This window comes from Cajanus cajan, chromosome 6 (assembly GCF_000230855.2).
Source record: "Cajanus cajan strain Asha chromosome 6, NIPB_CcT2T_4, whole genome shotgun sequence".
NCBI lineage: Eukaryota > Viridiplantae > Streptophyta > Magnoliopsida > Fabales > Fabaceae > Cajanus > Cajanus cajan.
Window position 1 is genome coordinate 52,936,284 of NC_138522.1, and position 144,179 is coordinate 53,080,462.

Below are 144,179 nucleotides of genomic sequence, written 5' to 3' on the forward strand. Positions count from 1 at the left end.
AAAAAAATGAATAAATAAAAGTCATAAAATTGTTTTAAATTATTTATTTTAAACAAAGTTCAAAAACATATAAATAAATAAATAAATAAATAACAATTATCGATATATGTTTACAAATGTAAATCATGCATAACAATTATCAATGATATTTTTTTTAATGTTGAAATTATCAATGACATGATGTTAATATAATGAATAACATAAACACTAAATTGTGGATAATATATTTGACATAACGTGATAGGGTACATGTGAAAATAAATTAAAAAAAATTGTAAAAAAAAAAGAGATTAAATCTATATTAATAAAATACCTTTTTTATAATATATTTATATTCAATGTATTTAAATAATTAATTTATTAGTTAATCTATTAATAAATTATTGTTAATACTAATAATATATATAAGTTTTTTTATTTAATATTAAATATATGTTCATATTTGATTCCCATTAAAAGTGTTTATATTGTAACTTTAATTTATATCTTAAAGAAATATAATAATTTTGCCGTTGAATGTTGTTTTGAAGATAAGTATGTGAAGTATTTCATTTTTTTTTTGAATATTTTAACAATTTTCACTTATTTTTATATATTATATCATTACCTTATATCGTTAGCACATAATTGTTCGCATCATTTGCTACACAATTTCATCGATTAACATCAATTACATCATTAAAATATCATATTTACACAATTATAATATTTAAGAATCAAAATTCAACAATTATAATATTTAAAAAGTCAAAATTGTAATTAAGTCTCAAGTTAAAATATATATTTTATTTTCTTATCATCGATATTTCACAAATTTAGTCCTATAATTTTTATCATCATTATTTTTATTATGCAATTTTAATTTATTTATTAATTTGACATTTGATACTTAAAAAAAAACATTTTTATGTTAACATTGACCGTATAACAAAGTATCACAATAGTGTTTTTTCATTATTAAATATTAATAAATAAATAAAACGATTGGTGTGTCTCAAGTTTTTAAAATTATAAATAAAATACAAAATAGATAAATTAAATAGGTAGTTGTGGATGGTTTTATAACAATTATTTTATTTATTTATTTAATGAAGTATAATGATCCACTAAAAATAGACAAAAAAAAAAGTTATTTACTGTGTATTTCCTTTATAAATGTGTATATATATATATATTAAATATTAAATTAAGAAATTAACTAAAATTACACAATGTATTAAAACAATGATGATTAAATTGATGAAAAAATAGACTAAGTTTACGAGAATAATATTAGTAAAAGTACCAAAATTATAATTTTTTTAATGTATCAATTGTTGGATAATTGTTGTTTATCTTACGATATCACGAAATACAATCTATCTTATCTTAAATTTTTTCATAATTACTAAAGTCATTAATCTAAGATATGTGATAATATTGTTGTTAAAGACTTATCCATATGATAGGCAAGTCTTCTAGGATATAATAAGTTTTTTCTAATAATTATGAAGTAATAAACTCATAATATATAATAAAGAAAAGATGTGTGATATTTCTATTAAAATCTTTTATATGTTATAAAATATAATAAATTTTTGAAGACTAAATTAAAATATAAGATAAAATTTAATCTAAAAGACTAAATCATGATAAGACTAAATCTAATTAAAATATTAATTTAATAAAACAAAATTATTTTAAAATAGTTTTTAATTAAATAAATATATTAATCTTTTTAAAATATAAAAAAATACAACGTCAATTCACTACAAATATTAGAATGCCCAATTAGCCAACCAAATGGCATTAAAAGAATGCATGGGTGACCATATCTAGTGAAACAATGAAGCATCCCAAAAAAAACACAAAACCGACCTCTTTAGAACTGTTTCAACTAAATATGAACAATTCATTTATTATCGATTAATGTACAACTGATTGTTCATTAATAATCTTTAGCAGATTCTTACATTTTCTTTAATTACATTAAAAGTTGACAGTATTTTCACGTACTGGTAAAATGCTAATTTTCTTTAAACATGAGCAGTGGATGGATTTGTGACTCATGCTTGAGGACACGAGATCCTGTCCTACCCATGTTTGACCTTTCGGAATTATTCGTACATTAAATGCCCAGACATTTAACCTTTCAAACCAACGTCACGGTAAAGGATGATGTTTCTTTAACATATTCGTCGGTATTCACCAGTTACCACCTTTTTCATTAATCATTAATTATAGTATCAATGTAAACCCATACTTGTATCTATTAAATAATCAGGCATTGTTGAAACGTTTGAGGCTTTTCGCCATTTTATGCATTTTGAAGTTAGCAACATATTGTTTTTTTAATTTTAAAATTTTAGTTGTTTCAAATTTTTAGAACACATGACCGGAACGTTTAACAGCAAATTTTCCACCCATCAATTATGCAATGTACCACATCATATATCACACTATCGTCATTGTGTCCACCCAATTTTCATCCTCGTGCACGTCTATATGTTTAGATACAATCAATGTTAATTGGCAACCTTTTGTGTGTGTGTGTGTGAGAGAGAGAAGAGTAAATTAAAAGAAAGAAAAATGGTTTGAAAAAATTAAAAAAAAATCATTTGTCAATGATAATCGCAATATTGGAATATAAGAATTATATATACAGACAAGAAACTTCTACTTTTGGTTCTTAAATTCAGAGATATTGGTATATTAGTCTTTATAATTAAAAATTATAAAATAATCATTAAAAATATAATTAAATTTTAAAAAAAGTGTGATAAAGTTATTATATATAGAGACTAAACTATAGTAAATAATTAAATTAAAAAACTTATTAATTTAATATTTAATAGACTTGTTTTACAATTTATTAATTTTAAGAAATAATATTATAGCGTATTTAAAATTCAAAAATCAAAGCAAGTCTTTAAACTACTAATAAAATATCATTACAACAAAATGTGTTTTAATTAATATTAGCAAAATATTTATGAGTAACTGTTATTAATATATTTTTGTAGCATTTTATTAAATGTAAAAGTAAAAGCTTATACAACAAAAAATTTAATAATATTTTTATATATTAATAATATTTTAAAAATGTTATGAAAGTGATATTTTGTAATATTTTAATCATGTTGCTAAGTTATTTTTTTTTTGTAAATTTTATAAAAAAAATTAGTTTTAATATAAATTATACTATCACTTAGACTTTATAATACATATCTACAAATTTTTAAGAGTTGAAGACATCATAAGTTAATCATCATCAAATTTCTATCACATATCAAAATTCATTTATCTTAAGTTTTATAGTATGATTATATATACTCTTTATGTGATTATTTTTTAATTTTAAAAAACAATTAGAGATTTAAGATGTATACTCTTTATGTTTTATTCTTTATTATTCAATGTTGAACTTAATTTTTGAAAATAATTAGAAAAAAAATATTAAAATAAAAAATATATTATCTATAGTAATATTTTATGAATAAATAAAAATGTAATAATCTATTGTCTTGATTTATAATAACATTTCAATAAATGTGAGGAGATAAAATGTTATTAAAAATGTTAAATATGTTGTAGTGGATTTTTATGATATTAATTTTTCTTTCTTTCTTTTCTCCTTCATCTTTTTTATTATAAAAGTTATAAAAATTAGAAATACAATTTCTCTCGCGTGTTTGGTTGAGAGAAGGGAGTTGATGTTGCCATATATTCACGGTTTGATGCACAAGAAGAAGCATAAAAGTGTGAAGAAATTGAAGGAAGATCGTGCGAAAGAACTTCTTTCAAAAAATGCGAAGAAGTGGAAAAAAAGAAGAAGAAGTAATGTACTTAAAATACATTATAGATATACACATATATTTAATTTTTTTATATAGTGAATTATATATATATATATATATATATTATTTTTAAATTAAATAAATTAAAAATTAATGTTCACTGTATTTTTCTTTGGTTATATGATTTTAATTTTCATTTTTTTTTACCATTTTTCTTATTATCACAAATTTTTTTCTATGCACTTCCTCTATTGTTTTCTTCTCTACCAAACATTTAATTAATATCGATTACATACCTAGTCCAACTAGATGCACTTAACAAAGTCGCTTGATCACGTCGTCATAATTAAGTAATTGTTTTATAATTGAAATACCAATTATTGAATAAAGACTTTTAATATATGATTTATTCTCTTTTCCGATAATTTATGTATCTTTTCTTATATATCTCACGCTTTATTTTCCATGCATTTTTCGTTTCTTTTAAATTCTCTTACTTAATTAAACTCATTCAACTTAAATTTAAACTTTGATACATTATCTTATATTGATGGAAATGAAAACTATATTTTAATTTAAATAATTTTTCCATAAATTTATTTTAAAATTTTAATCTATTTCTCTTTAATATTTTTTTTATTAAGAAATTTATTTTAAATACGCAATTTTATCATTATTTAGTAATAGTAACAATATATTTTTGAACAATACGTATTCATATTTTTATTTAAAATTTAAAAAATGGCACAGAATATACGAAGACTTTTCTTTTTAGGGAGAATCTACGAAGACTTACTAATTATAATTATGATAGTAATTAACGCATAAATATATCCATTGAAGTGGCTTAGGACACCAACCCTTTGCAAAGCCTTAAATTGCGCATTGAGTCGGCATTCGCGTAACCTTTTGCAAATATATATATATATATATATATATATATATATATATATATATATATAATTTATTTATTTATTTATAATACACAATACACAACTAGTGGTGTCCTTTCGATCAAACCTTGCCCACCCACACCTGACCTCAACACACTCATGCCAGTTTTTGCTGTCATTACTCATCACTCATACCCCATACATTATTTACATTTTTTACTGTTTCATCCTCCTCTATCATAATCACAACCGAGGACAATTGTTCCATAAAGACAGCCAAATTAATTACCCCACTTATTAATTATTTCAATAAACCAATGACTTGAAGCTCAAATCATGATCTTAATTATTATTGGCTAAAGTTTGGTCACCAACTTACAATTACAAACAACGCCAATAAAAACCAAGTGTCGTATTACGAGTCTATGGAGGTACCCTTCAGCTCTGGTACAAACTGGCAATTCATCAGATAAGAGCCTTCTGAATTATTAGAGACATGAAAATGACGTGACAGATAATGAAAATTGAAAAAAAGCCGATTCAACATTGCTATATATATATATATATATATATATATATGCCATGCCCTTCAATGCCTTCGCTTTCCCCCTTTCTAATTAACTTCGCAAAACTCGTGTTTAAATTAATTAATCATTATTCCGCCTATAAATCATCATTAACCCTACAAATAAGATCGATGAATTCATAAGGGTTAATTACAACAAGGCTTTAGCTTAATTATTTGCTCGCGAAAGCTTTCTGTAAGTATATATGTTTATAGAAGGTTGACATAATTAAGGTGTATGGGTATTATATATATCTGCCATTAGTATTTTTTTCGGAATAAATTCTGTTATATATATCCATTAGTTGTTTAGGAATAAAATTTAAGAAGGGATCGATCGAAGATTAGATAAAGTAGAGACCAAGTCTCGATTGAATTCTCTTACGGATGCAGCAGAACCATTAGATCAGAAGCAACTGCTACGAACTAACACGGGGATTTATGGTTAACTTATAAAATGAAGTTAAATCTTCAATTCCATGAAAGAATTATAGCGAATCTGTTAAGAGAAAAAAACGAGTTAATTAATAATGAAAGTAGAAATTAAAAGTATAAATCAGCGGAGTGAAAATTAATGATATCTTACGGATCGACTCCCAAACACACAAGTTTTACCGCAAAATAACTAATCAAGGACTCGTAGTTTTTTGTAAATATTGTATTAGGTAATTAAAATGATATAATGTATTGATTCAATAAGTTGTGTAAAATCTTTATTGGATTTGCAAATAATAATATTCTCTCTGTATATTAAACTGCATTAGCATATATGCATTACGCGCGAAATGATACAAAGAAGAGCCATCGTGTCAAACATCTCTTCAGCTATATATAATAATTTTTGGGAGAGTCCCTGCACAGTTCATACTTCATACTGGAAAATTGTTCCATCAGAAATCCCGTACCTCCACAGATCTAACTAGCAACAAATTACCATTAACTATTTTCATCAGTGAAATATATATAAATGATGATTAAGCTTGAGTTTTTATTTTTTAATTAAGTTATATAATAAATTAATAAAAATGCATGCGCACATGCAAGTAAATGAATTAGAGATGTACCTTTCTTAGCATGTAATATGCGGATTACCTAACAGTAAGTGCCTTAGATAGCCCAGAATATGTGGATCTGAGTTATATATACATGGCAAAGTTCTAAGAACGATAATAATATTCCATGAAGAACAACTTTTTTCATATATAAAGGTTAGTGAGATATGACTAAACTAGCTTGTATTAAATAATTTGGGCCATATATATATGATTGGGATGTTTAAATGAGAATCATCCGATGCAAAGACGTACAGATTAAAGATGGTCAAGGAAAGCATTAGATTCCACATTTTCACTAAATATAAATTTTATGAAGGAAAAAATTAAATGAAACTTTTGGGTTATATAGATGGATCGTTTTATTTGGGTAAAATAAGATGACGGTACGTGGGGTGGGTGTGAAGGGTTTTGGACAAGTGTGATTTTTTGTACAGCTTTCTTTAATTTTATTGGGTTTCATTTCATATGATCACATGGGTCATGCAGACACTTCCCTATACTTAACATTATTTATTTATTGGTATATACACATATATACATGCATGGTGGCACATAGGGCCCTCCCCCCCAATATTAGAAGGTCAAGCTATCCCTACCACATACATATATATATATATATATATATGTATGTATAAACCACTTCCGTCATATATATTTAACTTCGCGAAAATTCGACACATATCCATGTCGACGTTGTATACACTGAATCCTGAACAAACACATATACACGAAAGGTTGAAAATGCAAGATATATACATTATTCTAGTTTTAACCAGATAGAAGAGATTCTTGAGTTTCTTCTAATAAAATTACTAATTACGTACCCAGCTGGAAAAACTTTTGATTATTGAGTTCAATGAGGTGTAATTTCTCTCTCTCTAGAAAGAAACTATTTTTAGTGCTGAGTTTCTTAGTTTTTAATTGGCCATTTTGAAGCAGATAAAAGTAATTGAGATGAACATATTTATTTGTACACGTATAACTGTTTATACATTAATAAGCTTTAATTTCGCTATAAATTAACATGGGTTTATTCCTTATCTCCTAGCAAAACAATGGTCATTGCAAGAAAACTTTCGGATGAAGTAAAGTCCACGTATATAAGTGGCAAATACCTTTTTTTCTTATTGCATAAAACAGGAGCTTACTTATTAATGGTAATCTAGACTTCGTTCTAGGCGTTTCTATAGGAAATATTGTTCTCTATTCAACCTATATTAATGAAACCTGAAAAGAAAAGTGAGACGTATATAGATGGAATTGGCCGAAATTCGGAAACATTACTTTTATTTGGAGTTTGATAGTTTCTATCATTTTTAACTCTTCTACATGTCATTTCAAGAATCAAAACTAAACTAAAACCAAAAGTACTGGAATTTCTTTAGTGTGATTTAGTGGGAATAATAATAATAATTTTGTATTTTTTAAACCACAGTTAATGAATATTAAAATTATCTTACCCGCATCTTAACTGATTAATTATTCTTGTTCCATAAAGGCAAAATATTCACGTTCAAGCTATAAAAAAATATAAGGATCGATGTTTCTAACAACTTTACCATATATAATTGATACAATTAAAATTTATATTAATTATGACCAAATATATTAACTAATCGTCCACCGTTAGTTAAACTAAGTTCCCTTGTTTTTGGGTTGCTAGGTGTATTAAACGACATGATGCGATATTAAATGTAGGCGTTTTTATTAAGTGAATTTAAGTCGTAATTAATTACTATGTGGAAGACTAATTTTTTTTCCCACTAACCCTAACTCAAGTAGTATAAAATTAATTTCTCCTTTTGTAATTATTCACTTATTTATTATCTATGCAATGATCATCTTACATTAAAAAAATTCTCTTGTCACGGTTATTTTTATAAATAAGTTCGAAACGTGTTACTATGTATTTTAAGAACAATATCGTGTACCCATCATAAATTGCATTTAGTAAAAGCCAAAAACTCAAATTTCTTCACATTTGAGAATGTAATTCTTTTAATCAGAAAGCCAAACTCTAACGTTACATCTACCAACACCACTACTGGTTTGGGACAGGGAAGAGATGGTGTCTGCAGCAAAATGTTTAGGGTTAAAACGCTCCGTTATTTCTTAAATTAAAAAAAAAAAAAAAAAACTTAGGGTTTCAAATAAAGTCTCAGTCCGAACCTAAATCCACGCTCCCATAGGGGCAGTGCATAACACGGACCAATGAGAAACATTTAATGTGCAAAGGGCATGAGCAGCACTTTTAACCTTGGATGACACGACAGGCACAAATTAATAAATGAAAACGCTGAAAAAGGGAGAGCGTGAAGTTCACGCGCGAGTACTGTACCCACTTTTTTTTTTCACCCTTCCGCCTAGGGTTTCCTCGCCGTCCACAAAGCCCATTATAAATGGTTAGCGATAAGAGCCGCACAATCTCGCCACGTGGTTGTATTTCATTGGGTCACCCTTTCTCTCTCCTAACACTCTCTCTCTACATCTACAATTTCTATGCATATGGATCCTACATAGACATGACTCGCTACGGGTTTTTTTAATATACAAAACAAACACACCTTCTTCCAAGGACAAGAAGATAAAAATTCTCTCTCTCTCTCTTCTCTTTCATATATTCTCACACTCTCTCTCATCCGAAAGAATCGAAAGCCCTCTCTCTCTCTAGGGTTTCTGCGTCTTTCGCAGTCAAATTATGTTCGCGCAGTAGCGAATCGCTGCTCCGAGCTGAGCCACGTGGCCTCTCCGTCGAATGCGCTGTCCTTGGATGTGGTTTCGTTGCGGAGCCGTTGAGAATCGGCGAGGAGGTGGGAGAGATCGTGTGCGGTGGACCGCAGGTGAGTTCGGTGGGCCTTCATCTCTAGATTATTCTTTTTCGCCCACGGTTTTCAACTCAGTGATTGATTCCGTGTTGATCGGGGACCGGTTCTTGGACGCTCTTGAGCGTGTTTTGATTTGTTTTAGATATTAAGGTCACTGTACTGTTTATGGTGTGTCCACTTCAGCTTTTGCTTTGCGTTTCTTTTTTTTTTTTTTTCTGCGTCTCGCTTTATTGCTGCCATTTCACGCTTTTTTATTTTAATTTTTTTTTCTCTCTCGTTTTCTTTGCTCGTTAATTCGAGCTGCGTTAATTTTCTTCCATCTCTTGATAAGAGGTGGATTTATGTAGGTCGGTGAACCCTAGAATTTAGGCTTCGTGGATTCTTGCGCTTCGTTTCCTTGTCTGGTAACAGCTCCTTGCATGCGTTTATGATGTGCGTTTTTTTTTCCAGCCTCGCGTTAATTTTTATACAGAGGTAGTATTTTCGCTGCAGCGTTACTAGTTGCGCCTCGGATTTTCAAAAGCCCTAGCGATATGCTTGGTCTTGTTAGGTGTGCGTGAACGTTTCGATTTGTGAAGTAATTGTATGCGTGGGGTCGCTTCTTTTTTGTGTTGTTGCGTTTCAAATGTTCAATTGTTGACTTCGAGCATCGTTGTGGTTGGTTTTTTTGGATGGAAACTAGGGTTTAGGAGCTTCCGTAATGTTGGAGGTCGTTATTTTATGTGATTAATCACTGTGTATGAAGTTCTTGTTGGCTCTATGTTACTTATCTTATACTTTGCCCTTGCTTTCCTTGTTTTTCCTTTTTATTTGTGAGCTCATTTGCATAAACCCTAAGTTTATACAAAGCTTGATTAAGATATGTTTCTAGCTTTTCCTTACATTTCTAGTGTTACTATCGTTTGATTAATAATAGCTTGACTTAATTGTTTGATCCTTTGTTTCCATTTCAAGTTTTAATTTGACTTCAATTTGTGTGGATCGTAAACACTTCATTTAATTTGTGCTTCAATAGCTGGTTGCTTGTACTGTGAGGATATGCATGCATAGCTGTGGAAGATCATTTGCAAGGTGGTTTTAATACTGTCACTGAGTTCATGGGATCGTACATTCACATTGACTCGATCTCTATAGATCTTGCCGATTCTATTGGCAAGAGAGATGCAGGCAAATGTGAACATTTCTCAATACGGTACGTGGATCTTGATGCTACATATATTCTTACTGTCTTACTAATTTTGTAAGAGATGGAAGAGAGGCCGGGAGTATATTTGTGTGTTATACAGTTCATTTCTGCCTTCCACTTAGTGTATGGTATCTTGTAATTGATGTCTACAGTTGACCACATCTTGTTCATATTAGATGATGAGATCCTAAATGCCTAATATACTTTTGTTCACTATAGTACGATAGTACTGCCATATATAGATGATTACAAGTTTACAACTACAAGAAGTTTAAAGTTGAAAGCCAATCAATTTATGCATGACAATTAGGTCTCATGGAGAATCAAATGGGTGGTGATGCCTAACTACAGAAAATTTAGGATATTTCAGAATTTTGTCAATAAGTGTTCAGTTTTGTTGTTGATTTAGGGATATATCAAAGTTCAAAACTCAGATGTAATTCCTTAGCTACTTTTGGTATTGTTTTCTAATCAAAATTGAAGTTTTAGCTAGGTAACCTATGTAGGTCTTTAATACAAACCTTTATTAAGCAAATTATTGAGGTAAACTCGAATTCTGGTTGGTGAACAACATAAAAACATGTAAGGAACTTCATATAAATTTTTCATATTATATCAACTCTTTCTTCTACCAGAGAAAAAAAAAACTGAAGATTAGATTTATCTTTTTAATGTAGAATCAAAAAACTATCTCTTGGACTTGGTTCCCTTTCAATATCCTTAACACTCGTAACTTATTGTTAGTGCAGTGGATACGTGTCTGAAATTCGCAAAAAAGACTGGAAAATTTGTTGGCCATTTCCAGTACACGAGTCTGACAAACAATCATCCCTTCTGCCATTAGATGTTCCAAAATATAGTTGTCAACGTTGTCACAAGTCTCCACAAGAAACTGCTGCCAAGGACATCCAGAAAGACGACCAAACAGACTTTGGATGTTACAGTACTGGATGCAGATCTGGTAGCAATGCAGCTCCCAAGTCTGATGTTCTGCAAGATGCAATGCTTGACAATCTTGAGAGAAGAGAAATTGATCTTAATACTACTCTGAGCTGTGTCAATGATTACTTACCAACTAGTAATGAGAAGAAAGCTGGAGTTGTACCTAGCAGAATAATTGGTAACTTAAATATGAGTTCTATATATCTTCTTTATTATTTTTCAGTATGTGGTTTGATTTTCTGTGTTTCCCCCAGACCTTGAGATTGGCTTGGAGGATAATCTCAATCACCTAGTAGCTAGTGTTCCATCACCTAAAATTTATCCAGACCTTGCACCGGAAGTGCACACTACTAAAAGAGGTAGGTTCAACTGAATAGGTCATAATACAGTCAAGTCAAGCAGAACTACTCTTATTCTTTCGTATTACTTAAGTGACTGCTCTGTGTATATTGTTACAGTATGTTCTTCATTACAAAGGCTGCAATTTACATAAAAGCTTTTTTTCTTCATACAGGCTGTGAAAGTAATGAGGTTTCTTATCCTGACCATGCTAGCAATCTGAAATGCATGGAGAAGAGTTCTGCTGAGATGTGTAATGGAGGAACACCAGCAGATAACCAATGCCAGAAAGATTTCATAAAAGCTTGCACAGTTTTGGGTAAAGGAACAACAGTAATGGAGGTCGGAAATACATATGATCAGACAATTGGACCTCCTCTTGAATCAGTTGCTTGTAATCATGCTGTACCTGCAGGAAGTATGGACAATACAACTGAAAATGATTCTCAGGATCATCATTCAGAAAAGTCCACTGGTTTGTCTCGTAGGAGACCTCGGAAGGTGCGCTTGATGGCTGATTTATTAAGTGACAATGGTGAATCAAAGACTGAGCAAAGCTCTATACAAGAATCTGTATCCCATGGTACTTCCAATGCCTCTGCAGCTCCACAGGCACACCCAACTTTGCCAGGAAATTTTGATATTCAAGGAGGTTTGACTTTGACAAGCACAGGTCCAAGTAGAAAAAGGAAGTTTCCTCTGGATGAGGTACGGAGAACTGCAAGCATGTGTTTTCAGGGAGCCGAAAATGAAGTTCAGAACTCAGAGGGAGATGCAAAAAAAACAGATACTGTTTTGGATACTAGATCCCATTCCAAAGATGTACCTGCTGGATCAGGTTTACAAGATGCCACAAAGGGCCACTGGAGTAAATCCGAAACTGATAGAAGTCATATCATGATGGGTAAGAAGAAGAACAAAAAGATTCATGTAGATAATTGCTCGATTCCTGTGCAACCAAAAGGACAACAAAGAGAAAATGAAGACACCACGGATACTACAGACAAGGCATATGCATCTAAAACATATTCTTCTAGATTAACTCCTCGTGCATTTGAAGGGAAAGGGATGGATAATTTTCCCCACCACACCCTAAGAATAGAAAATGAGTTCAATTTGTCCAAAGGAAAGGGGAAAATGCTGCAAACTGAGGCAGAGATGGATTCTTTATTATGGCAGAAAAATAACACGGTTCTACAAGATTCCTGTGCATATTCAGGGGAAAAAGCTAGGTCTAGTATGCCGATAACAAATCCAATTCCTTCAGTCCAAGGGGTGCTAAATGGAAAAGGACCAGAAAAAGGACTGCATCTTTCTATAAACAATTTATTGGTGGAAGCTCATGTTTACAACAACAAAAAATGTATCCATCAAATTGAAAATCACCTACCTTTTAAAATGCCTTTTCAAGATGGAACATCAAAAGTACCGCAGCTTAATTGGAAAGACAGTGATACCAATGTTTTTGGAGGGCAAAACATTCCTTCCAAACACCCAACAAATGCTCTTTCTGGAAAAGGAGTTCATTGTGAAGTAAGTAGCCTCAAAAATCCCCTTAGATTGTTTTTTTTTAATTAGAAGAATAGGTATACCACTCGGGATAAATACAGGATTCATTTCTATGATTAAAAAATGGTACTTCCTCCGATCCTTTTTATAAGAAACAAGTTATCGTTATCACTTGTTTATTATTAGAAGGACTGGAGCTAGTATTTATGTTTTTCACCTAATTTTGTAAGCATTGATCAAATCTTGGTATTTTAATTGATATTGTTCTTCTATTGACTTTTTTTGTGAACCATTTTGATTTCTTTAACCAAGTTTCTACTTTCTGAGAATATCAAATTTTTTTTTTCTTTTTGCAGGAAATTCATGGTGCAAGAAACACACAAAAAACTATTGAAGCTGTGGACCAACTAGGTTTTATGAAAAGATACAGTGAACAAACAGTGGAGGTGTCTGAGCAGGGAACACTGGACGATATTCCCATGGAAATTGTGGAACTCTTGGCAAAGAATCAATATGAGAGGTGTCTTCCTGATGTAGAAAATAGAAGCGCCACATTAGAAAAGTCCACTCTTGGAAGGAAAGCACCGATGACAGGTGGCTCTACTGTACACGGAAAAGGGGAGATGAGCTTGTTAAAAGAGGACCAAAAGGAGAAACCTCAGGGAAGACCCAAGAAAAACAACACGGTCTCAAGAGGAGAGAATGTGAAGCTTAGCAAAAGAAAACCAGTTCATTACTTTTCTCCATTAAATGGAAACAATTTGGGCATGAATAATCTATGTCCACCTCAATCCCCCTTTGGGTTTGAAGTTTCCCAGTCCCAAAAGAAGCCATCAAGTGGATTCCAGTTTTCACCTGTGGGTTCTAGTCATCTTGGTAGTGCTCGAAATTGCAGGTTGAACGGGAGTTTTGAAGAGCGTGGATCCCCTAATGCTACTTTTCAAGCCCCAGGAGGATGTAGCTTACACAAGAATATCTTACATCAGGATGATGAAGCTTCTCGCATCTGGGCATCCTTGACCACAAATCATGTTTCCCTAGGATATGATTTACCCAAAAAGGCTGTTTCTTCTCAGCTTCCAATTAGTAACATAGACATAGCATCACTCCAATCTGGTGCATTTCATAAGCAAAACATGAAGAGGGATATTGATCTTAACTACATGAATCTGAATGCTGCTGGACTAGAAAAGCTTAGTAGGAATACAGGTCCAGAAACCTTCAGCAGGATGAATGGAGAATATTCATTTCCTTGCAAACATAGCGGAATGGAGCCTCATCAAAATTTGAGGGGATCTCTTGATTTGTATTCTAATGAGACAATACCAGCCATGCATTTACTCAGCCTTATGGATGCAGGTATGCAGTCGTCCCGTACATCCTATGATGTGGGTGTCAGTGCTCAAATGCTTAAAAGACCCTCCTATCCAGGTGATTGCAACACTAAGTTGGAGATTGGTACGTCTAAGCCCCCTGGTACCATGAAAAGGATATCATCTGATTATTATAGCAGAAATTTCTTATCAGATAAACCGCATGGCTGTTTTGTTGGCTCTCCAACCTTTGGTGCATCCTCATCAACTCCGCACGATAAGAAAGTTATAGCTACTGGTTTCAATGGTCAGAATCCAACGAAGACTGGAAAGAAAGAAAAAATAAAGAGCTCCAACTCTACCCTGCAGAATAGTGTCAGTAAGCAAATTAGTTGGCCACATATTGAAACAGAAACATCACTGCAGCGCAGATTGCAAGCATCAGTGCCATATAAAATCATCTCTGGAAACTCATGTATGGTGAACAGGAATCCAGCTGATCTCACCATACCAGAAACAGGGAATATCTATATGATCAGAGGAGAAGATCTGAAATTCGAGAAGAGTATTCCCAAAAACAGGCCACGCGTCCCCATTTCATTTGGATACAAGCAGCAGAGGAATTTTAAGGGAACTAAAATGAAAGAACATTCAAAACATTGAAACCCTTCATTGTTCCATAATCTGGTAGCTTTTCAGATCTCCTGAATTTCGTTATAATGCTATGAATTTATGCTACGGCTTTTCTTTGATACACCTTATTTTACCTTAAGCAGGTGAAGTATTTTCATGCAACCTGAGAATGCAAAATGACATTCATTCTCAGCGTAGAAGCAGACTTTTGACTTGGAAACTGAAACTCGTTGACTCGGGGAGGGATTGATCGGATGCCCTTTCGAAAGCTGAGTGATACATAAGTCAGACACAGAAGGCCATTGTGCACGTATTTAATGAACTTGTTGTAATTAGTATTAATGTGAGCAAAAAAATGTTTTCGTCTATCATGTTGGTGTCGTTAAATTTATGGGGAAGCATCGGGATAGCTCCTTAAAAGTATTAGTTTGGTGTCATAAAAGTTTACGGGGAAGTCTCAAAATAGCCCCGTATAGACTTAAAATACCGTGGTTACAATTCATACAAGTGCCAAAACCAAGGTGAAAGATATAGTTTGTTGCTAAGATGTGAGTTCCTTTCTACAGAACATATAATTTAGATATTGACATTTTATATTCCATTATTCCTCGCTTGTCCCCATCCCCATCTCTTTCCGTGCATATTTATGAAGTTCATATGCTGTCATTGTAGTAGGATTTATCTTACGTTCATCAGAACACTTATTCAGTCGTAACATGTTAAGTGGCAGGAACTGGTAAGGGGGCAGAGAAAGTAGTTGGTAATTTATACTCCCCTTGTCAAATTATAAAAGTACTAATCACCTTTTTTTTTGCGAGTACCATTGCTTATCGAGAGCAAAACAAGAAAATTTCTTGTATACATTTTGGGGAGGGGGATGGTTTAGGTCCATAAGTAATTCGGAGAAAATTACTCTTTAATTTCCTATAACTTTATTAAGTTTTAATTTTGATATTTTGTTATTGCAAATATTTACTTTAACAATTCATTAGAAATAGTTTTGAAGTAATTATTACAAAAATTTACAATTTTTAATTATATGATAGTTTATGATTAAATAATAATGTAAGAAACCTATGAGCTAATGCATTTTAATTATGCAACTCTGCTGTATTTATTTATAAAAGCAGTATTAAATTCGAAATAAATGTCAATTATAATAACTTCTTAATTGACTGGTTAGCTCGTGTACTGTTTTAAATAGTCATTTATACCTCAACAAAAAAAGAAGTCATTTCTACCTTTTTTTAATGTAAAGAGAAAAAATGTATATGTTCATTATGTGTAATTGAACATTCAATGGTTGTGCATAGGGGGAAAAAAAGTAAATATATAATTTTTTTGTCTTTCTATTTTGGATTGTGTGAACTCCGGCTACCATTGGGGAGAGGGAAATTAAGTGACACAGCTATACACGGGTGGATGAAGACCAATAAGGGCATCTAAAGATTAAGTAGAATCCCATAAGATAAGAGAATGATTAAAGTTTGAAGCCTTTATAACACTCGGTCCATTATGTCACTAAATTTATTAGTTTAATGACTTATTTAGTACTCTAAATTTGGTCAATTTTATGCTAAAAGTTAATTTATCATATAAGTGATAGGTTTAGAAACTAAATTATGTAATATAAACTTTGATAAACTAAATCAAAACATATTGTCACTTTTAAGAATGAAATTGTATACTATATTTATTTTAAAAACTTTAATTATACAAAGTGAGAGTTTTTTCTCATAACATACATCATAGTTTAACGTTCGCCATTTCTTAAATGGGACTTCAGCTCCTATTAATTTTTTTTTTAAAGAGTGAGTGTTAACTATAATTTTTCAAATACCTTAATTTTCTAAATATAACTCTCTCAACTATTGTATTTATGGTAGTCTATTAGCCACTCTATAACATTACTTATGTTGTATATACAAGTTGTTAGTTTTCTCACAAGGGAATATTTTGTTATGACAAAGTAAGAAGCACAAATTATAGTTTCAAATGTAATATATTCATAACATCATATAACAACACAAAAGTTAGCACAGGCAAATTGGTTCTAATTTTGAAAAGGAACATCATCATTGATATCATATTTTGCAAGTTAATCAACATATAAATTAACTCTACAAAATGTGTGTCGTAAAGTATTCCAAAATAATTACATTAATTTTCTAATTGCAATCATCAAGGAAAACTAAAGATAAAAGTAATCTTTATTGTTATGAATTATCTAAGACAATAGCAAAATTTGCATCTTACAAAAATATATTATTAATCATAAACATTTTTTTTATTATTAGCTTTCTTTATCTATATTTATTATATCAACCATCTTACTTAGGGATGGATCCACCTTTGTGCAAGTGGGGCAAATGCCTCCAATTATTTTCTCTATATATATATATAATAATAATAATAATAATAATAATAATAATAATAATAATAATAAAATATACTACTTATCATGTTAAAAATTAAGTATTCCATTACCTTTTATGTTTTATGTTGTAAAAAAATTAAAATCAATATATTATTTTTGAAGTTATTTTTTTTAAAAAAATACTTTTGAGTATAACTTGTTAACTTAATTTTTCTTAAAAATAAATGGATGTAAGTTATTAAATGTATATGAGATTTGATAGCATATATCTTTTTTTATATATATATAATGAGTATATTAGCAAGTTATAATCGTAATATTTTTTAAAATGTATCAAGATGTAACTTGCTAACTTGTTCTTTTTTAAAAATAAATAAATAATTGTAAATTAACAAACTCATATGTGTGTGTCATGTTATACTTTTTTTAAAAAGACAGTCTTAGTATGAAAAATTAATGGTTAAATAATTGTTTAATTACTTATATAGCGAAAAATAATTTTAAAGATGTTAAAAATGAGAAAATTATTTAATATTTTTAAAATATAATATCTCATAAAAAAATAATTAAAATATATATTTTTATTTTAAAAATATGAAATATATTTATTACTATAAATTTATATATAAATATTATCTCCATTATTTCAAATTTCTGGATTCATCACTGATCTTACTCATGTTATAATAGAGAGCCTCATATGCATAAAACACAATTAGTTTAAGAAATGTTAAATTTAAAATTATTTATAATATAAAGAGACTTTAATGTACCACCGAATACATGAACCATTAAAATGAGATTGCTTCAACTTAATAATGGTCTCAACTCTCAAGTTCAAATGGGATACGTGCTCTAAATAATAATAATAAATAAAAAGCTTTGATGAAAATATTTAATTATCGTAAGCAATAAAAATAATAACTATTAATGAGTGGATTTATTTAAATAGACAACATTAAAATATAAATATGTATAACTTTTCTAAATATTTAAATGACTAGTAATTAACTTTCTTAAAAAAATTAGTAATTAACATTTAAACTTAATCATTTATATACTTAAATTGTTGTTTATATAATTTTTGTTCACACAGAACATTATATATATATGTTTTCCTCTTTCTGATATCTGTTACTGTTTAACGTCGTAGATCTTAAGCTAACGAAATTGCAAGAAAGAAACTAGAAGAGCAGAAAAGAGAGTAACGGGTTTCGGGAAACAAAAATAAGAGACGAATTACAATGATTGTGCGATGGAAAATTGGAAATATAGAAACGACAAAGGGTGGATTAGCTTTTGCATTTTCTGCTTAATTGCCCTTTTCCCTTTTATTAGCCTTTGAGGGAAATGAGTAGGTCAAAACATAGTACGCTAATTCCCCCAATTACAATTACCCACACATCTGGAAATCGAAAACTTAATCTTGCTACACGCACACAAAATTCATTCCTAGCACAAAAAGGAGTAAAATTTTGTTGCTGACACCTTTATTGTCTCTTAGTGTAACGTAAGAACCTCCAGACAGAAGTTAACACGCGGTATTATGAACTTTCTGGTTCAGACCATTCGGCATGCATGCAATTACTGCAACCACAGGCTCTGTTTCTTTAGTTTCGGTTTTTCTTAATTATTTCCTTTTAGCTAGTCTCCCCCCTTTCTTTCACTTTCCTCCTAATTTGGGATTCAACTTACCAAATTAGTTCATCAATTTCAAAGGGGCTGCTCAGTTTTATAGCCTCTCCTCTTTTTTCCTTCTGCAGATTATTAAGTGTGAAGTGCTCTACTCAACATGTATATTTACCATTCTGAATATTAAGGTAACATGTTTTTACCTTAACCTAATCGAGTGTAATATGTTATTTTCTCTATAAAAAAATGTGAATCTTATAGGAAATGTTATAGCTGTACATAACTTTGGCTCCGTATGATTTGTACATTAATAAAGAATAATTTTAAGTGATTTGTTTAACACGGTCTTGTAAGTAGTAATATATACCCCGTTTATGCGCTACAAATACAAAAAAAAAAAAAAAAATACTACTTAAATAACACGATAACTTACCCAAATTGTTAATTAAAAATTAATGAATTAATTTAGAGATTATACGTGAGTGGGATAACGTAATGAATGAACCTAAAATTATATTTTATCATATTGAAAAATAATGATGAAAATTTTAAAGAAGGAACGACCATCATTTATCCACGCCATATGATTCTTTACAGGTAGAATCGGAGGCCAATTGATAAGAAAAGATGGAATGAAATGCAAATATTCAAGTAAAAAAATGAGTAAGATTTGTTGCTTTTAAGCATGAAAAAAAATGAATTAATAGAGCAATATACTTCTTTTAAAAATATAAAAGAGAAATTAAAGGCTGGAGTATAATTTGTTAACCCAGAAGAAAACCTTCATTAGGTCGATGTGTTCGCTTATAGTGATATTGATGCCAACCCTAAACAAAACAAACTTCCACGCCATTGCAAATTGGTATGCGTAATGCCTATGATAATGATCTTGTTGCTTGTGAATTTCATACGTAATAAGTTTTCGTTATATAACATTGTTAACAGTGGCAGTTGCTTTAATTCTTTAATATATAGTATGGTGTCAATACTCAGTAGTTCGTTTGGATTCTGAAACTGAAATCGGTACAATGGCTCAATCACTAGAAAACCATGACAATATCTGGTTTCTTCTCCGGCATTGTTGGGGGAAATTAATTAACAAGAAAGAGTAAGGAGAAAACGGTGCTTTGAGCATGCACAGACAAAAGAAAAGCTTTGTACCATAAAAGGAATCATGCTATTAAAGAAAGTAAATACCTACAAACTCTAGCTACCTTGTTGACAAGACCTTGTATGCAGAAATATCAAATATGTGTATAACCCCCTATTTATGAGATAACTACACTACATCGATGTCTGCCTTTGGTACAAGTAGAGCATAGTCCTTGAAGAGTCTAGAGCACACTCGTCACCCTTTTCTGTTTCTCACTCATACAATATCTCTTATTAGTGAACACATTTTGAGGATCCATTTATTGATAGAATACATCTCCGATAAAAGTAATTTATTTGAGTTGTTTTATGTATTAAAAAATAAAAAAAGTAGTCTTTATTGTGCCATATCAGCATTAAGTAATTCAAACACAACTTTATTTCAATAGTAAGAAATTTTAAGAAATTCAACTTTTAGAATTTTTTTCTAATCATTTATGACCAAATTTAAATTTTTATTAAAAATGATAATTGCACTATAATGAAAGAAAATAAATTACGAAAAAAAATACACAATAAGTAGATATTAAAAATAAAATAAAACAATAGTAAATACATAAACATTATACGAAATTAATTTTCATCATTATTATTTCTGAAACGTTATCAAATATGTTCAATAAGATTGCTTGAAATTTGGTAAGGAACGGTTGCTTGAAGAAGCAATTCTCTCTCTTCTTCAAGCAACTCATGTTGCCACATCAGAGTCCTCCAATGACAAGAAACCGCGACTTGAGTTGCGTCATGAGACAAGCAACTCCCATTAGAGTTGCTCTAAGTAACCTGATTAAACTTATAGATACATGCTAGCTGCAACCACAAGAATGTTCGCTCTATATTGAAGAATGTAACTCACATCCTCCCTTTTAACATTTAGGAGTTAACGTAGGGTCTTCCACATTCATCCACTAGAGAATTAGGTAAGCACATAAAAAGAAAATTTCATGCTTTATTAGGTCTTTTTTGTCCCATCAGGGAAGATTATATGTAGCTGTATTCTCAAAGAAAGAATCACTGATAATGAATAATCCTTTCTTTCTTGGATCCGGAATACATACAGTACCAATTCTTGTAGAATGTATAAGTACGTATCATGAAGCAGAGACTTGCAGTTTGCCTTGATATATAATGATAACAGATTTGGCCATTATTCTTCAACCTACAATGTGAAAGTGGTGCCTTTTACAAGCTTCTTGCATTGTTCTATCTCTGCGATTGGATGTTTATGAGATTTATTGAACTTTTAGGCTTCGTTATTGCATGCTCAAACGAAGAAGAATAATTAACATGTCACATGCACCATATAAAATGCATGAAGAAATTATTATGCCACGCTCGAGCTGATATATGGAGGCTAATACAGAATTGGGTAAGGACCCGGGAAATAATTTCTAATTTTCTATATATACACAGCAAATTGTGTTGATGCTACCAAGCTATCTCTGCAAATTCTTCACTTTGTATAGTCCATCTTGATCAGTCTGAACATCATCCGTGAAATCGTAGGGGGTTATATATACTCCTTTTGAATTGAATCCATGCTATAAAGATAATTTTACCTATAGATCGATGCACGTTAATGTTATTGTTAATATCTGCTAGTAATTACTAATAAAAAATAGTAAGATCAGGTAGAAAACAATTATTTAATCATAGATCAACAGTATCAAATTTGACTCTATTTTGTATTATTCGAAATATTTGCACAAAAAAAGGGAATATATATCAAGTGTTTTAATTTATTTATTTTTTTTATCAAAATGAACATTTCCGCACGGCGATCAAGTAGTTGATAAAAATTAAAATCTAGATAAATAACGATACATCAAGTTACGATAGTGAGTAATACCGGGTTTTCACGTTTCAATTAGGATTTTGACTACGTGAGGATTTTGTATCAAGAATTAAAGATCATTTTTAGAATACGTGCCTAGAAACCATAGGATGCACAGTGCTTAAAATCTCAACCGGACGTTTATTTATTTGTTTGTTTTTTTATTCCTTCAATTCAACCGGTGATTTTAATTAAAATGAATCATAATCTGCCACCTATATTTTTTTTCGAATGTACCAATCTATACTTTGGAATCAAAGAAATAATCAAATAACTTTGCGCTCCTCCCTCTCCTTTGTGAGATATGCAGAGAGTGTTGAAGAAGCTTGGATAGGGCTTTTGACAGATGCTTCGAGGAACATGGCTACACTCACTCTACGTATTATATTCTTTCCTTTAGACTCAGGAAAGTGGAAACCATGCCTTCATATATATATATATATATATATATATATATATATATATACGGTCTCGTATTCGTATACGTAGGAATATTTTTCTTCTATAGCAACTTTTCTTTTTCGGGATAATTTAAATTCGGCATGTGAACAGTTTGACGAAAACTAAAAGTACACAATGTTGTACGTATGATGTTTTGAACTCGTACATTGTGAATTCGCAGTAATTTGTAAAATTTGGCTCGACGAAATTAACCCTTGTGTCAAGAAATTAATATATTTGTTTTAAATTCTATTGGAAGAAGCCGCTGCAAACATTAGTTGCTTTTTGAGGAGACTATAACTAGTCTTAGTGAAAGTTAATGACGTGCCATTTTATTAATCTTTGATGTACTTTTATATACTAATGAAAAGTCCAGATTTTAATTAATGTCTTGTCTGCAGTGCACACCAAAATTCTTGGGAAATTTAGAGGATCCTCATCCTAGTTTGGAATGTATCAAGGAAAAGAAAACTTGTGCATCCAACCTTGTATATATTATCTTAGCATGCCCTTCTGATTTTGAAGCAGTAACGTAGTATAAAAGCCCTACAACATGACCATGGAGGCATGAACAGACCCACTGCAGTTTAATTTGCCCCAGCATGAGCTGGCAGGAGAACCAACCCTTGCAATGTGCAGCATTAAATTTTTTGTCTAGTTCTTTTATAAAAAATGGGTACTAATTATGAAAACGGAATGATTTAAGTTTGAATCTCAATATATTTTTGTTGATTATAAGTAATTCATAATCAGGCGTTAAAATTGATTAGAAGTTTATTGAAATGGGTGGAATTATTGAATCTCTAATAAAGATTTATTGAGTGGGTAATAAAAGGAGGTAGCACGTGGTAATAAGTCCCCCACACTGACACCTTCCCAATCAGGAGCAGCCACTAGAGCCAGGTTGTTCAACTTTATCAATCCAGTAATAATACTCCTTCCTCCTCCCAACTTTCTAATTTCTATAATAACAATTCTTACAATGTAAAAAGAAGATAGGACAAGAGAGGAGTGTGATGGAAAAGGATAAAAATAATGAATTGTATAAATAATGAAAAAAAATTATTATACCTACATCATTAATTAGTCATTACTCTTATCCATCAATTAAGGAAGCCCCACACAGGCATTATAGTACTTATCCGAGTTAAGTTAATAAATCTGCTAAGTATGCATTCCCTTATTAGGAGCAAGCCAACGTATGAGTTGGCCACTACCATGGCTTCAAGGTTATTTTGATTAACATGACCATTCATAAAATTGGATTCAATTCAACGAGCAAAGCTTAATTAAAAAGATTATAATGGGCACAGCCAAGGGAAGTTCTTTTTCATTTGTTGGTTGTGATTATGTGTACGTAGTCATTTAGATTTAGATCAGCCTAGGCGTATGTATATAGGAATTGCGTGTGAAGTCATGGCATGAATGGCCAAGTTTTGAGTCGATGGTAGGGGCTAACATGGATGCATGATATGATAATGCCGGTGCCCCATTGATAATAGGTTAGGTGGGGGCATTTCTATCAATAAATAAAGCTAAAGCTTTAATGGCAAAGAAGAAACTATCTATAAACAAATTGAAGTTTCTTTGAACTGCAAAAAGTTATCCATCTACTCATTCTCATGCGATGGATAATAACTTAATCGAATGCGTATGTAAAGCATTTACACATACTTTCTGGTGATTGATATAATTTTCTATACCACATATATCTTTCATTGAACAAGATAAATCATTATGAATGACAATTTTTTTTAAAAAATATTTTACATATTTATATACTTATAATTCAAATTCAAGAATCAAGATTATTAATTAAGTTGAAACAATCTCATTTAAATTAATCTATAATTTTGATGATTGATTAATATAATGCATAATATATATATATATATATATATATATATATATATATATATATTCACTTTTATTGATAATAGATATTCCAACTTACAAATAACAAAAAAAACTTGTTAGTGTTGGGTATTTTCTTTTTACATAAGCTACTGTATAGTTTAATAATCTCATAATTAGAAGGTTAAATTAATTTTTTTAGATAATAATTATGATATTCAGTACTTTTGTTTTTACATATTATAAGACTAAGTTGTTTAAATTTACTTAGTGATATATACCAAGTTAAAATTTTAGTATACAACTTTGTCAAAAAAAGTTTTTTTATTGTTCATAATAATTATATATGGTACTAATGTTATAGTTATCAAAAGGATATCTAACTCAAATTCAAATTTCCGAATCATATATTTCTTATTACTTATTTGTGAAATTATTGCCGTTCTAACTGATATATATTTTCAGAAACCTGAACTGAGCCAAATTAAACGGGCTCCAAGATATCAATATAACTTAATGTTGCTACAAATGTAAAATACTTGAAAAGGTTTACTTCATCCAATATTTAATTGTTACCATCTTTCTTCAAATTCATTACTAACTTCATAGATCAGTTATCACGAGATTATAAAGAAAAGGTAAACAATTGTGTCAGTATTAACTGTGAATACACTTCGTTACTATTCTTAATGCTTTACATTACTTTTGTGTTTCAAAATCATAAAATACAATTTTATTTTAACTGAATTATTATTAGTTAAATAATTTTGCTACTTGCTCGGATTGAGTGCGCTTAGTCCAATAACCAAAATAATTAACAATTCCCTCAAAACATTTTAAAACTCGTCATAGATTGAGACAGTAGAAATGAATGAATAAGGAGTATACTAAACGTACTTCGTAATGGTTGAAAGTATCATTTAAGTATTGATCCATATCATTGAAAGTAAAATTTAACTGTTGGGAATTAATTAAGTTCGAAAGGAAATGTTGGAAAATGTGATTTTTTTTGTGTGTCAATATGTCGAATATTGGGGGGATATAAGATGGAAGAGATTATATATTAAAGCGAGGGTGGAGTTTTTAATGGATTAAGCCATTTGTTGAATCTAAGGATGGAGAAAGAAATATGTTGACACTCTTGTTAAAGGTAGCGTAATATATAACGAGGAAGAAGTTAAAATCTTGATTATGGAACAAGATGCCCAGAAAAGATATGAAAGAATTGCTTTAAAAAACTATTCGAAGAAGAACACGTTTTTTTACTGTATTAATTATGATATGGTAAACACTAGATACAAGGATCAAAGTTTTACATTCTTATCTAAAATGTAGGAGCCTCCATGAAAAGTCTGGTGAAAGAAGCATAAAAAAGGATGGATAAAAGCTGTTTGGAAAGTGAATTTTACATTATATGTAATTTTGTAGAATTTATCGAATAAGAAAATTATATTTTAGAAATATAAGATAACATATTTCTCATTATTATTAAATTTTGTAATTTTTATGAGAAAACTTAGAAGACATATTCCAATTTATAATGCAATAATTCAGAATTTTTTAATGAATGATTCCCCCTTCTTTTACTTGTTTTAGTTGATTTTTATGATGTTAAAGCCTCTTTAATTAATTGATATATACTAAGTTTTTTCTTTTATAATTACATGAGTGATTATTATATCAAATAATATAACATGTTTAATGAAATAAATGAGATGTAATCCCTAATTATTCCCAATAATTAAGAAGATATGTAGATTTGTGCAAAATTTTATGGAGATTAATTTATGGAGCTATCAGCTATGAGATTGGGTAATTAAGGCAAGAGATTCATACTAAAGAATTCAAATCATATGTTAAATTGTGCAGATTTTATGGGGATTAAGCTCATGAATTATTTTGAAGCTACATGAAAAAGGGTAATCAAGGGGTTATTAATACAAGAGATGCATATTATTAAAAATATTAGTTTTATGTCAAAGAGAAGCAAATATACTTCCTACGATGATTATTGATTTGAAAAAGTACACGATCATGGAGTGTAAGGCACTAGAGTGTGTGTATATTGCCAATACTCGAGCAATGAAGGACATGTATAAAGGAGAGTCATCGTTAGTGTGAGAACATAAGGTGGGGTCACAACAGAATTTTCTATAATGATAAGATAATTGTACCATGGGTCAACTTTGGTTTTACCTTAGTCTTGGCTTATGGAACACATCTAAGAGTTAGTGTTACAGTGCATGCATTTTAATTGCAGATAATATAATCTTAATTGAAAGGTTGATAAATAAAAAATAAATAAATGAGATGTTAGAGATATGCGGAGGCAACTTTGGAAGTACAACTGTTGTTTAAGTAAAAGATGGAGTATATTAAATGCAAGTTTAGTTGGAGATGCATCAATTCTGCAAGTGAAAATTGGATACTTCACCACAGCGACAAAGATAGAAAAATTATGACATAATAAACCGTAGGAGACTCGAGTGAAGTGGGTATAAAATAGAGGAGTGTCTCAAATATTATTTGTCAAAAAGCATCTTAAAAAATAAATAAATTACCCCACAGTTATAAAGTTCGGCCCACAAATTTGTGGAACTGTTTCACTGATAAAAGGCTAATAAAAGAGGACGGCTATCAATCTACTTTTATTTATTTATTTATTTATATATATATATATATGATTATTTTAAATTAATATATGAAATATTTTTATAATTATATATATATATGTTAATTTGAATTAATGAAATTAGATATTAAATAATTTTTATATTTTTTAAAATTTATAAATTTGAACTATACATTAAGAATTTATAATTTAATAGTTAGATTGGTAAAATTTAATATAGAATATGAATTATTGAGTAGAGTAAATTTAAGTAAACTTACACTTATAAGTGAATATTTCTATATATAGAGAGAGAGAAAAAAACTATATAATTATAACTAGAGTTAATCACTTATATACTTTCAGTGTAAAGTTTTTTTACACTGAAAATCAATCATATCTTTTAATAGTATTATGTCATTTGTTTATTTAATGAAATAAAAATAAAATAAAATAATTTAAAAGATATGATTGATTGTCAATATAAAAAACTTTACACTGACAATATATGAATGATTAACTTTTATAACTATACTTTGAAACAGAATATCAAATAGTTTGATTTTAGACATATAGGCAAACTCCATCTATACATTTAAAACTTGTAAAATGAAGTATCATATGTTTTTCAATTTTTTTAAGAACTTGATCTATACATTAAAAAATTTTGATTAAATGGTTGGATTGTTAAAATTTAATGTAAAATATGAGTTATTAAGTGGGTTAAGTCTAGTTAGACTTACTCTTTAAGTAAATGCATTTCTCATCTATTTATCTTTCTCTATATCATTACAAAAAAAAAACGTTACATATAGTGACATACAAAAAGTGTCACTATAAGTATAATATATGTAGATAAATATCTATTTGACATATAATTACACACAATTTTAGTATTAATTTTGAATGAGATTTAACAACATATTTTATGTATTATTATATCTTATATCTACAATTTTTAATAATATATTAACATATATTATATTTATTATATAGGTTTATATATATATATATATATATATATATATATATATATATATATATATATATATATATATATATACACGTGCGCACTCACAAAAAAAATATTTAAATTTTTTTGGACTCAAATATAAACAACTTTTAATTGAAACAACTTATTTAATATTTTTTAATCCAAAAATGCTGCTAAAGTGATAAATAAAAATATTATTTATAATAAATATGATTAAGAATATTTTAATAACCGTAATATATATTTTATATGAAATTATAAAATTTAATGTGTTTAATTATCTTCCTTAAATTTGTGTGAAACAATTTAGTAAATTAAAGGTATTGTGTTTGTTATTTTATCTTTTAACTTTTAAAATAATATTTTCTCTCTCATACTTTATTATTTTATTTTTTTTCCTCAATTTCTTACTTTTATTTTCAAACTTCTCTCACTCTAAATAACAAATCAAAGTCTCTTTACCTCTAATTGTTAATTATTCATCATATATTTAATTTTAATTATTTTTTATTTATTTTATTTTTATTTTTAAATAAAATATATGAAAATATGAAATATCTTTTTTACACTAATTCTAATATAATTGATAATATTATCTTAGATGAATGGGCATACTAGATAATAATAAAAATAAATATATTAGCAACAAAGTTAAAGTAATTTCTATAAATAAAAAAAATATTTGTCAACTTTTAAATGAATCTTAGTATTTTGAGAGTTTAGTTTTTAATTTTTAACTGAGATATTTTAGTTTTAAAAAAAAAAAACTCATGTATTGTTAAAAAAAAAAAGAAAAAAAAAAGAGTAGAATGCCTTTGATTAAGTGGTTTGGACATGATTGGAAAAGGTATGTAAAACCCTGAGTAAGTTGCAGGGATAAATTGTCGTTAGAGGTAGAGGAATACTAAGAAATACTATTAGAAAAATCATTATAAGAAGAATATAAAGATCAATAATTCATTTATAAACTGGATTGAGAAGAGTAGATTAGATGTAAAATTTTTGGTATATAATGGTAAATGGTGCTAATGAAGATAAAACTCGACAACTCATAATATTACTCAACTTCCACTATTATATTAGACACAATATATATCATTAGAATTTAGAAAGTATAAGTATATGAAGATTTAAAAAACTCAATTGACGAAATCATTAAGAAAATTTAAAAGTTAATACATTTTTTATAAACCTGATTTACAGTAAATATTATGAGGTTGTCTAAATTATATAATTAATTTCATAAAATAAGAAAATTGTTCTTATAATTTAGTTATTGGTGTACTGCATGATGTCATGATACTAAGATATATACCATAAGGTCGTTAGAAAACTTATTTGAATTTATAAATAAAAATGACTGGTAATCTTAATTAATATGATTTTTTTAGTTTATTTTAGAGTGCGTTTGGGTAAATAATTTAATAAATTATTTTTAATAAACTTTATCAAATGAGATCTAATTCATAAATTTTCACTGTGAAATTTACTAACGTAAATTTAAAAAACTTATTTTAATTTCAAATAAATTTTTCATAAAGTTTATTCATGATCAATAATGTTAAAAATAATATATTTTTTTATAAATTATTTCAACAACTTTCTATTTTACAAATATTGGGATCAAACTTATAAAAATAATTATTTATTAATAATTTCTTATTAAATAAATACTTAATTAAGATATTTACTCAGAGATGCATTCGATAGTTCATGTTTCAACACAAAGGATAGTTCATAGCTGTGACGCATTGCTTGGCTAATAATTAATTAGAATAAATTACTCTAACATGAACTCAAAGAGTTTGGCTCTTTCATAGTGAGAAGCTTATTAAAAAAATAAGATTACCTAATAAGGAATCTTATATTTAGAAAAAGTAAAAAGTAAATTTAATACATGCAACCTCATTTTCTTTTAATTGGTCGAACTGATTTATTTGTTTTCACAAAAGCAATTAATATAAAATTAAATTAATTAACTAGCTCCAGAAGATATATTTTGGCACTAATTATGGTACCATGTGTAAAGGGTTCAGGAAATGGAGCCATCACTCTGTTGCACCATTATTCTCTCCCAAATCTGACATATTTCCCACAGAAACAAACATACATTTTCAGCAATTTCTGAAACTTAACCCCACTCCACGTGAATCTGACATGCTCAATTTCAGGATATAAACTCATTATCTTATACTCAACATTGCCCTCAACCCAGATGCATGCTTCTTCCAATGAAATCTCTCACCTCAACAAGTTTCAATCGATGTCAAATTTTGCCATTTAATTTTGATGTTCCTATGAAAAACTCACTTACTAAGTATCATAAAATAAAATAATAGCATGTACTAAAAAATTCGATGTCCTTGAGTTTTACAAAATTTATTTTAGTTAAAATTAATTATGAAGTGAAATGACTTATTTTTATAAATATATACTTTATCCTAAAAGTAGGTTAATAGTAAAATTTGTTATAAAATTTTATTCAACACTTTAAGTTAACTAAAATTGCCTTAGCTCAAATTCTTTTGGGAATTCAAATTTAATTCTTAAGGTGAGACCAAAATTTAGTTAATATTTGAAGGTAATTTTGAATGTCCCAAGTTATTAAATTTCGGTTTTGGAATTACTGAATTAAGCTTTCAGTGGAAAAGATAAGTCTGGTTCAAAATGGAATGGATTAGTTTAGGTTGTCGTATATGCACGACTTCTTCAGGTTCCAGCTAAGCCAGTTCCTTGCCCTATCAACCTTTTTCCAAAATTTAAAAGAATAAAGTTAAAGAGTCAAGTACATATAAATAGTAGCATGTGTACACTTTTAATTTTTTTACTTCAAAAAGCAGAAAACCACGTAATCTAAGTTCATTATCAATGAAATATTAACTTTTAGGAGAAAGGAAAGTAAAATTATGTACTAAAATTTTATAGTTATTACAAAATTTTATTTCCTTTTAATTAATCTTTAATTTCATATTATTGTTATGGTTATTTTGATAAGTGTAAATTAAGTTATAAACTATAAATAAATTCTATTTTTTTATTACGAAAAATGATATACTATAATCACTTTAAATTTTGTATTTTTCTGAATAGAGAATTTTTGAATTTCTACCTTTATCACAATTAATCCTTAAACTCTCATCAAGAATAAGAGTGAATAATGTATATATACACCAAAAGGATTTTTTACACCACCATAAATCATTTTATTATAAATAATAATGTACAATAAATTTCTTAATTTTTATAATAATCATTTTAAAAGTGAGTAACATATATCGTTTAATTAATTCACAATATAAAATTTTCGGTGCATAAAAGTTAAACTGTTGTCAAAATTTGTGTAGTTTAACTGTTGCCAAAATTTCTCAAATGTCAAAGATATAAAATAAAATTAATTTTTGAATGCAAGGTATAAAACGTGAAAACAAATTCCGCGCATGCCAAACTGTCAATAAAATGGCGAACCTTCTTGACTAGTTCAATTCCATGTATTCGTAAAATCATGACATCAAAGATCTTTTTTGGTTTAAAGTTACCAATACCTTTTACAAGCAAATATTTTGTCCGAGTAAAAACCATTCACAGCGAAATTAATTCATATAAAAATACTTTTTTCATATATAACACCAGAGGCAATCTCAAATCCTCAATGACATCAAGATTTGAATTAATATATCCAACTATTTGTACTCTTGGATTTCAATAATGTCGATAAAAATGACTTTCTATATTCACCAAACTGTTTCCCAACGTGAACTGATCGATGTTGATAGTAGTAAACAACAACCACAATACATATGCAGCAGCAGCAAGTAAAGGTGATTGATCCAATCCTCTCACGACAACGACACAAGTAAAGGTGCCAATAATAATTAACACACCACGTTCAATTAAGCCCAAAAATACATTAACCATTCATCTCACCCTAATAAAAATAATAAACTAGCTACAACAAAACAATACACAATATGTTCAAGTTTGATAGTGCAATACAATAGGTCAAATTCATAAAAGCTCAAAAGAATAATAATATACAGTCCAAAAAAGTTTAAAAGACAGTGTTATTTTATTTTACTAAGATTTTGGCCACATGGTGAAGGTTTTGCAATACTAAAAACGTAATAAAATTGCCGACACAATTTAAAACCTTGTTTCAATTAGCAGCATGAGTGTGAGGTTCAGCTTCAATTTCAGGCTGAGAGAGCTGTTGCAATGTCTTCAACAACTGTGCTCCTTTCCTCCTTCCTCTCGCGCTGCACTCTCCTTGCAGCGCGAGCTCCACCGCACGCGCCACCTCTTCCGGCGGCGCTGTCTGCAACTCTGCCCCGGCGCCGCCGTAGACCACAGCGAGCACGCCGATGGCGTACTCCTTCCCGCGGGCGCCAGTCTTGCCCATCATGGTGACCATGACGGGCACGGCGAGGGCATGGGCTCTCACTTCTTCGGCGCCCTCGGGTAGGGTGCACATGAGTTCGAGCGCGGCGAGAGCGCGCTCAACTGGTGCGCCGTCGAGCTCTGGTGCGATCTCTACGATCGCAGAGACCGCACCGGTCTCGACGGCGACACGACGGTTGACATGGGAGAGGCAGAGGGCGAAGAGGATCTTGGTGGCGAGGGGGAGGTTGCGGATGAGGGCGCGCATGAGGTTGGTGGGGCAGGGGGGTTGGTCTTGGGGAGGGTTGGGAACGAGGGAACGTTCTAGAAGGTGGAGGGCGGTGGTGGGGTCGGTGGTTAGTTGGAGCTCTGAAATGTGGAAGAGTTCTTGGAGGTTAAGGATTTGTGGTGGTGGAGGAAGAGTGGTAGTGGTTGTGGTTGTGGTTGTGTTTGTTTTGACGAGGTTGTTTGTGTTTGTGTTTGTGTTTATGTTGGTGTTGGTGTTGGTGTTGGTGGGAGAGAATCTCCATTGAGTGAAGCTTTGGGAGGAAGAGGAAGAGGTGGAGGATTCGCATTGGAAGCGAGGAGGGGTGAGAGGGAGGGGAGGGGTGGCGCCGGTGGGGCTGAGGACGGTTTGGGCGCAGTGACGGAAGAAACCGCATGAGAAGAGTTGGGTTTTCAGTTTTGGTTGATGATGATGGTGGGTTTTCATGACGAGAACAAGATAGGAAGAGAGTGTGTTTTGGTCTTTGGTTTCGCTTCTATTTTCGATCTGCTACTGTGTTGTGTTATGTTACTGTTAGGGGTGACAATAATGAAACTGTTCTTGGTACGACGTGGCTCTATTATTTCTGTCACCTTCGTGAAAAACAATGGAATGGGTCAAAATCTGATTCCCCTCCTCAGCTCATTTTACATATTAATTAGTAATTTTTCACAAGTTGCATTTCTGTATATTTTTTTTGTAATAATTGTGAAAATTAAGAAAAAAAATAATTGGAACAGAAAATTATATAATAAAATTTATTACATAAATAATTTTTTTTTTTTTGGTTATGTATTTTTAGCAAGAAGGTCATTGTCATCACACTTTGAGTATAAAAATAATATAAGTACAACAAATTATGCAAGGAAAAGAGGAAAGAAATAAAATAAGATAAATGATGTTATTGAAAAAATAGTCAGAGAAAATAATATTGTATAAATTGGTGATATATTATTGTTAAAAAGAAAAATATGTCAGAAAGAAATTATTAAGGAGTTTGTTACATGCATATCTTTTATAAAAAAAATATCTCCATAGTACAGGATAGATAGCATTTAGTGAGTTTCTGCTGTCTTTTTCAATGAATTCAATTAATAACAAAGATAGGACATATACAGTTAAAAAATAAAATAAAAATAAGACAATGTTATATTAACCTACTCCAATTATTAGTTAGGTATGACATCAAATTTATATATATATATATATATGCTTAGATTTTTTATAGTTGTGACAAAAAATAATTATTTTAGTTTTTTATTATATACGAACATAAAAATTCAAGATTGAGATGAGAAGATTCGAAGCATTCTTGATCCAGATAATACATACTGAATAATGAGATTTAGTACGTAAAAGCATGTACGAGGAGGTGCTTAAAACCAAAGTGAAAGAATTGCAAGACAATTTCATCTTCAAATATACTTCACGTGTCTTAAATAATAGAGGTTAAAATCAGGTCGGCCTAACAGTAAAAAATTGAAAATCAAATAAAATATGCAGAGTTTTAACAAATTTTGGAACATTTATTATAATTATAATAATAATAATAATAGTAGTAGTAGGAGTCTCTAATATACAAAAATGGATGCAGTCCTCAGCATGTTACATATGAACTGCTCCATATGCAGCCATATGTCCTTTAAAAATTATAATTGTGTTTACATTTTTTTTTGTTATCAAATAACATAAACATTTTAATAGCCATTATGTGTGCAGTTAGTTTTCCAATTGTAGATGGTTTGAATCACGCTTTTAGGTAACCATACCATTTATATTTGCCATAAGATGCTTTGCCCAAGATATCATTTAATTTTGATAAAATATGATTCCATACCGTTAAGTGGTTTTTACCGGCGCTTTTAAAATCGAATATGTGATTGAATCAATTAACATACTCATGGTTTATCAATTCAACTATATTCGAAAAAATGATAATCAAATATGTGCATTTTTAAATTTTGTATAACACATCAAATAATAAATCATCCTCTATATATAAAAATAAAAAAAATAAAATAAAATAAAATAAAAACATGAAGAGTTATTGTGTGTAAAAGTATTTTTAAAAGATTTTCTTTAGAGAGAATTTTTAGGAAATTTTTTAACTTTATATTTAATTTAATTTTTATTTATCATAATTATTTATGAATTAAACGTTAATATTTAAAATAAATAATAATAAATAAAAATAATCTTATACTATAATATAAATCATTTATCATAAATCTAAAATATAATTTATATATTTAAACACAGTATTTATTATTTATATACATAATTTTTTTAAAAATTTTACTTATATATAATAAACATTTAACATATACCTTGCATAGACTAAAATATTAATTAACATATTAATAAAGTATTATATATTCATAATTAATCTACGACAATACATTTAAACATAATAAGTTTAATATTTGTAAATTAATAAAAAATTATATTATATAATTTTAATTCATTATGTATATGATATAATGCTTTAATTTATAATAAAAATATTTTATTTGTCTTAAATGTATGATCCTAACCTATTAAAGAATTTTGCACCAAAAAAGCCTACTAAATAATTTAAGATTAAATATACTTATACTTATTCCACAAAGCTGATAAAAAAAATACTTATTTTACAAAGAGTTTAAATTAAATACTTATAAAGTTTTTTATACTTTAATTAAATAGAAATTATTTTAGACACGGTTTTAAAGTAATAATAAATGGGCAGTGCTTCTAATACTCTTTTTATTGATTAAAATCTACATAATTATGAGTGTATCTTTCATCGATTAAAGTTTGTCGGAAAATTATAAAATCATGAGTGTAGTTCATTAAATAATGAATTAGTCACAATTTTGTGATTTTTAACCACTTTCAATCAAAATAAAAAAAAAATAATAATAATAATAATAATAAGTTAAAAAGAGTCCTGAAAAATGTCTGCATTAATTTAAACCATAATACTCAACTTGAAATTGAAGCCCTCACTCTCTTCTCGATTAAATATTAATTTTTCCCTATTTTGGATGTACATTTCATAAACAATTCCACAAGACAACTAACTGAAATTTCTCTATAAATCATCTCAAAATACCATATTTTTATCTTTATCTATATAAGAATCAGATCCTCTAATGTTCAAAGCTAAACTGCACATATGCAGTTATCTAGCTTGCCTTTTTTTTTAACTCTATAAATTAAATTTATTATAAATAAATCAATTTTAAGAATGGATTTTATCCATTATTTCGATACATTGGATGACTGGGGCAATGCTCAAGTAAACTACTATATTGATATTTGTGTATCAAAGTAATGGCTCCGGCATAAAAGAAGAATTTTAATACTGTTACCTTAACATCGATAAAACGTACATCGCAAACGTAACCTCTCGGCCAAATTACAAAAGGCTTCAAATACTAATAACCAAAATATTCACAGTAAAATCCTCCAGTCGCATATTAAAATATGAAAGCAATCTTGATCAAAAACTTATGAAAGCAATTAAAAATAATGAACTGACTCAATAATTAATCAGAAAAAGGAAAATGATTGAATAGGAGATCTATAATGTTTTGCCGATCTCGTAGTTGTAAATGAAACGCTGCATTCAGAATAGGAGCAAAATATGTCATCAACATACGCCTACGATAGTTACTTCAAAATGCAATCAGCCTAGGAAGTTAATGATTTTCTTTCATTATCCTCAATTTACATCATGAAAATTAAAAATAATCCTCCATTCAACCTCAGACATTGGAATGTAATGGAATTTTAAATTACTTTTGCAATTCAAGTTACAAGGTTTCAACGGACATCCGAACGTAACTAAAAAGTAATAACTAAAAGAAAAGTGAGATAAACCTACTTAAAACTTCAAAAATGAGAGGAAGTATGGGGCAAAAATGGACGATAGATCATCTCCATTTCTCTTGTAGATCTTTCCTCTCAGATAATACCCAAGTGACAAATATTGCAGCTACTAGTGCAACAATTGTTAGAAGAAGTAAAGCATAGCTGAAATCCTCTGTTAGTGAATCGTAAGTCCTAGAAGGAGCAATCTGAGTAAAAAATAGATCTACTCCATAGGCAAAGACGAGGGAAGTAGACTCCAGCTTGGCGGGCACTGTTACAATGCCTCGGAGACCTTCCACTTTAAGGGAATGTGTAATATAGGTCTGCAGAAATTCAAGCAGAACGAATATGAAATTCATGTCAAGTACATTAAGCTCACAGAGAAGGATGAGGTTGAAGTTGGTGATAAAGGCAAACCTTACTAATATTATATGCTTAAGCAGACCTAGATTTGCCAATTGAGGGGTAAGATAAACAATGTCGGCCGGAGCAAGTTAAAGGAGAGATTGCAGTCATATTTCTCCTACCTCAATATACTCCCTTTGACCCTCCTTATAAGGTACGATTTGGAAATGATACTCCTTTTTATAAGATATTTTATAGTTTTTATAAAACATTAATTTTACTTTTCATCATTTGACTTTATAAAAGGATGTGAACTGAACATGTATGCTTCTTATTGTTGAATAACTAGAATGATACATGTGCATATACACGGGTTACTACAGTTTTTACGTATGTTTATAAAATTACAAATAACAATTAAATGCTTGAATTTTTTCAAAAATATAGAAAAACAAAAGTATTCAAGTTGGATATAGTCTTGTGTGAACTATCTTTGTGTTTAATTATAAGACTTTCAACTAAATTACACTTAGAAAAATTAGTTAATTTAGTTAAGAGCATTAAATTTCTCAATAATTGAAACTATTTTCTAAAATTAACCTTATCTCTTCTCAGTAATAATTAAATAAATAAACTTAATTTTTCAGTAATAATTAATTTAGACACAATAAATGGAATAAAAAAATTCAAGCATCATAAAAATGAAAATATTAAAATTATTCCTTGAACAAATAAGATTTTTTAAATTATCCAACTTAAAAGAACAAAATGATTGAGAAATAATTATAAATTTCAATTTTTACAAATTTAATATTTTTCAAACATATAAAGCATTAATATGTAAAAAATTTAGACTACATAAGATTTATCACCATTATTTTTATTTATTGTATATATAAAAATCATCTGGCTTTTACACCTATATTGTAAATAAAAATTTATTATATTTATAATATTTATAAACAATACTTTAAATATTTTCTATTGATTAATAAAAAGTTATTAAAAGCCGAAACAACAAAATGCCAGTGTCTCACCTGCCTCGTCCTATCTCATTAAGCAAAATAAGTTCAAAAATCTAATCCACTCTGATTAATAATTATATATATATATAATATTTATTGAAATTAAATTAATAAACTTAATTTTTCGGTAACAATTAATTTAGACACAATAAATGGGTTAAAAAAATTCAAGCATTATAAATATGAAAATTTTATATTAGTCCTTGAACAAATAAGATTTTTTAAATTATCCAACTTAAAAGAAAAAATATATTGAGAAATACACATAAATTTCAATTGTTAGCTTAAAAAACAACTTATTCAATTTCAATCTTCTGACTTTTACAACTATATTATCAATAAAAATTTATTACATTTATAATATTTATAAATAATATTTTAAAGATTTTCTATCGATTAATAAAAAGTTATTGGAAGTTGAAACAACAAAATGTGAATTCAAAAATCCAAGCCACTCCATTTAATAATTAATATATATATATATATAATATTTATTGAAAATTAAATAAATAAACTTAATTTTTTAGTAATAATTAATTTAGATCAATATATAGAATACAAAAATTCAAGCATTATAAAAATGAAAATTTCAATTTACCTTTAAAAAATTATTGAGAAACAATTATAAATTTCAATTTTTAGCATTAAAAAAAACATGTTTTAGAAGAAAAAAACTTTTTTACAAATTTAATATTTGTCAAACACGTAATGCTTTAACATGTAGAAAATTTAAACCACATAAAACAGACTATCTCCTCACCATTTTTTGTCATCCACGTATCAATGGCATGATTGCACCATTTGTTAAGTTTTTCTTTATTTCATACATATAGAAAAGGAACAAGGATATTTTTTCACGCGTTTGTTTGTTGGGGGAGGGGAGGTATTGAACAAGACGAAATTTCAGAGACCAAGTATATACCTGAGAAATGATGGGCAATGAATCAGTAAGAGGAATAATTCCTTCTTCTTTCTCAGCTTGCGAGGGATTAAGTGTGCGTCGTGGATCCAAGAAGCGTTTATCAAGTGCCAAAACCTGGGAAAAAGAATGAATTAACACCCCCAAAATGTAGGATTTCATTGAAGAAAAGAACTAAACAAGAGGTGGGAAAAAAACTCAAGTAGTGTAAATAATTCTGACCTGATCACCGATTGTACCAATAAGAAGCTGCTTAGAGGTTATACCCTTGGCTGTCGAAGTCACTTCTATTGCTTTCACAGAATGGGTAAAAAAGTATGACTGTGATTTTGTTGTAACTTCTGGTCGGTAATAAGAAGAAATGGGTGATGTAAGATTATGCTTCCCAAGAACAAACTTCCAGACATCTTTGTTATCCTGTAAATTACATTCAAGGATATCATATCAGAATGAACACACATTAGTACCCCAAAGAAAAGAAAGAATTAACACAAACCCCGTGTACCCAAAAGAGGATATTAACATATACCAAAACAAAAGAGAGGGGGAAGTCATTAAATGAAGATACACAAGTTAACAGACATACCGCTCGAGACTGATCATAGACCTCAACAACTGACATCTCGTATCTGTGTGCTCTGAGATTAAAATAGTGGTAGACAACCCAGTTTTCACTAAATACCTATACAAGTAATATTGATGTAAGAAACGTATAAAAATTAGTTTACACCTTTTAAATGAGAATGCAGATCAAAAACTTACAGCATGAACAGGACCCTGGCAACCATGATGAGTCATGCGATGCAATATGCGACCAGTCACAGTATCGATGATATAAATGACCAACCATGCCTCCTCTGGGGTGGCTGCTCCAATTTCCCCTCTGGCTTTTGGTGCTGCATTTGCAACAAAAAGTACATTCTTCGATACATACTTATACATGACATCATAGTCAGTCATAACTTTTGCTTGGGTATGAACAACCTATATGGAAAAAGAATCAGTACCAAATTTAGTAAGCAAGGGAATAACTAAGACTCCACGAAAGCGAAGGTTATTATAAAGTATGATCGTGTGAGGAAATCCTTAATTGACATATTATTTGCAATCATTTGAATATACTTTGATAGTTTGATTAGTATAGATACAACTAATATGACTTAGGATCAAGAATGACAGATATTACATAATTATTGGTAGATTAAAAATTTGTTCGTAAAATCCCTCCAAACTTAACCCATTTTTTAACGCTACTGATTAGTAATAAAACCCACCTTCAGGAAAAGGTAACCTGTAAGCTTGTATTTATTACAAGAAATAAGGAATTTAAATAATGCATATCTGACATAGGAGATTTATATTTTTTTGAAAACATGATAAGTATAGACAGTAGAATATAGCATTATCAATTTTATTTTATTTCATAAAAAAATGCTCTTTTAATTAATAAAAACCCAACGCCAAAGGCACCATACCTCATTTGATTTTCTTGTCACTGTTGCAATAATCTTTTCTGATTCAGATGGGAACACAATAGACCATAAATCCCTGAAGTCAAAGCAGTATTCATCTACTATGTGAATGCAATTGCTCTTCAAGGCATGACCTCTGATAACACCATTATCAGCCTCGACTGAGTACCAGTACACATTTGAAAATTCTCGTTGCAGAATGTCAATAGCTTCAGGAGTTCTTGGGTATAGGTATGCATGCTGGTTTATGTCAATAATTAGATGCAGACGCTGTTCAGTTGAATCAGTATATGGCAGTGGAATAACTTGAGCAACAGTATGGGCAAGGCTCAAAGAATTGAGTTCCTTCCCAGCATATGCATCAATAAAAGAAAGAACAGCTGGAGTAGCCAAACTTGGTCCACATCGCCCAACTACAAGGATAGATGGATTCTCATCCAATGCATGATGATGTGGAACCTGCCACTGATAAATGTTAAGCCCAACCGGATGTACACACACTTCTGTTTTCCGCAGAGTATGAAGTAGAATAGACCAAACTACACGTCCATCTCCAGTGTGCAAAGCAAAAACCTTTCCCGCCCTTGTAAGTACTATAAGCAACTTACGAAAACCATTATGATCACGAGTCATTTTGCTTTTCTCAGAACTCCTCAACCTCAGTGCTTGAATAGCTACTACATCCTCAGGGCTTGCAATCATTAAAGTTCCTTTGAGCTTCAGCACATGTCCCTTTCAATAATAAATCGCACAAAAGAACTACCATTAGAAAAGTAGTTAATGATATCCACATAAAAACCTAAATCCCTAATTTATAGATACAATAAAACTGTATAGGAAATTTGCACATGTCAGCATTCTGTTAACTTTCCTCCCCTCCAAATGGCATTTTGGCTACCTCAATGAGTGATGGACATTTTTAAATATGGATCGAGGGCTCTTTCCCATTGTTCTAATTATAAAATAAAAATAGTACACACAAACTAAGATTAGTTTACACTCATGTAAATCAAAGTCACTTACATTATTCAATAAAATTTTATTGGAAAAAACTATATTAAACTTTGCTAAACGTATTGAAGGTTCTTATCACAGATGATAGATCATATCTACAAATCTTAGATTATCCAAAATTATTTGATACTCCATACCATAGATATACATCAAAGTAAATGTAATATATTATATACTACACTATTGAAACATATAAAATAAGAATCATTTAATTATATTCTTGTTTTTGCCTAATTTATAGAAAATTTGACACAAACAATCAAGATAATATACAATTATATTTCAATGTTGGATCAGTAAAAAACACATTATATACAAAGTCATTAAATGATGTAACAGGAAGTCTTAGACCAGTGTAAATCAATCTCATGAGTGTGTCTGTGTGTGTGAAATTATGCAGGTTGATGTCCTGATTAAAAATATCAAATGTATACCTTAAGCCATTCAAAGAGGTTCTGTTCAACTTTTGCCACAGATACACCTTCCTTTTCCACAGGTAGTTCTGACGTTGTTACATCTACAACTGATGCAAGACCATCCTCTCTACTCCAGACAATTTCCCCTTGCTGTACTAATAAGAGTGAATGATCCTCCATTACCATCAATGCTCTAAAACCATAAGATCTATCTGTCCTCAAATAATTGTTTATAAAAATCTTATCAATGTTCCCTCTTTGTTGGTCTATTATTATACTTTCCTTGAGCAAATCACCATTCCAATCACTAACATCCTTAACAAAAAGGAAAATTTTACTGTCTTCGTGTTGAGCAAATGCAAAAGCATGTTGACCCTCTGAAATTGACAAAGCATCACTACAAGCTGCAACATTATTAATTTTGTCCACTAACACCAAATCACCTTCGTTTGTCACTTTAATTAAAAGAACATGGGAATTGATTTGTAATGCAAACAACTCTGGGAGCCTTGATGGTACTATTACTGCCTGTCCAGATGAATCCTTGATGAGGTCTGAAATAGGCTTTTGGTTGTAACTAATCTTACCATTCTTGATTTTTATTGTTAGTATCTTAGACCTCATATTATCCAATACCACAAACTTATCACTTGAGATTGTTAATAATTCCCCAAAAGTATCACAGGGAAGTGTTGTATGATCCTTCTTTAGCAATTCTCCATTCTTAGCATTCAATCCATACACATAAAACTCTGAAGAACCAATAAAACCCGCTACATAGATCTCATCAGTGGACTGAATAATATGGCCAACCTCAATGCTGCAAATATGATGAAGATAACAATGTTAATGTCAATGTAAAGCTTTAAGAAAAACATTTTGCTCATTAAACTCCAAATTTTTCATACCTTTCACCTGCAAAATCCTGCCTCCAAAGAACTTCACCATCTATGCTGGAAACAGCATGGAGACAACCTTTACCAAAAACAAGGATCAAATCATCCTTGTCAGCTTTCAGGTTTTTCTGCAAAATTAAAACACCACTTAATTGAACATGTATAGAAAACACTCACACTCTTAGGTTCAGTCATTCGGATACAATTATATAAGCCAGGGCCAAGGGCAGGTTTATGACAGTAAAAGGGCTGCCCAATGCAGGCTCGTGATATTTATCACAAAAAGTACAAAAGGTGAGAATTAGGTACATGTGGAAACTTCACTGGATAAGGGGCATGAGTCCAAATAATTTTGTTGGCCAAATTACTTCAGACTTAAAGGATCATTCTGTTGAATAAAAGTAACTTAGTTTTGGGGGTTTAACACATGCATGATGCAACAACAATAACAATATTTCCCCATTAGGTGGGGTCACCTACATGGAATCCTGTATAAAAAATGACACCATCCTGTTCTGTCAAAAGCCAGTGTTCATATGTGCAGAGGAAGGAAAAATACTGAGTTGTGTTTGCATTAGCACTGTGCACTTGGCGAGAAAGGGAGGGTTGAATCTTCAAGTATCAAGTTAGGTCACCTTATTTGCACTGACATTTAACTCGAATTATATTTATGTCCAAGGGAATTAGAAGTCTTATTGTAGTACTCATTTTTCACTATATATGAGTCCTTTTCATCACTCTAGAGGATGTTGTACCATTTATCAAATGCTACTTTCTTCATCTTTAACACCTTTCAGACTTTGTTGCATTACCCAATAAAAAACACATCATATAAAGTATATCTATATCTATAAATATATATATATATATATATATACATATTCAAAAAATCAACAACAAAAAGCTATTTACTCACTGGAATGTATAGTATTGACTTTGAGGCCTTTGAGCCCTGAAGGGAAGACTCCCAAACCATCTGTCCATCAGGAAGGTTCCATGCTCTCAATATACTTCCATCCGAGGAAAGAGTTATGACATCTGAAGCATTTAAATGCACAGTTAATGAATTTGATCAACAATGTAAGTTAAACATTTAGACATATCTCAATGCAGAAATCAATTTGCTCTAACAAAGTAACAATATGCTGAGAAGCAAAGATTAATTAATGAAACTTCAAGCTAAAAAAATCACTGTAAGTCTGTGATCATGCTGTGTGTAGCCACTAGCCATGCAAACAATACATCCTTCAATTGATTTTATATCATTAGTCAAGACAAGGAAACAATAAAAAGCAAAACATTATTGCCTTAAAAATGCAAATAACCAAAGGAGTTTTGGATATTAGACACTTGAAACTGAGGAGGAAGTAGAACTAAAAAATACATGTGAAAGCAGTTTAAACTTTGATATCTTCCCATTTCCCACAATTAGAGTCATGCAAGCATGTTGTTGCCTGTCCCAAGATCTAGATCTTCATGTGCCACCACCGTTGGCAATTACAATAGAAAATTCAACAATAGGACTGCTTTTGACAATGCATTTTATGAGAGAAAAATATAAGACATTATGTTAACAGAGGAAATCAGCATCAGTTGATATCCAAACATAAATATATTTTCAAGGGAAATACAAGTTTTGGATAACAAAGGATCATGCTGACAAGGAGAATCCTAGACATTAGTGTCACACTGTCACATCCTTAATTATGATGAAATTTTTAACAATCAACTATAAATGTACAGTAAAACTTCTCTGCAATGAAGAAAAGATAGCATGAAGTATGGTTCTACACAGTCAAAGGCTAAGCACAATACATTTTCCCAAGGCAATATCAAGCCCATCAACAACATCGTTGGTCCCAAGAACATGCCTCCAAACTGCAAGCAAGAAAACACAGCTCAGTGTTTTTATTCTCAACAAAGAAAACAAATAAATAGCTAAGCAAGCATCAGCCATTGCTGGATAAGGCTTGATTCAGTTTAAAACCAGTTAAATGTTGCTCATATTTTATTGGAGCTTCATAGACAATGAGTCTGTTCCTCTCTATTGAAAATAAAAAGTTTTTTCAAATACTACAACTCTCAAAAACTCTTCTAACTTTTATTCAAAGGTGTCAATATTACATTTATAACAACTAATCCAATGGAGTCAACAAGAGCAGTTAAACAAATCAGACTTACAAATCTCTCCATGACGAAGGTCGAGTGAAGCTACAACATTCTCCTCGGTGGACACTAAAACACGCTTTCGCCCAGTCTTTTGAGTATGGAACAAAGCGTGCTTCACTTTCCCTATGTACTGTTGGTGCCTACAATTAGTAGCCAAACATATTCAGCAGTTAGTAACATTTTGAGCACATAATACGCAAATCAGGCAACAGAATCAGAAATTTCCCCGTCCAAACATGGTTCTACTACAAGATAACAATCGATCGATAGAGCAGTTAAACTTTAGATTAAGCAGCAAGTATTAGTAACGACGTTAACAAGTTTCAAATTATAAATAATATCAAGTCGTGAGAGAAATTAGATCGAGGTTGCGGGCGATAATTACGAGTGTTGAATGAAAAGGAATTGAATTGAGGGAATGGAAGGAAAAGAAATCGAATAATCGGACGGATTAAGGAAGCATGGAGTGATGGAAAAGGCTTTGACCGTGTGAATAAATACTCACCAATCCATGAGGCCAACTTGATCTTCGTAAAGCGAAGAAGTGAGATGAGTGGATATGAGAAAGAGTAGAAGGGTGAGAAAAACCCTAATCGCCATGGCCATGGCGATTCAGCCAGAAGCACGGATCTGGAGTGTAAGAGAGTGACAGCACTTTGTATTTTCGTGTTCTTCACAGTCTTAGACGATGTTTACGGAAGATATAAGCCGGCTCTCCCCGAAACGCAGATTTTCAATTCCATGTTAACAAGGGCTTAGAATTTTCGAAAGAAAATACTTGGGAAATTTTTAAGGAATTGAAATTTTAAAGTATTTTAAAAAGATAAATATTTCACTATTATATTAAAAAATTAGGAATTTAGATCATTAAAATTACTTAAATATACGATAAGTAATTTCCTTCCTAAAATTAACCGTTGATATTTTAATATATATGTATTTTTGTCATACATGCAATAACGGATCATAGACTTATAGATGGGTTGTTAATAAGAATGGCCCGAAAAAATTTTCTTACTCACATAAAATATCTAACGTAGTTAAAATAGATATTTATTATAATAAATTTGGATTTATTTTTTTATTATAAATACAATAGAGTGAATATAGTAGTATTAGGTCCATAGCTATTTCATTAACTAAAATTATTTAAATATTTATATCTTTATCTTACGTTTTTATATTATTTTAATATTTTCAATAAAAATAACATTAAATATAAATTTAAATTTATTTTTAATACTTTTCTAAAAAAGTCATAAATATTCATGAATACTTACAAATATTTATAAAACTTATAAGTACATATTTAAGAGATACCAATGTGAGTATGAAACATGTACTTAAGTGAACTTTTATTTGGTGAGGATGGGTCCCTACTACCACTCCCACAAAATTCTATTATTATCCCTAGTTGTTAACCTTCACACTTTAACTTACTCTAAAATGTTGTTTTATCTCATTTTATGCTTATATTCTATGGTAAAACTCATGTTTTTATTAAGTGTACAATAGACAAGTGACAAATAACATAATTGAAAAAATTGGTGTAAAAAGAAGTAAAAAATGACTTATCTTGAAGATAAAGGATGCAACACAACCATAAGTTAAAGCATGACCATGTTTGGATGCACAACCATGAAGCATTATCTTGTTTCAAAATAAGCACGGTGATGCTACTTTGAAACACTCCTTTACTTAAAATTGAGCATGGTGTGCTTATTTAATTTTGTTGTACTCATGGATTTAGTCATATAATTTTAGATTTTATTCCTATATTGTGTGACTAAATTATTGTCGGAATTGTGATATAATTGTAGTCCTTGAATCTCAAATTATAAATTTGAGTAAATTCTTTCTTTTATTGTTTGGGTTATCTTGTTATTTTAATTTTGTACAAATAATTGATCAATATAAGTATTGTGACTGTTGGCTAATGATACGATCAATATAAGTTAATTAATGGAACCACCATATAACAAGGTTTAGAAACTTGCATAATCATATTGGTTTTCTAAACTTCTAACTGGGTTAATTTAATCAACTTTATATCCTTTATGGTTAGCTATACAAGTTTCTATATAACCAATTTAGGATTTTTATGAGGTAATGACTATTAATTTCCATGATTAAAATGATGTATAACTTGAGAGACAAAATTGGCGATCAAGATTTAGGATTCACACAAATTAAATTAAAGAATTCGAGTTGTTGAAATTGCATCTATGATTCTTATTTTGCGATTTAATTAATTTACAATTTTAATTATTTATTATTACACTAGTTATCAACACTTTTTTTCAAAACTTAATTTTCTTAAATAATAAAAAATTATTAGTAAATTGATAATTTATGCATTTTGTCTTTTAATTGTGATATACAAATTTTGTCCATTATTTATATCGTGATAGGACATCCTTAACTTTAGCATATTTCATATATATCAAGTTTTTGTTGTTGAAAATACAACCATGATGAGCTTTTTAATTACATTAAATTTGAAGTGTAGAGAAAGATAAATTTTATAGAGGTATAAGAAATAAAATGTAAAAAACAATGAAAGTATAGAAACAAAGGCATAAGGTTTAACATATTTTAACAACACGTCATTACCTCATTAGTGATACTTAATGATATTAACTATTTCTTCTTTTTTTTTTTACGTTAAAGATCAAAAGGGAGCTAAAAGTGTTGGTGTGTGACTTTCAAAATGGTGCAAGCTCCTCTATTAATATTTTGTTTGGGAGAGGAGAATAAATAGAGAGGGGAATGAAAGAGAACATGTGATGATTGATTTGATAGGATATATATAGATAAATAAAATAAAATGAGATTTATAATTATTTGGTAGAGTGAATTAAGTAAAAAAATAAAGTAAGATTGTTATTTTAAATTTAATTTTTTATAATTGAATTTTTAATAAAAAATAATATTTACAATTACTATTTTTCCCTCCATTTACAATATAGTTTGAATTATTATTTTAGTTATATATATATATATGATATTTTTACAAATAATTTAATTTAAAAATTATAAATAAAAAACATTTTCAATATTACTATATTTATTTATTATTATTTTAAAATAAATATAAATTTATAATTAGATTTATTTAAAATATCAAATAAAAATATTATTATCCACTATATATATAAATTGAATAGTATAATATATATATATATATATATATATATATATATATATATATATATTGAATAGGCTAACAAATTTACATTATTAGACTTCTCTATTTTATGTCATGCGTAAAATTGGGGTTATTAAAGTTTTTTTAGTAAGACTATCTTTTTATTTTTTTTAAATATTTTTTTAATTTAAAAAATGAAATTTATTTAAAATTATGACTGAAATTATAACAAAAAATCAATATTTTATTTTGTAACTAAATCATTAATTTAAACCTTAAATCTCAAATCATCATAATTCTCTAATATTTTCATATACTTATTTGTTTTTTTTCTCTCATGTCACACAAAAGATTTGTTGAAGAAATTTCTTCTTGCTATATTTTCTTTTGTTATTTTTTTTCTTTATTCTTAATTTTTCTATTTATTTTATTTTTATCTTCATCTTCATGTTTATCTTATATTCACATTAGTCATCATTCTATAATATTTACAAATATTTCATTTTTTTTCTCTCAGATATTCTCACACAAAAGGCCTTCAAGAAGCTTCTCCTTGATATATTTTTTCCTTGTTTTAAATTTTTTTACTTATCCTTTCAAATTTCTTTATTTTCAAATTTACTATCTATTTTTTTTGTCTTCATTTTCATGTTTATCTTATATTCACATTTTTTTCATTATCTTCTCCTTTACTTGACACACAATTTCACAAATAGGTTTGTGCCATTTTCATATAATTATTTTTCTTCTTACTTGTTCTCCTATTTTCCTTTATTATTAATTTTTCTATTAATCTTGTTTCATCTCCATGTTTATCTTTATGTTCACTTTTTTTTTCTTCATGTATTTTATCCTTTTTATGTGGCACACAATCACACGGATAAGTTTGAGTTTAATGAATTTTAGTGATTATTTATAGCTCACTACTACATGTAAAAATTATACTATTTTTTTCTTCTTCTTTGATTTGGTCAGTTTGAGATATTATTTGTTATTTTCAATTTCTTTGATTATGTTAAGTGATTATTTATTTTAGGATCTTTAATTTGGTGTTTTATGGATTAATTAATTCAATGATATTTTTTTCTTCTACATTTTTTCTCTCACCATAAAAACATACTTATTCATCTTCACTCCCTCCTACAATCATCTAACTATGTGTTGAATAAGGATACAATAACTATTATATCAATGTTAACTTACTCATTATATTGTGTGAATTCAAAATATTATGTAACATACCATAAATAAGTTTAAAGCATTCTCGTTGTTGATTTTTAACAAGTATAGGCTAACAAATTTACAGTTTCATAACTACATAATTTATTTAGATATTGTTCATGCAACAATTTAATATATCTTATATTTAGGATCATTGCTTGGTATTAATTCTCATAGAAAATATATGTTTGCAAAATGTGAGACCCCCCGTACAGACTTCCTTTCTTCCCTAACTCTCTTATTCTCTAATTCTCATTTTCTCCTTACTCCCTCTTGTACCTTGGGTCTTATTCTTCACTCTCTTCATTTTGCTGATTCAAGGTGGTAGTGCGGAGTAGCTGTGGTTTCCTAGCTGAGTTACGGAATCTTCTTTTCTCCTCCTTCGGATTTTTCAAGTTCTTCTTCAACCCTCTTCTCCATTTTCTTCATCCCGAAGCTCGGAATCTTCTACCGAGGTAAGGGAAGCTAGTTATTTTGGTTGTTTTTGACGTGGAATGAGTCTTCGATACTCCTATGCTGTTTGTTAATGGATGATTTCTGGCTGAGATGGATTAAAATTGAATTTTTGGGGTTTTCGGAACTTTGAAGGAATTTTGGGGTTTTTGATGATTTGTGTTTGCATGTTGAAAATGAGCTGTTTTTATTGATATTTGATTAGAATAGGAACTTTTGGCTGGATTGCATGTGGATTTGCTGTTAAGTTTTGCAGGATTTGGAAAATTTTTGAACTTGGGGAGAGTTGTTGCTGAGTTCGCGCTGGGCGCTGTTCTTCGCGTCGGGCGCGTGACCACCAGGGGACTCTGTTTAGGCAACCCCGCCGGGCGCAAAGCTGTGTGCGCCGGGCGAGCTTGCAAATGGGAGTCTCTGGTTGGCCCACGCCGGGCTGACTTGAGCTGCGCCGGGCGCGATATCAATGGTGACATGTTTTGGGTACTCTGGTGCCGCGCTTGGCGCGCGTTTGGACTCGCTGGGCGCGGAGGCTCCTTGGGAGTCTCTGCCAAGAGGCGTTGGGCGCAATGTGAATTGCGCCGGGCGCGAGACCTTGGTAGGTCTCTACCTTCCCCACGTTGGGCGCGGGTTAAGCCACGTTGAGCACACGAGACTCCTTAGAGTCTCTGCCTGGTAGGCGCTGGGCGCAATTGGAATTGCGCCAGGCGCGTGATAGCCTTGGACTCTCGGGTTGAGTCTCGCCGGGCACGAGTACTCTTGCGCTGGGCGCGCTGGCCCCTAGTGCTCTCGGGTTAAGCCGCGCTAGGCACGACCTCGAGTGCGCTGGGCGCGCAAAGAGATATTGACATATATGCTGTTGGATGTTGAATTGCGCTGAGATTGTTAATCAATGTTGTTATATGCTGAACTAAGTTGTATTTGATGTATACGCCATGCTGACTAGGTGATAAAGCTGTGATAATAATGTTTAGCTGTATTAGAGGTATATAGTTGAGCTGAAATCGATGAATTAAAATGTTAAATTATAGTATAGTGGAACTATAGAATGTTGGGCTGAGTCGGGAGAAATAAGTGTGTGGAATTGCTGTGCTGTGCTGTGCTGTGTTGTGCTGTGCTGAGCTGGGTGAGATTATAGCCGCTAAGTCGGTGCTGATATTAGCCACATATGTGGTGCTGTTATAGCCGTTAAGTCAGTGCTGTTGTTGCCGCTTTGCGGTGCAGTTATAGCCACTTAAGTGGTGCTGTTATTGCTGCTAAGCAGTGCTGATATTGCCGCATTGCGGTGCTGATATTGTTGAGTGGTATAAGCTGTAGCTGTTGTTTATCATATTGCCATATATTTATATGTTGATTTTTAATTACACTAGCTTACCCTTTGTTGTTTCCATGATGTTTGGACTGCAATGATCATACTATGTATGGGAGCAGAGCAGGGATAGGTGGATGTCTAGTGGTGAGTCTTCAGCGGACCAGTGGAGCTGATCTCTTTTGTGATTATTTTGTTGTTGAACTACTTGGGATAGTAGCTTTTGATTGTAATTTTTGTACACTTTAACTCTATTCAGACTAGATCATGTATATGTATATTATAGACTCTATATGTATACAATTGTTCTTTTCTGTGCGGTGTTTCTAGTGTGTTGTGCCGTGTGTAGTGACCAGCCGGGTCGTTACACAAAACAGCTTTGACAACTACAATAAATATTATAAAATACAAGATTGGTAGTCACAAAATTAGGAGATAATACTTAGTGGAACTGCCCCGATTTAGCTATAAAATAAATATGAATGAGAAAAAAAAAAGGAACGAAAAGGTACTTATGAAAAAAACTTTAGATATTAGGAGAAAAAATTGTCAGCATCATATTTTCAAAAGTTTATTGTGAGAATTTCTCTTTTATGCTAGTATAAAATAAATACACAAAAAAAATAAATGTCAATTAATTAATTTTTTGTTATTCTAATATTTTTTATTATTATTTTAGTACGTGAACCTACTTTAGATATTAGGAGAAAACAATTCTCAACATCATATTTTAAAAAAAATATCGTGGGAGTTTCTCTTTTACATTAGTATAAAATAACTACACAGAAAATAAAAGTCAGTTAATTTTTTGTTAGTACGTGAACCTTATTTCACGTGTGTTAATTATATGTTAAAAGTTCATTTGACACCATAATTAAAATTTACTTTTTATATAAATTATTATGTCTATCAAAAGTATAAATTAAAAATAAGATAGTTATAAAAAATATAATAGTATAAAAAAAATGAAAACTAAAAATAAATTATACAATCCATATAGCCTTTGTGTATAGTAGAGTATATAAGATGAAAATATGCATATTATGTCTCTAAATTTTAAAATAATAATTGTTATTATAAAAGATAATGCACAATCACTAAGAGAATCTTTAGTTGTCATTAAAATAGGTTTTGATTATAGTGACAAATATAGGTAAAAAAAAAATATTTTAAAAAATATAGATAAATAAATTAAAGGGTAAATGAATTTTAAGAAAAGTGAAAACCAAAAAATAATATAACATTTATATAATATAAATTATTATAATAACGTATTTATATTTATTTAATATTTTTTCTATTTTTTACTTATATATTTTTTTAAGAAAAATAATTTTTCATAACAAATATTATAAATTTAGAAATAAAATCTGTAATACTTATCAGAAATAAACGTCTAAAAAATATTTATTTTACAAGTTATCAATAAAAATAACATATAAACCAATCACGATTTCACCCGTGTATACATATATAGACGGTCAATTGATAATTGTTATAAAAAAAATCCTAAATAAAAGTCGTATGTCTCGTGCAAATTTTTTACTAAAATAAATTTTTTATATAAAAAAATTACCAATCCACATATGGAGTTAACCCACCCACTGTCCTCCAAGTACCACGCATCCTCCAGTATCTAGTTAAAGACTACATCTCTAACTAGATACCTTATTCAAATTGGTCATTCAACCATGACATGTATCGACTACTTCCATGTCGCTCACATAGTACTAAGGGATTCAACTTTAAAACAACTTTCAACTTATCACCTTAGTACTATGTATCTCAACATAGGACATATATCTTCACCATATGTCCCAAACTTTCCAACTTTACAACAATAGACAACTTTACAACTTTATGACAATAGGTATCTTAACAACTTTACAGCAATAGACATCTTAACAACTATAAGCAACTTACAACAATACAACTATAGACATCTTACAACAATAGACAACTTACAATAATACAATTATAGACATCTTATAACAATAGACAACTTACAACAATACAACAATAGACATTTTACAACGATAAACAATTTTCAACTTTACAGCAATAAACATCTTTATACTACTTAATTTAAACAACTACAGTCAACACAATATCAACTTTACAATAATGAACTACTTCAACTTATACATCTCAACTTATTAATAATTTAACAATTAACAACATAAAAACCACTTAGTTTCACCAAATACACAACATATAAACAACGTAAGTCATCAACTACTCAACTCATCTTCATCAGGCAACTTAGCAACTTAACCACGTTATAAACAACTTCTGAAACACAAGAACAACTACATGCAACCAATAATTTAAATCAATCATCTCTTTTCCTTCAAACAACAAAACCCAACTTTTTAACTCAATCTACACCCAACAACTTAACGATTTTCAAGGAAAACAATGCATGAAGCTTCCCTAACTTGAAGATTGGCTCACCATTGCCAAGAGTTGAGAAGAAGTGGAATTTCCTTCCGAAGCTCAACCTGGGAACCTCCATCTTCCAAAAGAAAGCTTCCTAGCCCAGAGTCCTTATCTCTAAAACTTCTCTCTAAGTTCCCCTTTTCTCCCCCCCCCCTCAACGCCTATTTATAAAGGTTCAGGAGTGGCCATAACGGCCCATTTCGAATCCGGAACGGCCCGTTCTACACCCCTTCATCATGTGTAAAAATCACATGCAAAACGGTCCATTCTGAAACCAGAACAACCCGTTTTGGGACTCATCCAGAACGGCCCGTTCTCCATCCAGAACGGTCTGTACTCCCTCCAGAACGCCCCGTACTCCATCCAGAACGGCCTGTACTCCATCCAGAACAGTCCGTTCTCAACTACGATTTACAGGTTAATTTAGTAGTTTAGAACAGTCTGTTCTAGATTAGGAACGACCCGTTCTGAGCTACTAAATCACCCATATTGGACTTTTGGACCTTCTGAAATAACTTACTACATTACATATATAATTATCTTATTTATATAAAGTATATAAATAAATAAAATATACACATAAAAATCTAATTATCTCAATTTAATATACTATTTATTACTTTAATTAATATTTTATATTTTGTTACCCATTTTAACATTAATCTAACTAGAGTTGGTGATAAAAACTAAAAAGGAGCATTAAAAACATGTCAAGGGTCTAACATTGACAAAATTTTACATGAACTAACAATAAAAATCAATATTTATAAGAACTCAAAACATATTTAAGGCTTTAATCTTTTAGTTTTGTTTTAAAACTTTGGTTCTTTTAGAATTTCAATAGACCTTTATGTAAATGTTTTTAATTATTCTCTCACATAGTTGAGTAATAAGACTAGTTTAAATGGAGCATAAATATTATTTTGATTGGTACTCTCTCTGATATATTATATTTATAAAAAAGTTTCACATAGATTAAAAAAAATAATTAAATACATTATCTTTTTATGATTTTATATAAAATATATATTATATTTACTAAAATATTTTTAATCATATTTATTATAGATAGTACTCTCATTATAAGCGTTTATAGATTAAGTGAATTAAATAAAGTTAACTTAGTTAAGATTTATTAATTTAAGTCCAAAACATCTAAATTTTTATTGTTTATAAACATAGAGGAAGCAAGATCAAGTAATTAAAAATGCTATAAAAATCTGTAAATTAATAAATAAAAAGAATTTAATTAAAGTATATAAATTTGTTGGTTCTTAATTTATGTGTAAAAGAGTTAAAAAATAGTTTCATAAGATAGGAGTAATTTTTTTTTAAAATAACAAATAAACAAAATGGCGATGAATTTAATTTACTCTTATTCAAACACACCAGTAGTTCTATTAATTTTTCATGATATAAGTGAATCATTATAAATCGTAAATTTAAGTATTTATTTTAAAAAATAATTATATTTAATAAATGAAAATAGTTTAGTTCAAATATATATAAATTAAATATTTCTTAATTTATGTATAAAAGGCTAAAAAAAATAAATAAAAAATTCATAATATAGAGAGTAGTTTTTTAAAACAATAAATAAACAAAATCATGATGAATTTAATTTACTCTTGATTCAAACACGTTAGTAGCGCTATTAAATTTTCATGATCTAAGTGAATCATTATAAATCATAAATTTAAGTTTTTTTTTAAATCTTAATCATGTTTAATTACATTTCATATAAAACTAATTTCATATATAATTTTACATGATTACCAATTGATTTCTCCACACAAAATTTTCCATAGATTCGTCTTTTTTATTTACTTTCATTGTTTTTTTTCTTCCCTGTCCCGCTAACATCGTTAATCACATGACGCGGAAGGGGCATTAATTTCCTTTTAAAAAATAAAAGAAACATATCACTGTCTCTGTCTTTATAAGTATTTTTCTCTTTCTTTAGCTTTCCTCTTTTGTTTTTTTTGGAGGTTTTGTTTACTTTTCTAGTTTGAAGTTCCTTCCTTTTAGATCTAAGAACAGCATAGAATCCTGAATCAGTTAATTTGCCTCACCCCCAACCATAGAACTAGTTGCGGCGGAAGGGCATCACTCAACAGCAGTGCCAGGGTTCCTCTCCTTTAGCGGTCCCACTTGTTTGGAAAGTTGAAACAATCATGTTGCTTCATTCTGCTTCGCTGTCATTTGGGTAATTAAATTTGTTCCATTGTTAAAAATGCTATCTTGAATAAGACACTGGTATTTGGTATGTTCATACTTTCACAGTTTCTAGTGGTTCCTCATTTGGATTAATAACTCATTTTGGTTTTATAGACACATGATATTTTTATATGCTTTGTTTGTTTTGATTTCTAGTGGTTCCTCATTGCTGATTAATAACTCATTTTGGTTTTATAGACACTTGTGATGTTTTTATATGCTTTGTTGATTTTGAGAGATTTGAGGAGGGATCACTCTTGATGTGTTCTTGGAAGGATTGCTTGCAATTTACATTGTTTAAGTACTTAACCTCATATGCTTTGCTTACATTGTTTTATTATGACAGCTTTATTTTGCACCTTTGGCTCTGCAACATGGTCACCAGAAAGCTCTTGGTGAATGCCAGTTGGTCATGACAATTGTTGTTTTAGGCGTTGAAAGACTAGAAGTTTATGATTGCTTTGGATACATTCCTGCCATAATTGTACTCACACTGCTCATTTGGGGTTACTAAACATAGATTTGGGCTTCTGTTAATGGCATCTATTAGAAGAACCTTGTCCCCAGTGCCTAGAGCTGGGGCTGTAGCAAATGGTGAAGTCTGTTCAGTAGCTTCTCCTTTGTCGAAGACCTCATTGAGCCCTCAGAACTGCACACCTTCGGTTGGATTGGATTACCGAGCTCTTGTTTTTGGTGTTTTCTCCCCAAGGTCTTTCAGGGCATTTGAGAGATCAAAGCTGAGGGGACAGCTTTGGAGGAAGGTGCTTTTACATTTTTTCATTTGTTTTATGGTTGGTGTTTCTATTGGACTCATTCCACTTGCATCAACACACATGTCCATGAATGTCATGCAAAAACAACAAGCCTTCTCCTTTGAGATGATATCTGCAGTGGGAAATTTCCAGCCATTTGAGAATTTAAAGATAAATGTGACTCCATCGATCAATGAGGCTGTGAATTCTAATGCTACTTTGTATCCAGCTGTAAAAGACCAGGAACTAATAGATGGAGTGGCATATAATATCTCAGATAGCCAAATCCAAGTCAGTGAAAATCCATATTTGGCGTCTCAGAAGAAGCTTCTCATAATTGTGACCCCTACATACAATCATCTATTTCAAGCATACTACTTGCATCGCTTGGCACAGACATTAAAATTGGTTCCACCTCCCTTGTTGTGGATTGTTGTTGAGATGACTTCCCAATCTGAAGAAACTGCTGACATCTTAAGGAGTAGTGGGATTATGTACAGACATCTCATTTGTAAAACGAATCTAACCAACCCAAGCCATAGGAGCATTCTTCAAAGAAACGTTGCAATAGCTCACATCGAAACTCATCGCCTTGATGGAATTGTTTACTTTGCAGATGATGATAACATCTACTCAGTGGAACTCTTTCAGCAAATGAGAGATATAAGGTCTTTCTAGTCTCTGAGATATTAATTTTATTAGCATCTTTTTGCTATTCAAATGCAATTTATAGTCTAATGTTTCTGATATATGTAATGTACTGAGGTAATATGGATAAGATACCAACAATTATGCCTGCATTTAACTTATGATAAGTTGTAGTAACTCATTCTCTAGCACACTTTATTATTAGTTAAAATTTGTTGAAAATTACAAAATCATTAGACGAATTTATTTAATAACGTCCTAGACTCATAGAATTTTGTAACTTTCAAACTAATAGTAGAGTTTGTTAGAGAGTGTGTCGCTAGTATCTCTCTTAACTTATTATGAATTTCTGATTGTCACTTGTTTAAGAGACATTGTTCAAATTTTGCCTGCCTAACCTATTGAAGGAGTGGTACGGGGAAGGTCATTAACTCATTACAAGTGTTGTTGATTGATTAGGTGTCATATTTTAATTTTTGTCAGATTCTGAGGTAGAGACTACGTACATACATTGCATCTGCAAAGGTCTTCTGTGTAGTGAAAAGTGATGTCAGAATAGGAGGCTTTCCTTCTTTTAAAACAACCTTAGCAATCAAATTCTATCAATCATGCTTGCCTTTAATTTGGTAGAATTCCACAATGGTAGGAAGCCCCTGCCCTGCACCTCGTTGGTGTAAAATCATATGATGAATTAGCATTTCTCCTATAGGCAGGACTTAGTATTTTTTCCTATATACCCCCTTACATCCAACTCTATTGTGCTTGATGCATGTATAAATGATGGATGACCCTTTTAGCAACAGATCCAAGATAGTTCTAATAAGATTTTAAAATGTGGAGTTTGAACCTAACTCATTCTTACTAAACCGGTTTGTAAGATGAGGGTTGACCTACACTTGTATATTCATTGTTTGTTTAATCTCTAGTTGATGTGGAGCTTGAATTTTTTTAATACACAATCATGCCTAACACTATTGGACTTGTTGTGTGAACTTTAATTTTTCCCAATAATGTTTCTGTTATTCACCTCTTAGTCTCACTCTTAAATGAAATTAGGTTATGCAGAAAGTTCTAGCTGGTATATTCTTTTCTACAATATTTTTGCTTTTTCAACGGTTTTTTCATTTGATAATTGGGACATATCCTCATTCTGATTTGCAGGCGATTTGGAACATGGACTGTAGCAAGATTATCAGGGGATAAAAGTAACATTGTCATGCAAGGGCCCATTTGTGATGGAAGCCGAGTAATTGGATGGCATACAGAGGAATCAAATGGGAAATCTAAAAGGTTTCATGCTGAAATGCCTGGTTTTGCCTTTAATAGTACAATACTCTGGGATCCAAAGAAGTGGCACCGCCCCACTCTTGACCCTATTAGGCAACTTGACTCAGTCAAGGAAAGTTTGTGGGTTAGTAAATTGATATATATCTTCTTTTTTATTGATTTTATCTATAGTGTAACATATCATGTTCTGTATCTAACTAAGCTGTGAAAACATTTATAATCAGATTAGGTAACATTAATAAAGTGCAGTTTGGCATTGTTCTGTATGCCCTCATGTTATGCCTTCATCAACTGTGAACTGCTTTTCTATATGCAGGTTAGCACATTGATTGAGCAGGTGGTTGAAGATGAGAGTCAAATGGAGGGCTTAATGGACAACTGCTCTAGAGTTATGGTCTGGCATATTGATCTTGAATCATCTTATTCGTTCTATCCTCATAAATGGGTAGTAAAGAACAACTTAGATGCCATTTTTCGTCTCCCGCTCATGTAAAGTTCTTGATGAAGAAGTGGAGAGTCGTAAAATTTCATTATGGTTGTAAGTGAAATCTTTCATCTCTAATACTTCTATATCCCCTTTCGATCTGTTTTAGGTTTAAATACTCCTTTGTTTCCTTCAGTTTCATGAACTTTACCTTTTAATCAATATAGTTAAAACTTAAAATTGTTTAGTTCTTGTTATTTATTGTAATAAAGATTAAAAGGTAAAGTTTACAAAACAATAAAAAAAATATCAGGAAACAATAATGGTAAGTATAGAACCTTAAATTAAATATTTTTAATTATAGAGATTAAAAAGTAAAATTTATGAAACTATAGGAACCAAAAAGGTAGTTAAACTTTTGTTTTATTATAAACTACTGTCCTGCAGTTTATTTATCAAGTTTTACTGTATCGATGTTTGGAACAATGCTAAAATTTCAGTAACAAGTGATTGTTTGACAGATTTAAGGAAAATGTCGTGCTGAAATTAAGTCTTCATTTATTGAAGTAGGAGGATTTGTTATTCCTGCACATATCAAGCAACTTCTCTCAGAAAAAACCAACTGTTTATTCTTTCCATTCTCTATTAAATTGAAAAAAACTAGATTTAGCACATTGAATACTATGGACTTTTGACGAAAACGCTTGAACTCTATCTTTTATAATTGAAACTCTTAAGAATTATATATTAGGGTAATGGTGGAAGAAAAAGAGATAAAGACAGCTCAAGTTAATTAACTGTAAGTATTGTTGATAGACAGAGTATACTAAAGTCAAAGCACTAACCTTTATTCATATTAATGAGAAATATTAGGAACACTCCCTCTTTTGAACACTCTCACCCCTATTGATAAAATTTGATTGGAAATCACGAAATTTTGTGGGTATTAATGTTATTTGGGAGAAGTCAAAATTGAGTGAGGGGAAATTTTGGCCACCTTCATTCCCCCCCTACTCTCAATATAAAAATTTCCTTTCCTGCCCTTTCCTTTGTTGTCCTCCAATAAAATTCTGTAAGATATTCTAACATACAATAATGATATTATGAGATTTTTTTTATACGCATATGATACATCAAACGGAGACAAATCTCTTTTGGAGATCTAAAGACATTCAAAGGTGGGTTGTTCCCTCCCAACTAAGTTTTCTTCGTACACGAGTCAAGATTCAACTCCCCGATCACTTGCGTAAGGGACCCAAGTCTATCACAACTCAGATCAACCCTCTTTGGTTTATGAGATATCTTCTAGATATTTATACTTTGCAGCTGAAATTCCTTGAACTCTACCTGTGTCTATAATTGAAACTTGTGTATATTGAATGCTGTATAATTGTGAATCAATAGATAATCATGCTGTATAATTGTGAATCAATAGATAATCATGTTTTGAATTTGTGGTCATATGTCAAACAAATCCAAAATATTACATTCAAGCATTTTTTTCTGTTAAATTCAAACTTTCAAATCTTCTTGAGGTGTTTTGATTTAAAATTTATTTCAGCATTCGACATTGCAGGGAAGATTATAAAGAATTGGAGGTCCCTGCCACTGCTTTGTTATTTATCTTCACCTGCTCCAGTGGTTACTCAGATGTCAGCATAGTTGTCATTTATGACTAGTCCATTAATTAGTGTTGCATTTTCCCCTCTAACAATTTGTACATGATATTAATTATACAGTTTTTATGATTAGTCCACTCCATGCTTGTGGGAAGTTTTGAATTTTGTAGAGTTCATCGCAGAGGCAGGACGTTTCAATTGCCCAGCTGGTACTATCTTCTATCTGTTGTTACAATTAAACAATTTCTCCTCCATAAAATTATGAGAGGAATTTTGAATGTCAACATATTTAACAATCTTCACTGCGTTTGAAACTTCAAACATGTTAAATCATTTTATAATGATTTTTTATAATCCTCCCCGGATATGGTAATTATTGTATCACTCTACTAAGCGCATGTATCAGTATGACCTATTTTATTTACAGTATATAATTCAAAGTAATTTGAGTAAATGTTTCTTTAGCTGCACCAAGTGTGACCAAACACATTCTAAAAAATAAATAAATCATTTTAGAGGCATTCATAAAAAATATATAGGTATGTTGTTGGTGTCATTTTTTTTTTCTAATAGGGGAAGACTTGTGTGAAAATGTGCAACAGTGTATCATGTGAGAATAAAGAAAATTAATTGACTATTGAGTCTTATTCTTGATGATAAATATTATCTATAATATATAAAAATACGTTTATTTGGTGTTTACTTTTTAAAGACATTTATTACTCATTCTTTTATTTCAATTATTTTTAACTGAATATGAAGTATTTTATTTTTAACAATGAATATGAAGTATTTGTTAGTTTCGTCAATTATTAATTTTTATTAGAAAATTTATCTGGTTACTATTTTAGAGTTTATTCTTTTAATTATGTTTTCTTTTCATATACAAGACTTAGATCTTAGATCTTGTTTAAGAAGCCAAATTTAGTATTACTTGAATAAATGACTTATTGTTCATTGAAAAGTTTACTATAAGTAACAATTTTTCAAAATTATATTTAAATATTAGTAATATTACAAATAGATGAAATAATTTGCACATAATATTAATATTTTTTTAAAAATCTATAATCTTAATTTTCATACATAATTACTGTCATAATAATTTTTAATTAAAAAATTAATAATTAGAATTATATGATAAAGTATATGCACCAAAGTGATTATAAAGTTATTAAAACATCAACTATAAAATTTTAATCAATTATTATTATTTAATTTTTTTATTCTCTAAAATATATCTTGTATTTTAAATGATTCAAATCTTAAATTATATTAGTACATTATCAATCCATTTCAATCATGCATTTGATGTTTTTATTTTATTATTTTAATTAATAAAAAAATAAAACTTACATACAGTACAATCTCTATATGTTGATATTGTTCACCAATTCCAATTTAAATTTTATATCAATAATATGTATAATTAAAAGTTACATTAAAACTCATTTTCTAAGTAGAGATGGAATATGCTTTTGTCTAATAATATATGCTATTGGGACAAAACTTATTCAGTACAATAAAGTATATTATTGAAATAAAATTCTAATTTTAAAAAAAAATAACGTGAATAATACATATGATAATATATTTAAATTTTGATATTCACAAAATAATAATAAATGATAAGGCCATCATCTTTTTGGTAATACTGGTGACACGTTCTATTAAAAAAACTCATAAAATCCTGATTTTTTTTGGCACCAGCTGACATGGTTTAACATCCTGTGTACAGCATAAAGGGTACAAAAAGGAGCTCATTAAAAATTATTAAATAATTGTTATTAAATATTTTTAATTATTTAAAATAAATATTAAATCATTTTTAATTTTTTTAATATTTTAATAGAATAAATAATACATATTCTCATATGTAAATATTTTTTTATATTAAATTTGTTAATTTTTGTAAATAAATAAAATATACATAAAGAATATAAAGATATTTTAAATATGGATTGGATTCATCTCAAATGAAAAGAATTTAAAAAAAAAAAATTAAAATATAATTATATTTATTTATTAAAAGACGAATTATTGATATAATAATATATTTTAGATTTTGTTATATAAACATTTTATCCCATCTCAAGCTTTCATTATCTTTTACAGTTGAATTTCTAGTAAACATTGTCACTGCATTTTATTCTCTAAACTTTGAGCAATTTTTAGAGTTTAGAGGAATCATATGCGATACATTTTCCTTTAATTACAAAATATCATCAATATGATGCATTTTTACAATAATTAGGGGCACAATAAATATTTCTAAATGGTGCATCTGTAGTAACTTTAATATTGAAAAAAAAAAAATTATTTTCCATTTTGTTGAGAATGCCTATATAATAGACGGGGAGAAACGGAGATGAGTTTGTTGTGAAAGAAGAAATGGAGGAAGCAAAAGGATTGGTGAAACACGTACTCGTCGCAAAGTTCAAAGACGACATCACTCCAGAAAGAATTGAGGAGCTTATCAAGGACTATGCTAACCTAGTCAATCTCATCCCACCCATGAAGTCATTCCATTGGTACCTTATTTAATCTCTGTCTTTCTTTTCTTTCTGCCACTTAGATCTGGGCAAAATACAGTCAGGGATTGCAAAAGATTAAACCTTTTGACCAAGAAAGTTGAATTTTTAATGGGTTTGCCCGGGTTAGCTGATGAATATGAACTAGGTTATCTGATGAATATTTACCAACTACAGATGAGTAGAGTCAGTGGAATATTGTGATCCAGTGGACACTGTGCTTGTAGTAGTATTCAGAAATGTTATTGGTGGATTTTTGTTGAGATTTTTTTAAAAAATCATTGGTGAAATTGCAGGGTTTTCTGAAAATGATCTTTGCCTTTTCTGAATTATAGGGTCTTGTTATTTGTTATTTACACAAGCGAGCCTGGTATTAGTGAGATGCATGTTTGGTTTAGCTTTGTGATGATGTATAAGCTTCCATGATCTCCCATCTGGAAAATTGTCCTATCTATTGTTGTACTTGAATGGCAACTAGCCTTAGGTGTTATCGTTAGATCTGGGATGGCTACTGGAGGCTAAGTTTATCATATCCCTAGGGCATTGTTTGATAATTTTTTTCAGAAGTTCTTTAAAAAAAAAAGATAAAAAATTAAAATAAACTTTTTTACAAGTTAAATTTAGCTTTTACATAAATTAAAATTAAGATTTATGCAAAATGAAGATTTTGGAGATGAAAATAAGGAAGAGCTTCAACAAATTAACTTGTAAAGAAGCTGCTAACTTCACTTTCTTTCTTATTTTTCTCTCTTAAAAGTGTTTATGGAGAAGTTTATTTAAATATGTCTTAATATGTAAACTAATTTGTAGAAATTATTTTTTAGTAATTTCTTCGAAATCTTATTTTTAACTTGCGTATAAATTAGTTTTAACTAATAAAAAAGTTTATTTTAATTTTTCTTTTTATGTTTTTTTCTTATAAATGCTTTCAGAAAAATTTACTAGTGAGTTTGGCAAATTTACAATTTCTTGGGTCTGGTAAAACCTAAAAGAATATAAGTTTGGATTGTTGTACATGCCATCATGTAGAAAAGATGGAACTTGTACAGGTGATTGAGAAATTTCTTTCAACAAGTGCATTGCATCTTATTTTCTACACATTTGCACTTGAACCTCTTCTTGCTGCTTGATTAAAACATTTCAAATCAATACATATCCAATGTTGATATATGAATTATGTAATGCAGGGGCAAGGATTTAAGTGCTGAAAACATGCATCAAGGTTTCACTCATGTCTTTGAATCAACCTTTGAGAGTACAGAAGGCGTTGCAGAGTATGTAGCTCATCCTGCCCATGTTGAATATGCAAATTTGTTCCTTCCCTGTTTGGAGAAAGTCATTGTCATTGACTATAAGCCTACCGTTGTTAAATTGTAAAAGTAATGCCTCGTGGCCTGTCAGTGTTCTCATAAAAATAAGTTTTGTTTCCCCTCCAAACAATTTCTGTATACAGTATGGTGCTCCCTCTTGTCTTATGTTGAGTCATGAGTGTTATTCTCTGTTATGTTGATTTTGACAATTTTAAAAATGTCGATAGTAAACGAGTGTGTTTGGATAAATAATTTATTTGATATCTTATTTAATAAATTCTTATAATTTTATGTAACGAGTATTTAAAATTTAATAAATTGTTATATTTAGTAATACATGTTAAAAAATATTTATATAATTTTAAACTGTTTAGATGTATTGTTATTTATGTATTTATATGCTTAGATGTATTATTATTTAAGTATTTATAAGATATTATTTTATAAAAATTAAAAAATTACAAGTTAAATTTTAACTGAAAATAAAATAAAATATAAAAAATAACTAAATAATTTTTAAAAAATGATATTATACATCACAATAATATTAAAAAGATTTAAATGTATTTTTAGTCAATTAAATTTAAGGTAAATTTATTTTTAGTCCTTCAAATTTAATTAATTTTTTTTATCTTTGTAATTAAATTTTTTTTATTTGGATTCTTATATTTAAATTTTGTTAGAAAATCCGTTAAAAACTATTACATAAAATTTGTCCACTAGTGTTACTGTTAGCGAAAATATCATATTAAATGATGTTACATAATTATTTCAATATATCATTTTTAGTTTAAGATATGTTATTGGTGACTTGAGAGATTAAAATCAAATTTTTAAAAGTTACAAAAATTAGAAATTATTTTTAAATTCAAGGAATTAAAAATAAATTTATCTTAAATTTGAGAGACTAAAACATATTTAAACCTATTAAAAATAACAAAAAAATTACTAGTTAATATTCTGTTAACTTTAGTTTATAAAGAATAAAATTATAATAAAATAAGAAAAATCAATTATATATAGCAATGTTTAAAAATTAAGAATCATAAATTCTAAAAATTAAAAATTAATTCTATATTTTATAAAATTATGATTAAATAAATTATTGTATAAGTATAATAACAAAATTACTTTAGACGTGTTATTTTAGAAAAGAAATAAAAGTTACAAGATTTTTTTTTATCATAGAGAAATGTGAGTTTTGCGGAAAAATAATACAAAAAATTGGATGAAGAGAAAAACAAATTAAAGAAGAAGAAAAACTTTTAGAGGAAGAAAAAAAATCTTTACAGAAAATAATAATAAAAATATATAAAAATAATTTTTAATAAAAGAATAATAAATTAGATAAGATAGAAAAATATAATAAGAACATGATAAAATTTAATCTAAAATATGTTTGGTGGGCACCAAAATAATAAATTAGATAATTTTATTATATTATGCATTCTGAACTTGACATAAACTAATAAAATATGATATAACTAATGTATAAATAATAAATCATTGTTTGATTAAAATTACATATAATTTTGTAAAAAAAAATAAATTTTAGGCTTAAATTTAATTTTGGATCAATTTCTTTTTAATTGTCAGTTTCTTTAAGGAAAAAATTTGTTTATATTTATATATCATTTTTAAAGTTCAAGACACATTAATTAATGTTTAAGACACATGTAGTGAAAAAAAAGTTTAAAATATATTAATTATTATTTTATCAATTATTATCATTTAAAAAATTAATTGATTTAAGTTGAATCTATTTAATGAAGACAGTAATTTGGAAGAAATTAAGCTTTTTTAAAAAATATGTAAAAACACTTTCCCCCAAAAGAAAAGCTAAAAAATCATTGTTCAAAAATAGTCTTTAAAAATATTTTTCTTAATATGTATTCTAATTTATATATATATAAAATTGTTATATTTTCTAACGAGTTTAGTAATTTTTTTTTTCACAAAAATACTCACATAATATTCTAAAACTGCTAGTTAAAAATTAATCTGCACATACGAAACGTAACTCAATTGACTTAATATATATATAAATTTTTATTTATGAACTTTTTAAGGATTTCTCAAATAGATTTTAAACTAAAAAAATTTGTAATCAGACTTTATTTTTGTATCATATTATATTTTTAATATCTGTATATTTATTTAGAATGTATAAAAAAATTAATATTTTAAGAGATAAAATATGAAAATAAATCTTGAAAATATAATTTAGCAAAAATATTTTAAATTTGAATAACAAAATATAAAAATGAAAGAAATTTATATAATTTTAAACATTATTTCATTTATGAAGCTTTTCGAAAATAAACTACCATTTCTCTTAGGGATGAGAATAGATCAGACCTTAAATAGAGATCTATGACTTAACCCTCTTTAATGTTTGGTCTAGCTTAGTTGTTTAATAAAAATATCAAATTTAAAATTTTAAAATAATTTATTTATATAAAAAGGTCAAACTTAAACTTATACAAAACACTTTTAGATTTGATAGGTTAGCTTATTTATTTATATAATATAATAAAAAATTAATATATTATTAAAAATATAACAAAAAACAAATAAATTTATAAAATAAAAAAAATAAAAATTATCAATATTTAAAACATTTTTTATATAAACATTTTATTAAAAGTTTATAAGTTTAAAACTTGTGCATGAATGTATATCAATTTTTTTCCTATATAATAATGCATTAGCATTATAATCTTAAAAAAAAATGTTTATAAAATAGTAATAGCTTAAATTTAAAATAATGGAAAAGTAATATTGTAAAAAGGAAAGAAATATAAAAAAAAAATTACATCTAAGAATAAAATATTATTATCTTAAAAGTATTACTTCTTTTAAATAAATATATGTTAATAAAATATAGGTTAAAAACCTATTTTGGTCATTTATAATAATTATTTATTTCAATTTAATTCCACTTATTTTTAGTCTCAATTTGGTCCTTAATAAATTAATTTGTTGCAAATGTCAGACTTCTGTCCAAATTATTTAAATGGAATTAACTATTAGCCACATGAATGCTACGTAAATGTCACGTGAAAGGTGGTTTATGAATGTAATGTTTTTATTTATTTTTTTAAAAGGTGGTTCATGAATGTAATGTTTTTTGTTGACATAATTGGCGTATTTTAAATCTGGTTTCTGTGGATGGTAGGTTCAAGGTTCAAATAATAAGTTATTTTTGTTGATTTCAAAAAATTTAAAACTTTTAAAAATATAAAGTGGGAAAGAGAGGGACATGAGCAGTAAAAAAAGGGACTTGAGCAGTGGTATTTGTATCAGATAGGTTCTCCGGACTAGAGTGCAGGGCTAGATGTTATTGAATGAACTATTTGCTTTCTATTTGAGGATATGTTGTATGAGTTAAATAATATCTTTGTTTCCGTACCATTAGACGCCTAAAATGTAGTAATTTCAGCTGGGTTGGGTGACAAGTATTGGCATTATGTATGAGTTTTAAAATGTTTAATATTGTTTTATGGACTTGTACAAGTTTTTTGTAATCTGATGACATGTGTTTAATTCTTCATTTTGAGTTGTTAAGGTGGATGGAAATTTTGTAGAAGGAAATCTATGTGGCAGGAAGAGGATATAGTATATTTCTAGATTCTTCTATGCTTCTTGGTGTCCATTTTCTTGCAAAATCCTTCTTGGCATGAGTATATTTGCATAAGATGACTATTAGTGACAATTTTTTTCTAATATTCTTTATTATTGATTCAAATTTATTAAAAATTATAAATTTTAAGGAGATGCAGGACTCATTCATTAAGCTTTATGATTTTTGTTAAATTTCAGTTAATAAAAAAAGTGTTAAAGAAATAATTGATAACTTTATTCTTCTTAAAAATAAGATAATAATTTTTTTTTAATTATTTACAAATTAAAAACATATTTAGTGTTATTTATATATTTTTAACACATTATTTGTAATTTTAACAGGTTTTTTTAATTACTTTTTATTTTTTTAAAATGTTATGTGTTTGTTAATAACATTATATTTTTTTTAATATTTAAACTTTCATAAATCCAATTATTATTAGCCTAATATTTTATATTGCATTACTTTTTAATTTAAAATTTTAGTTTTTATATTTGTGAAGTTTTTTATACTATCATATGGTCAAATATGTTTTTATGTCGGGCATGTAAAATAACTTTTTGTCTTTAGACTCTATGATATCATTCTCATTCCTCCATAAAAATCTCTTTTTGTCTTTTATATATATATATATATAATACTTTCCTATGATGAATGTTAGTGACATTTTTCCTAACACATTTAATTATTTTCTCAAATTTATTGATAATAATAAATCTTGGCGATATCATGCATGCTCTATGTTTGTTTGTGTCTTCCTTTTTTGTATTTCTATGTGTGTGCATATATATGTTTTGTATTTGTGTTTGTGTGTGCTTTGACTTCATCTCTATTTTTATGCGTGTGCTTGGTGTTTATGTTTGTCTTCGTGTGTCTCTTTTCATGTTTATATTTTTGTGCCTCATTCTTTCTATGTGTATACCCTGTCTTTGTCTTTATTTGTATGTGTGTTTTATTTGTGTCTCTGGGTTTGTGTTTGTGAGCGTATGCGTTAAGTGTCTTTGTATGCGTATGTTTGTGTATCTCTCAGTCTTTGTATCTATGTTTCTTGTCTTTGTCTTTATGTTTGCGTGTGCTAGTGTCTTTGTTTGTCTTTGTGTATGTGTTCTATAAGCATGTATCTCTCTTTATCTTTGTCTTTATGTCTATGTTTATGTGTGTGTGCTTCTTGCCAATCAACAAGGTTGTTTGATGCTGCTTGACTTTGTTCCTTTCTGACTACATATATTACTACTTTTTTCACTTTGATTTCTGGTTAAGTAGATAGTCAAATTAAATTGTTGTTTGTTTTGAAACTATTTCTGTCATGACTCTAAATTTTGATCATTTCAATAATTCACTCATAAATGCTTTCAAACATGAACTCACAATAATCAGGTACTTTCTTTTCTTTTAGTGTTTTTGAAAAGTCTATTGAACTTGTTTTGATGATGTGCCATGATGATAATTTTTTATTTTCGGGACTGAGTGGTAATATATTGGAATTTTTTTTCCCGATTCAGTTCACATTGTTTCCTATGCAATACTTCAAATAAATAGTTGAAGAAGGTTGACAATTTAATACATATTAATTAATGTTTTTTGACTGTATTTTAGACATTGTACAGAGATCACTCTTCTAATTTAATTGTCGGTTTAAGAGGTCTAAACAGATATGATTTCATTGTTGTCGTTTTTATTTGGTCTAAAATCTTCTGTTCATTAACTCTTACTCTCGACAGAAAGAGAAACAAATTATAAATGAGATATACATATATTTATAAATCATAAATTAAATACTATTACACCAGTGAATTAAAAGAGAAAAGGTTGCATTCCTTTTTACAAATCAGATAATTGAACCATGGAAGAGAAACAATGCATCTCCTAATTTTAAAAACCAAATAAAATAAAAATTTTCAAATAGAAAAGATTAATATAAAAATTATAATTAAAATTATTTATTAATAAATACACATTAATAAAATTTAACTTATTATAAAGAATCATTGTCTTATTTTTCACATTTTTATTTTTTCTGTTGATATATCTATATAGATATATTTATATATTATTCTACCATTTTTATAGTTTCCTATACTATAATATTCAATCGAATATGAAAAATAAAAAATATTATAAAAATAAATATTATACCATAAAATAAGAATAAATAATATTATATATATATAAAATACCATGGACACTTTGCCTATGCGGCTTGATCTTTAAGTAGACTTAGTCCCCTGGTTTGATCTTTGATGATTTTCTTCTCACATTCACATATTGAGTCATGTGGTCTTGAGATAGGTAAAACTTCAGTTGCTTAATGGCTTCATCCTTGTCCATCAAATCCGCCATATCCGCCAAGGCAACCGCTATGGCCATGGCTTCATGGCGGAAGTCCTTCTCATCCTTTTTTCACCTCATCTTTTCTCTTGTGAAGCTCCTAAATTGTGAACAAACAATCACGGTGAGGCTTCTTAGGCCACCAACCTCGCCGGCGACTTGAACCATAGCGGCCTGAGCTCTAGAAAGTTTTCCTGCCAACAAACCGACGACCCATAAGAGTTCTTTTTGTTTTCTCTTCTTCCTTCCATTTCTTTCTGTTTCTTTGTTTTTTTTTTCATCTATTTTTCATTTCTTCATATGTTCATCATCTCTTTCCCTCTCTTTTCTTTATTTTTCTTTTTTCATCTATTTTTCATTTCTTCAGATGTTCATCATCTCTTTCTCTCTCTTTTCTTTCTTTCTCTTTTCTTTGTTTTTCTTTTTTCATTTATTTTTCATTTCTTCAGATGTTCATCATCTCTTTCTCTCTCTTTTCTTTCTTTCTCTCTCACTTAATTTGTGTGACTATTCTTGTTCTTCATCTGTTCAATGTTTTTGTTCTCAATTTTTCAAAATTTCAAAATTTAGTTATTTGTATTTTAGAATTTCATTATCATGTTCTGTTATGTTATTTTCTATATTAAACCTATAATGTTGTTCCCAATTTTGTTTCACTTATAGCACAATGGTAAGTATTAAGCACTCAACAACAAAGTCATGCATCTTAAAAGTTTGTTTATTTATTTATTTTATTTTTGGTTTTGTTAAATATATATATCTTATACTAGGTTCTCTTTTACTATGTGTATCAGGATTTGTAGATGAATTATTTGGACCAGTTCTCGGGGAATCCAAGAGAGAGAAGATATTAGGTGAATGGATTTGATTCTTCTGGTATGATAGATGCACCTTTGGCTCAATATCCTCATCCTTGACCATCTTCATTCCCAGTGAGAAAATATTGTTTTTGTTATCTGCATCCACAGAAGCATCATCAATCTCAGAATGTGTATTATCTTCATTCTCTTCAATGATGCTCTCCTGCATGTGATAATTTATCATAAGGCTTAAGCACAATGCTACTCTAAAATAGAAATCATTGTGCCTCAAGAACTATATTATTAACAAGAAGCATATGGATGATTTCTCCACCTTGGAATGGCTGGAAGTTGAACTGTCTCTGTCGTAATTAAGCATCCAAAAAAAGTACAGTTATGAGGCTCAAATGATATAAAATGTGTCAAATTTTCTTGTGCTAAAAAGAACAATTTAACAAACTTTTTGGTTCTGAATTGTATAACACAGACAGCCAGACACAAATAAGCAGTTGAGCACATATTCAAAGAATTTAAAACTTATGTGTATGAAGTCTAACCTGATATTGTTTCATTTTCACCATCTTTAGATCTTGATGTCAGAGAAATCCCGGCACTCTTGGGCAAGATAGGACCAAATTTTACAAAATCAGGAATAGACTGGCTCAACTCATGCAAAGGAGTCATTGGTGGCTCAGCAATAGGCAACATAGGAGCCACCTTCTTGCCTGAGGCGGAATGCATAATGAATCTACTTTACTGTGTACACGCGTGTACGGTATTTCTAGATTGTTCTATTAGGGTACCTAACTAAACTATGTTCAGTTAGCTGTCATGCTGTTAGATAATAGTTGTTATTAAGAAGGCTCTGGATCTGCAGTCTTTTCATATGATCAAATTGGTATTGTGTATTATGTATTATGTATTTATATAATGTCATTGCCAACTTACAAAAAGGAAATAATGAGAATTCCATTTAGGTCATTGTGATTCTGTTGTTTGATATATTCAGTTTGGCATTTCGGTGAGTGAAACTTGTATTTTGCTAGTCACAACATATTATCTCTTTAATTACCTAAATTTTGTTGTGATCATGCAGGAAAGGAATTCAACTATAAGTTGTGAACTTGCTCAAGAATTAAAAGTTGAAAGGGAGCAAGTGAGGTAACTTACCAAAATTTACTTAATTGACAAATTTACTTGGGTTTAACTATTTGATAAAATCTCTAAGTGGCTCTTTGTTTTGTTCCCTTCATTTTTGCCTTTGTTCATGTGGAATACCTGCTATTAATGAAATCTTTATGCATAGCCTGCCCTTAGCAGCACTAATCACAACTCTGCTTAGTTCTACTTGCTATAAATAAAAACAAATTAAATGCAACTTTCATTTTTTTCTATTTATAATTTTATGCATTGATTTTATTTTTATTTAATTGTTTTTGTTAATGGCTTGTATGACGTGTGTTTGTGCTTTTACTATCTTATTGTTCCTTTAAATGTTACAACTATTATTTAATTTTTAAAAGTTGCTTTAGAGAGATCTTTAATAAATTTCGGCTAATAAAAGAAAATATTACAAAGAGAATATTAAAGGAATTGTCATTTACATTCTTTTTGTCATAAATAAGAAAAAAAATCAATCAAATCTTTTATTTGAAAATATATTTTTTAACCAAAGATTATTTATCCATATCAATTTTATTATGTTTTATTGATTTTGAATTCTTTTCAAAAATGTGATAATAAGTACATATATATTGTTAATTTTAAATCATTCTTTACATACTAAATCTTGGTGTCGTGTATGATGTATTTTCATAAAGGGAATGTTAGTGACACTTTGCATTACATTCTTTATAACTTTTAATTGATAGCCAAAATTTATTGAAAATCACAAATTTAGTGAGATTTAGGAGCTAACAAAATTTGTGATGTTCAACTAATTTTAGTCAATAATAGATAATGTTAGAAAAATAGTATATGAACTTTACATATTTGTTCCTGACTCTAAATTTTGATAAACTTCATTGTTTTTATGAGATGACTCATTTGATCGATATATGAACAATGATATATTAACCTTATTAGGTTGTCCTTGATCATGATGTTGATAAAATGTAGTTGTTATTTCGAGATGATTTATTTTATTTATGATGTTTGCGAACTTTATAAATTTTTCTCTAACATGGAATTTTGCAAAACGTTCATATTATGAAATTATTCTTTTAATCGATATATGATGAACATGGGTATAAGAACCTGATTATGTTCTCCTTAATCTTGATGTCGACAGAATATTGTAGTTGTTTTTGGATGAAACTTTTAATTTATGATTTGTAAATGAGGGTATATGAACTTTATAAATTTGCCCTTAACTTTAAATTTTGAAAAACTTTGTTGCTATTATGAGATGACTCTTTTGATCGACATATGATGAACACATGTATATGAACCTTGTTAGGTTATCCTAGATTCTGATGTCGATAAAATGTGATTGTTATTTCGGGATGAATTCTATTAATCAACATATGATGAATATGGGTATAAGAACCTTTTTAAGTTGTCCTTAATTTTGATGTCGATAGAATATAGTAGCTATTTTGGGATGACATTTTATTTATGATGTGCGAATGAGGGTATATAAACATAACAAATTTGTTCCTGACTCTAAATTTTGAAAAACTTCGTTGCTATTATGAGTTAGCTATTTTGATCGACATATGATGAACATGGGTATATGAACCTTATTAGGTTATCCTAGATCCTGATGTCGATAAAATGTGATTGTTATTTCAAGACAAATTATATTAATCGACACATGATGAACATGGGTATAAAAACCTTTTTAGGTTATCCTTAATTCTGATGTCGATAAAATATAGTAGTTGTTTTGGGATGAAACATTTTATTCATGATGTCCAAATGAGGGTATATGAACTTTATAAATTTGCTCTTGACTCTAGATTTTGAAAAACTTCGTTTCCATTATGAGTTCGCTCTTTTGATCGACATATGATGAACACGAGTATATAAATCTTACAGGTTATCCTGGATCCTGATATCGAAAAAATGTAATTGTTATTTCGAGATGAATTCAATTAATTGACATATGATGAACATGGGTATAAGAACCTTTTTAGGTTGTCCTTAATTCTGATGTCAATAAAATATAGTACCTGTTTTGGGATGAAAAATTTTATTCATGATATGCAAATGAGGGTATATGGACTTTACAAATTTGTTCTTGACTCCAAATTTTGAAAAACTTCGTTGTTATTATGAGTTGAATCTTTTGATCGACATATGATGAACACAGATATATGAACCTTATAGGTTATCCTGGATCCTGATGTCGAAAAAATGTAATTGTTATTTCGAGACGAATTCAATTAATTGACATATGATGAACATGGGTATAAGAACCTTTTTAGGTTGTCCTTAATTCTGATGTCGGTAGAATATAATAGATGTTTTGGGATGAAACATTTTATTCATGATTTGCAAATGAGGGTATATGAACTTTACAAAGTTGTTCCTCAATCTAAATTTTGAAAAACTTTGTTGCTATTATGAGTTGGCTCTTTTGATTGACATATGATCAACACGATGATATGAACCTTATTAGGTCATCCTAGATCCTGATGTCGATAAATCTGATTGTTATTTTGAGATGAATTATATTAATCGACATATGATGAACATGGGTATAAGAACTTTTTTAGGTTATCCTTAATTCTGATGTCGGTAGAATATAGTAGATATTTTGGGATGAAACATTTTATTCATAATGTGCAAATGAGGGTATATGAACTTTACAAATTTGTTCCCGACTCTAAGTTTTGAAAAACTTCGTTGCTATTATGAGTTGGCTCTTTTGATCGACATATGATGAACACTGGTATTTGAACCTTATTAGGTTGTCTGTGATCCTGATGTCGATAAAATGTGGCTGTTATTTCGAGATGAATTATATTAATCGACATATGATGAACATGAGTATAAAGGCCTTTTTAGGTTGTCCTTAATTCTGATGTCGATAGAATATAGTAGCTATTTTGGGATGAAACATTTTATTTATGATGTGCAAATGAGGGTATATGAACTTTACAAATTTGTTCTTCACTCTAAATTTTGAAAAACTTTGTTGCTATTATGAGTTGGCTAATTTGATCGACATATCATGAACACGTGTATATGAACCTTATTAGGTCATCCTAGATCCTGATGTCGATAAAATGTGATTATTATTTCGTGATGAATTTTATTAATCGACATATGATGAACATGGGTATAAGAACCTTTATAGGTTGTCCTTAATTTTGATGTCGGTAGAATATAGTAGATGTTTTGGGATGAAACATTTTATTCATGATTTGCAAATGAGGGTATATGAACTTTACAAAGTTATTCCTCAATCTAAATTTTGAAAAACTTTGTTGCTATTATGAGTTGGCTCTTTTGATTGACATATGATGAACACGAGTATATGAACCTTATTAGGTCATCCTAGATCCTGATGTTGATAAAATGTGATTGTTATTTCGAGATGAGTTATATTAATCAACATATGATGAACATGGGTATAAGAACCTTTTTAGGTTGTCGTTAATTCTGATGTCGGTAGAATATAGTAGATATTTTGGGATAAAACATTTTATTCATAATGTGCAAATAAGGGTATATGAACTTTACAAATTTGTTCCCGACTCTTAAGTTTTGAAAAACTTCGTTGCTATTATGAGTTGGCTCTTTTGATCGACATATGATGAACATTGGCATTTGAACCTTATTAGGTTGTCTGTGATCCTGATGTCGATAAAATGTGGTTGTTATTTCGAGATGAATTATATTAATTGACATATGATGAACATGGGTATAAGAGCCTTTTTTAGGTTGTCCTTATTTCTGATGTCGATAGAATATAGTAGCTATTTTGGGATGAAACATTCTATTCATGATGTGCAAATGAGGGTATATGAACTTTACAAATTTTTTCCTCACTCTAAATTTTGAAAAACTTTGTTGTTATTATGAGTTGACTCTTTTGATCGACATATGATGAACACGGGTATATGAACCTTATTAGGTTATCCTAGATCCTCATGCCGATAAAATGTGATTATTATTTCGTGATGAATTTTATTAATCGACATATGATGAACATGGGTATAAGAACCTTTTTAGGTTGTCCTTAATTCTGAGGTCGGTAGAATATAGTAGATGTTTTGGGATGAAACATTTTATTCATGATTTGCAAATGAGGGTATATGAACTTTACAAAGTTGTTCCTCAATCTAAATTTTGAAAAACTTTGTTGGTATTATGAGTTGGTTTTTTTGATCGACATATGATGAACACAGGTATATGAACCTTATTAGGTCATCCTAGATCTTGATGTCGATTAAATGTGATTGTTATTTTGAGATGAATTATATTAAATGACATATGATGAACATGGGTATAAGAACCTTTTTAGGTTGTCCTTAACTCTGATGTCGGTAGAATATAATAGATATTTTGGGAAGAAACATTTTATTCATAATGTGTAAATGAAGGTATATGAACTTTACAAATTTGTTCGTGACTCTAAGTTTTGAAAAACTTCATTGCTATTATGAGTTGGCTCTTTTGATCGACAAATGATGAACACTGGTATTTGAACCTTATTAGGTTGTCTGTGATCTTGATGTCGATAAAATATGGTTGTTATTTTGAGATGATTTATATTAATCGACATATGATGAACATGAGTATAAGAGCCTTTTTAGGTTGTCCTTAATTATGATGTCGATAGAATATAGTAGCTTTTTTGGGATGAAATATTTTATTCATGATGTGCAAATGAGGGTATATGAACTTTACAAATTTGTTCCTCACTCCAAATTTTGAAAAACTTTGTTGCTATTAAGAGTTGCCTCTTTTGATTGACATATGATGAACACGACACGAGTATATGAACCTTATCAGGTCATCCTAGATCCTGATGTCTATAAAATGTGATTGTTATTTCGTGACGAATTGTATTAATCGACATATGATGAACATGGGTATAAGAACCTTTTTAGGTGTTCCTTAATTCTGATGTCGGTAGAATATAGTAGTTGTTTTGGGATGAAATATTTTATTCATGACGTGCACATGAGGGTATATGAACTTCACAAATTTTTTCCTAACTCTAAATTTTGAAAAACTCCGTTGCTATTATGAGTTGGCTTTTTTGATCGACATATGATGAACACGGGTATATGAACCTTATTAGGTCATCCTAGATGCTGATGTCGATAAAACGTGATTATTATTTCGAGACGAATTATATTAATCGACATATGATGAACATGGGTATAAGAACCTTTTTAGGTATTCCTTAATTCTGATGTCGATAGGGTATAGTAGTTGTTTTGGGATGAAACATTTTATTCATGATGTGCAAATGCGGGTATATAAACTTTACAAATTTGTTCCTGACTCTAAATTTTGAAAAACTTCGTTGCTATTATGAGTTGGCTCTTTTGATCGACATATGATGAACACGGGTATATGAACCTTATTAGATTGTCCTTGATCCTGATGTCGATAAAATGTGATTGTTATTTCGAGATGAATTTTATTAATCGAGATATGATGAACTTGAGTATAAGAACCTTTTTAGGTTGTCCTTAATTCTGATGCTGATAGATTATAGTAGCTGTTTTGGGATGAAACATTTTATTCATGATGTGCATATGAGGGTATATGAACTTAACAAATTTGTTCCCGACTCTAAAATTTGAAAAACTTTGTTGCTATTATGAGTTGACTCTTTTGATCGACATATGATGAACACTGGTATTTGGACCTTATTAGGTTGTCCTTGATCCCGATGTCAATAAATGTGATTGTTATTTTGAGATGAATTATATTAATTTACATATGATGAACATGGGTATAAGAACCTTTTTTGGTTGTCCTTTATTCTGATGTCGATATAATATAGTAGTTGTTTTGGGATGAAATATTTTATTCATGATGTGCAAATGAGGGTATATGAACTTTACAAATTTGTTCTTGACTCTAAATTTTTAAAAACTTGGTTGCTATTATGAGTTTGCTTTTTTGATCGACATATGATGAACATGGGCATATGAATCTTATTAGGTCATCCTAGATCCTGATGTCGATAAATGTGATTGTTATTTTGAGATGAATTATATTAATTTACATATGATGAACATGGGTATAAGAACCTTTATAGGTTGTCCTTAATTTTGATGTCGATCGAATATAGTAGTTGTTTTGGGATGAAACATTTTATTCATGATGTGCAAATGAGGGTATATGAATTTTACAAATTTATTCCTGACTCTAAATTTTGAAAAACTTCGTTTTTATTATGAGTTGGCTCTTTTGATCGACATATGATGAACACTGGTATTTGAACCTTATTAGGTTGTCCGTGATCCTGATTTCGAAAAATGTGACTGTTATTTCGAGATGAATTCTATTGATCGACATATGATGAACATGGGTATAAGAACCTTTTTTGGTTGTCCTTAATTCTGATGTCGATAGAATATAGTAGCTGTATTGGGATGAAATATTTTATTCATGATTTTCAAATGAGGGTATATGAACTTTAGAAATTTGTTCCTGACTCTAAAGTTTGAAAAACTTCGTTGCTATTATGAGTTGGCTCTTTTATCGACATATGATGAACACTGGTATTTGATCCTTATTAGGTTGTCCTTGATCCTGATGTCGATAAAATTTGGTTTTTATTTTGAGATGAATTCTTTTATTTGTGATGTTTAGGAGCTTTATGAGTTTTTCTCTAACACTGAATTTGGAAAAGCGTTGTTGATATTATTAGATGACTCTTTTAATCGACATATGATGAACATGGGTATAAAACCTTATTAGGTTGTCGATATTCCTAATGTTGATAGACTGTAGTATCTATTTTGGCATTGAACTTTTTATTCATGTTGTGAAAGTGAAGGTATGTGAACTTTACAAATTTATCCCTAACTCTAATTCTGGAAGACCTCGTTGGTATTTTGAGATGGCTATTTTTACCGACATATGATGAAACGGGGTATATGAACCTTGTTACGTTGTCCTAGATCCTGATGTTGATAAATTGTGATTGTTATTTCGTGATGAATTCTTTTATTCATGGTGTTTGAGAAATTTATAATTTTTTTTGACATTGAAGTTTGAAAAACGTTGTTGATATTATGAGATCACTATTTAAAAAAAAAAGTTACACTTAGAAGACATACACTAGGAAAGTTTTAAATTCAAATGTGTAGGTTGCCTAATTGAGTTCATTTTTTATTCTTTTGTTTATGTTTTGTTGATCCAATCTGGATCCATTCTAGGACTTTTTCTTTTGAGTGCTTTCGTTGTTCATTAGCTTTAATTTTAGTTTTATTATTTGTTGAAATTCATTGAATATTGTCTAGTACTAAAATTCCTTTTTATTTTAGCCTTTGTAATTGAAATTTTATAGTTTTCGTTTTCTAATTCATTTTCTCAAATTTTGGTGAGGTTGGTGTTGTTTTGGAGCTTTGTGAGATGAAGCAAGACTTACTCCACAAGGTAGCATCTTAGATTGTTGATTGCACTTCTTGGAGGACTTGCTACTTTGTCAACTTTGGACTTGAGAAAGGAGTTACACCAAATTGAGAGCCAAACACTTAAGCAAACTTGAAGACTAGTATCCTTTTTGCATTTTTGTTTTGAACTTGTAATTCGGCCATTCACTAGTGGAAGTGGTCTTTGTGAGATTCTAAGTGTCTCATAAAGACTTCCACATTTGTTTGTAATCTACTTCTTGCATTTAAATTTTTGCAAATTATTTTTAACTCACAGTTATAGGAGTGTTCTTAAGTTCCAAAGGCTTAAGTTACACTAATAGAGTCACAGATTAGGGTCCTAGAAGTTCTTTTAAATCCTAGTAGTAGTTTTAGTTCTTATTTTGTTAGAATTTCTTTGAACCAATCTTATTACTTAATCATGTCTAAATTTTCAAGTGGAAATGAATTAAGTTCTCCAAAAAAAATTTCACATCTTGTTCAAGAACATAATTCACTTAAACTTTGGAGGAAGCAAGAAATTTTGGCAAAAGAAAAAGAACGAATTGAAAGAGAAGCCAATATTGCTATCCTTGAAGAAGAAATTAGATTAATTACGCAACAAGAAGAAAAACTTTTGGCAAAATTAAAGAGAAAGAAAAAGAGAGATGGGAGTGGGTCTTCAAGTCAATCCATGGGAACTCTAGAACAAGGAAGCTTAAATGTTAGTGAATTTTACCAACCTCCACCTAGGAGAATCAAAGAACCTAAGGTAAAGGAATCAAAGGTTGACCTCCCTTACTTCCATGGTAAGGATAATGTGGATGTATACCTTGATTAGGAAATGAAGGTAGAGCAATTATTTGTTTGTCATCAGGTGAGTGATGAATGAAAAGTGCCTTTAGCCACCCTAAGTTTCCAAGGGCAAGCCATGTATTGGTGGACTGCCCAAGAAAGAGATAGAAGACTTTATAATGATCTTCCAATTCAATATTGGAATGATTTGAAAGAATCATTAAGAAGAAGACACATACCTTCTTATTATGGTAAGGAGCTTATGGACAAGCTCCAAAGGCTCCAACAAAAGAACATGTGTGGAAAAGTATAGACAAAAAATGGAGTTATACATAATGAGACAGACATTAGGAGGAAGAAAGGATAACTATATCTTGATTCTTAAGTGGTTTAAGTTTTGATATAAGAGACCAACTTAAGTTGCTACCTTATACGGACTTAAATGACTTAGTCCAACTTTGTATCAAGGTAGAACAACAACTAAAGAGAAAATTTTCTTTTAAGAAAAACTCAACTCACTCTTACATCAAGAAAGATTCTAAGAAGAAGGGAAGTTCTTACAAGAACTATCCTAAGCTTGAATCTCCCAAGAATCAAGAAAAAGAAAAAGGAAAAGTACTTTACTTACTAGTTCTAGGACTAGTGAAATTAAATGTTTCAAATGTTTAGGGAGAGGCAACATAGCTTCTCAATGCCCCACCAAAAAGACCATGATTATAAGGGGTAGTTACATCATAAGTGAAGAATCTTACTCTAGTGAAGATAAAAGAAATACTAGTGATAGTGAAGTTGAAAAAGTTGTTCCTTATGATGGAAATCTTTTGATGGTTTGGAGATTTCCTAGAAGTCAACCTAAAGAACCAAATTCACAAAGAGAAAATATTTTTCATACAAGATGTAACATTTCAAAAAAAGCTTTTTCTCTTATTGTGAATAGTGGTTCTTACTACAATTGTTGTAGCACAAGGTTGACTGAAAAGTTGAATCTCACCATTACACCACATCCAAAACCTTACAAACCTCATTGGCTCAATAATGATGGTGATTTAGTGGTTGACCAACAAGTTAAGATCAAGTTTTCCATAGGCAAATATAAAGATAAAGTTTTATGTGATGTGGTGCATATGAAAGATTTCCATATCTTGTTAGGAAGGCTTTGGAAGTTTGATAAGAAATTTATGCACAATGGCCTTACTAATGAGATTAGCTTCATACATAAGGAAAAAAATTTGCTCTTACTCCTCTTTCACCTTCACAAGTCATAGAGAATCAAGTTCAAATGAAAAACAAAAGAGAGGAAAAGAAAAAAAAAAGAATAAAAAGAGTAAGCCTAAAGAAAAAGAAAAAGATGGAAATATTTCTTCCATAGAGTTAATTCAAAAGGAGAATATTTTTGCAAACAAACATGAACTTAGAAGAACTCTCGTTATTTAAACACCTCCTTATCTTCTTCTTTGTAAGAGTACTTTTACTTGCATTGCCACAATTCTTTTACAAGATTCTCTACCTAAGGGGTTGCCTCTTTTTAGGGGCATAGAACATCAAATTGATCTTGTTCCAGGAACTAGTCTACCCAATAGACTAGCTTATAGAACAAGCCCCCAAAAGACTAAGGAAATAAAGTCTCAAGTTCAAAAGTTGTTGGATAAGGGTTGGATTCAAAAGAGCCTAAGTCCTTGTGTTGTATCGATTCTTCTTGTGCCTAAGAAGGATGGGAAATAAAGGATGTGTTATGATTGTAGAGCTATTAATAACATCACCATCAAATATAGGCACCTAATTCCTATGCTTGATGACATGTCGGATGAATTACATGGGTCCACCATATTCTTCAAAATAGATTTGAAAAGTGGTTATCACCAAATTAGAATCAAAGAAGGTGATGAGTGGAAGACTACTTTCAAAACTAAGTTTGGATTATATGAGTGGTTGGTAATGACTTTTGGACTTACCAATGCACCAAGTACAATCATGAAACTCATGAATCATGTCCTAAGGGATTACATAGAAAAGTTTGTTGTAGTTTATTTTGATGACATTTTAGTCTATAACAAGTGTTTGGATGATCATTTAGGACATCTAAAACAAGTTCTTAGGAAAAAACACTCTTTTTGCTAATGTAGAAAAATGTATCTTTTGTATAGATAGTGTAGTGTTCTCAGGATTTGTAGTTAGTATAAAAGGGGTCCATGTGGATCCCGAAAAAATCAATGCCATCTAAGAATGGCCCACCCTTAAAAGTATTAAAGATATTAGACTTTTTCATGGAATTGCTAATTTCTATAGAAGATTTATGCTTGATTTCTCCACACTTGCTTCACCACTCAATAAGTTAGTGAAGAAAGATGTTCCTTTCATTTGGGGTGAAAAGCAAGAAAAAACCTTTCAACTCCTAAAGGATAAGCTCATCGATGCTTCTATTCTAGCCTTGTCAAAATTTTCAAAGAATATTTGAGCTAGAATGTTATGTATTAGGAATTGGAATAGGTACGATTTTGTTACAAGGAGGACATCCCATTGCTTACTTCAATGAAAAATAGCATGGAGCCTCCCTTAACTATCCCACCTATTATAAAGAGCTTTATGCTTTAGTGATTGCCCTCTAAACTTGGGAACACTATCTTGTGTCCAAGGAATTTGTCGTGCATAGTGACCATGTGTCTCTCAAGTATTTGAAGGATCAAGGAAAACTCAATAAGAGACATGCTAAGTGGGTAGAATACTTAGAACAATTTCCTTATATCATCAAATATAAGAAAGGGAAAACTAATATGGTGATTGATGCACTTTCTAGACGCTACACTTTGCTTATCTCTCCTGGATCTCAAACTTTAGGATTTAGATATATATAGGAATTGTATAAGGAAGACCTAGATTTTGCTAGTCTCTAGAGGAATTCCTACTCAAGGCACTAAAAAGATTCTATATTTTTAGGGGGGTACTTGTTTGAAGAAGGAAAATTATGCATACCCTAATGATTTATTAGAAAATTTTTAACAAAAGAGAGCCATGAAGGTAGACTCAGGACATTTTGGAATAAATAAAATCCTTTCCATACTAAAAGAAATTTTTTTTTTGCCCTATATGAAAAAAGATGTCCGATGACATTATTCTAGATGTATAGCTTGCCTTCAAGATAAATCTAAAATAATGCCTCATGGTACATATACACCTATACCAATATACACTTCTCCTTGTGTTGATATTAGTATGGACTTCGTCCTAGGACTTCCAAGAACCCAAAGAAGAATGGATTCCATTTTTGTGGTAATGGATCATTTTTAAAAAAATGGCACACTTTATTCCCTATCACAAAGTGGATGATGCCAGTTATATAACTAGGTTATTTTTCAAAGTGGTTAGAATGCATGGACTACCCAAAACTGTAATGATTCGTCATGGTCCTTACACTAAACGACACAACAACTAACTAAATATCATATATTAAAACAAATACAACATCCCATACAATAATCTTGCATATGTATATATATATATATATATATATATATATATATATGTACAAATAAGTTGTTAGTTAAGAAACTATAACTATCTACACAAAAATCCATCGCCAATAGGTAGTTAACAAAACATCTAGCTCCAATGCCACTGTGTGGCCTCCACTACAACATTCCAACTCTATTTCTATCTCTATCTTGCTCTCATACCACGTATGATTATCACAATCCAAATCACATGGAAATACGTAAGGGTAAGCTAGGAAAAACAATTATATATATATATATATATACACACACAATATAGGAACATCACATTATCATTTCATATTTGATAACACAGTAACAAAGCATCATAGTATACAACACATTTCATCACAGTTTAACATAGTATATGTGCAACACAATCAACTCAACATATCATATACTTAACACAACAACTATAAGTGTCGTCACACATTTCAACTAGGAGATCTCCTACAACAGGGGGAGCAGTTTAAGTAGCTTGATCCTACCAAACTGACAACATAGGGTGATCTTTTCAGGCTTGTTAAATCAACAACAAATTGAGTATAAATCCACAACACAACAACTCAGTTTCTTTGATGTCGTCACGTAAACAAGGAAGTATAGTACTAATGTCAGGATAGAATAGTTGGGTATGGGCCTACCATGGCATTGTAGACCCCTAAAATTGTCCGGGTCGGAAATAAAGCTTGAAGACTCTCGAAGACTGAAGGAAGATCAGCCAGAAGGACTCCTGGAAGGCCCTAGGAGGGTTCTCTGTAGGTCTAGAGGTCTTAGAATAGCTCAAAATAAGGAAGTGGAGGGAATGAAGCCCAATACGGCCGTACTGAACTTAATACGGCCGTATTGAAGCTTCAATACGGCCGCAGTGAACTCAATACGGCGTATTGAAGTTTCTGAAACTTCAATACGGCCGTACTGAAATCAATACGGCCGTATTGAAGCTTCAATACAGCCGCAGTGAAATCAATACGGGCGCATTGAAATTTCTGAATTTCAATACGGCCGTATTGAACTCAATACGACCGTATTGAAGTTCAAAAATTTCAATACGGCCGTATTGCTTCTGTAGGCCGTATTGCGCCTATTCCCTATAAATATGACGTCAATTGGACGTCATTCCACACTTTTTCAGATAGTTTCAACCCTCTCCTTGAGTATTCTGGGGTTTTTGAGCAGTGTTCTGCCCTAGAAATCACTCGGAGAGTTGATCCGACAAAGTTCTTGAGCCCCGAGCCATTTTGCTTGAGGATCGAACCTAGTCGAAGGGAAATCCTCCGGATTTCCATAGTTAAAAGTTTTAGGAAGGAGCAAGCGAGCTTGTAGAGCGAGGGAACGCCAAAAAGCTTCCCAGTTTTACTCAATATATAAAAGCACGCTTCAAGAGGTTTCTTCTTAAATCCTTCCTTTTACTGCTTTCTGTGTGCATATTTAAATTGTCATCATGTAGATAGTTAATTTATAATCGCTTATAATAAATAGGGGTAATTTAGTAATTTTACGTTGTTATTTTAGAAAATAATCTGTCATAGGGAATCCGAAAGGGGCGCTGTGGGGTGCTAACACCTTCCCCACGCGTAACCGACTCCCTTACCCAACTCTGGTTGTAATGGCCAAAGTTGATTTATAAAATCAATTGCCTTATCCCTTTTTCCAATGTTTTAAGTAAAACATTGGTGGCGACTCCACGAACCCTCCTTTTACGAAAACCACTAATCCATGGAGGGTCCCGCTTGGGATTAATATGGATTGGTGAGACATTTTAATAAATAAATTGGATAAGATCGACAAGGTCTCAGTTTGAGAACAAGTCGTTCTAATAATCCAATACCTTTTCAAAACTAAAATAAAAGCGAGCTCGACCGTCTTCGCGACCGCCGAGGCCCGTTTGGGCCGGTGGCGACAGATGGCGACTCCACTGGGGATAGCTTCGAGAGTCAGTCCCATTTAGTGACAGATTATTTTTAACAAATAAAAGTTAAAATTACTTCATTACCCCTTGCTTGTATGATAACATGATTTATTATATGGCTTTAAAATAACTGTTGTATGTTTAAATTCCGCAATTGTTTGAAATACAAACTGTACACAAACCTTTGCACACAACAGTTCCCTCTATACCCGGGGGCATGAGTGATTAACCATAGGGAGTGGATGTTAGTACGGCCGGTTGTCGAATGGGTCTATAGGTGCCCGTAGACCGTTGTCGGAAAACATCACTCAAGGTGATAACCATGAACTTGAGTCCGACGGTGCGTTGGAGCTTTCCATCGACCTACGATGAGAGGAATTGGGTCCCTATAATGGGGGCACCTTGGGGGCCTCAGACCGGTGAGAACAGTTAGAACCTACCTTGAATATGCACCATTTCTGCAGGATACCCCTACCTCGTGATTCGCTCGTGACTGTTCGTGGATGAGTGAATTGTTTGTGCATTGATTATGTGACATTGTATGAGCATACATTGCATTATTTAAACATACAACATTCCTTTTTTTTAAAATAAGAATAAATGGGAATAAGAATCTTCCATTACATGGTGTTAACATCTACCTTCATTACATTCATATAGGTAGTTTCCCTTTTCACCCAAAAATACAAAAAATATAATAAATAAAAATACCCAAAAAAGAAAAAAGGGTTATTTATCCAAACCAAGCAATATCATGCATCATCTTAGGGACATCCCGAAAACATGATAATGCTTAGTTCAATAAACACAATGCATGCATATTCATCGCCATCATCTCATATCATGCATATAGATCATGGAGGGATCTAGGAGTCATTCATACATCTCTCCTAGTAATCCATTAATAAACATTAATAAAAAGAAAGGATTAGTCGATGCGTATGTTCAAAGAATGGATCGCACGCCGTTCGTTATCAAGTGTAAGCCAACAACCGTGCCAATCGAGCGCACATCAACTCCGTTGTTGGTAATCAAGACGAATAAAGGGGAAGGTCCGACACCATTAAGGATCACAGTCCCAAGGCCTTTCCCTTACAAATCAAATAAGGCTGTGCCGTGGATATACGACATCCACCTTTCTGCCGACAGCGATATCTCTAACATCGCTGGACTTGGGGGCATGACTAGGAGTGGCAGGATCTACACTCCCGAAGATCTACAAGAAAAAGCTCCCAAGAATAAAGAAAAAGGAAAAGATAAAACCGAGGAAAAAGAATCCGAGGAGGAGACAGACGAGCTGTTAAAGTTTATCCGACAGAGCGAGTACTCCATCATGGATCAACTTCATAAGACGCCAGCAAAGATTACTCTGTTGTCGTTGATCCTATGCTCCGAACCGCATCGGCAAGCTCTGTTGAAAGTCTTGAACGAGGCATACGTGTCGCACACTATCTCCCAAGACAAGTTTGAGGGGATTGTTAGTCACATCACGGCTAATGATCACCTCACCTTCATCGATGAAGAAATCCCCACCGAGGGATCAAACCACAACAAGCCCTTGCACATCTCTATAAAGTGCAAGGAGTATCACATCGCTAAAAGTCTTGGTAGATAATGGATCTTCCTTGAACGTAATGCCAAAAAGAACGCTCAAGCAATTGGCAATCAAGGGAGTCCAAATGCGCCCGAGCAACATGATCGTCCGAGCTTTCGACGGTTCTAAAAGAGAAGTGGTGGGAGAGATCAATCTTCCAATCCAAATTGGACCCACTATCTTCAACGTCGAATTTCAAGTGATGGACATTACTCCAACATACAGCTGTCTCCTTGGCCGACCTTGGATTCATGATGCAAAAACTATTCCTTCTACGCTCCACCAGAAAGTCAAGTTCATAGTGGGTGACAAACTGGTGACTGTACAAGCTGAAGATGACATACTCATCAGCAAGCCATCCAACATACCTTATGTGGATGCAGCAGAGGAAGCTTTAGAAACCGCCTTCCAAGCATTGGAAATTGTCAATGTTGAAACGTTTCCCCAAGAAATGAAGAAGGTAGCTCCATACTTGCCAGAACAAGGATTGGGCAAGTACTCCCAAGGAATCCCGGAGCTACCTATTATCAAGGACAATCCGGGGAAACAAGGGTTAGGATACAACCCTGTTAAAGATCAAAGAACGAAGAGGAATCAAGATCCTTCTCGACGTTCTTTAAGCCAGATCTTTAGGAAGGCTGGTTCACAAACGTCAAGGCCAGCTGTCGTCATCAAGTGTCCTTTTCCTTCTAATAGGGATGTATAGACTCAGTGACTATTAGAGATCACTCCTCGGGGACAGCCCGACCCCCGAGCCTCGATAGGGCACATGTTTCCGCTGCGATTATAATAAAATCATTCTTCATTAATTTCTTATTGCTTCTTTTCTTGCTTGCAATAAAATTCTAAACCACATTATTTAACCCTGTTTGAATGAACATAAGTGAGGTTAAAATCGTCTTAATAATCAATAAACCCGCATCATTTTTATGTGGAAGTGTGCATGACAGCTTGGAGCACCTTTTCTTGGCATCAATAAGTGCCATCATGGATAAAAGAAATCCTAAAGATAATAAGCTCGGCAGGAAACCCAAAAAGGGGACTGCGCAAAAATAAGAGCAAAAGACCCGCTAGGAATCCCACGAAAAGGGTGACCTAGGCAAAAATTAGGGTTACAAAATAATGAACAAAAACAAAAGCCCGCTAAGACATCACAAATGGGTGTTTTAGGCAAAAGTTAGGGCCGTCAAAAAAGAAAAACAAAATAAATCCATGATGGTACCATCAATTGAATTCAACAAGGGGCTCAAGAAAAGCTATCCAAGTTGTCAAAACACAATCATTAATAACAAAGATGTGCTTAACCTCATAAGTGTTTAATCGAACAAGCCTAAACACATAAGCCTACCATGGCCAGCCATTCTTACAAAATCCATTTTTCAAAAATAAAATAATCCCCTCTAAAACACAAACTTTTGAAAATATATATCTTTTCCTTCTTTTCTCTCTTGTCCCAACGATTTTTGAATAATCTAGTGGAAACATGGAGATATAGTGGTCAATAGGAGGGTTGACACATCTTCTAAAGAAAGGGAAGAATCATTTGGTTGATGACACCAAAATCAAATATGCATCATTCCTCGGTAACAGAAATCGGCAGAGCACAGTCCGTCTGGAGGAATGGCAAAATCCAAACACAAAAACGCATCGGTTAATTCTTTTGAAAAAAGAATCAAATAGAATTAGGTGCATCATACTGCATACATGCATACAGATGATAGGTGTACTGGAAGATCACTTATTCTCTGTTTATTGAAAAAACAAAAAATATATAAACTTCAGAAAAAACAATACGCCCGTATCATGTTCAGTACGCCCGTACCAAAATTAGGGTTATGAACAAATTTTCAATTCAATACGGGCATACTGAAATGGATGCGGCCGTATTGGCCATAAAGAAATTTTCAAAGACCTCGTCATGAGGCAACTACATAAATTAGAAAAAATAGGAAAAATTGCTTGTGTATGACAGCAGCAAACAAAATGCAAAGATTCAGAAAATCAACAGCGTCATACAAAATAACTGAGCCTGGAGAGGCTTGCCGAAAGAATACTCTCAAAATAACTGAGCCTGGAGAGGCTTGCTGAAAGAATACTCTCAAAATAACTGAGCCTGGAGAGGCTTGCCGAAAGAATACTCTCAAAATAACTGAGCCTGGAGAGGCTTGCCGAAAGAATACTCTCAGAATAACTGAGCCTGGAGAGGCTTGCCGAAAGAATACTCTCTCAAAATAACTGAGCCTGGAGAGGCTCGCCGAAATAATACTCTCTCAAAATAACTGAGCCTGGAGAGGCTCGCCGAAATAATACTCTCTCAAAATAACTGAGCCTGGAGAGGCTCGCCGAAATAATACTCTCTCAGAATAATTGAGCCTGGAGAGGCTCGCCGAAATAATACTCTCTCAGAATAACTGAGACATTTCTATACAGAAAAAGCCAAAACCAACAAAAAAGGCAAAAATACAGAAATCAACAAAAATACAGAAAAAGCCGAACTCAACAAAAAAGGCAAAAACACAGAAAAAGCCAAAATCAACAAAAAAGGCAAAAACACAGAAAAAGCCAAAATCGAAAAAAGGGCAAAATACAGAAAATCCAACAAATCATACAGAATAATTGAGCCTGGAGAGGCTCGCCGAAATAATACTCTCTCAGAATAACTGAGCCTGGAGAGGCTTGCCTAAATAATACTCCCGCAGAATAATTGAGCCTGGAGAGGCTTGCCGAAATAATACTCCTTCAGAATAATTGAGCCTGGAGAGGCTCGCCGAAATAATACTCTTTCATCATAACTAAAGCCTGGAGAGGCTTGCCTAAATAATACTCCCGCAGAATAATTGAGCCTGGAGAGGCTTGCCGAAATAATACTCCTTCAGAATAATTGAGCCTGGAGAGGCTCGCCGAAATAATACTCTTTCATCATAACTAAAGCCTGGAGAGGCTTGCAGAAATAATACTCTCAGAATATTTGAGCCTGGAGAGGCTTGCTGAAATAATACTCTTTCAGAATAATTGAGCCTGGAGAGGCTTGCAGAAATAATACTTCCTCAGAATAACTAAAGCCTGGAGAGGCTTGCAGAAATAATACTCCCCCAACTGTACAGAATAAATGAGCCTGGAGAGGCTCGCAGAAATAATACTCCCCAGAGAAACCTCAACTCAAGCTCACGGAACGAATCCCCAGCGAGAGCTATCAAAGCAAAATCGACGCAATCCCCAATGGAAGTGCGATCATCCAAACAGTATATACAAGTCAAAGGACTTAACACTTCCTCAGTGGAAGATAGCTCTCCGACTCAAAGCGCTGAGTGAGGCTAAGCCTGCAGAGGCTTCCTAAATAATACTCTGGGATACATAAGATCCCTCATTCCCCAATCGCCTACTCAGAGGCATCCCTGCAAAAGGAGAAAAATCAAAAAATATCAATAAATATTCCCCAAGCGGAATCCGGCACTCAGCCGAACACTGAACCCCAATTCCTCAGTCGCCTACATAAGAGGCACTCCTTCAAAAGGAAAAATCATAAAAAGATCAATAATCATTCCCCAAGTGGAATCCGGCTCTCAGCCTATCATTGAACATCAAGATGATCTGCCTAACAGAAGAGGCCAATCACAACCAATGACAAAATCCCCTGGCGGATAACAGCCTACACAGAGGCAACAAAATCCAGAAAATCAAAAAGAGATACCCGAATAAGGATAAACCGGGATACTCCACCAACGTCAAAGGACGTCAGCCAAACATAAGGCATCGCTCAAACTCAGAGAGAAAGAGCATCTGTGTCTATACCCCAAGGAGTCAGAAATTCCCCAAGGGTACCAACAATGCAATGCAAGTTGGGGCACAAGAACCTATGAATGACTGCACATCCCCTAGACGGATCCCTGCGTTATCCAGCCCTCAGTGGCACAAAAATCAAAAACAATCGTCGAAGCAGCATCGTGGACTGTGGAGACAAAATCAACATCCAGAATCCCCAGCGGATAACAGCCTACACAGAGGCAGCAAAAATCAGAAAATCAAAAAGAGATACCCGAATAAGGATGAACCGGGATACTCCACCAACGTCAAAGGACGTCAGCCAAACATAAGGCATCGCTCAACTCAGAGAGAAAGAGCATCTGTGTCTATACCCCAAGGAGTCAGAAATTCCCCAAGGGTACCAACAATGCAATGCAAGTTGGAGCACAGGAACCTGTGAATAACTGCACATCCCCTAGACGGATCCCTGCGTTATCCAGCCCTCAGTGGCACAAAATAAAAAAAAAAACAAAACCGTCGAAGCAGCATCGTGGACTGTGGAGACAAAATCATCACAAATCCCTGAAAAGGAGATATTCACGCTACCCCCGTCGTCACAAACACGGAGGTATGCAGCTTCCGGCTCAAGCAATGAGCTAAGCTATCTCTGGAAATGAGGCACTCACTGCTTACCGTCGTCACAAGGGTACTTAGCTCCCGGCTCGAACAAAGAGTGAAGCTAAGCCTGGAGAGGCGGTACTCACAGCTTCCAGCTTGGGCAGCAAGCAAAGCAAAGCCTGGAGAGGCGAAACTCACACTGCTCACCGTCGTCACAAAGGTACTTAGCTTCCGGCTCGAACAAAGAGTGAAGCTAAGCCTGGAGAGGCGGTACTCACAGCTTCCAGCTTGGGCAGCAAGCAAAGCAAAGCCTGGAGAGGCGAAACTCACACTGCTCACCGTCGTCACAAAGGTGCTTAGTTTCCGGCTCGAACAAAGAGCGAGACTAAGCCTGGAGAGGCGAAACTCACACTGCTCACCGTCGTCACAAAGGTGCTTAGTTTCCGGCTCGAACAAAGAGCGAGACTAAGCCTGGAGAGGCGAAACTCACACTGCTACCGTTGTCACAAGGGTACTTAGCTCCCGGCTCGAACAAAGAGTGAAGCTAAGCCTGGAGAGGCGGTATTCACAGCTTCCAGCTTGGGCAGCAAGCAAAGCAAAACCTGGAGAGGCTACTCGACAATTTTCCACCGGAAGACACTACAAGTCAGAAGGTTGGCTTATTACCCGGACAATTGGGTCAACTCCTTTACTTGTCAATCGATGCACTAAAAAGACCGTTTGACTAAGTAAAGGGGGGGCAGCTGTAGACCCCTAAAATTGTCCGGGTCGGAAATAAAGCTTGAAGACTCTCGAAGACTGAAGGAAGATCAGCCAGAAGGACTCCTGGAAGGCCCTAGGAGGGTTCTCTGTAGGTCTAGAGGTCTTAGAATAGCTCAAAATAAGGAAGTGGAGGGAATGAAGCCCAATACGGCCGTACTGAACTTAATACGGCCGTATTGAAGCTTCAATACGGCCGCAGTGAACTCAATACGGCGTATTGAAGTTTCTGAAACTTCAATACGGCCGTACTGAAATCAATACGGCCGTATTGAAGCTTCAATACAGCCGCAGTGAAATCAATACGGGCGCATTGAAATTTCTGAATTTCAATACGGCCGTATTGAACTCAATACGACCGTATTGAAGTTCAAAAATTTCAATACGGCCGTATTGCTTCTGTAGGCCGTATTGCGCCTATTCCCTATAAATATGACGTCAATTGGACGTCATTCCACACTTTTTCAGATAGTTTCAACCCTCTCCTTGAGTATTCTGGGGTTTTTGAGCAGTGTTCTGCCCTAGAAATCACTCGGAGAGTTGATCCGACAAAGTTCTTGAGCCCCGAGCCATTTTGCTTGAGGATCGAACCTAGTCGAAGGGAAATCCTCCGGATTTCCATAGTTAAAAGTTTTAGGAAGGAGCAAGCGAGCTTGTAGAGCGAGGGAACGCCAAAAAGCTTCCCAGTTTTACTCAATATATAAAAGCACGCTTCAAGAGGTTTCTTCTTAAATCCTTCCTTTTACTGCTTTCTGTGTGCATATTTAAACTGTCATCATGTAGATAGTTAATTTATAATCGCTTATAATAAATAGGGGTAATTTAGTAATTTTACGTTGTTATTTTAGAAAATAATCTGTCATAGGGAATCCGAAAGGGGCGCTGTGGGGTGCTAACACCTTCCCCACGCGTAACCGACTCCCTTACCCAACTCTGGTTGTAATGGCCAAAGTTGATTTATAAAATCAATTGCCTTATCCCTTTTTCCAATGTTTTGAGTAAAACATTGGTGGCGACTCCACGAACCCTCCTTTTACGAAAACCACTAATCCATGGAGGGTCCCGCTTGGGATTAATATGGATTGGTGAGACATTTTAATAAATAAATTGGATAAGATCGACAAGGTCTCAGTTTGAGAACAAGTCGTTCTAATAATCCAATACCTTTTCAAAACTAAAATAAAAGCGAGCTCGACCGTCTTCGCGACCGCCGAGGCCCGTTTGGGCCGGTGCGACAGGCATTAGCTAGCTTAACTAAACCTTTTGTAGGATTATCCCACTAACTATCCTCCAAATACTATAACCTTTCGATACTCGGTTAAGAACTAAGTTTCCAACTTTCAACTTCACATCATGTTAACTTAAACAACATATATCTTTAAAACATTAACATCTTAAGAAAACAACATCATAAATCAACTTAAGCAATTAAAATAACTTACAACTTAATTATTTTTCAACAACTAATACAACTTAACCAAATCACTTATTGTAAAATGACAACCTTCACATAAAACAGTGAGTAGGGAGTTTTGCCACTCCTATCATGCTCATCTTTATTTAATATGAAAGACAATAAGATTTTCTACAACTTTCATGGAGAACTCGAGTCCTAATTCCATCATCTACCATGTTGAAAATTGTTAAAACCGTAACAGTTACCTAAATGTTGACAGCTTGATCTTTTCCCACTAAAAAGGTCATAACAAGAGTTATAGACATTTTTAGGTGATTCTAATGTCATTAGAAAGATAACATCCAAGGCTACAACTTTTATGAAGACAACAAAGTCTAATTCAGAAAGCACCAAACCTCTCAATTGTTCCAAAACCCCTCAGCAAATTCCTTCCAGAAACACACCTGATTCTGGTATCCAAAAGTGCTCAACGGTTTATAAAGCACTTAACAGTTTTCTTTTAGAGACACCCCTTATTTCCATATGCAAAATCTCTTAACGGTTCTTAAACCACTCAACGATTTTCTTGGCAAAAACTCACCTATTTCCAGTACATAAAAAGTGCTCAGCAGTTTCCAAACCGCTCAGTGGTTTTCTTGATAGAGACTCACCTATTTTCAATACACAAAAAGCGCTCAGTGGTTTCATGAAAAAAACCACCTCTATTTTTTTTTTGCATTTTTGGTTCTCCACACCTAAAACTCGAACAATCCCCACATGCAATAGTAGAAACAACACATATACATATAAAAAAATTCATTTTTAACCATAGAAATAACATGCAACAAAAACTTTACCAAAATCATCAATTCACGTTAACATGCATTAAGAACACCTAACTCAACACACACTTTTTTTTTCCTTCAAGATCCAACCATCTAGTCACAATTTCCATGGTTCAAACAACATTTTGTTGCACCAATTCCACAAAAAACAAGTCTAGCTTCCCTCACCTTGATTTCAAGTTGTCCGAGGAAGAAGAAAAAGAGAACGAATAACTTCAAGGTAGAAGAAGAGAAGGAGAAGACGACCTCTACACACCATAACTCAAAGTTCCCAACCCCGGAGCTCGGACTTCCTCACCTCTTCTAGTGATCAACTATGAAAATGGTAAGGAAGGAAAGAAGACTTAAGTGAAAAATGAAAAAGAAAAGAGAAAGGGAAAGAAAGAAGAAGTTTTCTCCCTCTAAGTTATATTTTACAATACACCCCAACAACATGAATTTTTGTCTCCGAATATCACTTACTTAAGAATAAGAATGGATATTTCTTCCTACACTGCTCCTCAACCTCCCAAGTGGCTTCACTAGTAGTTGTATCCCACAAAATCTTCACCAAGTTGATGGACTTGCCCCAAAATTCCTTCAACTTGTGATCAATCACAACTACAAATCTCTTCTCATATGTTAGGTTCTCTCTAACTTGAACCTCATCCATATCAACAACATGACTCAGGTCATGAATATACTTCATCAACTAGGAGAAATGAAATACATTGTGTAGGTTGGAAAGGAAAGGTGGAAATGCCAATTGATAAGCTACCAGAGCTGCATGACGAAGGATCCGATAAGGAAAAATGAATCATGATGTCAATTTCTTAGGCCTGATCGCTCTTCTCACTCCATAAGTGGGTCTCACCTTCAAAAACACATGTTCTCCCTCAACAAACTCTAGAGGCTTCCTCCTCTTATTAGCATATGATTTCTGCCTACTCTAGGTAGTCCCCATCCTCTCTTGAATCTACTTCAGCCTCTTAGTAGTTTGTAGTACTAACTCAGGCCCCAACACTACCGATTCACCATCTTGGTACCAACATAGAGGACTCCTACACCTCCTGCCATACAAGGCCTCAAATGGTGTCATCCCAATGTTGGCATGAAAACTATTATTGTACGTAAACTTCACTAATGGTAGGACCTCCTCCCCACTTCCCAAGTGGTCTAACACATAAGCCCTCAACAAATCCTCCAAGGATCGAATAGTCCTCTCCAACTGGCCATCCATTTGTGGATGATATGCAAAACTCAACCTCAACCTCGTCCCTAGTGCTTGGTGTAGACTCTACCAAAATCTAGAAGTCAACCTCGAATCTTGATCAGAAATAATATTAGAAGACACCTCGTGTAACCATACTATTTCCCTCACATATAATTGTGTCAACTTTTTCAAGGACCACTTGATATTAACAGGCAAGAAATGTGTGAACTTGCTTAACCTTTCAACAATCACTAGATAACATCACTATTCCTAGCTGACCTAGGCAACCCTACAATAAAATCCATAGTGATAATATCCAATTTCCACCCTGGGATCTCCATCAACTAAAGCAAACCACTCAACTTTTGTTGCTCAACTTTCACATTTTACAAGTTAGACAGGCTGCCACATACTCTACAATGTCTCTCTTCATACCAGACCACCAAAAAATCTTCTTGAGGTCTTGGTACATCATAGCCATACCAGGATGTATGCTAAAACCTACTTTTGCGACCTTCCTCCAAGATATCTTTCCTCAACTCATAATCTTAAGGCAGGAAAATTCTTCCCTTAAACCTCAAAATTTCATCTCTACCCAACTCAAAACCAAATGCTTTCTCTGTGCCTAATAACCCAAAAATCTTCACCAACTTAGGATCTTGCAACTATTTCAGCCCAACTTGCTTCAATAACTCACTAGCTATGATGGTCATTGATGAGGTTTTTGTTAACACTCCACTTGGCAAGCATACCAAGTTTTGTTGTAGAAATACAGTATCTTCCTCAGAGATTTGAGAGTTTAGTAATTCTTACTCTAATGATTAATAAAGAGACGTTGATATGATTGGTAGTGAACTAATGTGAAGTAAAATTTAGACGATAATGTAAAAGTTATAAGAACAATTAGATGAAACAAGGATTGGACCCTGAAGCACTTGCTAACTCTTAAATCTTCTTAAAATAAATTTGAGTTCAATTTCATTACTTCCACATTCATTTAGTAATTCAACAAGATTCCTCAAAGTTGAATCCTAAAGTGATTAATCCTAAAACATGATTCCTCTATGTTTTGAGTTTAACACTTTGCATTAAGAACAATGACTTGAACAAAGGTGACTAACCAAATCAAGTCTATTCCTAGAACAAGAGATGGTTAGGTACAAGATTCAGTTCGAGTTTTCAAAAACATTTTCCAACTGGATTCAAAAACCAAGATCATACAACGGATGATCAAACCGCTATAAGCATTGAGTGAAGAATCAAGCACAAATAATGAAAATGAAATTCCTATATATTTAGGAAGGAGAAGAGTTAGTAGTTACATCCGAACCAATCCTCAAAAGGTTTAGACACACATGGCCATTACAAGATCAGAGGAGTGGGAGAAGAAATTACAAAGTAAAAGATGAAGAAAAGGGGTTGATCTTCGTTCCCAAATGATCCAACTTCCCAATCTTCGTTCCTACTCTGTTTTCTCCTCTTCGTGTGCTCCCAATCCTGTTTTTTGCTCTGTTTCGTTCCCCCCTAAAGTTCTTCCATTTCTTTTTCATATTAGCTTCAAAACAGGGGAGGAATTGAAAATTTTAAGCCCACCGCTGCAGCTGTAGAATCACAACTATGGTTGTGAAGAGTTCTTAAAGGTGAAGTAAGCTTCACAGATGCAGCTGTGGTTTCATAGCCGTAGCTGTGGAAACTCCTTCAAGCTTAAGGAACCTCCAACGCTGTAGTTGTGAATTTCACTGCTATGGTTGTGACTCTCTAGTGCTCTTTCTCAATCATTAGTGTTCCATGGCTCTAGTTGTGAGCTCACATCTTTAGCTTCAAGTCTCTAGACCCTTAAATTTGCATTGAAAATTTCCACAGCTATAGCTGCAACTTTCTGACCTTCTGATTTCTCCCCAGATTTCCACAGCTATGGCTGTGGAACTTTGTCTTCCCAAATTTTCTGCAAAAAAGGAGGGAAATCATCATAAATTCTCTACAACTCTTATATCTTTCTAATATAAACTCAATTCTTCCTAATTAGAGGTAAATTATCATATATATATATATATATATATATATATATATATATATATATATATATATATATTACAATTTTCCAAAAAGAGTGCCAAAAGTTGAGTGCACTTCATGAATAAAAGACACTCAACAATCATCCCACAACTAATATGATATTGAGCCAACTCTACAGATAGATTCATATCTCTGAATTGTTCCACCAACTCCAACTCATTCACCATCATAGTAGACATGTGGATGGATTTCGTACTTAGAGCATCTGCCACCACATTGGCCTTCCTTGGGTGATACATCAACTGAAAATCATAATCTTTTAGAAATTTCATCCACCATCTCTATCTTATGTTCATCTCCTTCTGATCAAACAAATACTTCAAACTTTTGTGATCACTAAAGACGTTGAATATAGAACCATTCAAATAGTGTCTCTACATCTTCAAGGCAAAAACAACAACTGTCAATTCTGTCATAAGTGGGATAATTTCTCTCATGATTCTTCAATTGTCTTGAAGCATATTCAACTACCCTCCTATTTTGCATCAACACACACCCCAATCCTTGGTGAGAAGCATCACAATACACATTAAATGGCTCACTAGGATCAAGCAACACCAATTTAGGAGAAATAATCAACCTCTTGTTCAACTTTTCAAAACTCTACTTCAACATGATCCAAGAACTTCACTTCCTCCAACCAAAATTCATATTTTGACAATTTGGCATACAATTGTTTCTCCTTCAACACTCCCAACACCAACCTCAAGTGCTCTCCATGTTCCTCCAAGGTTCATGAATAAATAAGGATGTCATCAAAAAACACCACTACAGATTTATCCAAGAATGGTTGGAAGATTTTGTTCATGTAATCCATGAACACTGTTGCGGCATTAGTTACTCCAAATGGCATCACAACATACTCATAGTAAAGTAGTCTTAGGTATGTCACTCTCATTCACCCTAATCTGGTAATAACTTGACCTTAAGTTAATCTTGGAGAACACTGATGTTCCTTTAAGTTGATCCATCAAATCATCTATCCTAGGAAACAAATATTTGTTCTTGATAGTCAACTTGTTCAACTGTATGTAATCTATACACAATCGGTTACCTCCATCCTTCTTCTTCACCAACAACACATGAGCACCCCACAAAGACACATTTGGTCTCACCATCTACTTCTCCAATAACTCCTCTACCTATCTCTTCAACTCAGCCAACTCAGTTGGAGCCATCCTGTAGGGAGCTTCTGACACAAACCCTGCACCAGAAACCAAGTCAATGCTAAACTCAATCTTCCTAAAAAGAGATAATTCAAGCACCTCATTTGAAAACACCTTTGGGAAATCCTTCACAACTTCAATCCCACTAATCACCTTTTCATTTTCTACACTCATAATAACAAATAGGATAAAACATTGTGCTTCATCTTTCAACAAGTCTTTAGCTTGACTAGCTGACACCAACATTTCATCCTTCACCTGAGAAAATACCAACTCTCTATTACCATAATCTATAACGATATGATTAGCAAACAACCAATGCATCCCTAAGATTATGTCAATATCAACTAAAGTCAAACAAATCAAGTTCACCTTATACTTCCTATCACACATCTCTAATGGAAAACCAACACACACATCTTAGTAGCAATCACAAAAGCAAAAATAGGAGTAGACACAAGCAATTTTAACCTCAAAACACACACAAACAACCCGAACCTCTCAGCACAAACATAAGAAACAAATGAATGGGTAGCTCTAAAGTCAAATAATATCAAGACATCTTTACCAGTAGCTTTACCTTTCCCTTTCACCAAGTCGAAAGAAATGGAAGCTTCAACTCCAGTCAAAGTGTACACCCTACTAACTATAGTAGGCCTCTCCATTCTTTAAGCACCTCTAGGCTGCCTTGCCCCTGCTGAACAATCTCTAGACACATAACCCATCTAGCCACATCTAAAATATTTTCTCTCGGTATGCAGACAATATCTGATGAAATGAGCCCCTCCACATCTATAACATCTAAGACTGACAGCTCCACTCTAAACTCCTCCTCTAGCTATATTAGTATACTTATTTGTGATAGGACCCCCTTATTATGACTAGGGCCTATCATAAGGCTTCCTTTGACCTTCACTCTTCTCGGACCCAGCTAGCCCTTTAGAAGTCCTCACTGCTCAGTTACCACCTTCCAATCTCTCAACAACTTTAGCCTTCTCCACTAAGGTCAGAAACTCAATGATGGTCACAGAAACCACCACCCTCTTCAAATCATACTTCAAACCCTCAGCAAACTTCCTACACTTCCAGGCTTCAGAGGTAGACTATGAGTAAAAATGAGTCAGGTGCTCAAATCTCATTGTATAATCAAAAATTGACAAGCTCCCTTGGTGTAGTCTCATGAACTCCGCCTCCTTGGTGTGCCTCACACTTTCTAGAAAATACTTCTTAAGAAAAATTTTCTTGAAGCATTTCTAATCAACAACAACTCCTTTAGCAACCAACATTTGTTGAGTGCCCTTCCACTAATACTCTACCTCTTATACCAACATATAAATGGCATAAGCCAACTTCCTCTCCTTAGAGCATCCTAACATAGTAAATATTTTCTCCATCTCACAAATCTAATGGTTAACTACCTTTGGCCTCAAGCTTCTTATTTTTTTCAATTAAGGATCCAATAAGCCAGGCCAATTATTAGGAGTCCTTCTTGAGAGAAAGAACAATGAAAACAAAAGAATCAAATTGTTATTATTTAGTAATTGATTTACATTGATTATAAAAGGAACACTACTTTTTCAATCACAAGGGAAGAAATCCCTATTTTTCCTTTCTTTCTATAATAAACTCACCAAACCTTGGATCTATCTAATTGTGGATTTGCATTTATATTCCTATCATCTGATCAATTATTTTTTTGGGTACTTAAATCCGTAATTTTTGTCAATACTTAAGGGTTATTATGTTTTTATCATTTTACTTTTCTTCAACCACATGTCCATTGATTTTCTTAAAAACATATTCCTATTTATCTATATTGAATTGAAAATGTGTTTTTTTTTTATTATATGCCCTTAGCACAGTTTTCCTCTAGCAATATATATGCTTATTTAAATTGAAAGAAACATGATTTCATTCATGACTTACGATTTAGTTTTTTGGTAGGATAAACTTAACTCACAAGTTGAAGGTAAAGGAATACATAATTTTATCGAATAATAATTTTCTTAAATATAAGTTTTGTAATAAAAAGAACTCTTAAAAGCAATAACAAACTTTTGAAATAGCTACTAACATAAATGACTAATAAGTAAAAATAAACAGTCATAAGACTCGGTCAAACAACAAATAAAATATCTAAACCAATTGTGAATACACATTCAACACTCTTTGTATCGGTGGTTGACAATTCCAAGTTTCTCTCTCAATAACTCAAACTTGCTTCTTGAAAGAGCTTTGGTGAAGATATCAGACAATTGATCTTTAGTCCTATAGTACTACAAGCATGCTACACCATCCCTCTATACATCTTTGAGAAAAAATAATTTGATGCTAAAATGCTTTGTCTTTCAATGAAAGATTGGATTTTTAGAGATAATTATGGCTATTTGATTGTCCACCATTAAATCAGTAGTTGTCTTTTGCTCCAAATGCAAATTAATAGCATTTTTCTTAGCCATAATGCTTGATTAACAGTAGTTATGGCTACTATAAATCCTGTTTTAGCAGTTGACTATTCAACAATTTATTGTTTTTTGGAACACTAAGAGAATATCCCTAATCCAAAACTGAAATAGTAGTTTGAGGCGTTTTTCATGTCATCTAAAGACCCTACCCAATCACTATTAGAAAATCCTTGAAACTTGAAATCTTGTGATTTATTGAACTTGATACCATAATTTAAAGTTCCCTTGACATACCTCAACACTATTTTTGCTGCTTTCAAATGAGATTTTTTTGCACAATTCATGAATCTTGAAAGTACACTTACAACATACAAGATATCTAGTCTTTTTGTTGTGAGATACATTAGGCAACCAATTAAGCTTCTATGGAGTGCTTCTTGCACTTGTTCTGAACCATCATCCCTGCCTAGCTTCTCCTTTTGACACATAGATATCTTCATGCTTTTACAATTCTCTATGTTGAATTTCTTCAAGATTTCCTTTGCATACTTCCACTAATAAATGAATATATCACCTTCATTTTGCTTAACCTCCATACCAAGGAAATCGAACATTTTCCCTAGGTTTTTCATCTCAAAGACTTGCATCATATCATCCTTGAACTATTGAATAAATTCAACATTGTTACCAGTGACTAGGAGATCATCAACATATAATAAAGTTAGCTTGATCACTTTTGATATATAAAATGGACTCACTAAGACTTTTAACAAATCCTAGTTTTGATAAGTACTTATCAATCCTATTGTACCAGGATCTTGGGGCCTATGTCAAACCATACAAAGCCTTATTTAATAGATAGACTTTGTCCTTGTGTCCTTCCACAATGAAACCTTTAGGTTGCTTAACATAGATTTCTTCCACCAAAAATCCATTTAAGAAAGCTGACTTGACATTAAGTTGGTAGATCTTTCATCCCTTTTGTGATGTAATGGCTAGTAACATCCTAATGGTGTCTTGTCTCACAATCGAAGCAAACGTATCAAAAAAATATACACCAAAAATTTGAGCATACCCATTTACAACTAACCTTGCCTTATGCTTGTTAATTGAACCATCTGCATTCAACTTTGTTCTAAACACTCATTTCACACCAATGATTTTTCTGTGTTTAAGTCTTCCAACAAGTTCCCAAGTCAGGTTTTTATCAATCATGGAAAGCTCTTCCTGTATTGCAACCCTCCATTTGGAATCTTCTTTTGCATCCAAATATCCTATAGGTTCCAAGATTGCAACATCGCATCTTTGATAAATATTAGAGAGCAATCTAGTGCCTCTTACGAGTGCATCATCAATTAACTCATCTTGATTTTGCAAAGGATCAACAATTGGAATCTTTCCTGCATCATTCCAGCTTCATTGCTCATTCTCCATGAAGTGCACATCCCTACTTAACACAATTTTTCTTGTGCGAGGTTGGAAAACCCTATAAGCTTTAGATACTAAGTTATACCCCACAAAGATATCAAGTTCAGCTTTCTTTTCTAGCTTGTCTCTCTTAATTTATGGCACATAAGTAAAGCACAAGCATCCAAATTCTTTAAAATTTTTCAAAAAGGGTTTATAACCATACCAAACCTCAAAAAGAGTCTTCCCATTTACTGCTATATGGTGGGAAGTCTATTTAGCAAGAATATTGTAGTGTTTGCGTCCTCCACCCAATACTCCTTAGGTAATCCTTTCTCATAAAACATACACCTAACCATTTCCATTATCACACCTCAAAGCTTGAAGCGTACAACCATTTTGCTTCTCAATCCATTACTTAAATATCCATAATACACTTGCAATTTCTAACTTAGACTTGTGCATATGTTGAATTTTAGTAGTAAATTTCTTTAAATTTGTTGTAGTACCTGTTCACCTTGTTTCATGAAAACATGGTTACAGGAATAATTGGATTGTTACCTAATTGGGAGGACCAAAGCTGTCACTACACTAACTTCCTAACATCTTAAAATTTTTACCCTTATACACAGTGAAAGCTACAACTTATGAATCCTGAAAATGGTGCTGAAAAAATATAGTCTTGGCTGGTTTGTTCAACCCGAGTCTGCCGGTGTTGGGTGAATGGTTGCAAGAGGTCCATAAGGGCAAAATTGTTGATGGAAATATGCCTAAAGAAGGTGATAAGTTTGTTGAATTTTTGTTGGCTTTACTTCATGCATTGGTTTGTTCACCTTTGGCCAGGATAATGAGAACCTGATTAGTGCAGGGAAGGCAGGAGATACAGGTGTACTAGTTTAAAAGGCTTCTCCGGTTGTAGAGAACTGAGTATATATTTAAAAGGAGTCACTTGCTTTAATGGTATGAAACAAGGCCACCTGCTCTAATGGTATCAAACATGGTCAACAACTAATGATATTCCTTTTGTTGGTATCACTTGTATCAAACAAAGTCACTCTCCCCTCAAACAAAGTCACTTTAATCATTTTTCACTTTTCTCCCCTCACTCTCCATCTCCCCATTGCTCTCTTCCTTTCTCCTCCATCTTCCTGTTGTCCCCTATCACGCCATCCTCTCTCCATCATGCCCGCGCTAGCCAACCCCTGCCTCGCCAGCCCAGCCTAGCCTCGTTGCCCACTTCTCGATGCTTCCGTACGACGTGCTGGCCAAGTTCACCGTCTCCTTCGATGACCCCAACCTTCATGCGATGTCGCTCGTGTGTCGCACCTGGTGAGAGGTGTTGCGGCCGCTGCAGGAGGCCATGGTGCTGTTGTAATGGGGGAAGCGCTTCAAGCACGGCCCCCGCAACATCTGTTGTTGTAACGACCCGCCTGGCCGTCACACAACACCACACACACAAGAGCACACATATATAAAATAAAATATATACAATATGTCTAGCCTCGGGCTCAATGTACAAAATACATCCAAATTAGCCAAACTAGTGGCCAAAAACAACAAATAGTAACTCCACATCTGCCAGCTACAGACCTACCTCAAGCACACCAACCTATCCCTGTTCTGCTCCCATACACAGTATGATCATTGCAGTCCAAACCACATGGAAACAACAAAGGGTAAGCTAGTGAAAAGAATCAACATATATAGATATATAAGTACAACAATTATAAACAACCACAACTTATCAGCACATCATCTAGTTCAACAATTATCAGCATACAACTCATCACATATACAGCTCACATCATTCAGCAAAAACAACAGTAAATAAATAATGCGACGTCACGCATATCAGCTCGGAGATCCTCTACAACAGCTCAGCCTTACGGCCTACAACAACTCAGCCATACAGCCTACAACAGCTCAGCCTTATAGCCTACAATAGTTTATATCAGCATGCAGCATAGCACAACAATATTATAAATCAACTCAACATTCATTAATAACAGCTCATCTCAGCAAACATCAACAATTTCAGCTAATATCAGCATATAAATAATGATCACATCCATGCCTGGCGCACTCATGGTCGCGCCCGGCGTGGCTCAACCAGAGAGCATCAAGCCTCAAACGTGCCTAGCGCAATTCCAATTACGCCCGGTGTGCTAGGAGGCAGAGACTCCAAAGAGCCTCACACGCCAGGCATGCCAAACCCGCGCTTGGTGCAAGGAAGGTAGAGACCTCCCCAAGGTATCACGCTCGGCGCAATAGCAATTGCGCCTGGCACCACCTCTGGTAGAGACTCCCAAGGAGTCTCCACGCCCGGCGAGACGTAGTCACGCCCAGCGCCACACCAGAATCCCAAAATACTAAGTTACTACCTGATAGTGCGCCCAGCGTGGTCCAACCACGCCCGGCGTGAGCCATTCAGGGACATCCATCTTCCAGCTCACCCGGCGCACACCACTTGCGCCCGGCGGGCTCGACCAATGGAGCCCTCTGATGGTCATGCGGCCGGTGCCAAGAACTGCGCCCGGCGTGCTACCACGCAACAACTCTCCAAGTTCAAAAATTTTCATCAAAACCTGCACAAACAACCAGCAAATCCACATGCAAACCATCCAAAACTTCACATTTTCACCAAACAGCTCAAAAATACCATCTTTTTCAACATGCAACCACAAATTATCAAAAATCCAAATTTCATCAAAAATCCCGAAACCCTGAAAACCCATTTTCAACAACAACAGCCATAAATCATCAAATCATCAAACCATCCATGAGTTGCTAACTCATCTTCACACAGCCAACATGAATCCTAGCTTCCCTTACCTTGGTGATGAATTCTGAGCTCCGGGAAGAGAAGAACGAGAAGAAGAAGATGAGAAAGCTTCGCATGGCTACACGTTGAGAGAACGACCCTCTTAGTTGCTCATCGCTTCAACTGGAGAGAAATGAAATCAGCAACAAGGTTCAGAGAATTTGTGGGGAAGAATAGAGTTCAAGAAGGAAAATGAGAGTGAGTGAGAGTGAAAATGGAAAGGAAAGGGAGAAGGGGTCTCACAACCTCCCCAACAACAAGAATTTTCGTCCCCGAAAATAGACTTACTTGGGAAAAGAAAAGGGTACCGCTCCCTGCACTGCTGCTCAACCTCCCAAGTAGCCTCACCAGTAGCTGCATCCCATAACACCTTCACTAGAGAAATGGACTTGCCCCTCAGCTCCTTCTGCTTGTGATCAACCACAACTACCGGTGATTTCTCAAATGTCAGATTCTCCTTCACCCGCACATCATCCAACTCAACCACATGACCAGGGTCATGGACATACTTCCTCAGCTGGGATACATGAAATACATCGTGTAGGTTTGAAAGAGACGGTGGCAAAGCCAACCGATAAGAAACCAGACCCACATGCTATATGATCTGATAGGGACTAACAAATCTAGGTGTCAACTTTCTTGCCTTCAGTGCTCTACCCACAAGGTTGGGGTCACCTTCAGAAACACATGCTCCTCTTCGGAAAACTCCAAAGGCTTTCGCCTTTTGTCAGCATAAGATTTATGCCTACTCTGAGCAGTCTTCATCCTCTCCTGAATTAGCTTCACATTCTCAGTAGTCTGTAGGATCAGCTCCAGCCCCACAACTACTGACTCACGATCTTGATACCAGCATAGAGGAGTCCTACACCTCCTACCATACAAGGCTTCAAACTGCACCATCCCAATACTAGCATGAAAGTTATTATTGTATGTGAACTTAACCAACAGTAGGACTTCCTCCCAGCTTCCCAAGTGGTCTAACACACAAGCCCTCAACAGATCCTCCAAGGACAGGATTGTCCTCTCTGACTGACCATCCATCTGTGGATGATAAGCATAACTCAACTTCAGCTTCGTGCCTAAGGCTTGATGCAGACTCTACCAAAATCTGGAAGTGAACCTCAGATCTCTGTTTGAAATAATACTGGAAGGCACCCCGTGCAACCGTACAATTTCCCTCACATACAACTGTGTCAGCTTCTCTAAGGACCGCTTGATGTTGACAGGCAAGAAATGTGCACACTTGGTCAACCGATCAACTATCACCCAGATAGCATCACTATTCCTAGCTGACCTAGGCAATCCCACAATGAAATCCATAGTGATACTATCCCACTTCCATTCCGGAATCTCCACCTGCTACATCAAACCACTCAACTTCTGATGCTCCACCTTCGCCTTCTAACAGGTCAGACAGGCCGCCACATATTCAACTATCTCTCTATTCAAACCAGACCACCAGAAAGTCTTCTTGAGGTCTTGGTACATCTTAGTCATACTAGGATGTATGCTAAGTCTGCTCTTGTGGCCTTCCTTCATCACAACTTTCTTCAGCTCAACATCATGAGGTAAGCAAATTCTTCCCTTAAACCTCAAGATCCCATCTCAGCCCAGCTCAAAACCCACTACCTTCTCGGTACCCAGCAAACCAAGAAGCTTCACTAACTTCACATCTTCCAACTGTTTCAGTCCAACCTGCCTCAAGAACTCACTAGTTATGGTAATCATCCCACAACTAATGTGATCCTGAGCTAACTCCACACAGAGATTCAGATCTCTGAACTCCTCCACCAGCTCTATCTCTTTCACCATCATACTAGACATGTGGATGGATTTCCTACTCAGCGCATCCGCCACAACATTGGCCTTCCCAGGATGATACATCAACTAGAAGTCATAATCTTTCAGAAACTCCATCCACCGCCTCTGCCTCATGTTCAGCTCCTTCTTATCAAACATGTACTTCAAACTCTTGTGATCACTGAAGACGCTAAACTGAGCACCATACAAATAATGCCTCCATATCTTCAAGGCAAACACAACTGCTGCTAACTCCAAGTCATGAGTAGGATAATTCCTCTCATGGTTCTTCAGTTGCCTTGAAGCATATGTCACTACTTTCCTATTTTGCATCAGCACACACCCAAAACCCTGGTGAGAAGCATCACAATATACATCAAACGGCTCACCAGAGTCGGGCAACACCAGCACAGGAGAAGTAGTCAACCTCATCTTTAGCTCATCAAAACTCCGCTCACAGACATTTGTCCAAATGAACGGCTGCTCCTTCCTTGTCAACTAGGTTAGAGGCGCTACTATCTTGGAGAATCCCTCAATGAACCTCCGATAGTAACCCGCCTGACCCACAAAACTCCGAATATTAGTGACAGTTCTTGGACGCTCCCACTGCAACACTGACTCCACCTTAGCCGGATCAACAGCAATCCCCTCAGCTGAAATCACATGTCCCAAGAACTTCACCTCTTCCAACCAGAACTCACATTTTGAAAGCTTGGCGTACAACTGCTTCGCCTTCAAAATCTCCAGCACCAATTGCAAGTGCTCTCCATTCTCCTCCGGGGTCCTTGAATAAATAAGGATGTCGTCAATAAACACCACCACAAATTTATCCAAGAAGGGCCGAAAGATCCTGTTCATGTAATCCATGAACACTGCCAGGGCGTTGGTCACACCAAACGGCATCACAACATACTCGTAGTGACCATACCTAGTCTTGAAAGCGGTCTTAGGTATGTTACCCTCATTCACCCTGATTTGGTGATATCCTGACCTCAAGTCAATCTTCGAGAAAATCGATGCTCCCCTCAATTGATCCATTAAGTCATCTATCCGGGGAAGTGGATATTTGTTCTTAATGGTCAACTTGTTCAATTGCCGGTAATCAACACACATTCGAATACCTCCATCTTTCTTCTTCACCAACAACACGGGAGCACCCCACGGTGATACACTCGGCCGCACCAACTACTTTTCTAACAGGTCTTCCAACTGACCTTTCAGCTCAACTAGCTCAACTAGGGCCATCCTATAGGGAGCCACCGACACTGGCCCCACACCTGGAACCAAGTCAATGCTAAACTCTATCTCCCTAGTAGGAGGCAACCCAGGCACCTCATCTGGGAACACCTCAGCAAAATCCCTCACCACATCTATATCAGTAATGACCCTCTCAATCTCCACACTCATGGCAGCAAGCAGAATACATCACTCTGCTCCGTCCCTCAATAATGATTCAGCTTGGCCAGCTGAAATCAACAGCTCCTCTTCCACCTGAGGAAAGATCAACCTCATATTGGCACAATCTATAAGGATGCGATTGGCAGACAAAAAATCTATCCCTAAGATTATGTCAATATCCACCAAAGGTAAAAAAATCAAGTTCACCTTATACCTCCTCTCATTCACCACAATTGGACAGCCAGCACACAGCTCAGAAGCAACTACCGAAGCAGAAGCGGGCGTCGACACTAGCAGTCTCAACCCCTACCGACACACCAAGCATAGCAGCACATGCATAAGAGATAAAGGAATGAGAAGCTCCAAAGTCAAACAGAAACATCACATCCTTACCAGCAGCTTTACCCTTCCCCTTCACAAGATCAGAAGAAGTAGAAGCTTCAACCCCAGTCAAAGCAAATACTCTCCCAGCAGTAGTAGGTCTATTACCCCTCTAAGCATCACCTCTTTGAGCACCCTTATCCGGTCTATTTCTGGCAGGACAGTTGGTCAACTCGTGACCCATCTGATGGCACCTGAAACACCGGCTCTCCGTGTGTGGACAATCCCTAACATAATGGGGTCTAGCACACCTATAGCATCTGAGAGTGGCACCTCCACCCTGTCTCCCTCCTCTGGCAGAATCAGCAGGTTGCCTTATGACAGGACCCCCTTGCTGTGGTTGGGGCCTATCATATGGCTTCCTCTGAATTCCCCTTTTCTTGGACCCAGCTGGTCCTTCAGCAGTCTTAATCACATGGTTGCCACCTTCCAGCCGCTCAACAACCTTCGCCTTCTCCACCAAGGCCAGAAAATCCATGATGGCCATAGGCACCACCACCCTCTTCAGCTCTTGTCTTAAACCCTCAGCAAACTTCCTGCATTTCCAAGCCTCAAAAATCGCTTGCGAATAGAAATGAGCCATGTGCTCGAATCTCATCGCATAATCAGATACAGACAGCCCACCCTGGTGTAACCGCATGAATTCAACCTCCTTAGCGTGACTCACGCTCTCTAGGAAGTACTTCTCAAGAAATACCCTCATAAAGCACTCCCAGTTCACAACAATACCTCTAGCAATCAACATATGGTGAGTGCCTCTCCACCAATACTCAGCCTCCCCTACCAGCATCTAGACAGCATATGTCATCCTCCTCTCCTGAGAACATCCCAAAACTGTGAAGATTTTCTCCAGCTCACAGATCCAGTGGTCAGCTACCTTTGGGTCTGCATCTCCCTTGAACTGCGAAGGGTGGCATTTCCGGAACTCAGCTAGATCTCGGCTCTCCTGTGGCCCAACTGGTCTTGCTACACCAGCTGCAGCTCTATCAGCGTCCATCCTAGCAAAATAAGCATTTTGCTGCTGCATAGCTATAACCATCATTTCCATGGCACGGGCTATCTGCTCATTGGTTCTAGTCATTGTCTACAAAAGTAACAGCACCTTCAGTATATAATAACTAAACCAAACAACAAACATCAGCATAGAAATCAACAAAGAAATCAGCACAGCAATCAACACAACACAGAGCTCAGCATAACAAAAGCCTAAAGGAACCACTCCCATAGAGTGTCCACTAGACTTGAACTGCTCTGATACCACTAAAGTGTAACGACCCGCCTGGCCGTCACATAGCAACAACATAGCACCACAATGACAAGAGCATACATATATAAAATAAAATATATACAATATGTCTAGCCTGGGGCTCAATGTACAAAATACATCCAAATTAGCCAAACTAGTGGCCAAAAATAACAAATAGTAACTCCATCTGCCAGCTGTAGACCTGCCTCAAGCACACCAACCTATCCTTGTTCTGCTTCCATACACAGTATGATCATTGCAGTCCAAATCACATAGAAACAACAAAGGGTAAGCTAGTGAAAAGAATCAGCATATATAGATATATAAGTACAGCAATTATAAACAACCACAACTTATCAGCACATCATCTAGTTCAGCAATTATCAGCATACAACTCGTCACATATACAGCTCACATCATTCAGCAAAAATAGCAGTAAACAAACAATGCGTCGTCACGCATATCAGCTCGGAGATCTCCTACAACAGCTCAGTCTTACGGCCTACAACAGTTTATATCAGCATGCAACACAGCACAACAATATTATAAATCAGCTCAACATTCATCAATAACATCTCAGCTTAGCAAACATCAACAATTTCAGCTAATATCAACATATAAATAATGATCACATTCGCGCCTGGTGCACTCATGGTCGCACCTGGCGTGGCCCAACTAGAGAGCATCAGGGCTCAAACGCGCCCGGCGTAATTCCAATTGTGCCTGGCGTGCTAGGAGGCAGAGACTCCAAAGAGCCTCACACGCCCGGCGTGCCAAACCTGCGATTGGCGCAAGGAAGACAGAGACCTCCCCAAGGTCTCACGCCCGGCACAATAGCAATTGTGTCTGGCGCCACCTCTGGCAGAGACTCCCAAGGAGTTTCCATGCCTAGCGAGACGTAATCACGCCCGGTGCCACACCAGAATCCCAAAATACTAAGTTACTACCTGATAGTGCGCCTAGCGTGGTCCAACCACGCCCGGCGTGAGCCATCCAGGGGCATCCATCCTCCAGCTCGCCCGACGCACACCACTTGGGGCCGGTGGGCTCGACAAATGGAGTCCTCTAATGGTCACGCGCCCGGTGCCAAGAACTGTGCCCGGCGTGCTACCACGCAGCAACTTTCCAAGTTCAAAAATTTCCATCAAAACTTGCACAAACAACCAACAAATCCACATGCAAACCATCCAAAACTTCACATTTTCACCAAACAGCTCAAAAATACCATCTTTTTCAACATGCAACCACAAATTATCAAAAATCCAAATTTCATCAAAAACCCCGAAAACTCATTTTCAACAACCACAGTCATAAATCATCAAATCATCAGACCATCCATGAGTTGCTAAACTCATCTTCACATAGCCAGCATGAATCCTAGCTTCCCTTACCTCGGTGAAGAATTTCGAGCTCTAGGAAGAGAAGAACGAGAAGAAGAAGATGAGAAAGCTCCGCACGGCTACACGTTGAGAGAACGACCCTCTTAGTTGCTCACCGCTTTAGCTAGAGAGAAATGAAATCAGCAACAAGGTTCAGAGAATTTGTGGGGAAGAATAGAGTTCAAGAGGGAAAATGAGAGTGAGTGAGAGTGAAAATGGAAAGGAAAAGGAGAAGGGGTCTCACAGTTGCAACATTGACAAGGCTCTTGACACCTTTAATAAAGTCGTCAAACCTCATCCCGCTGATCTCTTCCCCCACCAAAATCTAGTAAGCAACAATTTCTTGCAAAAATAACTCTCCCTCTTCTTCAAGCAACTCATATTACCACGTAGGAGTGCTCCAATGGGAAGAAACTATCCATTGAAATGATAAACGGGACCAACAACTCTCATTGGAGTTACTCTAAGCAAAGACAGAATAAAGATGCCTGAGAAAAGTTCCCTTAATAAAACAACTTCTTCCATTATTTCTTTAACATAATTAAATATCCTATAATATAAATATATATATATATATATAAAATTAAATAAAATAACTCTCTTATTTCTCAAGAATTCCTTAGTTAATTAAAATATATTAATTTATTTAAAAATTTTGAGGTGTTATAGCAATTAACTAATTTATAGATTTAAAATAGGAAATAAATTAAAGAAAGTAAGATTAATTGTTCTTTAAATGTTCATTTATTTATTTTTATTACATATTAATAGCTTACGTATTGAGTAAGTCATATGGAATGTATTAATGTGTTTTTGATGACTATTACTTTCAATCGATCCCTGGCGTCTGAAGTTTGATGTGTTTGGAACACGCTAGAGGGCATTGCAACTTGGTGCAAACGGGAGAATTATTTGGTTTTGAAGCATTTAGAGATAGAAATAAAATAAGCATAAATCAAGTTCAAAGAAAAACTTAACTAGTGTTTGGAATATACGTTAGAATGGGATGGAACATAAAAGTTCTGTTTTTTATTTGATGAAATTAAAAGAAAGAATAGAATGGGACTAGGGATGGTAATGGAGTCCCATAGGAGCGGGTAATAGTAAACCCGCCCTCACCCCGCTAAATGAAAATTGGCTCCATACCCACCTCATATTCGTGCGGGTATTTATTAAGCGGGTATCCATGAATTTCTTGAATACCCACAGATATTCATGGATATCCATGGATATTTATAAGTTTTTTAAGAAATTAAAAAAATTATATTACAAATAATTTTAAGTTTATATTTAATGTCATTGAAATATTAAAAATAAAAATTTAATGTTAATTTTGAATTTGTATTTAACGTTAATTTTTTTAAAATAATAATAAAAATGTATTATAATTAATAACTTAAAATACATCAATCTGACAAGTAAGTTAAAGTTTCATCACAAAGTTACAATAATTCAATCTCATAATTCCAAACGAAAGTAAACAACTTAAAGTACATAAATCTTATTGGTCCAATCAAAGTTAGAAAATTAATCAAATTATATCTAACATAATTCTATAACATGCTTAACACATGTTAGTAACTTCATCAACCTCACTTTTGTAAGAAAATAAGACGAGAGAGTGTAGTTTTAGGGCTGTGGTATAAGGATAATTAAGATATTTAAGAAATAATATTATACGGGTATCCGCGGGTATGGATATCATCATACCCGCCCCCGCCCCATTTATAAACGGGTAAAAAATTATTTGTCCCCATTATCCGCGGGTACCCAATTAGCCTATCTATTTATTATCCGTAGTAGATTTTATCCGCAGGTACCCGCGTGTGCGGGTATTTTTGCCATCCCTAAACGAGACACATAATTAAAATAGTGAAATACTTTTGTTTCCTAAAACAAAGTGGAACTATCTGGAACGAAATAGGAGATTTTATTAAACATTTTTTAATAACAAAACGCACACCCAATTAAAAAATAAAACCCTTACCACAATCCTTTTTCGCCCGGTACTATTTGCTATTCTTTTTCCCTCTCCTTGTAATGCTCGTTGCTCCCACTACATACAAAGATAAAACAAGTTTTTTTTTTACCGTGTTATTTGTATTATTGGAATTTTTGTGCTTTGTTATTTGCATCATATAAATTACTAATAATTTGAATTACTATCATTTGTTAATAGAGAGAATGTTGGACTCATTCAAATCAAATCAATGTTGTTATATATATATCAAAAAGCAATTTAGTATTTTTTTAATAAATTTGGTTTGTGAGTCTGTTGGATTTGTTGTCTAATTTTAGTAAAAAATAGTTTATTCTATTATTATTATAATTTTAAATTTTTAAAAATTAACGTAAAAGGAACAAAATTACTTTCTTTTTTCGTACAATAGAAAATATAAACATTTAAGTGTATTGAAAATGTAAAAAATATACATAACGAGTATTTTAGTCTATCAACAATATTTGTTCATAAAGTGCTTATGGGTTGAAACATACATTACTACAAAGTTTTATTTTATTTTATAGTATTTTTTTATTTCTTATGATATTGAAACTTGATGTTTTATTTTATTTTTGGACATTAACACAATGTCATTATTGTTATAATTAATGCATTTATTTGAAACTTTACAAGTGAAATTTTTAATATTTTTTTCATTTGAAACTTTTTATATAGTAATAACAATATATTTAAGTTAATTATATTTTATAAAATACATTTTATCAAATATTTCATATTTATGTATTTAGAAAATAATTATAAAATATAAATATTAATATTTTATAAGAATATTATATAATAATAGTCATAAAATAATAAATGTGAAAAAATGTTCTATTCTATTTTGTTTAGTTTTTTTATACTTAACCAAATATTAAATAGAATAGGAATATATATGTAATCAAACATAATAATCTGTTTTGTTCAACAAGCACCAAATACAAAATAGAACATCTGATTCTGTTTTGTTCTGTTATTATCAAATACAGAAAAAAAATATATTATTATTCTGTTCTATTTCGTTCCCTTATGTCTCATTCCACTATCAAATACTACTTTAGGGATATGGTTCCCTTATGTGATAAACTATCTACTCCCCTATTTCAATTATTATGAGATTTTAGATAAAATCTAACAATTTAATCTTAATTGTTCTTAAAGTTTGGTCATATGCATCAGAAATTGTGTTTCTCCTTGAATTAGGGACGAAAATATAAAAAATATTAGGAGCAAAAATTTATCACACAATAAATAAAATTAACAATGATTAATAAAACATTATTTTAATAAAAAAATCATATAACTCATGATTATGATTAATAAAAAAAAATCTTGTTCAATATTAAGATTTTGATAATTTCTTCGGTAGAGAGTGTCTTTGTACCAAATAAATATAAATGATATATAAATATAGATATCGTATAATATTTGTATTATAAATTCTGAAAGAGTCGGTAAATTAATCAATAATTTTGATATTAGGGAGTTATCGCAACGTCCTTCAACATGCGTAGTGCAATGCAATTACTTTTAAATTAAAATATTGGTTGATAAGTGAGTTGAGCAGTGTCGGAAGAGGGGCAAATTTTGAAAACTATTTTAATTTAAAATTAACAGCAAGAAGTTGTGCAATAAGGAGGCAAATTTTTCTGTTTAGGAAAAATTTAGTAGAAGATGTCAGAGAATCATAATTTTTATAATGGTCAAAATTTGGTTGGTTATTGACTAAATGCTTATAAATGTTAGTTAGGGATTAAAGATTTTTATTACATTAAATAATTAAATAAAAATTCTAAATCAAAATATTTATATTTACATATGTAAAAGAAAAATTGTTGGCACAAATTTCTGTTACTTCATATAAAAATATATATGTCATTTTTTTATATTTTATTTCTTAATATATATATATATATATATATATATATATATAATAAGGTATTTTGGAACAATTTTTTACACTCAAAATAAATATATTTTGGTCATTAAATTATTCAGACAATGAAGGGTATTATATTTATAAAAAAAATGGTTTCAATTTTGTAATTTTAATATTTGTGGAGATGGCTATATATAATAGAATGTGAGGATGAGATGAGGTAGTTGTGGATGAAGAAATGGAGGAAGCAAAGGGATTAGTGAAACATATAGTCCTCGCAAAGTTTAAGGACGACGTGGCTCCGGAGCGGATTGAAGACCTCATCAAGGCCTATGCTAAACTAGTCCATCTCATCCCACCCATGAAGTCATTGCACTGGTTACCTCTCTTTTCTATTCCTTTCCTTTCTTTCTCACTCTTATCCGATATATATATATATAAGTTAGTTTTAATTTATAGAAGAATTTATTTAATTTTTTTTAAAATAATATTAGAGTCGTTGATTCAAGTAAGTGATTAGATAAATATAATGATTGACAAGTAGATATATATATATAAGATCTCTTATATTAAAAGTTTCCTTAATTAAGATCTCATAGAACAGGGAGTATTTTTGTAAGAGTAATTTTGTATTTTTTTAATAGTTTTTAACTAATTAAAGATAAAATATTTAAAAGAGTTTGTCATATGGGTAGTATTTATATATTGTGAATAGACCAAAACGTAAATTTCAATGGTTCAAGTAAGGCTCAGAGGAACAGAAGTTTGGATTGTTCATAAAATTACATGTTAGAGAAAAGATAGAAATCGTATAGGTGATTGAGAGATTTTATTCAATTGCATTGCATCTTAAGCATGCTTGCACTTGAACCCTTTTTAGTGACTTGATTAAAACATTTAAAAGCAATATATGTAATGCAGATATATATGAATTATGTAATGTAGGGGCAAGGATGTAAGTGACACAAATCTGCATCAAGGCTTCACTCATGTCTTTGAATCAACCTTTGAGAGTATAGAAGGTGTTGCAGAGTATGAAGCTCATCCTGCCCATGTTGAATATGCAAATTTATTTCTTTCCTTTGCGGAGAAAATTGTTGTGGTTAACTACAAGCCTACTACTGTAAACCTTTGATGGGAGAAGTAATGCCTCATTCTCTGCTAGTGTTATCCTAAAAATAAATTTCGTTTCCTCTTCAAACAATTTCTGTATACACTATAATGCTCCCTCTTGTCATGAATTCAGTGCCATTCTTTGGAAGTATTTCTTCATGCATCTTTGTTCTTATAACTAATTTTCAAAGCATATCTCTTAAACTATTCTGTCTTTTTTTTTTTTAATCATTTTTCAAAATATATCCTTACAACTACTTCTGATTAAAAACTTATTATTAGTCATTCATTTTTACTTTATTTATAAAAAATGCATAAACATATAAAATGTCTTTTTTACACTAATAAACATATAAGAATTGTTGGATTAACAGAAAAATATAATAATGAAATCAATTACTAATTATATTATTATAAAACAAAGGTTTGTCATGATGTGATAATACTACATTGATTTTTTTATTAAAATCTCATTGAATTTTTTTTTTATTTTTTAATTTATATAAAACCCATAAAACAACATAAGTATAGTACTTAAGATTATTATAATCAGTATATATTTTGATTAAATCAATCAAATAAATCATTAAATATCAAATAAATTTTTATCGAATTTAATACATTTTTAGTTTCTCAAATTTAAGATAAATTTATTTCTAGTTCCCTTAAATTTAAAATTGGTATATTTAGTCACTTTAATTTTAAAAAATATTATTCTAGTTCTTATACTCAAATGTTGTTAAAAAATCTATCAAATATTGTCGCATAAAATCTATCTACTCGTATCCTTGTTAATGAAAACATAATATTTAACCTAGTTGATGCTACATAATTATTTCAATTTTTCACTTACTAATATGTTATTAGTGAACTGGAAAACTAAAATAATATTTTTAAAATTACATGGACTAAAAATAACAATTTTAAATTTGAGAGACCAAAAATAAATTTATCCTAAATTTAAAGGACTAAAACATATTTAACCCATTTTTATTTTATTTATATAATGCTAACAAAATAAAAGCACTCCATGTCTTAAAAGAGTTTGACAAACACAAATGGAAAGTGGGAATGAAATACATGACTCATTGGCTCTAGTGCAAGTGGGAGATTGTTGGAGAATAATTAAATATGCTCAAGATCCAATTCATTATGTAATCATATCCAAATTGATAAATTGTTATTATTTTTATTTTGTTAAATAGATAAAGTCCTTGATTAAAATTATACTTGTTTTCATAATAAAGATTATGATAATGATCAAGAAACAAAAGTTTGTTATTATTTTAATCTAAATTGTTCTTAATCATAGGATTATTGTATATCGGACATCAATAAATCTGAATAAATCAATATATATGTGAATGTCTTTATAGGATAAAGATTAATAAATTTCATTTATTAATTACATATATAGATGATGCATATGTGAGTATGATCATTTGAACTGACTCAATTGAGAATTTCTAATGGTTTACATTACCTTAATTCGTCAATAGAAATTTATTAAGAAGAAACTAAATGTTTTTTTACATGAGATTATCATAGTGATTAACAAGTAATTTATTATATTTTAATTTCGGACACCTAATGTCTTAGGGTACTAGTTACATGAATGTTGGATATGATCAAATGCTTGTAGAATTAATGATAAATCAAGAAGGAATCCATCAACTCTTGATAATGAGTTTGAGCTCTATTAATAAAATATTCTGGCAAAAAAAATTGATTGAAAGAAGAAATGAATTTCTTAAGTCAATCGTGATAGGTTAATTTAATGGAATTTGACGATAATACCATATTTTAGAGTTAACTAAGAGCTGTAACGATGGAAGAAAAATGTTATTTGTTCTTCTAAATTCTTGAAAGTAAAATATTACTTTATACTATCTGGACGTTAAGGAATATTGTTAGATGTCTACCTTGATTAATATATTAATTTGATGAATTTATTATCAACTTAGTATTGAACTTACAATGTCATACACAAACGAGTGTTCTAGTCTATGTTAAAGGAATTATTTTAACATTTGATAATTAAATAAGAGTATTTAATTTGATCAAATTAAATAATTTAAAGTGAAATATTATTATATTCTTTGCTAGCACTTAAAGTATACATAGTATAAATTTTTTTAAATATCTTTTGAATTTCAAATTGGAGAAAGTAGTTCATAAAGAATATATGATTAAATTATTATACTTGATTAGTGTTGTTTATATGGATAAATAAGAGGGGATGAAAATCTTTAAAGATACATATTTAATATTGTTTTTATTTGAAAAATAAAATAAAATATGAATCTTTATAAAAAGAATGCAATCTCTTAAAGATACATAATTGATATTGTTTTTATTTGAAAAAACAAAATAAAATGTTACTAATTTCCTAATTTTAGGAAAAGGAGATCTTTATTGTACTATAATTATGACTTTTTAGTGCACAAAAAGGAGATGAATTTTACTACTATCTCTGCTATATTCTTTTTCACATATAATTCTTAAGCATTTTATTTTAATTTCACTTTTCAAAGAGTTTGAAAACAGAGGTTGGTCTCAGTGTGGATACATGTAAGATTTTCACATTATTGAAGAGAAGCTAATAATCGGATAGATAATACACTTAAAGTAAATAAATCTTATTATTCTACATGTATGTGTTATGAACACTGTATTTTCTTTCACGTACTAATATATAAAATGATAGCATATTAAGAAATTATAAAGGTCCATGAGTCTTTCTTAAAAGTCTTTTATAAAATCTTAAAAATTAGTAAATTCTTACAAAGTTTAAAAACCTCCATCTAATACACTTCTAATTAGATATAAAAAAAATTCGTAGTCGTAAAAGAGTTAAAAAAAATTAGGTAATTCTTTCCCAAGAAAATAGTAATCATTAAAGCTAGGGATGACAAATATATCCGTACCTGCGGGTAATACCCGAACTCGTCCCTACTTTGACGGGGAATACCTGGTTTGACCGGATATGGATACGGGTAAAACTCGATATATTAAATCGGGTACGGGTATGTACTTACCCGCCCCGTACCCGTGCCCATACCCGTACCCGTCCTCGTTTCCATTTTTAATTTAGTACTCACTTTCAATTTAATTATATTAAAGAATTTTAATATTTTTTTATGTGTGATTATTTATTATAATATGAGATAGAGAAATTGTAACACCCCGGAATTTCTACTATTGCAATATCAATTATTATCTATTTTTATATATTTATGAAGATTATTTTTTATAGTTATTTTAGTTAATTAAAAGAGTTTTTATAAAATATTGTAAAGGTTTTTAATAATTTAATTATTTGTGAAAATTTTTTGTAAAATTTTGTTTTCCTTACGCCGGAACGGGCTGTTCCAAAAGTGGAACGAGCCGTTCCAAACAAAGAAAATATGTTATTTTTGAAGCAGAAGAACGGGCCGTTCCAAAAGTGGAACGAGTCGTTCCAAGGTAGAAAAGAGGCCTATTTGGGTTTTTCCAGAACAGGTCGTTCCCAAAGTGAAACAGGCCGTTCCAGAGTAAGAAAAATGCCTAAAAAGTTAAGTTGGAAACGGGTCGTTCTTTTTATGGTCAATTTGTGTAAAAGTGAACTCCAGAACGGGTTGTTCTAATTTTAGAACGGGTCGTTCTGCTTTTTGGAAACGGGCCGTTCCGATTTTAGAACGGGCCGTTTCAGTTGAAAATTTTATGTATATTTAAAGGATCCGGAACGGGCCGTTCCAAATTCAGTACGGGCCGTTCCGAGTACACCAGGATGCCTATAAATAGGGGCAATGAGGGTGAAAAATTTATACTAAGTAAGAAAGTAAAATCTTAGAGAGAGAAAGAGAGAGAGAGAAAGAGAAAGAAAGAGAGAGAAAGAGAAAGAAAGAGAGGGAAAGAAAGAGGGAATACAGAGGAGGAGGTCCTGTCCAAGTTTTAGCTCTGCTTATCCAGGTAAGGGGGGAGTGAGAAACCTCGCTCGGGGGTGTGGGGATAATTGTTGGATAGTTTGATTGTCGGATTGGCCCCCAATCCCTTGCCATTGTTCTGTTTTATTTTCTTTTTGCTCTACTTTGTTCTTTGTTGGAAGTAATAAATGAATATGTGATTAATGCTAAAAATAAATAAGTTTTAATATGAATAAGAATGCTTTCTGTGGATCTCTGTAAATTCCTGTGTGGACCTTATGAGGAGTATTTATGACATGACCATGTGAATATGGACAAATGACATGAGACCTAAGAATGGACTATTGAGACAAGATGTGATTATGAGACTAAGAAAAATGATGACATGATGTACTAAATGAAATTTTGTAATAAGTTAAATGTTGAGTCAATGAAATAATGAATGTATGACATGCATCATATGCATATATTACTCTAGGTGTGCCGCTGAGGCCGCATACCAGTGATGCTAACAAGGTGTACCTTAGGGTCACCCACGACTAACAAGATGTACCTTAGGGTCACCCACGACTAACAAGGTGTACCTTAGGGTCACCAGTGATGTAACCAGGTGTGCCTTAGGGTCACCAGTGATGATATGTGAAACTTCCTTATGGTGCCACATGCATGCATTTATGAGTCGAGTCCATGACATCATTGCATGATAAATGAGTATATATGTGATATTGATTATTTATGTGTATTATTTACATGTGACTTATATTTGTTGTGCGTGTGCGTGCTATCTAACCTTTATTTCTTCACCTAAAACTGAGTGAGATGTTTCTCACTCCCTTGTTGTTCTTGTATATGTTTTAAATTATGTTGTAGATGATCATCATCATGAGGATGTTGGTGATGAGGCTTAAGGCTTCAGTTGGGCATGCTCTAATAGGATGTGACATCGGGCATAGCTAGGCTTATTTTTGGGATGTTATTGTTTTAAAAGCTTTAATTTTCTCTTCTTTTGTAATTTTGAACGTTCTTGAGAAAAGACCAAAATGTACATCTTTGTCATACTATTTTATTACATGATTTAAAAGTTATAAATTAATTCTTAACTAGGAGGCACTGCTACCTTTGCTGGAATTAATCTATATTTTCTTTTGTATGATTTCTTGAGTTTTGATACTTACGTGTTGACCTTTTTATGATTTATGAGTTACGAATGTGAATCTTCTACCTTATCATAATTGAGACAATTATTTTATCCATGAAAGAGGTTGTCAACTATGAAAGATTTTATTTACTCAAAAAGAAAAAGAAAAAAATTATTGTTTACATTTATTGTGTATTAATGTTGGGGTAAAGAGTGTCACAGAAATAACCTAATTATAATTATTATAATAAAAAAATTTAAAAATATCATATTTTTTTACAAAAAATAAAAAATAAAAAAATTAACGGGTACGGGTATACCCGATACCCAACGGAGACGGGGATGGGGATGAAAATCACATACCCGACAAGTACGGAGATAGGGATAAATTTGGCTCGCGAAGACAGAGACGGGTATCATGAAACCCTTACCCGCCCCACCCGTTGCCATCCCTAATTAAAACCTCATTAATACCATCAATTGAATTTATTTAACAGCTATTAAGACACGTTAAAAAAAAAAAAAAAACCACTTAATGTTAATTCCTTTAATTTATGTATGCTTTTTTTTCTTCTTATTCTACTAATTAGTTATTATTGAGTTACCTTGAATTTTACCCCGTATTTTATTGCCTAAATAATTTAGTAGCCATATTATTCTTAAATTGAAAATAAAATATTGTTCCACGTTACTTATATATATATATATATATATATATATATATATATATATATATATATATATATCGAATTAACTTATATTTACGGATTTAGGCGGACAAAAAATGACCAAATAATCATATTTTTATCAATAAATATTATAATACACTTAATAACTTCTATCAATTTTTCTTTCATATACGTTCGTATAAATATCCAAATTTATATTTATACCAAATATTAGTAAAAAATAAGTCATTCAAAGTTCAGTATTACATCTCATTTAACTTATTTAACACGTAACGATACCTATTAATATCTAATTAAAAAAATAAGATAATATATATATATATATACTAATATATAAAAGGGGTATCTTTATCGATAACCACCTTGGTCTCCACTTTTTGGGACTATTATACCTTTTTATTTTAAAAATTAGAAAAAATATTTTTTTAATCAAACTTAAAAACTTGAAATTAATGAATTTATACTAATATATAAAGAAAATAATACTTTCAATAACTACTTTTGATTTTTTTATTTTTACATGGACCATTTTATCTTTTCTTTATTTTTCAATAACTACATTTTTTATGAGTAACTTTGCATTTTTTTCTTTATTTATTTATTTTTTTCTTTTAATACAATGCAAGCACAGAGTGCCTTTTTCGGTTTTTCCTACTAGTATATATAAAGATGATTCATTTATTTTAGGAGTAAGTCTACCTATACTTATTTCGTTTAATAACTCGTGCTCTATATTAAATTTTAATAATATCCAACCGTTGAATTTAAAGTTCTTAATATAGATTAAGTCTACAATTTTTTAAAAATTTTGAAAACCATTTAATACTTCATTTCATTAATTTAAATTAACAGATAATTATAAAAACATTTTATACATTGATTTGAATTAATGAAAAGAAGTATCAAATGATTTTTAAATTTTTTAAAATTTATAGATTTGATCTATATATTAAGAATTTTAAATTCAATAATTGAATCATTGAAATTTGATGTAAAATATGAATTATTGAACAGATTAAATATTTAGACTTATTAATCCCTCTTTTATCTATCTATATATATATATATATATATGGTGAGAGAGTAGAAAAGTATCATGGATTTAATTGGGATTAAAAGAAGTGAATGGTATTTATATTTTTCACACAAAATCTACTCTATAAGAGAATTCATAAATATCTATGTACTTTTGAATACCGGAAGATATTTTATAAGTTAAAGAATCTTAATTAAATATAACTATATTTTCATTGTTTATTTAAAAAATCTTAATTATCTTCATTGAATATCATCAAATTTTATTATTCCTTTAAAATAATTTAATTACTACTTGAATTTTTTTATATTATTTGAAAGTCTTGATCAAATATTACAAATTTTTTTATAAAATATATTTTTTTAAATGTTTAAAACTTAAATATATTTTTAATTTCTATAATATATATATATATAGATATTTATAAAGACTTAATATATATATATATATTTGTTATCTTGTTTTAACCCTTATAAAATACTTAATAATATGTGAATGATTTTCTTTTAAGTTTCTACTATTTTCTATATCCTTATAATATGCAAATATTTTTTTTTTAGTCTCTAATATTTTTTTATCAAAGGACAAACTCATAACGAAAACAATATAATAAGAAATAAAATAAAATATGGATATATTATAAAGAAAATGATTTTTAAATTTAGTTTATCCTTTCAAATTTGTTTGAATATTTAATATATTTTATTAAATATTTTAATTATTTAAGAATAAATATTAAATTATTTCTATACTTTTACTTTCTTACTTTATATGTTTAAGTAGAATAATTAACGCATACCCTCACATAAAAAAAAATAATACTTTCATCTAGTCATATTGTTTTTGCTGAATTTTATAAATAAATAATATGTATATTGGTAATATAACTATATTTGTTTTACTTTGTCGTTTAATGGCAAAATGTCATGTATATTGTTCATTTTTATAATAATTAGTAACAAAAAAATGATTTTTAATTGATTTATATGTAAAAAAAATTACATTTTGAATTAATTATTTATTTTTCATTTTGTTGAGATGCCTATATAATACAAGTTGAGAAGTAGGAGGGTGTTGTGAAAGAAGAAATGGAAGAAGCAAAGGGATTAGTGAACCACGTAGTCCTCACAAAGTTCAAGGACGACGTAGCTCCAGAGCGGATTGAAGACTTCATCAAGGGCTTTGCCAATCTAGTCAATCTCATCCCACCAATGAAATCATTCTCTTGGTATCTTTAGTCTCTTTTGAATCTGTTAGAAATTGTTTTTTTTTTTGAGTTTTTTATTGGAAATTAAAAAAAATTAGTAAAAAAGATTGTTTAATTATTTTCTTCTCTATGAATATTTATTCGGCAATTTATTCAAATAGTTAAGCAAATTCACAATTTCAATGGCTGATGTAAGGCCTAAAGGAATAGAAGTTTGGATTGTTCATAAAATTACATGATAGAAAAGATGGAACATATATAGGTGATTGAGAAATTTTATTCAACAATTGCATTGCATCTTACTCACTACACATGCTTGCACTTGAACCCCTTCTAGTGGCTTGATTAAAACATTTAAAGGCAATAATTATCTAATGTAGGGGTAAGGATGTAAGTGACACAAGTATGCATCAAGGCTTCACTCATGTCTTTGTATCAACCTTTGAGAGTACAGAAGGCGTTGCAGAGTATTTAGCTCATCCAGCCCATGTTGAATTTGCAAATTTGTTCCTTCTCTGTTTCGAGAAAGTCATTGCCATTGACTATAAGCCTACCATTGTTAAATTGTAGAACTAATGCCTAATTCACTGCTAGTGTTCTCATAAATAATAAATTTGGTCCTCTCCAAACAATTTCTGTATACACTAGTAACACTACAGTGCTCCCCCATGTCTTATATTGCGTGTTATTCTATGTTATCTTGAGAAATAATCAGCAATAAGTTACCTATAATTTTACCTAAAATGGTTCAAAATGATCAATCTGGATTATTGGATTAGTAAATTGAGGTACATCTCTGTATAAGGGAGGTTGGGTTGAGAAAAAGTATATCAGTGAAATTTGTTTCTCCTATTAGTAATATTTTTTAAAGCTACTGTTTTTAAATATTAAAATCTACCAGTACTAACACAGTAGAAAGTTTTACACATTCTATGCAATAAAACACATGCAGGCCAATCCCAGGACAGAGCAGGGATGGGATCAACTTTAAAAAATTAAAGTTAAAAGTTATTTGAAGTTGGAAGATAGTAAATGAGTGTTTATTGGAGTATCTGAGGACTAGTGATACGATCAAAATGTATATAATAAGCTGATTTTGTGCAAAATTGAGTGGATTCTGATCCACTTCTTAAAAATGTTTTATTGGCCAGATCAATGTAACTAGCAAACCCAATATCGATCGAGTATTTGCTTGTCCTCCAAAAACATGTTTTACCTTGTGTATTAGAAGGGAATGAGTAGCCACATGTCACACCGTGTGACATGCTACGTGACACGCAGTGAGATACCTATCCAACTCAACGTGAGACCTTTCGATCATTCTGTCTCGATCCTTTTGATCTCGTTGGTTGCCGATATACCAAGATGAATTATGTATGACCCTGTCGACCTATGCGGATGGTTCGGTCCTTTCGGTCACCTCAGTGGCTGAGAGACCTGGATGAATCAGGCATGGTTCAAACAACTTGATACACCATGTTTGAGTGTATCGGCTGTCTAATTCACCGAGGTGCATATCCTCACCCACAATAGTGACCCTCACTCTCTCGGTTAGACCAAAAGTTGAGAATGTCGAGGTGTTGCATTATCGAACCTTGCTATAACAAATTGCATAACTAACAAAGATAGTACGAGTTTAACAGATAATCTGTTATTAGTTATCGTATTACTTAATTGATAATCAAGGAATAAGGCTCGCCATATCTAAATCCATTATGATTAGTATAAATAGTCATATAAAATAAGATATTATTATTGTTAATTTATTGTTATTATTATATTCATGTTTGTCTTGATTTAAGTGTTAAAATATCTTTTGTAAGTACCTCTTCTCTTGCTTTTTTACTTGGAATTCTCGTTCGATCTCAAGATTCTAAATCACACGTGAAGATTATTAGTGTGCCCTCATAGAAGTACACCTAGCTAAATTTTTCCTACTAGGATGTCGCTTAATCCATTTCTCATGCTTCTTAATAAACTTGGCTGCTAGAGTATTAGAGAAAACACACGTAAATAGTTTTAACAAGTTTATACACTTTTTGACTTATATCATAATAAAGTGCCATGACCTCATTGAAAAAGCTTTGATTGTTTCACAGTAGTTTCAATTAGGATCGATCATAATAACATGTTATTAAAAAGTTAATCATAATAATTAATTATCGGTTTTATACAAACCAATTGATTAAAAAATAAATATAAAATAAAAAGTAACCATATATAATAAGTAGATATTTAATAATAATAAAATTCATCAAATGTTATTTATTTTTACAAGAGCAAAATTATGAAATTAAGAGGATAAAATAATACAATCGTATAAAATTGGAAATCAGAAAATACTCATAATATATATTTTCTCTTTTACTCTAATTACACCATATTTTCTTCCTATCTTTTTATTTATTTTTTATTTCGTCATGAGATCATTTATACATCGGAGATGGCTAACAGCATACATGCATATCATTCTCAAGTTAGTCAATAATTCTAATGAAATTTAAAAAAAAAATCTTCAAAAATATAATTATTTACTCATTTAAGTCTTTCTGTTAAATAAGTCTCATTTTTTAAAACAGAAGTGTCTACGTAACACAATAATGTCATATAACATACACGTGGTACATATGTAGAATGACATGTGTCACATGACATATATGTTCCACATAACATATAATTATAAAAAAAAATCTATTATTTTAATCCTTGAAACTATAACAATGTGTCACTTTAGTCCTTGAAATTGTAATTAAATATCATTTTAATCCCTAAAATTTTAACTTGATGTTATTTTAGTATCCAAATTTTATCATAATTTTATTTTAATCAGATAATTATGACTTAAATATTTACACAATAAATAGATAATTAAGTTAATATTGTAAACATTCATCCTTCAATTGTCAAATTTTAATTCTTTTTTGTTCATTTTATTTTATAATACATAAATAAAAAAAATCCAATATATATTATTAAAATAAAAAATAGAATATCAAAGACAAAAAAATGTAACTTTTTAGAAATAAAAGTAATAGATATTTTTTACAATAGATAAATAAGAAATAATTTATATAAGAGAATTAATTATGAAAATAAAATATACATATTGAGAAATTAGAAATTATTTTTATTTATGTATTTTAAAAAATAAAATGGATAAAAGATGGGGAGAAAATTGACAATCAGAATAAGAGATATGACATATTTAAAATTAAAAAAAAAATAGTATTTTAGTTTGTACAATGCACATGTTAAATGTTTGTTATATATAACCAAAATTTAAAATAACTTCAAGTAAAGAGTTATTTTTTTTAGGGCTTTAGGGAGCTGTCCTTTTCTCTAAACTCAAGAATTCAAAGAGGAAAATGCAAAAGCTTCATGAGCAAACCTTAGAGATTCTTGTCCTTCATCAAATGTTTAATGAAGTTAGGGAGAGTGAGAGTCATCTCTTTGGGAGAAAACTAATTGTGGGTAAGGGGATTAAACCAACCACCTTGTCTATTTACCTAGTTATTAGAGAAACTCGTGATTTGACTTGGGGAATGAGGATTAGAGTTCTATATATTTTTTATGAGCCTTATACATGATAATTGAATTGTATGTGTGATTAACTTTGTGTTGAGTGTTTTGATCATGAATCTATAATTCTTGTGAGAATCCTAAGTGTAGAGTAAAGTGAATTAGTAAGGGGTAATGATGTTTTAGATGCAAGGATGTTTAATTAAGGACTTAATTGTACAGTAATAGACTTGAATTTGAGATTTTACCAATTGGATTTGGATTAAAATTGTTAAGAAATGGTGTGGGGAAAGTTAGAAACACAAAAATCATATAATAGCATGTTTTGGATTGTCATGGCTCGCTCAAGAAAGTTTGTGACAAAGTTTTGGGTAGCAACTTGCTTAAGCAAATTTTAGCTCGCTCAAAAAAACTATCTCTTAAGCGAATAATTGGCTCCCTTAGACGAGTAGATGGCCAAATTTGCATTTTTGGCCTTCATGAAAGTTATAATCATAGATGTTAGCTTCCAAATACCATTGCAATCACCTTAAAAAAAGTCTAGAACTCAAGTTATGATCAACTTAGTGAGTGAGGGTCAAGTTGTTAAATTTAGATTAAAATGATGAGATTTTGTACTTTTTAAGCATGGTAGATGGTAAAATAAGCTTTTGAGGTCAACATAGAAGTTGTAAACAATTGTACTAGCTTTCTAAAAAAAATTGTAATCAACCTGATATCATAAGTATAACTCAGTATATTACATTTAGAACGCACAATGTTGTAGGAGCATAAGATAAGAAAAGATAGTTTGAGAGTTGTAATGGTGAATTATTTTACCCTTAAGTGTTTGATCTTGAAAATAGTTTGAGAAACTTATATCAATGATTAAGAAAGATAAAGAATGAGATAGAACATTTGTGAATGAGTTATAATGAAGATACAAAATTATGTTTGTAAGACCTTGTGTGTGAAGCTTTGTGCTTGTATGCAATATTATATGTTTTTGTGTGACGTCCATGATATGAAATGTCTATGCGTGACAAGATAAATTTATATGTGATAGGAGATGGTTATGCGTGATGTGATATGAGATGTTTTGAGAATGTTGTATGCAACGTTCACTAGTGGAAAAAAGACTTTTAAAATCGGTTATTTTGGACTTTTAAAATCGGTTATGGAACCGATCTTAAAAGAGCCGATTTTGAAAAGGTAGACTTTTAAGATCGGTTATTAACCGATTTTAAAAGAGACTTTTAAAATCGGTTGATTTATAACCGATCTTAAAAGTCTTGACTTTTAAAATCGGTTATAACAGCAACCGATCTTAAAAGTCTACTTTTAAAATCGGTTGTTATATAACCGATCTTAAAAGTCAAGACTTTTAAAATCGGTTATGTAACAACCGATTTTAAAAGTCTACTTTTAAAATCAGTTATGGCATAACCGATCTTAAAAGTAGTGATTTTTTTTGTATATTTGACTTGTTTTGAGAGCACCTCAGAACAAAAAACCTGCAGAAAAACCAGACAGTTTAAAATATTTTCTCAATGAAGCACAAATCGCATACAAATGACAAGATGATAAATGTTAATCATATATATATAATTGAATAGTTTTAAATACATCTAATACATAAATGGACTACATTGCTCAATGAAATGTAAGTTATAACTAGTTAAAGCAATACTATAAAACATAAGCCCAAACTAGTTAAAGTAATGGTCAATAAAAAATGTGGCCCATTGCTCCCTAATGATGTTTATGTCCTCTAGCGGCAATGGTGATCGATCTATAAATATCTGTTAAGAAAAATTAAAATAATTAGTAATAATTCATAAAATATATAGAATGAGAACTTAAAACAAAAACTTTCAAAATTGTAAAACTTACTTCAGTCCACCCAGATACTATTTGTGAATCGACAATAGTATGCATTGTCTTCATTACATAGTATCCGCACTCATAATTTCCTTTTTGTTTATGAGACTACAAAAAGAATATAAAATCAATTTCAATAGAATAGTAATTAAAAAAAATTACTAAATTACTTAAAAAAAATATCATTGCTAGAATTAAAATCTTACTTTAGGAGAGACCCAACTCATTTTTTTCTTCATCTTTGAACCCTTAAGTATATGATATCTTTCCATGGCCCTAATGATAAAATGATATTATGATTAGTGTAAAGTCAAATGTAATGATAATCAATAAAAGAAATTAGATATTTTTAAACAATTTACCTATCTAATAAATCAAGTATGTTTATTTGTAATATTTTTTTGTAATTAGCTTATTATCCTTATTCATATATTCTTAAGGATTTATTGAATTGTTTATTCATACAAGAATTGATATATAAAATCCAACCGTTAATATAAATTCAGTGATTTTTTTATTTTCTCTCTATTTATCTTCTTATTTAATCATATTAATTATTTATCACATTTATATTTTTCTCTCTTTTTCTAGTCTAGTATATATGATAACAAGGTGTACATCTATTAGTTTTGTATGAACAAACCGAGGAAGTTACCACTGCCAGTTTGATTGACGTGTCACTTTAAAAGGATGCCACGTGATCATGTATGACCACTTACTTTTTACATTTAAATGCAAGAAAGATGAATGCTGTAAAATTAAAACTTCACTTCTCGTTCATAAAATTCTTATGGAGCTGAAAAACTGACTTCACCGGGCTTTCATATTTTTGGAAACTACTACTCTCATAACCTTTTTATTTCTAATTTTATGATCTGTTTCTTTTATTTACTAACTAACCAAAATGGGAACATTTCTTAGACAATAGGAAATCAACAGGGAAAATAGTCACTACTGGAAATAAACATGTTTATTATTTATGAGAATGAGAGATTACAGAGGAACCAATATTCCTATTGCCAAGTGCTAAGCTCCTATAGGGGGCAAGGCTCTCTGCTCATAACTAACCATCAGATTGTTCATAGCTCTCCATCTCTTTCTCTTCCCTAAGCTCCCATATAACTAAATTCCTCTTACAAAACCTGCTATATTTTTTTATATAAGTTTTTATTCTATTTCTCTTTTTTTATTCTTAAAATTGTTCACACAAGGTAGAAGTTTGTTTCTAATATATGAGTTAATTTAGAAAGTATTTTGAAATTTTGAAATATGTAAAAATTAAAGAAGTGTAAAGATCGAGTAGAAAGAAGTAGCTTCAATCATATGCAAGTATTGATAATAAAATGTCACCTGTAGTTTCACAAGACCAGACCGTAGTTCAGAGGCGTATCCAAGCTTCTTAGCAAAGGCATCAGCCTGCATAAATACACAACCAAAATCAAAAGGAGAAATAGCACACACACATGGAAGATCAAGTCTATGCTTGGTCTTGGTTGGAGTTATAAAAGGGTAGGTGAAAATGGAAATGTATTTGGACAAAGTAACTTGTAAACAAAATACATTGACAAGAAAAGAGGGATGAAAAGAGAAGAAAAAGCAAGTAACCTGAAATTCAAATGATCTGCTCACAAGGTTCAAACCAAAGCTGACCAATTGCTGTAGGGGGATTACAGTATGCTGCAATTAAATGCAGGTGAAAGGATGTCAAGTGCTACGGAAATAAAATCAGCCAAGGTTATATAAAAAGAATAATGGCACAGAGGCTCAAACTTGGGACCTCCTGCAAAATACTTAATTAACTATTTCGAATGCTTAAACATTATATATATCATGTTAATTGAATATAGACCATGCAGGTAGCAGGTTATCTTAAAAGAAAAAAATATAATCAGATTGTTAGCATAAAAGTTGATTGTATATAGACCATGCTGTAGGGGGACTGGCTGTGTAACAAACCCAAAACTTCAAAATAGATTAGTTGAATTTCGCACCAGAGTATATCCTCCAAATTGCAGAAGTGTAAGAACCTACAACAATATATTAAAGCATAATCTCATAGTCAAATGTTGAATTAAATACAAATACATGTTCTCAGCAGGAAAAAATCGTTATACCAACACGAAAAGAAATTCTTTTCTTTTCTATCGTTATCAAAGCTTCAAAACTCTAGAACTCATCGCATGACTTCAGTTTTAAGAAAAAGATCTAACCAAAAAAAGTAAAATAAAGCAACAAAGAATTCAAATGGGGAAAAAAAGAACAAGCTAATAAGAAAAATGGTAGCACGAATGAAATGTACCTTTCACGGGGACCAAGGGAGTTTGTAGTTCAATGTATATAACTCTCCACATTTGAATTCTGGACAAAAGCAATAAGCTTCCACTCATGACCTGTCATTCTCGTAAGCCAAAAAAAGTTATGAAAGAAAAGTAAGTCTTGCATTTTTGGCCCGCTCTAGTTATGTCTAAAGTATCAACACCAACCAAACTAGTGTGATGTCCATTATTTCAAGCATAAATTTCCAAAGCTCACTACTTAAAAGAATACAACAGTTAGCAATCTCATATTATGATTATATAGTGTAATTAAAAGAAGAGGAACATACAATTATAATGAGATAAATAACAGAAATGGAAAGTAACTAAAAGTTAGTATCAATTATGATCATGGTAAAGGAGTTTAATAATAATGAAAATGATTGATCCAAGCAATGTGACACCAGTTATCCTAAACAAGTGTTTTTCAAAGATCAGTTACACAAAAGGTGCCAAGGTCAAAAAGAAGCCTCATAGAGACTGGTTGGTTAGTTATTAGATTTTGATACCATGACTACATATGAAGCAGTTAGACTAAAAGATGCTCAAGAAAGGAACACGATGATCGTCATTAACCGTGTTACAAGAATTACATGACACTGACAACTAACAACCACGGTCATATTAACCTTAACAAGAGAAGGAAAATTTATGCTTCAAAACTATTCCTAGTTTATTTTATGATGAACAATGGTTTATATAAGTGGCACTTATCTTGAGGGAGTGCCTACCTTGAGAAGAGAGGAAGGGTTAGGAGTGTGCATGGATTGGTTTTTCCAAAAAAACTGCACCGAACTGAACCTCACCATTTTACTGAACCGGTTTATAAACCATTTGAACCACTTTAATAAACTGGTTTAAAAACTGAATTGCTTTAATAAACAGGTTTATAACCGGGTTTAAAATTGGTTTCATAACCAAACCTGATTTTGAACTAGTTTTAAGAAATGAACTGGTTTTAAACCAGTTTTAAAGAATTGATTTTTCTATATTTTTTTCTTCTATAAAAGCATCACAAACCAGTTTATTGCCTTTTCATATATTAAAATCAGTTTCAAAACCTATATTTTTTCTGTTATAAAAACGTCAGCAGTTTAATGATGTTTCCTATATATAAAGGTAGTGTAAAAAAAAAAAAGGCATAGTACAGCGAATGAACCAAGTTCCAATTAATAAGCCACAATAAGCAACCAAAAATATCAAATATCAGAACGCAAAAGTGCACGATGAGGCAATTCCCATTCTAGGTCAAATATGTATGATACAACACTCATAGAAACAAATCAGTTGTAAAAGTATTTGACAATTCATAATTTAAACCACCAAATTAACAAATATAAAATCACATAATTAAGACAGAGAGTGAAAAATAGCGAAATAAATAAGGCATAGTGCAAAGGCAAATAAAAATAAATAATAAAAAAAAGTAATGAGTAAGGTAAACGTGAAGGAAACAAGGTTTGAAAGAAGGAATATAAAAAAACCTGGTCGTGATAGTTGTAGCGTCGACGAGCACCGAAAGCGAAGCTAATGCCCTTGGCCATGTCTCTGTCGTACATGGCTCTTCGCGAGGGATCAGACAAGGTCTCGTAGGCCTCCTGCAGCTGAATAAACCTCTTGGTGTGCTCCTCCACCCTATCGGGGGGCAACACGTCAGGGTGGTACTTGCGCGCGAGTTGCTTGTACGCGCTCTTGATCTCTGTGATGGAACCCGATTCCGGTATCCCCAATAGGTCGTAGAAGCTGACTTCCATTACCAAACCCTCCCTTAGGGTTGCCCGAGGAAACGCCTGGGCCAGGGCCGCCTCCCCGTGGGCCGGCCCAACAGCCGACTCCCCCCCCGACGCCCAGAATCGCTGCTCGCTTCCCGGAATGCTTATGCCGTAACACCGCATCTTTCTCTCTCTCTCTGCCTTTCTCAATTCTCAAAAGAAAAAGTGGTAGTTGCGTTGCGACGATGGAGGAAGAAGAAGACCAACAGAAGCTTTCATCAACAAAAACGAAGCTTTAGTGAGGTCCCTAGTCCGCGAAGAGGGTCACATATACTCCCTCGCCGCAACCAAGTAAAAACATTCGCGTGTGGAAGAATCAGAAGGAGTTTGCAAGGTTTTAGTGAAAGCCATCGTGAATGGGTAGAAACCCTAAGCACGAATGAAGGAAAGGGCAACAACAAGCTTAAAAACGAACCTGAAGCCGAACAGACAGCTGCTTCTTTGTGAACCTGGACGAACAAAGCAGATAGTGGAGGCCGAAATTGTTGAAACGTAAAAGGGAACATAGAAAGGAAAATCGATTATCGTAGCTTAGTTATAGGATATTTAAGATCAGGAACCGATTTTGTATATACAAAATTGATTGCTTTATAACCGATTTTAAAAGTAGTAAAAAATACATGATTTAAAATCAGTTAAAATGTAACTAATTTTAAAAATACTTTTTAAAATTGGTTATATTTGAACCGATTTTAAATGTATACCTTTTAAGATCGGTCATAAAATAACCGATCTTAAAAGTGTTCATATTATTTACAAAATTGTCATCGCGTCACTTTTAAGATCGGTTACCTTGTAACCGATCTTAAAACTCTGATTTTAAATCCAATTTTTGCACTAGTGGTTTAAAATACTAATACATAATAAGATGTGAGTTAATGATAATGTGTGATATGAGAACGAAACGGTGATGATGCGTATGCATGAGATTGATAAGATGATGATGTGTATGCATGAGATTGACATTAAGATGATGTGTTAAGTGAATGAGATGAGTATGAGTTGAATCCATGAGATAAAGTGTTGCATAAAGTTTTGTATATAAAGTATGCATCATGAGCATGAGCATTCACCTTTTGGCAATGAGTATTCGTCTTCAGTCCATAAGTATTCGTCTTTAACCCATGAGTATTCGTCTTCAAGACATGAGTATTAGCCTTGAGACCATGAGTTATGAGATCCTTGGCACCACCTAGATGTAGATCTAGATGGATTCATGTCCACTACATTGAGTGAATGAGATATGGATGTGTATGCTTGTGATAGCGTAATGTTGTTATTAATTGAGTTATGTAATGTTGTTATTAATTGAGTTATATTGTTTTACTTATATTTTAATATTCTTGTTACATGTATGTATGTTTATGTTATGATTGATGTGTGTGACTGTCAATTATTTTTACACTGATAGCTAGAGTGAATTCGACATTTTTCACTCTCTTTTGCTATTGTTATTGTGTTTTTGTGTGTTTTGCATGTAGGGATCATCATGGTGATGATGTTGTTAAAGAAACATGTGTTTTGTGATATGTTATAAGTCGAGTTTAGATAGGATGTAATGTTGAAATCCTTAAATTAAGATTTTTATTACTTCAAGATCTTTATTATGTTTATGGATCGTGTAATTACTTTTAAAGTTATAATAGTTTACTATTAACTAAGAAGTTATTTTGTTAAATTTTGTATTTATTTTATCTAAGTATTTGTTTTTAATTTTGAAGAAATATGATCTCCTTTATCTTTAGAGATGAATTACGAAAGATTTTTCTTTTATGTTAAAGATTTTCTTTTAGATTCATCAAAGATTTAACCAATCTTATTTGTTAAGTGCCAAACTTTCATTTTCCATTTTTGACTGTCAAATAAATATTGAGAGCATTCATGATCATGCTAGACAGACAGGTAGTTGGCGGTTTGAGAGAGTGAGTGATATGGATTCATCACCCCTTGTGACTTAGCCAAAACAGTTGCTACACATGCACCATGGAGCTTCCCCTTCTATCTTTTCCTTTTCCTCCTCTCAAACTTTCTTTTCCACGTTCAACAACAACAACTACGCGCCTCCTAGCTCATCATAACAAGGAAAACCAACCCAATTACTCCCACACTCCTCTCAATCGACACCTTCGAACCCCTCACAGCGGGTTTTTTTTTTTTTTTTTCCTTTTCACGCTTCAATTAATCCATCCAATATTCTCATTTTTTTAAATATTTAATTCACAATTAATAGGTACCATTTTGATCGTACCACTCGCAAATTCTTTGAGGGTTGGTACTTCAAAGTGACCATTCCGGAACGGAGGCAAAGCTTCTGCTTTATGTACACCGTCGAGAATCCCGTCTTTCGTAAGCCGTTGACAGCGCTCGAGGAGGCCCAATACGGGCCCAGGTGTACCGGTGTCGGGGCCCAAATTCTGGGTGCTGGTGACAAGTATATCTGTCAATACTCTCCCGAATCGCATTACTTCTGGGGAAGTAAGTAAGGCTTAATTTCCACTAATTTTTTTATTATTTTTAAATGGCTCATGTGGATTTGAATTAACTATGCTTAGGCACACATGAACTAATGTTGGGGAACACCTTCGTGCCAAACCAAAATTTTGAACCTCCAAACATAGAGCTTCCGCCACAGGTTTATTTTCCATCTTTCAATCTTTAACGTGCAAACAGAATATTCCGTCTTAATTTTTCTTCTTATGGTGCTCCACCGTTAAGTTCGCTGTTTCTACTTTATGCATGTTTGTTACGCTTTGGGTGATTTTTTTTCATTGGTGGCAGTTTGTTTGTTTCTTGGATCTTGCTGGTTTTTCTTGGTCCTTCACTGTGTTGCTAATTAATTGTGATGCTGACTTTTCTTTCTTAAACATCCAACCAGATGGTGTATAGTACTAGATTTTGCACCGACACACACCACATTTAAATGGAAATATAATAGTACTAAGTTCTATGAGTTTTATCATCATCACTTATTATAACTTTTCATCCTTGTTCATATTAATTTGCAACGTAGAATTATCCATTTGTTAAAATTGGTCTTGGCAAGTAAACACCTGCACACAATCATTTCTAACTTGGCTTTTGTTAATTGTCATAGTCCGCTAGTAAATTATACATGCAAGAGAAAAAGAATATTGATTAAGCATATACAAATGAACTATATTTTTATTTATTTATTAACATTATTATAAATGTGTTTGATGAGATATTTGAGAAACTTGTAATTTTTTTAATTAATTTATAAATTAGTTTAACTAATATAAACTTATTTGGTACAATAATTTATTTTAGGGGTTTATAACTTGTTTTTATAAACTAATTCAAAAAATTTATATTTTCTAAGTTTATAATTTTTTTCTTTTTTATTCTCATTAATTTAGTTGAATTTTTCTTTATCGTTTTTAATTTAGAAACTTCTTTGCCTATTTTGTCATTCTTTCATTCTCATTAATTATAAAAATCATTATACTCATAAAATAATTTAATCAAAGTTAATCAACTAATTTATAAACTTCCAATTTTTATAAAAATTAACTTATAACATAAATTTTTAACTAAGTTATAAGTTAGTTTTATCGAATACACTCTATAAATGATATATATGGATATATTGTCTTTAAAATGTAATCATTAATTATTTCATTTTTAATACAACTTTACAATATAATTTATCATTTGATACATGCATATCATTATTCAACATAAAATATCAACATTTATAATTATTTTAGAGATAAATATATTTTATTCTTTTAAAATATATAATATTTTTTTTGCATTTAGTACCTCTTCAATTTTTTTTTTAAAATATCAATATTTAAAATTTTTTCATTAAATATAAAACACACAACTTTTAGTCCTCCAGTATGTTTTATGTGCATACAGATAAATAACTTTTTATATTTATCAAGAACTAAAAATGAAGAAAAATTAAGAATGAAACAATTCTTGAACTGTCACGTGGGCTCGTGGTAGCTATGTCATTCGTGATCAATTCAACATGAACTAGGGAATCATATATTAAGGAACTCGTGATCATATTCGTAAAGAGATACCATATAGTTATTATATCATGTGTTATATTTCTTATATTTACTAATTTAGATTAATTATTTATATCTATTATAAAAGATATGTTAAGATATACATGTAACTGTCTTTTGTCTTCACTTTTTAGTAAATTATTATACTTATTGACCAATAAAAAAAAACACAATTTTTTTATATCTGCTTAAATAACTATTCATAACTTCTAATATTATGTAATTATTAGATAACTTCTAATATTATGTAATTATTAGAGACATGAGATCCCTCTAATTATAATAAAGGATGACTATGATACAACCATAAAATATAAAGCTTAATACTTTTTTTTTATAAATAAAATAAAAATAAAAATAAAAAATAAACCATTCCCAAGTATGCTAGGGATCAAGAAACGAATTTGAATTTTTTTTTATAAAAAAAACTTAAAGTGTAAATTAAAAAAAAATACATAAAATATTGCATATAATTAGTATCGTCGGGTGAGATAATGTCTTTATTTTAAAAAATAAAATAGAAATAAAAATAAAAAACAATAAAAAAAATGAAGTAAAGTTGATTATTGGATGGAAGATAATTATAATTTTTAATTTAAAATTTAAATATTTAAGTAATATAATACTACTGCAGAAAAAAAAAACTAAATACCTCCCTTATTTAAAAGAAGAGAGAGTAACATTTAGTTTGTGCGATTATTTTAGCATATGTGTATTTATTATTATTATTATTATTATTATTATTATTATTATTATTATAAGATATTAAAATAAAATGGGTAGCAGTAGAAAAAAAAAAAAGATAAAATGTGTAAAATAGATTGTAAACACCAAATGAGATTATCTTTCTATTCTTAGCCTAAGTATAAATCTATATTATATTTGTATACTGAATTTATGTAATATAAATAGTCATATAATAATACTATAAACGTTATAGTTATGTATAGTATTTGAAAATAAGATTTTTATATTTTGAAAATTAAATTTTATATTAAAAAATTTTAAAAATTGAAATGTAATGAAATTATATGATTAATGTTATGTTTAAATTAAAAAATAATTATAAATTTTATATTTAAAATTTTAATTTACTAAGTATATCAACCTATATATTAAACAAAAATAATCGCCTTTTTTTCAACATGAGAGTTTTAGAGTTTTTTTTTTTTTTTTAATTTATCTGATTATAATTTACTATTCAAAAATTTTAAAACATTGAAATGTAATGAAATTATATGGTTAGTGTTATGTTTAAATAAAAAAATAAATCATTATAAATTTACTATTTAAAAGTTTAATTTACTAAGTATATCAACCTATATATTAAACACACAAAAAAAATCGCCTTTTTTTTAAACATGAGAGTTTGAGTTTTTTTAATTGTTTATCTGATTATAATTTTACTTATCATAATTATTTATGATTAAATTTTAATACTTTAAAATAAAATACTGATAAATAAAATTAATATACTAAAATATAAATTATTTATCATAAATTTAAAATGTTATTTATACGTCTAAAATATCTATTTTTACAGAAATTTAAATATAATTTATATATTTAAATATAATATTTATTTATATATAATTTATCATAAATAATAATCATTTAAATTATGTAGTCTCTTGTTAAAATACTAATTTTTTAAAAAAGAAAAAATAAAGTCCGACATGCTTCATTGTAGAGTATTTATTTTTAATGCATTAGCAAGTCTGATTTATTTTTTATGTATTTTTTCGTTTTTTTTTAAATTGTTTTAAATAAATATTTATTTTACATAAGAGATTGTATTTATGAGAATAATATAACAAAAAATGATGTTTCAAAGAATAATATAAAATATGTATAGTTAGAATTAAATATTTTTAGAAATATTTTAAAATTTAAAATAATTAAATTAAAAATTTTAAGTTATAATGGAAGTTATAATTGAGTTAGAAAATAACTCTCACATTCTCATTAAAATATAATTTTACATTCTTAAGCTCACATTGAATAGTATTTTTATCCGTGAAACAAATGATTTTTTTTTTTTTGGACTAGTGTTTTAAGGTTTCAACTTTGACTAATTTGATTTAGTTGGAAGGTAAATAAAGCTTAGTTATTGATTATTTTGTCAAGAATCGAACTTGAATATTGTCCAATTAATTCGACTTTGAGTTTAGCACATTAATCATTTGTATTCAATTCATTAGTTAATATTTCTTACAATTTAAAGCTATTGATTTTAGTCCTAGTTATTTTATAGTAATTTTAACTACTTGTTTATTTTTTAAAAGTCAAGTAACAATATTATGTATCATCAACAATTGTTATCGTGTCAACGGTAAAATCTCTAATTCTTGTTATAGGTACTTCAAATAAATGTTATTTATCTATCATAAAATAATCATTAAAAATTTTAGAAAAAAAAAATAATATTTTACAAAAATTAAACCAAAGTTTATTCATTTTACAGTGATTAAAAGCAATATCTATAAATTTTAGAAGGATAAAAAGTAAAAAGAAATATTTAAGGGTTAAAATAAAAAAAATATTTATTTTTTATAAATTAAAAATATATTTAAACTTAAAGTTAATTAAATAAAATAATTGAGAAAAAATAAATAATTTAACCTTTTATACTCTACATTTAATATATATTTAATGTGACGTTGAATATGACGTAGTAAAGTAAAAAAGGGTGTAATAATAAATTAATATTATTTTTTATCTTAATTATAAGTTGAGTTTTTGTCTTAATTATTATCAACAATCACCATTTTTTAAAACTATTCATGATTATATTTTTTTTATCTTTTATTTATTGTTAACAATATTTCTTATATGTTATTTTATCATCAACATTAAATAAAAAAAACACTTAAAATAAATAGTATATTTGAAATAAAATTTGAATTCATGATAAAATAAATTAAAAATATTTATTTTAATTTTTTTCTAATTTTAATAATTTATTCATTTTATTTAAAAATTATTTGATATTTCATTTCATTAATTCAATTTGATGGATAATCATAACATGATTTTATAATTATTTGTTGATTTGAATTAATGAAATGAAATACCAAATAATTTTTAAATTTTCTAAAAATTTACAAATTTGATCTATATATTAAGAACTTTAAATTCAACGATTGGATCATTGAAATTTGATATAGAACATGACTACATGAGTTATTAAACAAAATAAGTATAGGTAGACTTACTCTTAGAATAAACGGATCCATCCTCTATATATATATATATATAATTATTGCATTTATTGCAAAGTAAAAAAAGGTATCAACTAGCGAGCTGCAACTATCCTTATTTGTCAAATATTTATACTAATATATATAGAAGATATTCTTTTTAATAACCACATTTACTCTCTATATTTAATAAACCATTATACTCTTCAATTATTATAAAAAAAATTAATAATTTTTTTAGTAATTATGTTTCTCTTTTAATCTATATTATCTATACAAATATATAAAGAGAAAGTTTCTTTTAGTAACCATCTTTGTTTTTTTATATTTAATTATTATAAAAAAATATTTTTTTAGTAATTACCATTCTCTTCTAATGAATATCCACTCTATTACTTTTATTATTTAACTGCTTTTATTACTTATTTATCCATACATATTATAATTCATACCTATTATAAGGGGAATATGTTTTGATAATCACTATTTTGATTTTCATTTATGTATTAGACATTATTATCCATAGATTTTGTGACACCCTTACTACCCCAACACATATATAATATAATTTAATTAAGAAGAATAAACTTTCAAAGGGTTCGTAAAAGGGTTCACATAAAACTTCAAAACTGTTCTTTCTTCAATATAAGAAATGACTGAAAAATAAAACTTGAAAGGTAAAATTTAAGAGTTTACAATTTTAAAATCATTTATTACAATACCAAATCCATATAAATATTATGTCCTATAAATCCTCTGCCCCGATGTCACATTATCAGAGTATTCCCATAATTTAACTGTTAACATTCTAGATGTCACTCATAGCCGGATCTTCTTCACCTAAAATATCCACAGTTTATACGGTGAGAAAAGAAAATATCTATATGCAAAGTACATACAAACACATCACAATATAATCTCATCATAATTCATTATTTAATAATATATATATATATATCAATCATTCATCATCTTCACATCTCAATTCACATTTAACATATCTCATTTCACATACATATCTCAATCCATCATAATCCACACCAATTATACAATTTACAACATCATTTCCATATTCATAATTCACATCAATCTTACAATTAACACTATGACAAGACCTCGCCACATCTGACACAAGTGATACAGGTTAATTGCCTCTCACACCAAACCAGGGTCACGCCCTCCCTGTAGCATCACTTACCCAGGGGTCGTGCCATCCCTAGTCATTAAGGAGTACGCTTGTCCCTGAAGCATCACTTACCCAGGATTCGTATCATCCCTGATCATCCGGGAGAACGCTCGTCCCTGAAACATCAACTACCAGGGTTCGTATCATCCTTGATCCTTTAGTGTGAGGAACCACAATCAAATTACAATCCATACAGTCTCTTGCAATTAACCCTATGTCAGGGCTGCCATAATCGACATAAGTGGTGTGTGTTAACTGTCTTACTCATCCCACACCATGTTAGGGTCACGCCCTCCCTGTAGCACCACTTACCCAGGGGCCGTGCCATCCCTAGTCATTGATGTGAGGCACCACAATCACAATCATAATCACATCCATACAACATCTCATTTCATATCTCAATTCCATGCACAATTCCATATCACATACACAACAGACAAGTCCAACAAAATAAGGGTTACACACCCCTCAAGCAATTCACGTCTAGATCATCAATTCTTATCAAATAATATACCAATAACATTCATAATTTAATATTATAATCAATGAAATTATCAATTTAATATAATTTTAACGTAAACAGTAAAACCCCCAATTATTTCAAAACCTAGCCCACATACACTTTTCTACAGTTTCGTTCTCCCTCTCAGATCATCATTCTTACAAATTAAATATATATTTCTAATCCTCAACACATACAGAATCTAATGGGATCCTCAATTTCTCAATTAGAAATAGTCCAATTTTTCTAAAACCTAACTTACAGACACTTTTCTATAATTTCGTTCTCTCTCCTAGAGCATCATTTTTACAAATAAAATATATATTCATAATCCTAAATTCATACAGAATCACATAAAACAAAGAATTCTCTAAACAGAAATAATTATAAAATTAGGGTTCTTTCTCTACCCAATTCCCTCATGTAACTCTACATATAAATAATCCCCTTTTCCCCCGTACCTGGATAAACAGCAGTTGAAACTACAACAGGGATCTCTTGGTCTCCTCCTCTAAGTGCCCCATGGTCTTCAGAGAGAAGAAGAGGGGAAGAAAAAAGAACAGAAGAGAATAGGAAGAGAGAATGAAAGATGTGAAAAAATGAGAGGTAAGGCCTCCTATTTATAGGAATCTGCCTCAGCTAATCCGGAACGGCCCGTTCCAAAAGTGGAACGGCCGTTCTGGACCCTCCAAAACCAAACAAAAATCTCAACTGGAACAGCCCGTTCCAAAACCGGAACGACCCGTTCCAAAACCCAGCAGAACGGCCCGTTCTACCTTCAGAACGGCCCGTTCTCCAACCGGAACGGCCCGTTCTCAACTACGTTTTTTAGGAAAATTCTTTATTCCGGAACGGCCCGTTTCACTTTCGAAACGGCCCGTTCCAGGCAACGAATTGGGCCCACGGCCGAGTAAAAATTTGGGCTGTTACAGATTTAACAAATATATTCTTGCAAAATTCTTTTAAAAATAAATATATATATATATATAAAGGCACAAAATATCTCGTTTCCTACTAATACTAATATAAAAAAGGATATTCCTTTTAGTAATCACATTC

General features: G+C 31.4%; 12 protein-coding genes and 1 long non-coding RNA gene across 22 annotated transcripts in view; 7 read left to right on the top strand and 6 right to left on the bottom strand.

The window, feature by feature from the left end:
* The first annotated feature begins 8,821 nt into the window (after positions 1 to 8,821).
* EMF1 (embryonic flower 1 (EMF1)) lies at positions 8,822 to 15,637 on the top strand. 3 transcript variants are annotated; one of them, XM_083077610.1, is made up of 7 exons: positions 8,822 to 9,138; positions 10,130 to 10,306; positions 11,050 to 11,420; positions 11,497 to 11,601; positions 11,757 to 13,114; positions 13,447 to 15,090; positions 15,180 to 15,637. In XM_083077610.1, exons 2-6 carry the CDS (start codon positions 10,212 to 10,214, stop codon positions 15,064 to 15,066), a joined length of 3,549 nt encoding a protein of 1,182 aa, XP_082933736.1. In that variant the 5' UTR covers positions 8,822 to 9,138; positions 10,130 to 10,211; the 3' UTR covers positions 15,067 to 15,090; positions 15,180 to 15,637. The 3 variants fall into 3 exon arrangements, with proteins under 3 accessions (XP_082933736.1, XP_082933735.1, XP_082933737.1); XM_083077609.1 differs by having other exon boundaries at positions 8,823 to 9,129; XM_083077611.1 differs by lacking the exon at positions 8,822 to 9,138 and adding an exon at positions 9,195 to 9,518.
* A 16,144-nt stretch (positions 15,638 to 31,781) lies between these two features.
* On the bottom strand, positions 31,782 to 33,196 carry LOC109801026 (ARM repeat superfamily protein). Its single transcript, XM_020361991.3, has one exon. It carries the CDS (start codon positions 33,015 to 33,017, stop codon positions 32,085 to 32,087), a length of 933 nt encoding a protein of 310 aa, XP_020217580.1. The 5' UTR covers positions 33,018 to 33,196; the 3' UTR covers positions 31,782 to 32,084.
* A 3,050-nt stretch (positions 33,197 to 36,246) lies between these two features.
* On the bottom strand, positions 36,247 to 45,425 carry LOC109800231 (uncharacterized). The gene is made up of 12 exons (XM_020360990.3): positions 45,187 to 45,425; positions 44,694 to 44,821; positions 44,328 to 44,390; positions 43,429 to 43,550; positions 42,525 to 42,640; positions 41,635 to 42,436; positions 40,190 to 40,918; positions 39,477 to 39,698; positions 39,301 to 39,396; positions 38,937 to 39,131; positions 38,718 to 38,831; positions 36,247 to 36,748 (listed from the first exon to the last, which is right to left on the bottom strand). Exons 1-12 carry the CDS (start codon positions 45,285 to 45,287, stop codon positions 36,488 to 36,490), a joined length of 2,949 nt encoding a protein of 982 aa, XP_020216579.1. The 5' UTR covers positions 45,288 to 45,425; the 3' UTR covers positions 36,247 to 36,487.
* Positions 45,426 to 55,149: 9,724 nt separating this feature from the next.
* LOC109801629 (putative beta-1,4-xylosyltransferase IRX9H) lies at positions 55,150 to 60,488 on the top strand. 2 transcript variants are annotated; one of them, XM_020362742.3, is made up of 5 exons: positions 55,150 to 55,451; positions 55,809 to 56,882; positions 58,024 to 58,273; positions 58,466 to 58,687; positions 60,135 to 60,488. In XM_020362742.3, exons 2-4 carry the CDS (start codon positions 55,999 to 56,001, stop codon positions 58,640 to 58,642), a joined length of 1,311 nt encoding a protein of 436 aa, XP_020218331.1. In that variant the 5' UTR covers positions 55,150 to 55,451; positions 55,809 to 55,998; the 3' UTR covers positions 58,643 to 58,687; positions 60,135 to 60,488. The 2 variants fall into 2 exon arrangements, with proteins under 2 accessions (XP_020218331.1, XP_020218332.1); XM_020362743.3 differs by having other exon boundaries at positions 55,151 to 55,451; positions 60,150 to 60,488.
* Positions 60,489 to 62,543: 2,055 nt separating this feature from the next.
* Positions 62,544 to 64,329, top strand: LOC109801236 (stress-response A/B barrel domain-containing protein HS1). The gene is made up of 2 exons (XM_020362256.3): positions 62,544 to 62,723; positions 63,911 to 64,329. Exons 1-2 carry the CDS (start codon positions 62,584 to 62,586, stop codon positions 64,098 to 64,100), a joined length of 330 nt encoding a protein of 109 aa, XP_020217845.1. The 5' UTR covers positions 62,544 to 62,583; the 3' UTR covers positions 64,101 to 64,329.
* Positions 64,330 to 70,789: 6,460 nt separating this feature from the next.
* Positions 70,790 to 75,042, top strand: LOC145959138 (uncharacterized). Its single transcript, XR_014434880.1, has 2 exons — positions 70,790 to 70,918; positions 71,374 to 75,042. It is a non-coding gene; the product is annotated as an uncharacterized LOC145959138 (long non-coding RNA).
* LOC145959137 (putative E3 ubiquitin-protein ligase LIN-2) lies at positions 70,818 to 71,527 on the bottom strand. 3 transcript variants are annotated; one of them, XM_083077613.1, is made up of 3 exons: positions 71,344 to 71,527; positions 71,121 to 71,148; positions 70,891 to 71,009 (listed from the first exon to the last, which is right to left on the bottom strand). In XM_083077613.1, the coding sequence occupies exons 1-3, from the start codon at positions 71,525 to 71,527 to the stop codon at positions 70,910 to 70,912; spliced, it is 312 nt and encodes a 103-aa protein (XP_082933739.1). In that variant the 3' UTR covers positions 70,891 to 70,909. The 3 variants fall into 3 exon arrangements, 1 of the variants encoding a protein (XP_082933739.1); XR_014434879.1 differs by lacking the exon at positions 71,121 to 71,148 and having other exon boundaries at positions 70,818 to 70,942; positions 71,344 to 71,475; XR_014434878.1 differs by lacking the exon at positions 71,121 to 71,148 and having other exon boundaries at positions 70,898 to 71,009; positions 71,344 to 71,472.
* An 18,999-nt stretch (positions 75,043 to 94,041) lies between the features above and the next one.
* Positions 94,042 to 95,705, bottom strand: LOC145958756 (uncharacterized). Its single transcript, XM_083076291.1, has 4 exons — positions 95,493 to 95,705; positions 94,949 to 95,177; positions 94,243 to 94,312; positions 94,042 to 94,111 (listed from the first exon to the last, which is right to left on the bottom strand). Exons 1-4 carry the CDS (start codon positions 95,703 to 95,705, stop codon positions 94,042 to 94,044), a joined length of 582 nt encoding a protein of 193 aa, XP_082932417.1.
* Positions 95,706 to 98,896: 3,191 nt separating this feature from the next.
* Positions 98,897 to 99,585, bottom strand: LOC145958757 (uncharacterized). The gene is made up of 2 exons (XM_083076292.1): positions 99,336 to 99,585; positions 98,897 to 99,246 (listed from the first exon to the last, which is right to left on the bottom strand). The coding sequence occupies exons 1-2, from the start codon at positions 99,583 to 99,585 to the stop codon at positions 98,897 to 98,899; spliced, it is 600 nt and encodes a 199-aa protein (XP_082932418.1).
* A 16,258-nt stretch (positions 99,586 to 115,843) lies between these two features.
* On the top strand, positions 115,844 to 116,914 carry LOC109801542 (stress-response A/B barrel domain-containing protein HS1). Its single transcript, XM_020362641.3, has 2 exons — positions 115,844 to 116,016; positions 116,584 to 116,914. Exons 1-2 carry the CDS (start codon positions 115,877 to 115,879, stop codon positions 116,771 to 116,773), a joined length of 330 nt encoding a protein of 109 aa, XP_020218230.1. The 5' UTR covers positions 115,844 to 115,876; the 3' UTR covers positions 116,774 to 116,914.
* Positions 116,915 to 124,578: 7,664 nt separating this feature from the next.
* On the top strand, positions 124,579 to 125,587 carry LOC109801579 (stress-response A/B barrel domain-containing protein HS1). Its single transcript, XM_020362689.3, has 2 exons — positions 124,579 to 124,747; positions 125,107 to 125,587. Exons 1-2 carry the CDS (start codon positions 124,608 to 124,610, stop codon positions 125,294 to 125,296), a joined length of 330 nt encoding a protein of 109 aa, XP_020218278.1. The 5' UTR covers positions 124,579 to 124,607; the 3' UTR covers positions 125,297 to 125,587.
* Positions 125,588 to 129,805: 4,218 nt separating this feature from the next.
* LOC109802201 (uncharacterized) lies at positions 129,806 to 134,737 on the bottom strand. Of its 5 annotated transcripts, none has more exons than XM_083077615.1 (7): positions 134,608 to 134,737; positions 133,905 to 134,404; positions 131,711 to 131,782; positions 131,456 to 131,521; positions 130,312 to 130,381; positions 130,118 to 130,213; positions 129,806 to 130,026 (listed from the first exon to the last, which is right to left on the bottom strand). In XM_083077615.1, the coding sequence occupies exons 2-5, from the start codon at positions 134,313 to 134,315 to the stop codon at positions 130,355 to 130,357; spliced, it is 576 nt and encodes a 191-aa protein (XP_082933741.1). In that variant the 5' UTR covers positions 134,316 to 134,404; positions 134,608 to 134,737; the 3' UTR covers positions 129,806 to 130,026; positions 130,118 to 130,213; positions 130,312 to 130,354. The 5 variants fall into 5 exon arrangements, with proteins under 5 accessions (XP_082933741.1, XP_082933742.1, XP_082933740.1 ...); XM_083077616.1 differs by adding an exon at positions 132,405 to 132,495 and having other exon boundaries at positions 133,905 to 134,729; XM_083077614.1 differs by having other exon boundaries at positions 133,905 to 134,727.
* Positions 134,738 to 136,098: 1,361 nt separating this feature from the next.
* VTE1 (tocopherol cyclase, chloroplast / vitamin E deficient 1 (VTE1) / sucrose export defective 1 (SXD1)) overlaps positions 136,099 to 144,179 on the top strand; it is a 17,263-nt gene continuing 9,182 nt past the window's right edge. The window contains exons 1-3 of the mRNA XM_020362754.3: positions 136,099 to 136,336; positions 136,423 to 136,667; positions 136,745 to 136,824. Coding sequence (XP_020218343.1) covers positions 136,176 to 136,336; positions 136,423 to 136,667; positions 136,745 to 136,824 — 486 coding nt within the window. The 5' untranslated portion in view covers positions 136,099 to 136,175. The remainder of the gene's footprint in view (positions 136,337 to 136,422; positions 136,668 to 136,744; positions 136,825 to 144,179) is intronic.

Bases quoted from the DNA above. Each gene is read 5' to 3' on its own strand.
- EMF1 (XM_083077610.1), top strand. From the start codon at position 10,212: ATGGGATCGTACATTCACATTGACTCGATCTCTATAGATCTTGCCGAT. The intron at 11,602-11,756 runs GTAGGTTCAACT...TTCTTCATACAG, and splicing joins AGTGCACACTACTAAAAGAG to GCTGTGAAAGTAATGAGGTT. The intron at 13,115-13,446 runs GTAAGTAGCCTC...TTCTTTTTGCAG, and splicing joins GAAAAGGAGTTCATTGTGAA to GAAATTCATGGTGCAAGAAA.
- LOC109801026 (XM_020361991.3), bottom strand. From the start codon at position 33,017: ATGAAAACCCACCATCATCATCAACCAAAACTGAAAACCCAACTCTTC.
- LOC109800231 (XM_020360990.3), bottom strand. From the start codon at position 45,287: ATGGCCATGGCGATTAGGGTTTTTCTCACCCTTCTACTCTTTCTCATA. The intron at 44,822-45,186 runs GTGAGTATTTAT...TACTAATTGTAG, and splicing joins CAAGTTGGCCTCATGGATTG to GCACCAACAGTACATAGGGA. The intron at 39,397-39,476 runs GTAAGTTTTTGA...TTACTTGTATAG, and splicing joins GCCAGGGTCCTGTTCATGCT to GTATTTAGTGAAAACTGGGT.
- LOC109801629 (XM_020362742.3), top strand. From the start codon at position 55,999: ATGGCATCTATTAGAAGAACCTTGTCCCCAGTGCCTAGAGCTGGGGCT. The intron at 56,883-58,023 runs GTCTTTCTAGTC...TCTGATTTGCAG, and splicing joins CAGCAAATGAGAGATATAAG to GCGATTTGGAACATGGACTG. The intron at 58,274-58,465 runs GTTAGTAAATTG...TTCTATATGCAG, and splicing joins CAGTCAAGGAAAGTTTGTGG to GTTAGCACATTGATTGAGCA.
- LOC109801236 (XM_020362256.3), top strand. From the start codon at position 62,584: ATGGAGGAAGCAAAAGGATTGGTGAAACACGTACTCGTCGCAAAGTTC. The intron at 62,724-63,910 runs GTACCTTATTTA...TATGTAATGCAG, and splicing joins CCCATGAAGTCATTCCATTG to GGGCAAGGATTTAAGTGCTG.
- LOC145959137 (XM_083077613.1), bottom strand. From the start codon at position 71,527: ATGCATTCCGCCTCAGGCAAGAAGGTGGCTCCTATGTTGCCTATTGCT. The intron at 71,149-71,343 runs GTTAGACTTCAT...TAATTACGACAG, and splicing joins TGAAAATGAAACAATATCAG to AGACAGTTCAACTTCCAGCC. The intron at 71,010-71,120 runs GTGGAGAAATCA...TATCACATGCAG, and splicing joins CAACTTCCAGCCATTCCAAG to GAGAGCATCATTGAAGAGAA.
- LOC145958756 (XM_083076291.1), bottom strand. From the start codon at position 95,705: ATGGATGGCCAGTTGGAGAGGACTATTCGATCCTTGGAGGATTTGTTG. The intron at 95,178-95,492 runs GTAGTGTTGGGG...CATTTCTCCTAG, and splicing joins GGTACCAAGATGGTGAATCG to TTGATGAAGTATATTCATGA. The intron at 94,112-94,242 runs GTGAGTTTTTGC...TTTGGATACCAG, and splicing joins TTTTTATGTACTGGAAATAG to AATCAGGTGTGTTTCTGGAA.
- LOC145958757 (XM_083076292.1), bottom strand. From the start codon at position 99,585: ATGGAGAGGCCTACTATAGTTAGTAGGGTGTACACTTTGACTGGAGTT. The intron at 99,247-99,335 runs GTGTGTTGGTTT...ACATAATCTTAG, and splicing joins TGTGATTGCTACTAAGATGT to GGATGCATTGGTTGTTTGCT.
- LOC109801542 (XM_020362641.3), top strand. From the start codon at position 115,877: ATGGAGGAAGCAAAGGGATTAGTGAAACATATAGTCCTCGCAAAGTTT. The intron at 116,017-116,583 runs GTTACCTCTCTT...TATGTAATGTAG, and splicing joins CCCATGAAGTCATTGCACTG to GGGCAAGGATGTAAGTGACA.
- LOC109801579 (XM_020362689.3), top strand. From the start codon at position 124,608: ATGGAAGAAGCAAAGGGATTAGTGAACCACGTAGTCCTCACAAAGTTC. The intron at 124,748-125,106 runs GTATCTTTAGTC...TATCTAATGTAG, and splicing joins CCAATGAAATCATTCTCTTG to GGGTAAGGATGTAAGTGACA.
- LOC109802201 (XM_083077615.1), bottom strand. From the start codon at position 134,315: ATGCGGTGTTACGGCATAAGCATTCCGGGAAGCGAGCAGCGATTCTGG. The intron at 131,783-133,904 runs GTTTTTTTATAT...ATTTAATTGCAG, and splicing joins GCTACAACTATCACGACCAG to CATACTGTAATCCCCCTACA. The intron at 131,522-131,710 runs GTTACTTGCTTT...GTATTTATGCAG, and splicing joins GCAGATCATTTGAATTTCAG to GCTGATGCCTTTGCTAAGAA.